General features: G+C 37.8%; 3 protein-coding genes and 1 pseudogene across 6 annotated transcripts, besides 3 other annotated features; 3 read left to right on the top strand and 1 right to left on the bottom strand.

Moving 5' to 3' along the window:
- Positions 2,716 to 112,824, bottom strand: ENPP3 (ectonucleotide pyrophosphatase/phosphodiesterase 3). Of its 4 annotated transcripts, NM_005021.5 has the most exons (25): positions 112,664 to 112,824; positions 108,596 to 108,671; positions 99,977 to 100,099; positions 97,459 to 97,584; positions 97,235 to 97,295; positions 91,706 to 91,803; positions 78,799 to 78,878; positions 75,845 to 75,964; positions 74,937 to 75,046; positions 73,325 to 73,390; positions 72,186 to 72,258; positions 66,964 to 67,072; positions 64,631 to 64,762; positions 64,219 to 64,250; positions 56,502 to 56,629; positions 31,388 to 31,454; positions 29,747 to 29,834; positions 27,721 to 27,899; positions 26,035 to 26,086; positions 23,926 to 24,080; positions 16,403 to 16,538; positions 12,694 to 12,771; positions 11,963 to 12,095; positions 9,746 to 9,902; positions 2,716 to 3,340 (listed from the first exon to the last, which is right to left on the bottom strand). In NM_005021.5, exons 1-25 carry the CDS (start codon positions 112,739 to 112,741, stop codon positions 3,170 to 3,172), a joined length of 2,628 nt encoding a protein of 875 aa, NP_005012.2. In that variant the 5' UTR covers positions 112,742 to 112,824; the 3' UTR covers positions 2,716 to 3,169. The 4 variants fall into 4 exon arrangements, 3 of the variants coding, with proteins under 3 accessions (NP_005012.2, XP_016866421.1, XP_011534199.1); NR_133007.2 differs by lacking the exon at positions 16,403 to 16,538; XM_017010932.2 differs by lacking the exons at positions 99,977 to 100,099; positions 108,596 to 108,671; positions 112,664 to 112,824 and adding an exon at positions 98,517 to 98,988.
- CTAGE9 (CTAGE family member 9) lies at positions 39,109 to 41,685 on the top strand. The gene has a single exon (NM_001145659.1). The coding sequence runs from the start codon at positions 39,109 to 39,111 to the stop codon at positions 41,440 to 41,442; it is 2,334 nt and encodes a 777-aa protein (NP_001139131.1). The 3' UTR covers positions 41,443 to 41,685.
- Positions 48,454 to 49,039: an enhancer, noted in NCBI's record as "H3K27ac-H3K4me1 hESC enhancer chr6:132022227-132022812 (GRCh37/hg19 assembly coordinates)". NCBI's record gives its function as "activates a minimal SCP1, AML or CMV promoter by ChIP-STARR-seq in primed H9 embryonic stem cells {active_cell/tissue: H9 hESC(primed)}" and the evidence as "EXISTENCE:reporter gene assay evidence [ECO:0000049][PMID:30033119]".
- On the top strand, positions 48,725 to 50,482 carry OR2A4 (olfactory receptor family 2 subfamily A member 4). Its single transcript, NM_030908.2, has one exon. The coding sequence runs from the start codon at positions 48,725 to 48,727 to the stop codon at positions 49,655 to 49,657; it is 933 nt and encodes a 310-aa protein (NP_112170.1). The 3' UTR covers positions 49,658 to 50,482.
- Positions 49,040 to 49,625: an enhancer, noted in NCBI's record as "H3K27ac-H3K4me1 hESC enhancer chr6:132021641-132022226 (GRCh37/hg19 assembly coordinates)". NCBI's record gives its function as "activates a minimal SCP1, AML or CMV promoter by ChIP-STARR-seq in primed H9 embryonic stem cells {active_cell/tissue: H9 hESC(primed)}" and the evidence as "EXISTENCE:reporter gene assay evidence [ECO:0000049][PMID:30033119]".
- Positions 61,459 to 61,588: an enhancer, noted in NCBI's record as "active region_25068". NCBI's record gives its function as "activates an Ori minimal core promoter by ATAC-STARR-seq in GM12878 lymphoblastoid cells {active_cell/tissue: GM12878}" and the evidence as "EXISTENCE:reporter gene assay evidence [ECO:0000049][PMID:35858748]".
- On the top strand, positions 107,160 to 107,308 carry RNU4-18P (RNA, U4 small nuclear 18, pseudogene; annotated as a pseudogene).

Below are 113,086 nucleotides of genomic sequence, written 5' to 3'. Positions count from 1 at the left end.
GTAATGTCCCTGCCAAAAATGCACTGTGTTAATCCAGTCATCTGGAAATGCCAGACAAACCCATTTGAGGGACGGTCTACAAAATAAATGACCTGGACTCCTCAAAAGTATCAACATTATTTGTTAAATGCTGAGGAATTGTTGCACCTTATAAGAGACCAAAGAGAAAAAAGTAATACAATGAATGATTCTCTTTCAGATCCTAGACCAAAAAAGAAAATATCATTAAAGAATTGTTGAAAATATGAAAAAAATTGATAGGTTCATAAATTAGATTATTTATAGCATTGTACCAACATTAAACTTACTGTGAGTTAATGTCCTTGATCTTTGCACACTAAAGTACTCAGGGTTAATGGGCATAATGACTACAATGTACTCTCAGAAGTACAGTGAGAAAAATAAAACTATATATAAATGTACATACTGAGAATGTTAATTGATGTAGCTGGGTACGGGTTATAAAGAGTTCTTTATACTATTCTTTTTTTAATAGAAACAGGGTCTCACTATGTTGCCCAGGCTGGTCTTGAACTCCTGATCTCAAGTAATTTGCCCACTTCGGCCTCCCAAATGTGCTAGGATTACAGGTGTGAGCCACAGTGCCTGGCCTATACTATTCTTGCAAACTTTGTGTACATATAAAATCCTTTCTAAATAATATTTTAAAGTGTAACTAACTTTATTGTTTACATTTTCAGATTTTTAAAAATAAAACAAGTTCATTGTAAATATAGGCTACATACTGAAAGTTATTAAGTAGATACACCAAATCCTCTATAATTTCATGATCCATTAAATCACTAGTATTCATTCATTCAAACTGGCTTTACATATACATATTTCTTTTTTAATGGAATAATGAATACGCAAAAGGAAGGTATAATATTGCACAATCTCTGTGTAAAAAATGAAATTTTATTAGCCGGGTGTGGTTGCGGGGACCTGTAATCCCAGCTACTCGGGAGGCTGAGTCAGGAGAATCGCTTGAATACGGGAGGTGGAGGTTGCAGTGAGCTGAGATCACGCCACTGCACTCCAGCCTGGTGACAGAATGAAACTCCATCTCAAAAAAAATACATAGTTTTAATTTTTCTCTTTTTATTTTTATGTCAACAACTTAGCCACTTTCAGACCAACTCAGAAGTAATGAGGAAATCCAGGGTTATTAAACTCATTTCAGGGTTGTAAACACCCACCATTTGTCTTCCTATTGTGAGTTCTAAATTCCAGGTGATCTTATTTAGTTTCCAGGCCATGGTGGGGCAGGAGAACACTGATTGGAAAAATTGTCTCTATATGAAGAGTATTAACATTGTTGCTATGTATCCGGAAATAATTTCCTATTTGTGTCTTAACTTGCAGCCTCTCTGTATTGCACATTTTGCACTGCATAAATTTTTTACCTAAATTCTACATGTGAAGAAACTATGTTAAAAAAAATCCAGTGGGAATAAACTAACATCTTAATTGGTTGTAATTAATAACCATAATTCAGTTGAAATTCTAATAGAAATAGAAAGCAATTGAATTTGTTTTCCTTGAAGTTCAGGTCACAAGATTTTTCATTAGCTACAAAGCCTGTGTCCCTGGATGAACTGATCTTTATATCAGAGAAATATCTGGAAAATTGCCAGTCTAGCAACCCCAAAATCTGACCAATAGCATTGACCCTGAAATAATTGCTGGGATCTCTTTGGTTCATAACTCTATTTTGAAAATGAAAGAAATACATATAGGAGTTAAAAAAAAAAACTTCAGGCAATACAAAGAGCAAAAAATAAAAATGTTATCTTTTTTACTATTAATTTCTGCTTCCCCCAGCCCAGATTTTATTATATGAAACAGGGGCTGACAAACTACAGCCCAGGGACCCAATCTAGCCCTCCACTTGTTTTTGTAAATAAAGTTTTATTGGAACATAGGTGATATGGTTTGGCTCTGTGTCCCCACCTGAATCTCATCTCGAATTGTAATCCCCACATGCCGAGGGAGGGAAGTGTTTGGATCATGCGGGCAGTTTTTCCCATGCTGTTCTCGTAATAGTGAGTGAGTTCTCATGAGATCTGATTGTTTTATAAGTGTCTGGCATTTTATCTGCTCACACTCACTCTGTCCTGTCTCTGCTTAGACTCACTCCGTCCTGTCGCCTTGTGAAGAAAGTGCTTGCTTCCCCTTCTCCTTCTGCCATGATTGTAAGTTTCCTGAGGCTTCCCCAGCCATGCGAAACTGTGAATCAATTAAACCTCTTTTCTTTATAAACTACCCAGTCTCAGGTATTTCTTTATAGCCATGTGAAAGCAGACTAATAGAACAACCACTCTTACTCCTTTTTTGTATTATCTATGGCTGCTTTCTTGATGCCACAGCAGAGTAAGTAGTTTTAAGAGAGACTGTATGGCCTAAAAAATTTACCATCTAGTCCCTTATGGAAAAGTTTACCGACCCCTGAAAAATGACAGTAGACTACACACATTGTTCTACCACTTGCTTTCTCACTTAATAATAGTGATACATTCAAGATATATATAGATCTACTTCTGTCTTTATAGTGATGGAACAGTATTTGTTTAAACAGATTCCATAATTTGTTTAACCAGTCTTTTAGGTTGTTTTCTGGTTTTTGCTATCATAAAAGATGTCATTTTCATGCATTTGTGCCAAGCACATCTGTTGGGACAGTTTTTACAGGTGAAATTAACAGCGCAAAAGTTCTGTGCATTTTTAATTTTAATCAGCATTGCCAGTCAAATACAAAAAGTTTTGTGACAAAACTGATTTAGAGTTGATTCAGTTCCCAAGTGAGACATACTTCTTTTGTTCTCCCTTTTGTTTAGATAATTCTGGGCAGAAAAATATATTCAAAGATTCTGAGTAAGATAAAACAAGTAATAAGGAAGGTATAATCTGTCATGAGATTAGAGTTTAAGAAACCAACAAAAAAGGGAAGGTGTAATATAGCATCATCTCTGTGTGAAAAATATAACTTTAAAATAATACATATTCATAGAATTGAAAAAAGAGAAAAAGGAATAATAAAAATTATGGCTTTTAGGGGACTTAAGGAAAAATAGAAAACTTTATTTTACAATTCTCCAGAAAAAAATCACTTATATTTTGCCAAAATTACTTTATACAGTAAATTATATATTAAGTAGACATTATTAAGTTAAATAGTGGTTTCAAATGTTGGTAAATATGTCTTTAGTTGCAAAATTTCAGAGACAGGCTGCACTTTATCCTGATAGAAGTCAAGCCCAGTGAGAAGTTCTACATCACGGACCCGGGCAATGTGAGCTGTAAATCTTTCTTCAACCCAAAGAGCTTCTGGTTTACCTTCCTGAAAAAGAAAAGCACAACACTTTTTTTTTCACAAGGCAGTATTTTTCATGAACAGAAATATTTTTATTGCTTAGAAGTTGTCTTTTTGCCGATGATTTTTACCTCCTTAAATCTTAATTTGATACAGCTAAATTTAGTTTTTAAAAATAAAAAGAAAACACAAGTACAAAGTATACTATAACTAACATAGAACACCGTTGTCAAAATTTATCTATTTTTATGTTTACTTCAGATGTAATTTTTTTAATGAAATTAAATATTGCAGATGAAGTTAAGTCCCCAGGGCTCCTCTGTTCAGAACTAAACATCTTTATATCAGGGTGAATCCAGTCTGTTTTTTCAAACTTTTACTGTACATCACTATACAATATGTAGTACTGATGAGTTTTTAAACTTATGTTAATATTATAAGTGGTATTCTACAATTTTTTTCATTCGGTATTAACGTTTGTAATCTATAGTGATATATCTAGGTCTTGTTAAGTGACTTGTTCTTAGCTGTGGTTTGTGATATTTCCTCATTTAAATGCAAAACAATTAAATTTTGCGTTACATATTGATAAAATTTTTGTTACTATAAATAATGCTATAATAAATAACTTGGTATATGCCTCCTGTGTTCAAGAGCATGAGTTTCTAGGATATATTAATAAAATTGTTGGGCCATAGAGTACATTCAAATTTTTTTTTTTTTGACATTGTCACTCTGTCACCCAGGCTGGAGTGCAATGGTGTGATCTTGGCTCACTGCACTCCAGCCTCAGCCTCCCAAGTAGCTGGGATTACAGGCACCCGCCGCCACACCCAGCTAATTTTTTAATATTTTTAGTAGAGATGGGGTTTCACCATGTTGGCCAGGGTGGTCTTAAACTCCTGATCTCGGGTGATCCACCCACCTTGGCCTCCCAAAGTGCTGGGATTATAGGCATGAGCCACCGCACCCGGCCGAGTACATTCAATTTTAACTTTATCAGATATTAAACCTAGCACTCCTCAAAGTCTTCGTACCAATTTACAGTTCTATAGGCAGTGAAAGATAATTCCCATTTCCCCACATCTTTGCCAAACCGTGGGTGTAAAATAGTGTTTTATGTCTGTTTATATTTTATTATGCTGACTATTGTTTATTTATGCATCTTTTCAGTTATTTCTTGACCTTTTTATTTTGGATTTTTTTTACAATATGAAAGTTAGTTCAATAATTTAGAAACATGGGTTTCTATGACATTCTTTATTCTTTATTATAAAGAATAATTTTCTGGTATTCATATGATATTGCTAAAGTTCAGTTAACTTTTCACATAATAAGAAAGTTTCAAAGTTTATTTAATCAGATTACTGTGTTTTCATGATTCTCATTTGACTTCGATGCAGTGGTTTACTTGTTTAAGTATGCAGGCTTAATACAGATAGCCACTATCTGAGCCAGAGGAAGAGTAAGAGGAAATACTTTTTGTTCCTAACCATTAAAGCACTTGTGTCAGATTCACAATGCGAGCTAATATTAAAAAAAAAAAAATGCGCCATGTTAGAGTTATTTCTTTCAATGGGAATCTAATTAGAAGTTTTTCTCTTCTGCCTTTACTATTGCACATTTCAGCAGCACCTAATATCTTTGATCACTTTTTTTTCCATAACATTTTCTCCCATTTGGTTTATACGACTCTACTCTCTCCTGACTTACTTGGCATCCATCCAACTAAATGTTTACCCAGCACCTGACAGTCTTCCCTTTTTTAAATTTGCAGGGAAATGACCACAAAGCATAACACAAAACTATACTTATGCAGAGACGATACTTCAGCTATTTAACCTGAGTAAGTCGCTGGCACCAACTAATCTGAACAGAAGCCAGCTGTAGACAACTGCTCTCGCTGCACTAGTCCATGCCAACAGAATAGGCTATACAGTTTTATGAGCTATATTTAAATATACTTTGATATTTATATGTGTGTGTGTGTGTGTGTGTGTGTGTGTGTGTATAAATGACCTGTTACAGAATTAAGAGTATTGTATATCCCCAAAATACAACTCATTTTTTGAGGCAATATTGATTTCAGCATTTTTCTGCCCTATCCACGTTCTTATTCTCTCTCCTTAGCCACTTACAGTCCAGTGATTGCTGTTATCATGCTAATGCAACTACTTTGTCAATGATGACCTCACTGAATGGGTTGTCCTCAGGCTTTTCAATTAGTTAGCTACCCCAGGCTTCTGAAGTTCCTCCTTTGTTATCCATAACTCTACTGTTTACTTGTTTGATAATACCTTCTGTTTCCTCAGATGACTATACTTCCTGGAAGCATATTTTCCTCAATTTGATTTGGGATCTTTTCTTTCCACTTTCTCCCCTTTGGCAATTGTATTTCACACCAATGATTTAATCCCAAATCTAGATCTGCAGTTCTGATTTCTCCTCCAAGTTCCATACCTACATTTTCCATATCTGCTGAGTAACTTACAATGAAAGTCACTTGGACTAATGGCTACATTCTCATTTATCTGACAGAATTTTACAGTACAAAGATGACAGGAGGAGGGAAAAGGAAAAAGGAGGGAAGAAAAGATGAAAGGAACAAGGAAAGGACAAAATAAATAAGGAAATATGATCTAATTCCTTACACCAAGTGTGGGATAAAATTGTGAATCTATCATTCCTATAGCTTGATCTCAGTTCCCTGGAACCTCTTAATAGTAGGAGTACTTCTGTACATTGTGTAATTCAAATATTTAAAGTACAGAGTTTCCATACAATGCAATGTTTAAAGCCAGCCATCTATTTTATCAGGTGCATCAAAGCACAATTACCTATCCAAATGCTATTGGAAATATTGGCTGGTTTAGACTTACTAAGAAACAGTTTGTGAATGTACTACACTTTCTGGATGATTTGCATATAGGAGATTCAATTTCACTCTCTATTGACTTTATTTTATTTTATTTTATTTTATTTTATTTTGAGACAGAGTCTTGTTCTGTTGCCCAGGCTGGAGTGCAGTGGCCTGATCTCCACTCACTGCAACTTCTACTTCCCAGTTTCAAGAAATTCTCCTGCCTCAGCCTCCTGAGTAGCTGGGATGACAGGCATGCACCATCACACCTGGCTAATTTTTGTATTTTTAGTATAGATGGGGTCTCTAGTAAAAGGCTGGTCTCGACCTCCTGACCTCAGGTGATGTGCCTGCCTCGGCCTCCCAAAGTGCTGTGATTACAGGTGAGCCACTATGCCTGGCCTCTGTCGACTTTAGAATGTAACTTCATCCTAAGATATGATTCCTTTATAATAGCCACCATTTTTTATATTGGGAAGTCTTAGGGTTTTATATAGATTATTTTGTTTAATCTTTACAAACTTCATAAAAGGAGGTGAATATTTTATACTTATTAGATATAATAGATGAGGAAACTAACATATTTGCCCAAAGAAACGAAGTCATTCACTGAACCCAGGAGGTCCAACTCCAAAATCCATGCATTTAAGTTCTGTTTTATACTATTTCTCATATATCCTCCTAAATATTCAACTAGTCTGTCAAACTGAAGACCACCAAGAGCAAATCCATCCTTCTCAAAACAAAAGATAATCTATCGTATACATTTCCTGGTCAGTCATGCCCTGGATTTTTAGTCATCTTTGCCTCTCTCTCATCTTGCCTTTCCCTTCCCCATATCTAATTGACAGCTACTCTTATTAACTTTGCAATCTCTTTTATAATCATAGCTTGGCTTAAGTTTTCTTTATACTCATTGCATTTTGTCTAATAATTATCTATACAGATGTCACATTCTTATTACTATACTGCAAATTCCTCAAAATCTTGGATATGTCCAATTTATTACTGATGATGTCCTATTCAATAGAGATGATGCTCTGTTAACTTTGGAGAGATCACTTCTACTTTGAATAATCAAGGAAAGCTTCATATTATTTGCACTTTACCTTGACGCCCAGATGGAATTTTTAGCAGATGGAAAAGAATGAAATTCTAGAGGAGAGAAGAACATAGGCAACAGTGATGAGGTAAGCAAACTCAAGATGTGTTCAAGTAATTTCAAGGACTCCAATTGACCTGGAACTTATAGCCTGTAAGGTCAACTGAGGGTAAATTGTGAAGAGACTTAAGTACAGGCTGGAAGTTGTTTTTGTTTGTTTCTTTGTATTTTTGTTGTTGTTGTTGTTGTTGTTCAGGATAATCAGAAGTTTTGGGGTGAGAGGCTATGACAAAATATAAACTAAATTTTAAGATGAGTAAGTTGGTAGTAGTGCACACTGACAAATGAGAAGAGGAGAGGAGACCACAAATCTACTTAAGATTCATTTTCAAGAGTCCTAATAGAAGGTCAAAAGGGCCCAGACCAGGGATAGCAAATATTTTTTTCTTTGTGTACTCATTGTAATCACTCCATCATATCTACCTAGAACCTCTGTAATAACGAACTGTTTAATCCAGATTTCATGGTAAAGAGTACCACATCGTATCAGTCATTGATGTCTGTCATTGGAAAAGGAAGTAAAGAATAATGGCTTACCCTTGTCTCAACCAAACAAAATGCTGACAGAAAAAGTAGGAAGGGATTCAATTCAACAACATCTCCTGATAGTTTCCTGTTCAGAAACTCTTCTTCCTCATTTTAAGAATAGTGAGTGGCTCACTATTCAGCCTCTAAACTTGGCCACCTTCTTTAGACAATTTAAACACTCAAGTAAAATCGTATCTACATGACCCAACTGAAATGTCACCCTCCCTGTCAAGAAGTAATTCTCCTTTGAAATACTACTACAGCAGTTTATCTGTCCCTCTCTTACATCACTTATCTCTTTCTTCTAATATTTTACTGGATTTCTAATTGTGAGCACCTCCTATAGTGCACAGCATGGTGAAGGCACTCATGCATTGAACACCTGAAAGAATATAGATGAATCCCAATCTGGCCTAGATCCCAAGCTTCAATTCTCAGGCTCTAATTGCCTATGGGACTTTCCACATCAATGCCCATTTCCACAAACTTAAAATGCCTATCCTTAGCTTATCCTATCTACCTGCCAAAAAGTTCTCATTCCCAACCTTCCTCTTTCTGCCTTTTTCCTAATTACTAACATTCAAATCTGATTCATCTTTGAGTTTCCTTTTGGGGTGGGGGCTCTTGTATCCAATCAGTTACTAAATCCTCTTCATTCTTCATACCCACCCTCCATGGAAGACTCTTTGTAGTCTTCTCAATATACTCAAATTCTATCCATCTTTCAGGGCACAGCCCTACTTACACCTTATTTTATGAAATCTTTATTGATCATTCCAGCCAAATGTGATTTTAATTTCAAATATTAAATCCTTTTAACATTAATTGTCAATTGATCCCAACTTTGCAACCTCTTTTACTTTTTAGTTTTTAGAATAATTCTTGTATTATTGACTGACTAAATTGTGTGCCTATATCTCATATATAAACTGAAGTTGTATATGAACTCTTTAAAAGCAGGGACAATGTGTTCCTCCTTTGTGCATTCTAAAGAGTTTCTATCATGATACTATGTGCTTAATAGGTACTCAATATGTTTGTTGAATGACTTCAGTAAAACCTAAGTTCCAGGATACATATTTTTTCTATAAGGAATTTATATGCAAGTCGAATTAACTACTTACATATAATCTGCCTTGATCCAAAAAGGATTTTGAGGTAGCCTAATAATGATGTTTAAAAAAAGAATGTTACTTGCACTGTGTGTGTGTGTTTGTGTGTGTGTGTGTATAATCAATTTCACACCTCATGGTTCAAGTTGATGGAATTTTTACATGTATATACTCATTCAGAAACATTAATTTAGTGCTAACATTGGGAAGAACTTTAAGATTTGTGGCCAGAATAAAAATAAGTTCTGGTGGTTCTATTACACAGTAGAGTGGCTGCAGTTAATAACAATGTATTGTATATTTCAAGATAGCTAGAAGAGAGGACTTTGAGTGCTATTACCACAAAGAAATAAATGTTTAAAGTGGTAGATATGTTAATTATCCTGATTTGATCATTATACAAAGTATGCACGCATTCAAACATCTCACTATCCTCATAAATACATACAATTGTCATGTTATAAATAAAAAAAGAAAAAAGAGATTAACAAGATTTCACCTCTTTCATTATTAGTGAATGTGAATAAAACGTATATAAATAAAATACATGGGGTATATATATGTTCAACTATGCAGATATATGTTTAAATTGATATTAATTACATAGAGATCAATAGCCTAAGGAAAAGCCTAAAAATGAAGTCATTTGTGTTATAACTTTTCCCATGAAACACCTAAAAAAAATGTTTTAGTCAGAGCCACTTTTATGAGAACCCAAATGAGCTCTGACTCATTTTCTCGGGTCCTGGACCCTCCCAAAGCATACTCACAGGACAGCTCTCCACGTTGGTAGGTCGGTGAGGGATGATAAAGGGTAGGACATCCAGCCACCCAGGGCAGTTTTCCGGTGTGTGGCTCTTGTTTTTACAACTGGTCAGCACCACAAAGTAGTGTGTTGGGATGGGAACATCAGTGTTGGCTAAATGTCTTACAAACATAATTGAAAACATGTTTTGATGTTATTATACTTTTGTTTCTAAAGGTGATAAGTGTGTTTACATAGTTTTTTTCATATACATGTAAAATAATAATTCTTATAATTCTAAGTTTGACAGCATTTTACTATATGCTAGGTACTTTTTAAATAACTTACATACAAAGTTTTAAGTGCAAAATCTGACTCCACCAAAGGAATACAAGCTGGTATAAATATGTAAATATATATATGAAAAACACTATGTAAAGACACACACACATATATATATATATTTACTTCTAATGGTACTTTGGATTTTTTTTTTTAATAGAGATGGGTTCTCACTTTGTTGCCCAAGCTGGTCTTAAACTCCTGGGCTCAAATGATCCTCCCACCTCGGCCTCTCAACGTGTTGGCATGACAGGCGTGAGCCACTGCACCAGGCCAATAAATGTCTTTATATAGTTTTAAAGAAATGCCAAAGTAAAAATATAGTAAAAGAAAGTAATAAATAAAAAGCACAAGGTCTTACATATTTTTTGCTCCCATCAGCCAGAATAGAGATTACAGTAGAAGTCCAAGCTTGGTCATTCTAACATGAAAAAATGTTAGAATACAAAAAAAAAAAAAAAAAAAAAAAAGCAGAGCATGATATTCTGCCTCCTGCATTTCCTCGTTTTGTTGACTTCATACTTCACAGTAGTGTTTACTAATACAGCAGAAGCTGAGAATGAAGGAGCCCAGATTCCACCTCCAGCCGTGCACTTCCACAAAATGTTTGGACTTTCATTCACCCTCTAATTCTGTCATTTACCGAGTTTCGAGTTTCCTCAGCTTTCCAAGGAAGTGATTCTGTGCTATCAACTTCACAGTGTAGACATGGGGATAAATCCATACAACTGATGTGACAGTACTTCGGTTTCAGATAACGAACATGAAAGTGCTTTCAAAAGTTTTAAGTGCAAAGTCTGACTCCACCAAAGGAATACAAGCTGGTATAAATAGAAATGTATTACTGTGATTTAGAACATGGACTCAGAGCCAGGCTGTCTGGGTTCATATTCTGGCTTTACCACTTATTAGTTGCAGAATTTAGATAAGTTGTTTAACCCCAGTTTCCTTAACTCTAACTGGGGGCTAATGGAACCTAACTAGGGTATCTTTGCAGTTTAACTGATGTATATGTGAGTTCTTTATAAAGTACCTAGCATATAGAAAATGCTGTCAAAGTTTGAATTATTAGAATTAATAAATTGTGAAAGGTAGAGTCAATACTGAAATATTGATTCAGTATTCATTCAACACTGAAATAAGGACATGGTGAACAAAATAGAAAAAGGCCACACACTTGGTAGTCATAAATGTTACTTTATCAGAAGGTATAGGTAGAAATCATTGCTTTACATAATCTAGGCTTAGACAGTACAATTGTTTAGTTTGGTCCTTCATATGTTTTGATAATAAAGAGAAATGGTAGATGAAACTTCTCTAAAACTCTATTACTGTGCTCTGCATTCAAAACTAATTCTTAGCAACCTGTTATGACCAGGCTTAATACTAAAATGTACAGTTTAGTTAGGACTAGTTCTCTGCATGAAATTTACCTACATTGTCTCCTGGGAAGTGCTTTTATGAACTGTTCACTATTCTTGTAAAATTTACCTTAGTCTTTACTTGACTTTTCACTATTCTTGTAAAATTTACCTTAGCCTTTACTCGACTTTTTTTTCATTTACTGTTGGATTGGTTTTATACTCATTGATAGTACATCAAGTTTTGTCTACCTCCTTAGCCTTTACAAAATTTCATGTTATCTTTGCCCATTAATTCAGCAATTTTCCAAATAAAATTTTGCTAAACTTTTCCAGGAAGTGTTTTCTTTGCCCATTAGTTTAAATTTTTTGCAATATAAGCTTTCCTAAATATTTAGATAGACTAGATTGAAAATAGTCAACAATAACATTTGTCTGTGAATGTATTATGTAATATTTAAAATACTGAGCTTTACTTAAAATATTGGAATTTCCCCTCATGAGACCCTATTGATAAATCAAAAAGTCAAATCACTTACTTGGTAATTTCATCTGGAGCATCAAAATGGCCATCATAATTATAATCAAATATTGGTCCACTAACCACATTTACTCCATTTCTTTCTGTGGCATGTTTTATAAGAAGAACACTGTGGAAGTAGTCCCACATTTCTAAAAATAAAATCATAAAGTGTTTAAAATGTCCACTTCAGTGAAATATGACACTATTTTCTATTATAGACAAGTACATTTAAATAACATGAAATTCTGCCTTAATAATTGCCAGTGATGATTGGGTAATTCTCCAGAATAGGCTTCACAAGCAAAAATAAACAGCCACATTGATGATAGCTTTTTGTTTTTGTAGTTATTGTCTTGAAATTACAGTTAAATATGCCTTCAAATTTCTCCCTAGGGCTGAGTTGCTTATGGGACAGCGAGTGTTAAAAATGATCAGAACACACATGTTGCCTTATTAATTATTACTCTGGGGATAAACATTTACATTTGATTTACTTTTAGTGAGTGGCAGTAATCAAATTAAGGCTTAAAAACAAATTATCAGAATTCTAGCAACAAGTCACTCAAAGTCAAAGTAAGTTGAAAAGAAACTATGTGAGGGATCCTTCCTATACCTATATTTAAACCATTAGAACAAAATGACCCTTAATATCAGGAACAAATTGCAATTAAAAAAATATGTGTTTAGTTTGGAAGTTCAAGGAGTCACTTAACTATTTTAAAATTAATACTCTAAATTCATACTTACTTCTGAATTCTTCATACATAGGTACCAAATTGCTAGTAATTAAAGCATCATATTGGCTATCTGATGTTCTATTGCTGGCTGCAAAACAAATGGATCTTATTAGATCTAGCTATAAGAGAAAATATGACATACTGCACAACAGGCATACTACTATTACATATTAATATAAATTTATTAACAGTCAAAGCACAGAAGTAGTACTTTCTAACAGAGGTTGTTAATAATGCAGGCAGTTTTATGCCTGTAGTGGGTTGAAGTGTGATCCAAAAAAGATACATCCAAGTCCTAACCATTCCTTTCATCCCTGTGAATATAAACTTATTTGGAAATAGGTCTTTGCAGATGTAGCTAGGAGTCTCTAGATGAGATTATCCTGGATTTAGGGTGGACTGTAAATCCAGTGACTAGTGTCTTAATAAGGAGAAGGAGATTTGGGAAGAGGAGAAACACAGGGGAGAAGGTCTTGTGAAGATGGAGGCAGAGGTTTGAGTGATACCAGTACACGCCAAGCAATGCCTGGAGCCACCAGAAGCTGGGAGAGACAAGGAAGGATTTTCCCCTAGAGCCTTCAAAAAGAACATGGCTGTCAACACCTTGACTTTAGCCTTCTGACCTCCAGAACTGTGAGATAATACATTTTTGTTTTAAGTCAACCTTTTTTGGTAATTTGTTCCAGCAGCCCTAGGAAACAAACAGAATGCCAGATATAAATGGGTAGTTATTGGATGTGCACAAAATAATAATGTTATTATAGATAGCTGTCTTCCAAAATAAAATTTTCTGAAGAAAATGAGTTTTTACTTGATAGAGACTGATATGGTTTGGCTGTGTCCCCCCCAATCTCATCTTGAATTGTAGCTCCTATAATTCCCACGTGCTGTGGGAGGGACCCTGTGGGAGGTAATTGAATCATGGGGGCAGGTCTTTCCCATGCCGTTCACGTGATAGTGAATAAGTCTCACGAGATCTGATAGTTTTATAAAGAGGAGTTCCCCTGCACACGCTGTCTCTTGCCTGCAGCCATGTAAGATATCTCTTTGCTCTTCCTTTGTCTTCCCTAATGATTGTGAGGCATCGCCAGGCATGTGGAACTGTGAGTCCATTAAACCCCTTTTCTTTATAAATTATCCAGTCTCAGGTATGCCTTTATTAGCAGTATGAGAACTGACTAATAGAGACTGCTGAAGGGAACACCACAAATCATGGGCTCTGAGGATTTATGGCTGTGCTGTCTAGCACAGTGAGTGTTCAGCGAGGGTGCTCTGGAAGCAGACAGCCCAAGTGGGAACCCCAGCTCCGCTGCTCACAGCTGCACTCCTCGGGCAAAGTGCTGCATCCCTCTGTGCTTCATTTGTCTCATGGCATCTATCTCATAGAATTATTGTGAGGATTAAAAGCTGCAAACCTGTAAATGTTTATTCAAATCCTTTTTCATTTGATTTCATTTTGGTAAGAACACTTAACATGAAATCTACTCTGTTAACAATTTTTTAAGTATATAGTATAGTACTGTTGACTCTACGTACAATACTGTACAGAAGATCCCCAGAGCTTATTTGTCTTGCTTAACTGAAACTTTACGCCCATTAATTAGGAACTCCCCATTTCTCCCTCCCCCAGCCCCCAGCAACCACCATTTCACTCTCTGATTCTATGAATTTGACTATTTTAGATTCTGTAATATATAAGAACATGAATGAAACTTGAGGACATTGAGTGAAATAAGGCAGTCACAGAAACACATATAGTGCACAATTCCACTTATATGAATTTTCTATTATAATACTTTTTATACTTAAACTGTACTTGGATATCTTAACTAATTATTTTTTTTAATTACTATTAAGGCAGAGTCTGGCCATTTTACCCAGGTTGATCTCGAACTCCTGGACTCAAGCGATCCTCCTGCCTCAGCCTCCCGAGTAGGTGGGATTACAGGCATGCACCATCCTGCCTGGGTAACTAATTATTCAATGAGAGGCCAATAAGTAGGCACCAAAAGACAAGAAGAAACAAGTAGCTCTTTTTTCTTCAGATTTCATATGGTGTTTGTAGTTCTCAGACTCCACAAAAAGCCTCTTCTACCTTTTTAACTAAGCCCTGAAAGTTGGAAAGTCAATCAACATAACATTACCTCTGTTTTAGAGGAAAATAAGAACGTGCTAGTAATAGAACTTCTATTTTTAACAAATAATTGGAATTTATACTGGAGAGTTAGAAGAGAGTTTAATTTTATCCTTGATTTTTTTTTTTTAACTGACAAGATCTCACTATGTTGCCCAGTCTGGTCTCAAACTCCTGAGCCTGTGATCTTCCTGCCTCGACCTTCCAAAGTGCTGGGATTATGACCATGAGCCACCGTGTCTGGCCGTATCCTTAATTTTTTGAGACAAGTTGTTTAATTATTAATTTTATTCCTTGTCAGGCAAACATTGATGTATTAACTAATATCTTATGGCCTAACAGATACAATTTTATACACAAATTTCAAATATTTTATTAATAAAATGTTGCAACTTTTTTTTTTTTTTTTGAGACAGAGTCTCACTCTGTCACCCAGGCTGGAGTCAGTGGCTCAATCTCGGCCCACTGCACCTCCACCTACCGGGTTCAAGCCATTCTCATTCCTCAGCCTCCTGAATAGCTGGTATTACAGGTGCGCACCAGCAAACCCAGCTAATTTTTCTATTTTTAGTAGAGACGGGACAGGGTTTCACCATGTTGGCCAGGCTGTTCTCGAACTCCTGATCTCAGGTGATCCACCCACTTTGGCCTCCCAAAGTGCTGGGATTACAGACGTGAGCCACCGCACCCAGCCTGTTGCAAATTTTTAATGTTTATCACAGGGCTTACATAAATTTGGTACCCCCTGATTGTATCTAGATACATAAAATTTATCAGTTAATTTATCCTAACTCAGGAGTTTTAAATTGATAACGCTACTTGCTTTCATTAAACCTTTTTGCCCATTATACATTTCGGAATCTTTAAATTACAAATCTCTAAGAAGGTGAAATTGTTGAAAATCTCATAGGCAAGTTAATAAAAATGACGTTTCCTGTTGCACAGGGAAGTGGCTTGAGTTTTAGGAAAATCACACTAGCTTTGGCAGGTTCCCAAGAGAGATTCTTTCTGAAAACAACAACAACAACAACAACAAAAACTTAAATTTCATTTGGCTACTTCACCTGCAGTTTAAAACTGTTAGCCCTACAGCATGAGCGACAGGCCAAAATTCCAGCCTGATTTCTTTTTTTATTTTATTTTATTTTACTAGGTGACCTTCTCTGTATCATTCCTATTTTAGTACATGTTCTGCCAAAGCGAGCACCCAGCCTGATTTCTTTTCACGGGCACAGCTGTATTCTCCAGGTGGACCTTAGCTTGGGCAGGAGTCAGAAGAAATGGGTTTTTAGATGTTTGTGTCCTTCTGCAAAGAATCTCCAGTTTTAAAATTAAACTTAAACCTGCCGAACTCTCTAAACATCTGGGCCAGATGAGAGCTGCTGTGTGGGTCCCACTGCAAAATGTCTTAGTCTTTATTACAGCCGCTGTGCTGCTCTGGCCAGCCACAACCACTGGAAGCCTCTCAGGCAGCTAGCTTACCCAAGCAGGTAGTTTTGGTGGGGAGTATATGTTTAAGGCACATGCCCACATCCAGCTGATGAGAGCTTTCTAAGCTACTGCTCTAAAAAAGAGTTCTACTAACCAGGAGGATAGAGGAAGCCGTGGGTGATATTCTTGTCTGCTAAATAGAAGGAACATTTTTGGCTCTCAGAAGGAGGAACCCTGACATCAGCCCGCAGACAGTCTGGGACAGTGGGAGGCAGAGGCGATGTGTCTCCCTGTTCAAAGAGAGAGAGAAAAAAATTACGCCCACAATTGCGGCTCACCCATTGCCTTATATGGTTTGTCACTTCCCTAGAATGTTTTTCATTTAAGCTTTTCCTATTTTCTTAGTGAATCAGGTCTACGCAAGCAATGAGAATGGATGTCTTCAGCAGTGTTTTCTTCTGTGGTTCCCTTCTGGTTAAGGACATCGGGAGGGCAAATCAAATACACCTTGGAAAAAAATATTTGCACAGTGAAACCTGAATTGAGAGCAGAGGAATAATGGGAACTATTCCTAAAAACTAAAATCCTTTTCAAGATCTAACTTTTATGTGGTGATGTATATTGTACTTTTAAATAAAAATTGAAAGTAAAATGTATTTACTTTTAAAATATTGATATAAACTAAGTATTGATATATTATTCTTCAGCTGTTCAAGAACTTTTTATCAACCTAAGATTAATTCAAAGAAGGTGTAGTTGTCTAAACAAATTAGTTTTGAATATAAATAAATTTACAGCCATGCTTCATTCATCATGAAATATAAGAATTTTTAAAATAATTTCTTAGGCCAGGCCGGGCTCAGTGGCTCATGCTTGTAATCCCAGCACTTTGAGAGGCCGAGGCAGGCAGATCACGAGGTCAGCAGTTCAAGACCAGCCTAGCCAACATGGTGAACCCCGTCTCTACTAAAAATACATCAATTAGCCAGGTATGGTGGCGGGCACCTGTAATCCCAGCTACTCTGGAGGCTGAGGCAGGAGAATCGCTTGAACCGGGAGGCGGAGGTGAGCTGAGACTGGGCCATTGCACTCCAGCTTGGGTGACAGAGTGAGACTCCATCTGAAAATAATAATAATAATAATAATAATAATAATAATAATAATAATGTCTTAGGCCAGGCTTGGTGGCTCATGCCAGTAGTCCCAGCACTTTAGAAGGTTGAGGCGGGTGGATCACTGGAGGTCAAGAGTCCGAGGTTCAACATAGTGAAACCCCATCTCTACTAAAAATACAAAAATCAGCCAGGTGTGGTGGTGGGTGCCTGTAATCCCAGCTACTCGGGAGGCTGAGGCATGAGAATTGCTTGAACCTGGGAGGTGGAGGTTGCAGTCAGCTGAGATCGTGCCACTGCACTCCAGCCTGGGCAACGGAGAGAGACTCCGTCTTAAAAAATAATAATAATTTCTTTGTAGCCCTATTTAAAGACTAGTACAATAATTTATTTACCAAGAGGACATCCTGTAAATGTGCTGCCTAACTCGAGTATTTAAGGTAATACTATATTATGTGGTCATCATATTTTGATTAGCATATAATCATGGGTAAGTGAACATTTTGCTATTTGTTTATTTTTCTCAGACATTTTGATTTGTATGCTCTCTACTGCCCATAATGGATATCTTTCTTAATAAAATTTGAAATAATTTATAAAAAAATGAAGATTAAGTTAAATTAGGATGACCTTCCTTTATTCACTGCATTGTGCTGAAAGCAAAATTAGCTATGTTGTCTGAAACCTCTGAGTTCAATTCACAAAGGAAGAGGCAACATACACTGTATGCTGTCTTTGTAGCCAGGAGAGCACCATGCTGAGGTATAGAACAAGTAGGAGCTGAAGATGAGAAAAGTCCAGAAAAAGCAAAGCAGAGACTGTACTCCCTAACATACTACAAAGCTCCAGCTAGAAAACTTCTCAAATTGATTAAACACATACATTTATCTTGCTCCCTTCTAAAATTCCATTAAGAAGACAGTAATAATGAAAACACACAAGAGATGACAGGGAACATTCAGAAGCTGGAAATCAGATAAATAATAACGTGATTTAGTAGACCAGTAAACACTGACTACCAAGAGCTTATGTTTGGGAAAAGCACCAAGGAAGTCCTACTGTAGAACCCCAGAAGGGTAGAACTTGGAGTCCTAAAGACAGGAGTTCGCATAAGGCTGGAAATAGAGGATAGATTGAAAAAGTCTGCAAAAAGGGATAGACAGTATGTTTACTCTCTGGAGAGTTTAAACCAGAGGGATGATCAGACTAAAAGACACAAGGCACAGCCAAGAGCAGGTGCACCATACTGAAAGAAATGAGATTAAACAAAACTCTATTGCTGAATGATAAGATTCCCCAATCTCATTGCCCATTTAGCCTGAAAATTGTATATGCTGAGTCAGATTAGAAGTATCCTCTCTTTGGAAAACAACCAGCCTGAAAAGAAACTAGATACTGTCAGTTTGGAGTCCTCAACAAAATGGCTGGTTCTCTTCCTGATCAACCTATAGTGAAGCTTATAGACTGGAAAGACCCAGCCATATAGTTTAGTGCCTAACTCTTAAAATAGAAGCTGACAGCCAAGGACCACTAGACACTGGGGAATAAGGGAGAAGAAAAAGAGACAATGCAGAAGCCAGAAGAAAACTCTTTTCTCAGAGAGCTGAGAGTATATATGGCATCCATAAAGAAGGAACAGAGGCAATGTTTAAAAAGAGAAAAGGTAACAGAAAGAGCTCTTGGGATTTCAAAATACGACAGCCAAAAGAAAACACTCAATAAGATCTAGAGGATGAAGTTGCAGACGTGACTCAAAAGGTGGAATTAAAGACAAAGAGATGGGAAAAATAGGAAAAATTCAAACACATTAGAGAATCAGCCCAGGAAGTCTAATTTTTTTTTTTTTTTTTTGAGATGGAGTCTCACTATCTGGCCCAGGCTGGAGTGCAATGGCACAATCTTGGCTCACTGCTACCTCTGCCTCCTGGGTTCAACTGATTCTCCTGCCTCAGCTTCCCAAGTAGCTGGGATTACAGGCATGCGCCACCACGCCCAGCTAATTTTTGTATTTTTAGTAGAAACAGGGTTTTGCCATGTTGGCCAGGCTGGTCTCAAACGCCTGACCTCAGGTGATCCATCCACTCAGCGTCCCAAAGTGCTGGGATTACAGGCGTGAGCCACTGCGCTTGACCTGTCTTACTAATTTTGAAGAAAAATTATTTCTAAAATTCTGAAACCAGCTAAAACACCAATTAAGTGTATAGGCAGAGTAAAAACATGTTGAGACACAAAAACTCTCAAGAATGTATCTTCCCCTTTTTCTTTCTCAGGAAGCTCCTGAGTGATATAGTCCACCAAAACAAGAAGTAAACCAAGAAATACGAAGACGTTTGTGCTAAATGTGTTGGATGAGTTCTCACCATTTATTTCACTCTCCTTCAGGTGGCAGAGTCTGGAAAGCTAAAAGCATTTGTTTATATTCTTTCAAAAACATATCATAGTATACAGTTCTGAGTGACCAGGTTTCTCCACTTGGTATAAGGGCTACGTAAGTATGTTGTAAAATTAGAAAATAAGGAATGGTGACTGCTGACCAAGTTGGCCCCATAGACCGCTGGTATATTGTGAGTTTGATATTTCCTAACACACATCTTTATCGTTGTACTCAAACATTTCACATTAGTAAGTTTTACTTGAAGAAATATACAGTATATAAATGTAGCCCTAAATGCATTTTCCATAATGTAAGGAAATTGAGATGCTTATATTTAACAGTTAAAATTATAAAAATGTTAACGAAGAAAGTTTATTGTAATTTTTAATGAGGCTGTGGCTGTAAAAGTTGTGCTTAAACAACTTAGTTGGTCAAAATATTTACCATGTTCTCAAAGTAGCTTAGACTTTGTGCTGGGGGAAATGAACTGGGATAGCTTCAGCCAGAAAGTACTAAAAAAAAAAAGTCACATTTTCTGCTAACCGAAAATCTTGAGATTTATTTCTTACATACCAAACTTGAACCCTCAAATAAAAGTGCATCAGTACTAGGAATGAGGATGTGGCCTCCTTTATCCAGGCGAGATTATGCAATAGGCAGCCCATTAGAAGGATGGAGGGGAGGTACAGGAAGGTCCTTTCTATAATAAAAAAGGCTTTAGTGAACCACCACCACCACCACCCCGCCTCCAACACATAAACAGCTTCAATCCTGCCATCCTATCAGAGTTCCCTGGAATTTTTGAAGCAACGGAATAGAAAGTCAGGAAAGCAATAAATATAATTCAGACACTCAGATAAAATATGAACTTTTTAGCTCTCAAAATCTTACTGGAGAAGTAAATGATGAGTATAGACAGGAACGTGAGCTGCTTGTACTTTTAGTCTGGCATTGAAACAAAGTAGAACCTGAACAGAGGATAAAATTATTTCTATTGAAGTTACAGATGCTTCTTACCTGTAGGCTGAATGTACAAGCTAAAACCTACTTGTTTGAAGATTAGATAGTTACAATTTTGCCTTACGGTAAGGATAATAACTATGTATGTTTTTAATTATTTGGTTGTATGATTTATTTTCTACAGGGAAAAATAATTCTTTCATAGTTCAAAAATGTTTGCAACACACAATAATGCCCCTGTTTCAAAGACTCACAAAATAATCTTTAGAAACAAGAAAAAAGGCTTTTTAACATGGAATGATATGTGTGTAGATTGACAGATAGATAGACATATAGCTATAGATAGGTAAATAGAGCGAGAGATACATAGATACATAGGGAGACAGAGAGGCATTTTTCAAAGTACACTAGATTTCTACTCTGAAAAGTTATTTGATTTCATATTAAATTCTGAAATACCTATTTTAAACAGTAATCACAATTCTTGCTCTTATTTTCAATTTATCACCTAGCAACAGGAACACTAGTGCATATCTTCCTTCTGAACAGGCCCAGAAGCAAAATCTATGTATGGTCTGACTAACCTTAATGGTTTTGAATCAGCTGTTCTACGACCATGATTTCAAATCACAACTACTTCCCCAGAACTCTTCTGAGATACAACAAAAATTACAAAACCCACCAAAACCACAGAAAAACAAAAGCTCTATAAATCTTAAAGGCTAAGACCAATTGGGTCCATGTTCCAAAAAGTGCTTATTTAAGCCTGATTTTTTGAAACACAGAGCTGATTTACAACATTTTTATGTGAATCCCAAAACATCCTTGTATGTAATTTTCTTGAACCACAACACACTAACAGAGTAATTTCTGAATTAGAAAGCAGAAAATTGCTAGAATTCCATCCTGTCACAGGGAAGGAGAAATACACAAGTACTTCTGTGGGATCAGTGAAAGGACAGGAACTTTTGGTAACAAGGAAGCTAGTTTTAAAACAATAACAAAGAAGAATTGTATTAAACTCCTAGTCTGAGCCCACTTAGAATCTCTCCGCCTTTGGTTTCCGCCAAAGCTCATAAAAATTCAAGAATGCAAGACAGCAGGGGAAAAGTACTAAAAACATAAACATTCCCTTTAATGCCACACAACCCCTCATACCTGGAATTTTCAAAATAGAAAATTAAATAATAGGACTGACCCTGAGTATGCCACTCCTCTCGAAAACAATAACAAAATAGAAGTTATTTTGTGGAATGTTGTGTGTTGAAGAAAATCACGAACTGAACACTGTGCATATTAAGAAAGTAATGTTGCACCAACCGTCCATATGAACTCAGGTAACTGTTGGTAAAATATTTGCCCACACTGGCAAACAAACATTAGTACTGTTACCAGTGACCACAATCGAACCATTGACAGCAACAGAGCTGGCTTTCAGAATATACAAAGTTTTAATTAGTAGTAGGAAAATATGCTTATCTTTCTCCAAAAATTTTGAATTGGAACAGGAAGAGTAGGTAAACCTATGCAATCAATTATTTCCTTTCCATAAAAGAGGTGGTACTCTTAGCAAAAACATTAATAGCTATAAGTTTGTCATCAGTCTCTGGATCTAAAATACTAAGATTTTCTCTACAGAAACAGCTCCCTGATTATTTACCCATGTGGTGGGTGGTATAGCTTTGTCTTTAAAAGTCTAAAAATAATGATTGTGGTTAATTCATTCAATGCGTTTCATTCAATAAGCACTTACTGGACAATTCTATTGTGCTGAGGATGCATTAAATAAAATCATCCCTGCCCCAGAGAAGTGTTTGGACTGACTTTAGGCATACTTTAAAGTTTTGTTGCTGTTTTTTTTTTTTTTTTTTTTTTTGAGATGGACTTTCACTGTTGTTGCTCAGGCTGGAGTGTAATGGCGCGATCTTGGCTCACTGCAACCTCCACCTCCCGGGTTCAAGCGATTCTCCTGCCTCAGCCTCCCAAGTAGCGGGGATTGCAGGCATATGCCACCCCGCCTGCCTAATTTTGTGTTTTTAGTAGAGATGAGGTTTCACCATGTTGGTCAAGCTAGTCTCAAACTCTTGACCTCAGGTAATCCACCTGCCTCGGCCTCCCAAAGTGCTGGGATTACAGGCATAAGCCACTGTGCCTGGCCCTAAGTTTTGTTTTAATTTACATTTTCCTTATTGCATATTCCTGAATTGTGATTCAATTGCTTGGCTCCTATCCTTTGTTCATGTAGTAACTAAGATGCTTGTCATTCTGTTGTTGATTGGTGGAAATTTATTAGCTATTCTGAATCTAATTACTGTTCTGGATACTCATAACTTGTTTCTTATATGCAATGCAGATATATTGTTCCATCTACAACTTTGTTATTTTGTCATACATTAATGTTTATGTAGTCTAATCAATTTCCTCTGCATTTTTAATGTTGTTCTTCTTGTCTCCTGAGAAAGCCTTCTCTATCACAAGATCATAAAGATATGCACAAAGGGAATATGGACTTGCGGTTCCTATTTAGGTCTACAAATCCACCAGAAATTTAATTTTGTGTGTGGTGTGAGGTAGGGATCTACTGTTTTCTTCCTGAAGGGTAGTTGACTGTCCTGGTACTACTTAGTGCAAGAGAATATGCCAGACAGTGAAGAGGGAAGGGGCTTTAAACAAGTGGACCTCAACCTCAGCCTGGAGATCTGTGACATAATGCATTTGTCCCATGTAAGTCTAGTCTGACTTACTGGAGTGCCAGATCCTTCAGAGAAGAACTATGCCTATTCACCTTGTATATTTGGTGCCTACTATAACACACAACAAATAGTAAAGTACTTGTTAAATAATCAAATAAATACAAAGCCCTTTATAATCTAGTTATCATCACCTTCTACATGCACCCATGATGTACATGGGGAATCTTAAATGAATAGTATTCCTCTGTACTTCCTGTTGCTTCTGTTTAAAATGTCCTTTTCTACCTGCCTTACCAATTGGCCAATTGGCCTGTAAACATTTTCCATTTTCTCCAGGTAAAACACAATGTGTTCCTCTTTTGCACCCGTGTAGCACCTATAACAACCTTTATCTAATACTTGCACATTGTCTTGCAAGCTACAGGCCAGTGAGTTCCCTCCCTTTGAATCTCTGCTGCAAAACAAAATTCAACTCTTAGAATATGAAAGGATTATAAATATTTCTTGCCTGCATGGATCAATGGACTCAGGAACTTACCAACTGGGGGACTGTGTATGAACTCCACATGGGCATCCTCATAGCTTTTCCAAATCCACTGACATATTCCCTGTGGTAAAGGAGACAGTGGTCCACGTTCTTCTGCAGTACCCTAGGCCTCCCAAATGGCAAATTTACTTTCACTGTTGCTGTTACTAAAATTAAAATAACATAAAATAAAAAGGTTCATGAAATTAGCAAATGCTTCTTTGCATGTAATAACTACCCATATAATAACTACCACTCTCTTATGGCTTATTATATGACAAGTACTCTAACAAATATTTTACATATTTAACCTCTTTCAATTCTTACAACAATCCAATGTATAATTATTAAAAATAATAATAATAATATTGGTGTTATTACTCCATTTTACAGATTATAAAACTAAGGTTTACATAAGTAAGTTGGCCAAGCAAGAGCCTAAGCAAGGATCTGAAGCCTGCCCTCTGTGATTCCTTACATTTTACAGCTCAGAGGATATACATGAAGAGGTAAAACCTTCAAAGTCAAAAGTACATACTTTGTAACAAAGATGACCTAGTCTAGTAATTGTCATAGGGAAGATGTTGGAATTTTATAAACTTATGTCTTATAATCAGAATGTTTATGTGTCTCTAAAACGTATACATTGAAATCCTAATCCCAAAGGTGATGGTATTAGGAGGTGGGACCTTTAGGAGGTGATTAAGGCATGATATAAGACCCCCATGAGCAGGATTAGGGCTTTCATCAAAGACACCCTAGGGACACCTTCACTCCTTCCACTATACGAGCTCAGAGTGAGAAGAAGGCCCTTTATGAGGAATCAGGCCATCATCAGAAACCAAATCTGCTGGCAACTTGATCTTGGGTTTCCCAGCCTCCAGAACTATGAGAAGTAAATTTCTGTTGTTTATAAGCTACCCAGTCTATGGCATCTTGTTATATTAGGTTGGAGCAAAAGTAATTGTGGTTTTTGCCATTACTTTTGAGACCAAGTCTTGCTGTGTCACCCAAGCTGGAGTGGAGTGGCATGATCTCAGCTCACTGCAACCTCCATCTCCTGGGTTCAAGTGATTCTCCTACCTCAGCCTCCTCCTGAGTAACTGGGATTACAAGGGTGCACCATCATGCCCAACTAATTTTTTTTTTTTTTTTTTTGTATTTTTAGTAGAGACGGGGTTTCACCATGTTGGCCAGGCTGGTCTTGAACTCCTCACCTCAAGTGATCTGTCTGCCTCAGCCTCCCAAAGTGCTGGGATTACAGGTGTGAGCCACCATGCCCTGCTGTTTTTTGCCATTACTTTTAATAGAAAAAAACACAATTAATTTTGCACCAACCTAATAGCAATTGGAATGGACTAAAACAACATTCTAATGTATTTATTTACTTTTACTTGCATGCTTCTTAAAAATCCATCAATTAGTGATGGATAAAAAACCTGCAGGCTATTCATGCCATGGAATAACACTTGGCAGATTATAAGATTATCAAAACAACTAGTACATTTACTAAGCTCTTAACTGTAAACCAGGCACATATATTAACTCATGTAATCTTCACAGCAACTGTATAAAGTAGGTATCCCCTTATAAGCGATGAAACTGAAACAGAGTGAGTTTAATACAAGAATACTTAAAAGATAACAGGTAATAATAATATTGCTACAGGCCAGGCACAATTGTAAATTCTTTCCATGTATTAACTTTTTAAATTTTTACAACTACATGAGGTGAGTACGGTTATTACAGATGAGAAGACTGAGGCACAGGGAGGCTAAGTGATTTGCCCCAGCTCACACAGCCAGGAAGCACCAGAGGTAGGACTCAAACCCAGGCAGCTCAGTCTGCTTACATCTAAGGAAAGGAAACAGAGGACTGCAGATGAGTCACAACCTCTTCAAGGAATTCGTTTTGTTCCTGGAACCACTGGAACTACCCCATGCTTGTACTGTTGTCATTATATCTGTTGTGAGTTTTTTTTTTTTTACCTTTTGTATATTGGCAATAAAATCTTTATGTTCAGGAACCTCTGTCAGCTTATTTTGGAGAGTCCTAAAAGGGCCACATTGTGTTTTGTTAGGTCTAAATATCAAAGACTTAACATGTTTTCTATTGACTTACTTTCTTCTTGGGTGAGATTTAGCATCTGATTCACTTGTTCCAGCTGAGTACTCTGCAAGATAATGAGGGATGGGAAAGGGGAGGAAATAAGTCAAAGCAACAATATGTGTTTTAAGGGGTAATCAAGATTGTTTCTGTAGTAATCGATTAAATGTTATACTGCCAAAGAAGCTAGCCTAACTTAAGATTCTGATTCTGCCACTATTCAGAAATATAGAGACACTACTGCTCCCTATTGTGTGTGTGTGTGTGTGTGTGTGTGTGAGAGAGAGAGAGAGAGAGAGAGAGAATTTGCAAAAAGATAATTGATAATGGGGCAAAGCATTCTGATTACTGCTGGAATCAATGACTAAGTTGGGTGACAACATCCCAGTGCTCCTTAAGCTTTAATATGCATACAATCACTTGAGGGTTTTGTTAAAATACGGATTCTGGTTCAGTAAACCTAGGGTAGGGCTTGAGATTCTGCATCTCTAACCAATTTGCAAGTGATGCAGATGGTGGTCCTGAGACCACACTCTGAATAGCAAGAGGCATTCTTTACATAGAACTTGGGGTTTGCAGCCAGATAGAACAAGCTTCTCTGGCCTCGAACAATTTATCTAACTTCTCTGAGCATGTTTTATCTCTAAAATGAGAAATAATATACCTAGTAAGTAATGTTATTATTATTTTTTAATGGCAGTTTGATTGAGGTTATCAGGAGCAGTCGGTAGGAAACCCACACCCTTACTCTGATCTTTGCTGTGGATTTGATCTTCATTGAGAAGTTTGCTAAGCTTTTGTCCTGTAAAGCCCCTTTGGTTGGTTATTTATTTCTGTGGTATAATGCTATTTTGAAGAATAGAGATTGTGATGTCTTCACCTACTTCTGACTATAAGGAAAAATTCTTACCTGAGGCAGCAGGTGTTTTTATTTAGTTCTACAAACACATTTGGAACTTGGCATCAAATGACCCTTGACATTAATTTTAGCTTTAAGGACTCCTGATAACGGGGCTCCAATTTCACTCTGAAATCCCAACCCCATCCAGGCGCTCTGATTCTCACAAGTAGGCTTGGTCCTTATATTTTGAGCTGCTGTTATGACTCCTTGCCCTTGGGGCCTCTCCTAGCACTAAAACCTCACCTTATTGAAAGTCTCCTGGGATCTGAAGTCCTGCTCTTGAACTCATCCAAGGGCCTAATCTACTAAAAAGACCTTCCCAGTGTCAACTGTCAGCCAGATTCTTCCCTGCTACCCAAAGGAACACCCCGCAGCACCTACCCTAGTGGGTATGTCAAACAGCAGGCTGCAATCCCTACACCCTCCTAGTTCTTTCTGCTCTAAATAACCAGGCATGAACATCTGATTCATAAACCGCAGGAAGAATGGTTTATAAGGAAAGTTGGAGAGAGCTCGAAGATTACTGTATTGAATGGTGAAGGACAGTTAGTTTATAATGACATTAACAATTACCAAACAGTGCTTTCCAGTTTATAAAGCATATTTCCCTACTTAATCTTACAATGTATGCATTCTCACTTCTCGTTTCCAGGTAAGGTTCAGAGAAACCACATATATTTACTAAGTAAATATCCAAGGCGGAACACAAACCTGGTTGTTGCTACCCCAGTTGTCAGCTACCCAGGTTAAGAATAGCTTGCCCCTTTACGTTCTTATGGATGCATGAAGTTGTTACTTACATTTTGTAGGTGAGGGCAGAAACAGTCAAGAGACTCTGTGGGCAATGGATTAGCAAAGCCACAAACAGAAAACTTTGACACCTCCTCTGCATGGGATGGCTCATAAAAAGGCACCTTCAGAAGATGGTTTAAACTACCATGGGTTCCATTGTTTGGTGCTGGTTGAATGCGTAGAAGATCTGTTTTTTGAAAAAATTAGTTCAAAGTAGCTTTACACTGGAAAGCAACAACTCCTCTGTGGGAGATGGGAAGAAACAAACACCTACTCTTTCACTCCCTTTAATAAATTCTGCTGTAACGAAGCTATGTACTCTATATGCCATTCAGTTTACTGACTTTCTTCTCCATGGTTTCAATCACTAGTCTTGCTAAAGAATAGAACTAGCCAGGTGCGGCAGTGCACCTGTAGTCCCAGCTACTCAAGAAGCTGAGGCAAGAGGCTTGCTTGAGCCTGGGAGTTTGAGGCCAGCTTAGGCGACATACTGAAACTCCATCTCTTGAAACAAATGAGGAATAGGAACAGTTGCTGCAGATGAGCCAGAGGAACTTTCATGAATGGTTTCTGTTTCTCCAAAGAAAAGCTTCCTTAAATCACCACTTTGTTTCGTAAGCATATCATGATTTTCTAGCATAAAAAGCTATATTCTTAATAAAAGCAAGTTTCAATAAATAATTTATAATCTTCCTTGTAGTACATTTATTCTCTAAAGATAGACACTTTTAAAAAATGGAACTAGTGAATTTTGCTTAATATTAGGAGAGCTTTTCTTCATTTTTTTCTATGAAAATACATAATACAAAATGTATTTGTATGTTTCATAGAAACATACAATTTGCATGTTTGTATGTTTCTATGAAACATACAAATATTTCACCAACATAGCCTTTTAAGTAATTCCTGCTGACTGCCTGCTACCTAACAGATCTCTCCTGGAACTGCAGTCCTATGTAGTTCCTTTTAACCAGTTCTGCAAAGGGCCAACAGTCCAGACCATAAACCTAGCCATGTGGAACAAGAATGTAAGTTGTTAAGCCTACAACACACCATTTTAAAAACTGAATACCTTTTGGTCTCTAAGTCACATTCAATTACCACAAACCAGTGACAACATTAAGAGAGAGAGTTGTAAGCATGTTTATGTCCAAATTTCTAAAGCTAACAGCGAAATTGCAGCTTACTCATTGCCTTGCTAGGTAAATAAATGATTTGTTAATACAATGGCCTGCAACAAGCACGTAGGTAGGAAGGTAGGTTAGGCTTCCTAAAATCCTAATGCTTTAAGGTTTTTTAACATTGAGTATAATAACAAGTGTCTATCCAGCTAGGACTTTTTTCCCATGTTTTTATGCCAGAGAGCTTCTCTCTGTAATTACAAGAAAATGTTTGTGTTTTTAGGTAAGTTTGTCTTGCTTTGAAAAGTTGGAAGTATTATTTACCTAAGTTTTATTAAATTAAATTATCATCTAGTAACTAACTAATAGAAAAGGTTGGTCTTCTGAGATCTAAAGTTTATCATTACTGGCTGGGCATGGTAGCTCATGCCCGTAATCTTAGCACTTTGAGACGCCAAGGTGGGCAGATCACTTGAGGTCAAGAGTTTGAGACCAGCCTGGCCAACATGGTGAAACACCATCTCTACAAAAAATACAAAAAAAAGTAGCCGGGCCTGGTGGTTCACACCTGTAATCCCAGCTACTTGGGAAGCTGAGACAGGAGAATAACTTGAACCTGGGAGGCGGAGGTTCCAGTGAGCCAGGATCACACCACTGCACTCCAGCCTGGGTGACAGAGCAAGACTCCATCTCAAAAATGAAAATAAAGTTTATCATTACTAGTAAAACAAAAAGAATTCACTCTTATAGCTGAATAATTCTGAATAATGAATAATTCTTCCTTATCTTTTTTACTTTCTGCCTTCTCACTACAGAGCATCCAGCCTCTGGGATTCAGTTTGCTACCAATTTCAAATCACATATATTTAAAACTATCCATATTTTGTTGGCGAACTTATTTAAATATACTTACCACACATTAGGTTATAGACTTCAATATTTTCAAATGGTTCAACTTCAGTCTTCTCTTTAAAACTGGGTCCATGTGCCAGAAAGATAGCCTAGGTCATAATAGTCAGATTATTATTATTAGATGTCATCCAAATTCAAAAACAAATATAGGAAGAGACAAAATTTTCCTTCTGTAACTACTCTCCTATTTGTATTAGGCCTCTGTAAGGAATTTTTTTTTAGTTTTGAAAATGATTTTCATATTTTTCCACCTGCAATGTTGTACCAATCCCAACCAAATATAATCAGTGCTGTATTTACTTCTGTCTCTACCCACCTCCATAGCACCTCATGTGCCAATAAAGTAGGAGAATACAAACAATGGCACACAACCAATATCAGCATAATTCTGCAATATGGGCACAATATTTAGTAGAAATTTAATCATATAACATCATATTATCTTTTCATATTGTTTCATATCATTAATCAAATATGTTAATCGAATATGTTAACATGACACAAAATGTTAACTTTTTTTTTTAGATGAAGTCTAACTTCCTGTTCCACTTACACTTCTCTCTTTTACTTTTGGGATAAAAAGACCTCAATATTTTGGTTTACATTGAATTAATTAATGTTAACTTGATTATATTATTTATAACAGATCAAATTATTTTAGACTTAAACAATTAGAAGAAAAATATCAAACACAGATAAGCAATTATGTTTTGGTAACAGGTGTGGGTGTATATATACATACATATATTAAGACAATGATCAAAGAATTGGAAGCATAGATTTTTCTTGCAATAATTAATTTAACTATTACATAGTACCCCAATTAATAGTAAAGCTCTTTCTCCAGAGATCGTTTTCAAATATTTACAAAAAGATGTAACTCACCATGACAATGTTATAATAAAAGGAAACATATTCATAAAAGGCCTAATACATTTTTTTTTCTATTTGGAAAGGAATGTGTGTGTGTGTGTGTGTGTGTGTGTGTGTGTGTGTGTTACAAATGGAAGTAGATGAGATAACCAGGTTGCAAAGCTTTACCTATGGGGGATTATCAGCTGCATTCTACTCATAGACTCAGGCACACTCCCAATTTTGGCCCTTTTCAGTGGCTGTTTCTCCTGCCTGGGACACTTGGCTCCTGAATATTTGTAAGGCGAATTCTTTTACCTTTTTCAAATCTCTGCTCAATGTCAACTCAATGACTCTTACTCTTTCCACCCTATTTAAAGTTTCTTACTGCCCCCCAGGGTACCCCAAAATACTCCCAATTTCTCCCTTACTCTCCTTTACTTTTTCTTTATTTCCCACAGCATTTACCTTCTGACATAACAAATAATGTATTATTTTATTATTCCTACTGTCTGTATCCCCCTCTTAGAATAAAAGCTTCGTGAGGGCAGGATCTTAATCTGTTTTGTTCACAGATGTATTCAAGAACCTTGAACATTGCCTATAATAAAATAGGTGTGCAATAAATATCTGTTTTAAAAAAGCAGTAACTAGGCTTAACATCTGAGTAATGAAATAATCTGTATGACAAACCCCCATGACAGATGTTTACCTATGTAACAAACCTGCACATTCTGTACATGTACCCCTGAACTTAAAATAAAAGTTAAAAAAAAAAGCAGTAAGTTACCTCCATGCTCCTAAACTCATTGTTATAACCATGGTTGCCTCCTCCACAATTTGTATTTGATTTACTCCTATAAAGAAAAAATATTATTACACACTGATCAATATATTGATATGAGACCATAGTGTAAGATTTAACTAATTTTATATAGTTTCTGTAAATTTTATAAGTAAATTTTTTTATCAACAACAGAATAATATATTTTTCTATCAACAACAGAATAAATTTTTATATCAATAATGAATAAATATATTTATTTTCATGCTCAAATTCATAACCATAATGGAACAAACAGAAGGGTACGAGAGAAGAAAGGAAAATTCCAGGATCTATAAATAGAATTCAAAAGTCTCTGACTGATAGATACTGACTAAGGCTAGTAATAAAGGTACATATTTTAAAAAAAAATGAATTTGTCTTCAAGCTCATGGGTGTACCTTTACACATCAATGACTATATGCTGAAGAATAGTTTGGTTAATATGTTATTTTAGCATTTCAATGCTTTAGGAATAAATCTTTGCAACTGGGGAAAAATATCAATTTCTGTTTTCCAGTGAAGATGTCTAGGAAAATAATATGAAAGCATGAATAAAGAATAGGCAGGGCAAGTTAATTATAATCCAGTCATGCGTTGCTTAAGGGCAGGAATATGTTCTGAGAAATGCATTCTTATGCAAGTTTATCATTGTGGAAACATCACAGAGTACACTTACACAAGCCTGGATGGTACAGCCTTCTACGCACCTGGGCTATGTGGTCTAACCTATTGCTCCTAGCTACAAACCTGTACAGCATGCTACTGTACTGAATACCACAGGCAGCTGTAACACAATGGTAAGGATTTGTGTATCTAAGCACATGTAAACATAGAAAAGTTATAGTAGAACTATAGTATTATAATCTTATGGGACCACCATCACACAAGCAGTTCATTGTTGGCCAAAATGTTGTTATACAACACATAACTGTACTTGGTAAAAAGAAGCTAGTATATTCTGTAAATTCAGAGATTATTATTATAATTATGTTTACCTTTGTGATTTTCTTCCATAGGCTGTAGCTTTATTATTTGAATAAATTTTCAAATTTAATTAATTAGTTTTTGCCTACATTTTAATACTGTTTTGAATTGAGCAGTATTAACAATTTTATAAGTAGCTGTTTTTCATACTTGGAAAATAGCGATAAATGAACCTAGATCTTTTAAAGCAACAATGTTATACTGAGTCAAATTTGATCTCTGAAGGGAACAAAGGACTCCTATTTCCAAAGGCTGGCCCTAAAAGATTCTCTCATTTTCTTCCCCACCCTCACCTCTCACCCCAAGGGCAAATACACACACACACACACACACACACACACACACACACACACACACACACACACACCCCCCGCAGGGTTTCTGTTTGTTTTTACAAACTCGACTCGACTAACAACAGGACAGTAATTTAGTGTCTTTAAAAAATCAACATTAAAAAAATTCATAACTGACTCTAATTCAGTTTAAATAGAAAATAAAAATAAATCACAAATTAAAAAATAAATCACAAATCTGACCAGGCCACACTCACTCAACTCTACCCAGTAGAGGGAAGAAAAGAGAGGCCAGGTAAGTACCTGGAATGGGGAAAGCAAGACAAGTCCTGATTCAGAAGGAAATTAAGTTTGATATCCTAAGGATGTCACTTCATTTCCTTATCTTAGTTAATGCCAATAAAATTGCTGGCATATGACAACTATAGGTTTTATTTATTTATTTATTTATTTTTGAGACTGAGTCTCGCTCTGTCGCCCAGGCTGGAGTGAAGTGGCGTGATCTTGGCTCACTGCAACCTCTGCCTCCTGGGTTCAAGCGATTCTCCTGCCTCAGCCTCCCGAGTAGCTGGGACTACAGGCATGTGCCACCACATCCAGCTAATATTTTTGTGTTTTTAGTGGAGAGAGGGTTTTGCCATGTTGGCCAGGCTAGTCTGGAACTCCTAACCTCAAGTGTTCCACCCATCTCAGCCTCCCAAAGTGCTGGGATTACAGGCATGAGCCACCACACCCGGCCTCTATTTTTTTAATTATAAATAAATAAATGTTTTTATTCTTACTGCATAGATATTTGGTTTCCCAATATTAATGGAATTATTTAGTAGGAGGTAATTAAGTTTTAAATTCTGTGTGGAAAGCTAGAATGTTCATTAATGAAAGAAAGAAAAAGGTTTTTTGACTAAGTTTTTTGGTAAATTTTCTAATGCTCGTACTATGGTTATTTTTCTATTTTCAGAAAAATCTAGTTTTTTAAAATATTTCCATCTCCTAATCCAGCTCAATTTAAAAACTATAGTAAATATTGCAAAATTTCATTCAGAAGCAAAATATTAAAATATTGTTTGAAAACTCTCTTTTCTATTTATTTCCAAGTAAAAACTTTGGAAATTTGCTCTCTACCTCCTCATGTTCATGTCTAATCATTAATTTAGCTTTGGAAGTTACATATGGAACAATGATAGCTGGCACTTGGAAAATGAGTTGATTCTATCTGTCATAAGTTAGCTCAACTTCCAAGTCCCATATGAAATATTTTGGAACAAATTCTCCATTATCTTCCCCATGTCTAATTAACACAGTTGAAATCAAGGCTGGGGTTCTCTACCACAGCTGGGTAATGACACAGGTGGGAGATGAATAAGACTTCTCTCCTGATGCCAGATCAGTTGCCAAGTCTGTCTTCCTGTGCGGTATCTCCATTCTACACATAAGCAGATCGCCAAGCATTTAAAGCACTTGCTCACATGGGCTGGCAGCCTGGGTTACCCAGAATGCGCTTATGGGTAACAGCAGGTTGCAGCCAGTGGGGCTGGGTATATACTTGATTCTTGTTTACCGAGAAAACACTGGGTGGGGCTGGACCTGGCAAGCCCATCTACAGGTCCCCCAACAATAAGCACTAGCACCAACTCTGAGGGAGAGTCCAGTGGGCAGCCACCAAGTGTCCAGCGGCGTGCCTCGGCGTGGAAGTTGGCCCCAAATTCTCTGCATAAGGGTGCCAGAGGAAGCCTAATCTCTTACTCCAGGAGAGTGGCTGCTCCAAATGCCTGGAGATCTGCCTGGTTGTGGAGTGGAGAGGGTCTCCTTACACCAATATCCCTGCACAGGAAGGATGGGGTGGCTCAGGCTACTGCTCCAGGTGAGCAGATGCTCCAAATACCTGGAAATCTGTGGAGCAGAGAGGGTCCCACTACACCGCAATCTCTGCACCAGAAGAACGGAGCAGCTCAGATTGCTGATTCATGCTGATGGGCACTCTGAATCCCTGGATGTCTGCCTGGGCATGAAGTGGAGATGGTCCCCTTGCACAAGGATCTCTGCACAGGAAGGAAGGGGCAACCCAGGCTGCCAGCCCATGTGAGCAAGTGCTTTAAATGCTTGGCGATCTGCTTATGTGTAGAATGGAGAAGGCCCTGCTACACCACAGTCTCAAGGAAGTAGGCTGGGTCACCCAAAAATAACACACACAGACCAGTTCTAGTTCATCAAGCTGGCGCTGGCTAAAAGTCTCATTGTCCAGGAGAAACCACAGCCATAGCAGCTCTCCTCTTGCCCAAGGCCTGTGACTGGGGAAAACACAATTCCAGTGCCTACTGTTGAGATGTTTTCCACAGTTCTAGCTGTGGAGGACCCTACCCTGATCCAGAGCAGGTGCTCCAATCTCTATCAATAATGTTTGATATGAGTTGGCCCATACTCAACTGAAAATAAGAAAAATTTTTATGTGCAAGGATAGTCTCTGAGGTTGAGCATTTTTGTTCAGTGATGAGGCATTTGAATTACCAACATGCTTAATGCTATGGAAATCTATGGAACCCATTTCTTTAAGAAATGGATTCATATCTTAATAAAGAACAACTTTTTTATTGTTTAATTGCCGAAACAAGATGTCAACCTATTACCCTAAGTAACCAGTTCAATCATAGCCATTCACATCATCTAGTACCAAGTGATATTTTTCACGGAAATGAACATGTGGAGGAAAAGTCCTTGACTGGAAAAAAAATTGATATATATAATCATTACAGAGCTGTATATTTATATAAGACTAACTGTGAGATGAATGGAGAAAGCTCTGAGATTCACTGTTGAGTAGCTTATAATTTCCAAGTCCTCTGCTAGACATGAAAACTATTTAGTGTAGAACAAAAATATGATGCTGTATCTCACAACTCCTATATAAATGTTTCCATTCCTACTTTATTTCTGCTTTCATTTTCACGGTGCATCTACAGTCTCTCTTCCAGCCTCCCATTTGTATTTTACAACATGCATAATTACAGATTTATTCTTTAATTATTTCATTTTCATATGATTTTTATATCTCTTGAAAGATTTCTTTGAAACTTCTGTCTTTTTTATTTTCCAGAGAAGCAGAGTATTTTTAGGCAATAATATTTTACCTTATGATGGCTTTCAACTATTAAAAGAAAAAAGGAAAGTAGTAAAATAAATAAATGCAGAGAGTCACCAACTTACAATGATTTCACTTAAGATTTTCAACTGTACAATGGTGGGAAAGTGATATTCATTCAGTAGAAACCATATTTCAAGTACTCATGCTACCATGATGTTTTTCCTTTTCAGTACAGTATTCAATAAATTACATGAAATATTCAACAGCTTACTATAATATAGGCTTTGTGTAAGATGATTTTGCCCAACTGTAGGCTAATGTTAGTGTTCTAAGCATGGTTCAGGTGGGCTAGGCTAAGCTATGATGTTTGGTAGGTTAGGTTTATTAAACATATCTTCAAGCCAGGTATAGTGGTGTGTGCCTATAGTCAGTCCCAGCTCTTCAGGAAGCTGAGGCAGGAGGATTGTTTGAGCTCAAAGACTTTGAGAATATAGTGTACTATGACTACACCTGAGAATAGCCACTGCACTCCAGCCTGGGCAACAGGACAACAGTCTATATTTTTTTAAAAAAAGCATCATCAACTTATAATATTACCAACTTATGATGGGTTTATTGGAACATAATCCTATCATAAGTTGAAGTGTATCTTTATATAGTAGAATGTAGTAACATACTACAGACTTATTTTCTCAAAGCATAAAAATAAACCACACTAATGATCATCCATGGGAGAGGGACACCTAGACAATGTCCTGCAAAACGAGAAATACTGGTAAGACATACTTTACATTCCAGACTGAGTCTCTTTCACCATGAAATAAAATCATTAAGAAATTTTTAGTAATATTTTAATTATTATATTTTAATTAAAAATTTAGGTATAGAAAGAAGGTTGTATAGCTTTACATTAAAAATAAATTAGTATGTGACTTGGCTACTTGACACCAAATAGCTTGTGTCAGATTCACCCTCCCACCATAAAAAACTATACAATCTGGCCAAAATATAGAAAAAAATTCTTGGCAGGTGTATTAGTCTGTTCTCATGCTGCTAATAAAGACATACCCAAGACTGGGTAATTTATAAAAGAAAGAGGTTTAGTGAACTCACAGTTCCACATGGCTGGGGAGAACTCACAATCATGATAGAAGGCAAAGGAAAAGCAAAGGCACATCTTACATGGCAGACAAGAGAGAGGGCATGTGCAGGGAAGCTCCCCTTTGTAAAACCATCAGATCTCATGAGACTTATTCACTATCACAACAACAGCATGGGAAAGACCCACCCCCATGATTCAATTACCTCTCACCAGCTGCTGAGCATGGTTCAGGTGGGCTGGCTACATGTGGGAATTATGCAAGCTACAATTCAAGATGGGATCTGCGTAAGGACACAGCCAAACCATATCAGCAGGCATTGAAGAACATTGTTGTAGCAAGTCAGGTATGAGATCTTTCAGGAAGGTGAGGCACATGAGGTTAGTACCACATTTGCCAGGATTTTCCAGAAAGGCATCTTCCTGACCTTGGTACAGGAAAATGGGACCCAACCAGGGGTTAGTGGTCTTGGGAACCAAAAGAAGCAATGAATAGAGTTCAAAGCTGCTAAATTGGTTAGGAATTGGGGGTCAATGTACCATATGGGAGAGAGAAAGAACCTAGAAATGGGTGTATACATGCCATTTTGGTCCTTCTGTGACTCCTTAGCTATGTGACAGTTGGCTAAGAAGAGGGGAGACCTTGGAGAAAGAAACTGCTGGGATACAGAAAGCATAAGAGATCATCAGGGACTAAAAACTTCTTGGAAAGCTACTGGAGTTCAGATCCAGCCAAATGGGGAAATGTTGGCAAACAACTGAGAAACTCAGTTGGGACTCTAAAAATTCTCTTAGGAGAGGTGCAGTATCCCAGGAGTGAGGCATATGTTCTAAGAGGAAAATAAAATATAATTATCATAACACAGCTTAAAACTAGGTCTTGAGAGCAGCAAGATGATCTGCAAGTAATTACAAATTCTGCCCAGAAAAAAAATTCAAAATTCTTGAGTAGTTCTATATCATATTATCCATAAATTCAGCATACTTTAAAAAAAGTACCAAATATACAAAAAAGCAAGTAAAACAGACTGATAAGAAATAAATCAGTTATTAAAAACAAACTCATAGATAATCCAGATATTGGAGTTAACAGATAGGGCATCATAACATCTATGGTGAATATAAAGGAAAGAAAGAAAAAATGAAAGACAAAACAGGTTGTGTCAGATTTCTTTCTGGAAGCTTTAAAATGCTCACTTTATTTTCATAGATTCTAATTTCCTAAATTATGTTTGATGTTTCAAGCAAAAATCATAGCATTGTCTAGTGTTATTCTAAATGGATGTAAGACCATTATACTACAAATTTGATAGAGTAAAGAGACATAATATGACAGAAGGTTGCTATACTTCACTCAGACTGGAATAAAGATGATACCAATTGACTGTGATAATGTTTATATAAATGAATATACACTAAGCTGTAAAATGCAACCACTAAGCTATAAAATGCAACCAAAAAAACTATAAAAAAGAAGATACACTATAAACACTATAAATAACAAAATGGAATTCTAAAACAAATGTTCAAGTAACCCACATGAAGTCATGAAAAATAAGCAGAGAAACAAGAATTGATAGAGAAAACAAAAAATGTCAGGCTTACGCATTAAAGTATCAATAATTCATTTAATTATGAATGGTCTACCAAGAGATAGATAATAGAAGAGTGTATTTAAAAGTATGACCCTTTCTTATATGTTTCTTGTATGCTGTGTACAAGAAACTCACTTGAATTTTACCAATACAGGGCAGGCCAAATTAACAGGATGAAAAAAGATATATTACACAAACATTAATGAAAGGAAAGCAAGAGTGTCTGTATGCATATCAGATAAAGCAAAGAAAACTACCAAAACCAGAGATTATGTAATGATCAAAGGTTTAATCCATGAAGAAGACAGCAATTTTAAAAGTGTATTCACCAAAAAATAAAGCTTCAAAATATGTGATGTGAAAACTGCCAGAACTAAGGCGGGCCGGGCTCAGACCAGCGCTGCCTCAGGATGTAAAGTGTAACAAGAGGGCCAGGGGAGGTGGTGGGGGACAACATGGGCCTGTGAGGCCTGTGGGTGCCCGCGTTCCCCAGCTCCCCCCGCAGCCCGCTCCACAGTGGTCCGCTCCGGTTGGTTGTCACGTGCGCATTCGGGTTCCAGACCCAAGGCTGCGTGTTCTCCACCGCTTGTTGTGGCCAGTGTTACTGCGGTGACCGCCAGAGCAGCCTCGACGCTATGGAGGAGCCTGGTGCTACCCCTCAGCCCTACCTGGGGCTGGTCCTGGAGGAGCTAGGCAGAGTTGTGGCAGCACTACCTGAGAGTATGAGACCAGATGAGAATCCTTATGGTTTTCCATCGGAACTGGTGGTATGTGCAGCTGTTATTGGATTTTTTGTTGTTCTCCTTTTTTTGTGGAGAAGTTTTAGATCGGTTAGGAGTCGGCTTTATGTGGGAAGAGAGCAAAAACTTGGTGCAACGCTTTCTGGACTAATTGAAGAAAAATGTAAACTACTTGAAAAGTTTAGCCTTATTCAAAAAGAGTATGAAGGCTATGAAGTAGAGTCATCTTTAGAGGATGCCAGCTTTGAGAAGGCGGCAGCAGAAGAAGCACGAAGTTTGGAGGCAACCTGTGAAAAGCTGAGCAGGTCCAATTCTGAACTTGAGGATGAAATCCTCTGTCTAGAAAAAGACTTAAAAGAAGAGAAATCTAAACATTCTCAACAAGATGAATTGATGGCGGATATTTCAAAAAGTATACAGTCTCTAGAAGATGAGTCAAAATCCCTCAAATCACAAATAGCTGAAGCCAAAATCATCTGCAAGACATTTAAAATGAGTGAAGAACGACGGGCTATAGCAATAAAAGATGCTTTGAATGAAAATTCTCAACTTCAGACAAGCCATAAACAGCTTTTTCAGCAAGAAGCTGAAGTATGGAAAGGACAAGTGAGTGAACTTAATAAACAGAAAATAACATTTGAAGACTCCAAAGTACACGCAGAACAAGTTCTGAATGATAAAGAAAATCACATCAAGACCCTGACTGGACACTTGCCAATGATGAAAGATCAGGCTGCTGTGCTTGAAGAAGACACAACGGATGATGATAACCTGGAATTAAAAGTGAACAGTCAATGGGAAAATGGTGCTAACTTAGATGATCCTCCGAAAGGAGCTTTGAAGAAACTGATTCATGCTGCTAAGTTAAATGTTTCTTTAAAAAGCTTAGAAGGAGAAAGAAACCACATTATTATTCAGTTATCTGAAGTGGACAAAACAAAGGAAGAGCTTACAGAGCATATTAAAAATCTTCAGACTCAACAAGCATCTTTGCAATCAGAAAACATATATTTTGAAAGTGAGAATCAGAAGCTTCAACAGAAACTTAAAATAATGACTGAATTCTATCAAGAAAATGAAATGAAACTCTACAGGAAATTAACAGTGGAGGAAAATTACCGAATAGAGGAAGAAGAGAAGCTTTCTAGAGTGGAAGAAAAGATCAGCCATGCCACTGAAGAGCTGGAGACCTATAGAAAGCTAGCCAAAGATCTTGAAGAAGAATTGGAGAGAACTGTTCATTTTTATCAAAAGCAGGTTATTTCCTACGAGAAAAGAGGACATGATAATTGGTTGGCAGCTCGGACTGCTGAAAGAAACCTCAGTGATTTAAGGAAAGAAAATGCTCACAACAAACAAAAATTAACTGAAAGAGAGTTGAAATTTGAACTTTTAGAAAAAGATCCTAATGCACTCGATGTTTCAAATACAGCATTTGGCAGAGAGCATTCCCCATGTAGTCCCTCACCATTGGGTCGGCCTTCATCTGAAACGAGAGCTTTTCCCTCTCCTCAAACTTTGTTGGAGGATCCACTCAGACTCTCACCTGTGCTTCCAGGGGGAGGAGGAAGAGGCCCAAGCAGCCCAGGGAATCCCCTGGACCATCAGATTACCAATGAAAGAGGAGAACCAAGCTATGACAGGTTAATCGATCCTCACAGGGCTCCTTCTGACACTGGGTCCCTGTCATCTCCGGTGGAACAGGACCGTAGGATGATGTTTCCTCCACCAGGGCAATCATATCCTGATTCAACTCTTCCTCCACAAAGGGAAGACAGATTTTATTCTAATTCTGAAAGACTGTCTGGACCAGCAGAACCCAGAAGTTTTAAAATGACTTCTTTGGATAAAATGGATAGGTCAATGCCTTCAGAAATGGAATCCAGTAGAAATGATGCCAAAGATGATCTTGGTAATTTAAATGTGCCTGATTCATCTCTCCCTGCTGAAAATGAAGCAACTGGCCCTGGCCTTATTCCTCCACCTCTTGCTCCAATCAGCGGTCCATTGTTTCCAGTGGATACAAGGGGCCCATTCATGAGAAGAGGACCTCCTTTCCCCCCACCTCCTCCAGGAACCATGTTTGGAGCTTCTCGAGGTTATTTTCCACCAAGGGATTTCCCAGGTCCACCACATGCTCCATTTGCAATGAGAAACATCTATCCACCGAGGGGTTTACCTCCTTACCTTCATCCGAGACCTGGATTTTACCCCAACCCCACATTCTGAAGGTAGAAGCGAGTTCCCTTCAGGATTGATTCCGCCTTCAAAGGAGCCTGCTACTGGACATCCAGAACCACAGCAAGACACCTGACAATATTGTTGCTTTCTTCAAAAGTAATTTTGACTGATCTCATTTTCAGTTTAAGTAACTGCTGTTACTTAAGTGATTGCACTTTTCTCAAATTGAAGTTTAATGGAATAATAGTTCTCAGGATAGTATTTTGTAAATAAAGATGGTTTGAATATGAATCTTATGAGTAAATCATTTCCATTTTATTATATTCTAGATCATATAACTTTTAACTTGGTGAACTAATCCACTCTTAGAGAAACAATAGTGGGAGTTTTATATATGTAATCTTGCAGGTGAGGAGGCTTTAAATTCTAAAGGTTGTGGTGTCTTCATGCCAAGAACTGTATTCACTGTGGTTGTAGATAAATGTGAAAGTAACTTTATGCTTAATTTAATAAATTTTCATTGATTTTTTTAAAAAAAGAAAACTGAAAGGAGATATAGATGAATCCACAATTATAGTTAGAAATTTCCTCATGCCTTTTTCAATAATTGATAGAACTAGACAGAAAATCAGCAAGGAGTGTTGGCTTTGGCAGCACTTTCTAAAATCAGAATGATGCCAACAAGATTAAAACGGTTCTTGAATATAGATTACACAAAATTTTGTGAAGCATTTCATGTTTTTAAAAAGAGGAAAAAAAAGAAAATCAACAAGAATATAAAACAACTCAAAATGCCATTAACCAAAAGAATCTATTTGGCATTTACAGAATATTCCACACAGTAACAGCAGAATACACATATTTTTTTTGAGTGCTGACGAAACACCTGGCAAGATAGAGCTGTCCTAGGCCCTAAAACTCGCCACAACAAATTTAAAAGAGATAGTAATCATCCAGAGCAGATGAAAACCAGAAATCATTGTAGGGAATCCAATTGGAAATCAGCATAAGAAAGATATGAAAATCCCTAAACATTTGGAAATTTAAAAACACACTTCACAATAATCTATCAGTCAAAGAAGTCTCAAGGAAAAATTTAAAAATACATTGAACTGGATAAACATGAAACTGTGACATATCAAAGTACTGAGAAGGAAACTTAGAGCAATAAATGCACGCATTAGTAAAGAGGAAAAGTCTCTAGTGAGCAATAGATTTCCACCTCAGGAACCTAGAAAAAGAAGAGCAGAATAAACTCAAAGCAAGTAGAGGGTGGGGATTAATGAAGATAAGAACAGAAAACACTTACATTTACAAGAGAAAAACAATGGTTAAATCAATGAAACAAAGAGATAGCTATGTTAAAAGATTAATAAAATTTAGCAAACTCAAGCATAAATTAAAAGGAAAAAACAAATTTCAAATATCATAATGAAACAGGCGATATCACTACAGACATAAACACACATAACAAAGGACTATCAAGGAATATTACAAACAACTCCACACACATAAATTAGACAATAGACAAAATGGACAAAATGCAGTGTTCCTCCTGCAACACAAACTAACTCAACTCACCAGGCATGAATAGATCATTTGAATAACTCTATAACCATTAAGAAAATAGAATTCATAATTTTAAAACTACCAATAAATAAATATTTATGCTTAGATGGTTTAACTGGAGAATTCTAACATGTTTTTAAAAAGTTAACACCAATTCTACACAATCTTTTCCAGAAAACAGTAAAAGAGAGAGCATTTCCCAATTTATTTTTTGAAGCTATTATTACAGTGATACCAAAACCAGGAGAGAGAGAGAGAGTGTGTGTGTGTCACACACACACACATATATACATATATATATATAAAGATATGTATAACTTACTTGATAAATAGAGTTCTATAGTATATTTTTCAAAATTTACCCATGTCCAGCGGGGGATTGTTTCCAGAAAAACAAACCTGATTAAATCTCAAAAAGTCAATCAAAATAATCCACCATGTTAACAAACAAAAGAAGGAAAGTTAGATTATATCAGTTGATGCATAATAAACATTTAACACATTTCGATATCCATTCATGATAAAAGCTCTCTATAAAGCAGGAATAGAGGAAACTTCATCCACTTGATAAAAAGCATCTACAAAAAGCTAACATTATACAATCACGTGTTGTTTAATGATGCGGATACGTTCTGAGAAATGTGCGGTCAAGTGATTCTGACATTGTGTGAACATCCAGAAAGGACTTCACGGGTAAGAGCATGCATGAGGCTGTCGTCTCCTATGATAGCAATGCCTTCTTCTGGAATACCTCTTGATGGACTTGCCTGAGACTGTTTAGCAGTTAACTTTTTTTAATAAGTAAAAGGAGTGCACTCTAAAATAATGACAAAGGCCAGGCACAGTGGCTCACACCTGTAATCTCAGTACTTTGGGATGCTGAGGTAGGCAGATCATCTGCAGTCAGGAGTTCAAGAAAACGCTGACCAACATGGTGAAACCCCATCTCTACCAAGAATATAAAAAATTAGCCAAGCATGATGTTGCACACCTATAATCTCAGCTACTTGGGATGCTGAGACACAAGAATCACTTCAACCCAGGAGGCAGAGGTTTCAGTGAACTGAGATTGCACCACTGCACTCCAGCCTGGGCAACAGAACAAGACTCCACCTCCAAAATAAAATAAAATAAAATAATGACAAAAAGTTTAGTAGAGTGTAGTAAATGCATAGCAAAATACATAGTTGTTTGCTTTTAACCATGCTGGGAGTGCAGTAGGATTGTTTACAGCAGCAATCCCACAAACATGTAAGTAATGCATTGTGCTACAATATTATTACGGCTATGACATCAGTTGGCAATATGATTTTTTCACCCCCATTATAATCTTGTGGGACCACTCTCATATATGCAGTCCATCACCGACCAAAGTGTTATGTAGGACATAGCTATACTAACATCATATTTAGTGGTGAAAAACTGAATGGTTCCTCTCTAAAATCAAGAATAAAGGAACTATGTCTGCTTTTATCACCCTTATGCAAAACAGTGCTAGAAGTTATACACTGCAATAAGACAAGAAAATAATTAAAGGACATACAGATCAGAATGGAAAAAATAGAACAGTCCCTACTTACAACAGACATGACTTTCTACATAGAAATCCAAATAAATCTATTTTACAAACCTCCTTAAATTAAGAAGTGAGTCCATTAAGGTCACAGAATTTAAGATAAACACAATCAAATTAATTCTATTTCTATATACAGACATAACTCATTTTATCGTTCTGCAATTTATTGTGCTTCATAGATATTGCATTTCCATTGTGTTAAAATTTTGTGGCTAACCTGCCTCAAGCAAGTCTATCTGCACCATTTTTCCAACAGCATGATCTCATTTTGTGTCCTAGGTCAAATTTTAATAATCTGTACAGTATTTTAAATGGGTTTATTATTATTGTCTGCTATGATGATCTGTGATAGGTGATCTTTGATGTTACTATTGTAATTATTTTAGGGCAGCATAAGCACGTCCACATAAGACAGCAAACTTAATTGATAAATGTTGTGTGTGTTCTGACTGCTCCACCGACAGGCCATTTCCCTCTCTCTCTTCCTCTTCTGGCCTCCCTAGTCCCTGAGACACAACAATGTTGAAGCTAAGCCAATTAACCACCCTATAATGTCCTCTAAATGTTCAAGTGAACGTCATTAAATTAAAAGCTAGAAATTATTAAGCTAAGTGAGAAAGGCATGCCAAGTAAGTATAAATCCGGAGTTGTCCAACTTGAGCTGAAGTGCTATTAGATCTACCAAGTCATAAGACTGAATGGTCACTGCAACCATCTATCCTATAATGGATGCAATATGTTTTAGGGCAAGAGAAAATGCAAAAGACAAAAGTAGGCTGAATGAACAGTTGGCCCAGATCCCTATATCACTGATGCCTCTCTCTCAGCTTATACATACAGTCTCCTAGGTCCTTCCAACCAGCTGATACCTTAGTAAACAAGCCAGGCCTAATGCAAGGGCACTTTGGCTAGGTATATTGGCACAATATGTCAACCACTCAGATGTGGGACCTCAAATATAATCCATGAGGGTAAACCTACTCTGATAAGTAGAATACATAGATTCATCCCCATCCATAGAAAGGGTTCAGAAAACAGGAGCTGGCCCTGTGCTTTTACAGAGCTTTATCCTTCCCATAAGGGCAGGACCAGATATTATCAAAAAAAAAAAAGAAAATTTTCAAAAGTAAATTTTGCTCAATCCTTATGCCTTATCCATTCTTCTTCTAGACAGGTCAATGAGCCCCACAGATTATTTAAAATGAATCTCCAACATCTACAGATTGGTGCTTAAAAATAAAGTGTCTGAGTTTCTATGTAAAATGACCTAATGATTAAGACCTTGGAATTCAAGTTTATTCTCCCAACAGCTTTTGGGTATTTGGGAAAGCAGACTACACTAAAAGAAATGACTGCAGGAATTAATGTCAAGGTTTTATTTTAACCGCCAAACAAACCTAGACATGGATCTTTGCATCTCCCAAGTGTTTTCTGAATGTTTGGGGAAGGAATAGCATAAATATTCATGAAACTCTAACAAATTCACATATTTTGGTAGCTGTGATAGCCACGTGGTCCCAGGATATTACTTTAGATAATATATGTATCCTTTCAGTTACAAAGGCATTTTCTGTTCTTGCCTTAGTCTCATTCTCTTTATCACTGTGGCTTCCTCAGAGACAGAATGAGACAGAAGCTCAGTTCTCTGCCCCTAGAAGAATAACAGTGGTTGGGTTCTTCATGTCTCTATGGAAATCATGCTGGTGCAAGTGAAGCCTATTTTCTCATGCGTCACACAAAGCTCTCATGATAATTGGAAGGTACTCTGTGGAGGTGATGACTTAATAACACCTTCCCTTCTCAAAAGCACTTGAAGAAGCAAGATCCTTCCTTGGCAGTTCTCAGATGGGCAGCAGAGTTCCCAGCACCATCAGTAAACTCAGCCACACTGTAGAAATGTTTGCCTTTTCTATATGAAGATTATCTAGGTTCTTACACAGCAGTCATCTCTAGACACCTGGATTTCCTAACTGCCTTTGTGAGTTCTGCTCAAATATAATTTAAGGTCATTTTCATTGCTTGTTTGCTTTTACCGTCACACTTTAATATCATGCAAAAGTACATTTCTACTCTCTTAATGCTCAAATTTTGCTCACCAATAGTTTTAGATAATAGGATAATATGACTAAAATATATTAATAGATATCAGCATATTATCTATCAGTATATTAATATATTAAAGCAATCAATATGTTAATGGTTATTTTGGCTGGTAGCTTTTTTTAAGTTCAAGAAATATCTGTGTGCAACTGACTCTGGTAAATGTTCAACGTTAACAAAAAAGACCAGCACTTTTTTTCTTTAAAATTTTTTTTTCATATAATTACTATTTTAAAAATTTTTTTAAAGAGATGAGGTCTCTATGCTGCCCAGGCTGGTTTCAAATGCCTGGGTTCCAGCGAACCTCCTTCCTCAGCCTCCCAAAGTGCTTAGATTACAGGCATGAGACACCAAGCATAGCCCAGCACTTAATTTTTAAAAAGGCTTAAAGTGTCACATACAGAAGCTCATTAAGTTAACAAGTGTACAGATGCTTGTTTACTTATTACGCACAATCTTACGAGGCCACACAATCTGAGCAATGATTAGGAGCTCAAAGTTTAGATCCAATCTCAGGACAACATGAAATAAATGACAAGAAATCAATAAATAACTAAATTATTTTATTTTTTCAACATGAGCATAATACTTATCCTTGGAATGGTGGTAGGAAAAATCCAATGCAAATGAAATACTTTTTAGTCGGTTTTGCAGGATTAAATTTATAATTTTATGGACATTTAAATGGAGGATTATTGCTCATCCTTCCTATCTCCAAGACAATATAATTTTACATAAAAAATGAGAATAAAATTTAAGCAAAAATGACAATATCATGCTTATGCTAACATTTTAATTGTGGGATCAAGGAGGCCTGAGTTCAATCAGAGAATTCAGAGACTCTTTCTGCAGCATTCCTCATAAATTCATCGAACTATTGCCAATCACCTGCATAGACAATGCTTAAAACTGTGTATTCTAGAGTGTTTATCAATAGTAAGCCCAAATCCAACAAAAGTTACTGATCCTGTTTTCGTGTTTAGATAATGACACAGTGCAAATCTATTCAGTCATTCACATAAATGCTCATCTAAACATTGTGGGAAAGTAAATAACAAAAAATAATGTTCTGGGCTAAAAAATAAGTCTTTACACTTGGATAAGAAAAGATTTTGTGAGATATATGCTGTGGAGGTGATGATCAGTGCAAGAGTGGAAAGTTTAAGAGGTGAATGACCACTGGTGTATTTGGCTGATGGTATGTCGAACCTTAGTATAGCCCGCCCTTAATTAAACCTTCCACTTTAAGATTAAACTTAATGTGGTTTTAAGACTTTGACATGTGTATCAGTTAGTGTTCATTGTTTCTGAAACATAACAGAGAAAAACTCTGAATAATACGACCAAGGAAAAGAAGAATTTATTTGAAGGATATGAGATAGCTCACTGAATCAAACAAAAACTGTGTACTACATTGACATGTGACATTCATCCCTGAAAGGCCTGAGCCAAATTTTTTTTAAAAAAAGACCAAAAGGATATATTAATATGTGACATGTTTATTTTTAAATTTTAGCCTTTATTAAAAAATTAACGTAATAAAAAAGAAACCTATGTATACGTGTGCACGCGTTTTTTTTTTCTTTTCTTTTTTTTTTTTTTCTGGAGACAGAGTCTGGCTCTGTCACCCAGGCTGGAGTGCAGTGTTGCGATCTCGGCTCACTGCAAGCTCCGCCTCCTGGGATCAAGCAATTCTCCTGCCTCAGCCTCCCGAGTAGCTGGGACTACAGGTACACGCCGCCACGCCGGGCTAATTTTTTGTATTTTTAGTAGAAATGGGGTTTCACCGTGTTGTCAATGCTGGTCTCGAACTCCTGAGCTCAGGCAATCCGCCCGCCTCGGCCTCCCAAAGTGCTGGGATTACAGGCGTGAGCTACCGCACCCGGCCTGCATATATTTTTTAAACATTTATTTTAGCGTTACCAAATTGTCTTGAAGCATTCATTTAAAAACACAAAAACTCACTGCAGCTGTCTGAACACTTTTCTACTTCACCAAAGAGTGCCGAACAAGTTAAAATGAATCTGTTTTTAAACACTTCTCCTAAACCATGAGCATTAACTTGATTTCCTCTGTCATAGGGATATGGGAGACAATATAACATCCATCAGAGAGTTCCTCCTACTGGGATTTCCCGTTGGCCCAAGGATTCAGATGCTCCTCTTTGGGCTCTTCTCCCTGTTCTACGTCTTCACCCTGCTGGGGAACGGGACCATACTGGGGCTCATCTCACTGGACTCCAGACTGCACGCCCCCATGTACTTCTTCCTCTCACACCTGGCGGTCGTCGACATCGCCTACGCCTGCAACACGGTGCCCCGGATGCTGGTGAACCTCCTGCATCCAGCCAAGCCCATCTCCTTTGCGGGCCGCATGATGCAGACCTTTCTGTTTTCCACTTTTGCTGTCACAGAATGTCTCCTCCTGGTGGTGATGTCCTATGATCTGTACGTGGCCATCTGCCACCCCCTCCGATATTTGGCCATCATGACCTGGAGAGTCTGCATCACCCTCGCGGTGACTTCCTGGACCACTGGAGTCCTTTTATCCTTGATTCATCTTGTGTTACTTCTACCTTTACCCTTCTGTAGGCCCCAGAAAATTTATCACTTTTTTTGTGAAATCTTGGCTGTTCTCAAACTTGCCTGTGCAGATACCCACATCAATGAGAACATGGTCTTGGCCGGAGCAATTTCTGGGCTGGTGGGACCCTTGTCCACAATTGTAGTTTCATATATGTGCATCCTCTGTGCTATCCTTCAGATCCAATCAAGGGAAGTTCAGAGGAAAGCCTTCCGCACCTGCTTCTCCCACCTCTGTGTGATTGGACTCGTTTATGGCACAGCCATTATCATGTATGTTGGACCCAGATATGGGAACCCCAAGGAGCAGAAGAAATATCTCCTGCTGTTTCACAGCCTCTTTAATCCCATGCTCAATCCCCTTATCTGTAGTCTTAGGAACTCAGAAGTGAAGAATACTTTGAAGAGAGTGCTGGGAGTAGAAAGGGCTTTATGAAAAGGATTATGGCATTGTGACTGACAGTGACCTAGGAAGTTACATCATTGAGCGGTTCTTAACCCATCTCTGCACTGGTGGGACCTCTGCCCTCAATGGACATGAGAATTATCTGAGACATTTATTTAAAATGGAGCTATCTCCTGCCCTACCTTTAAATGACTGATTTCAGCAGATGTGGGATGAAATTCTAGAAATTGATCTCTTCAAGTTGTGCTGCAGCCACTCCACACCAGGACAATACCCCTTACAATATCCTCATTAGCTTTTGATCCAGTCCCATACCTCCCATAATGTTTTCCTCAAAACACTGGTCCCTTCAGAGGACTTTAAAAATAAGTTCTATAGTCAAATAAGTTTGAGACTTACTTCACATCAGATGCCTCTGTCTAGGGATCACAATTCATATTAGCATAGTGAATGCTGTAAATATTTCTCTAGGAAAGAATAATTCTATACCAGCTTTAAGCCAGTGTTTTCTAAACTTATGTGAGCACATAAAATTTCCTTTGTAATACTTAGTAACAGTTTCCTGGAACAGGAGATCTTGATATTAATTGACTCATTGTGAATACTTCCTACAGCCCCCTTCTAGGGCAGAATGATTTCTTTTTTCCTTGCAAAGTGAGCCTCTAAAGAGATGTAGTTCTGAGCATTATGCCTCGATCAGTCTGTAAAAATCCGGGTTCTGTTTGGATACAGACCGTGAGGGACCCTGTCTCTACTGTTCAATGGTAGATCATCTAAAGAAAATAAATGCAATCCTGTCCTTCATCATGGATCGGCATTCCTGCTATAGAAGCTTCAGGAGATGACCTCATTCAACCTCACAATCTTCTAAATTTGAGATTTTTAAGAAATATGATTCAGTATACATCTTCCTGTGTTTGCCGCTGAATGAAATCAATCTAATTTTTCTAATTCAGGGTTTTCAAGATAAACCCAGATTTCTCAAGAAAGAAAAATCTAGAAAGATTTCAAAATCCACCACCTACACACTTAAAAGTTGTAGCAGCTTCTTATGCCATGGGAAACATGTCATTTTGAGATGATGTTTTTTCTAGGTTTAAGTTTGGTCTTAAACATTTATATTTAATTTCTCATTGTCTTAGTTCAAAGAATTTACTTTTATATTTTAAAATAACTTTTTACACAATAACTCAGTGTCATATCATGTTAGATATAAAACTATGTCCTAAAACTATTTTATCCTTTTTTTTTTTTTTTTTTTTTGAGACAGTCTTGCTCTATAGCCCAGGCTGGAGTGCAGTGGTGCAATCTCGGCTCACCGCAACCTCTGCCTCCTGGGTTGAAACAATTCTCCTGCCTCAGCCTCCTAAGTAGCTGGGACTACAGGCATGTGCCACCACGCATAGCTAATTTTCAGTAGAGACAGGGTTTGTATTTTTAGTAGAGACAGGGTTTCACCGTGTTGGCCAGGCTGGTCTCAAACTCCTGACCTCAGTTGATTCACCTGCCTCGGCCTCCCAAAGTGCTAGGATTACAGGCATGAGCCATCCTGCCCAGCCTATTTTATACTGCTTATACTATTTATATAGTATAAAAATAGTTTTAAAACTATTTTATGGTATACTTTTTATAAAGTAAAAAGTATACTGTAGTATAATTTTTATACTATATACCATATTATATTTTTATAAAGTTGTTTCCATTTGCTACTAACTTTTTCTTTTGTATGTCAGTTTCCTGATTTCTACATTTCCTGCAGGTCACCTGGAACATCAAAAGAAAAAGAAAAGCTGTAATATTGATGGGTGGCCTACTGTGCAACAAGATTTTCATATAGTGTTTTTGGTGTTATATGGATGTTTCTTCTCGCAGTGGATGTGTAGAGTCAGAGCACAGATGGGCATACTCTCAAACCTTAATAACTGTGCCACATTGCCCTTTGAGTTTATTCTAAACCTTAGCAAGTCAGAGATCACACTGTATGGAACTAACTTCTATCTAAATTGCATGATTGATTGATAGGAGATTTCCAAATAACATTTGGACTGCCTTACATCCAGTAAAAGAACTCAGCAAAATACAAATAAATATGATAATATCTTAGACAGCAAATCTTCTCATCCCACAAGAGGCAGGAAACTGCTAGAGGAAGCTGCCTTGGAGAGGATTCTTTCCTCCCCTCCCGAAAGGAGCTGAACTCAAAATCTCTCCATTTCACAATAGACATTGGAGAACATTTTCAACAGTGGATTTGCACCGGTGTTTTGTGTCCTAGAAAAACGTTCCCTTCAGGTAGGTTCTAATAAGCCCCTTGAACAATTTCCCAAATTGATCATCCTGCCTTCAGAACTTCTGAATCTTCCCTTCAAAACACATACACACGCACACACACACACCCACACACATACCCCTAATCTTATTTAACACTGCTGGAAATAAAAATCTATGTTCTAATGAGAACAAACATCAGACAGAATATGATAAAAGCAAGACTATCCTAGAAACTGTGGCTTCTAAGTTAACCATAATACCTTCCCGGTGATGCACTATATAGTTTCACCATCCCCATGGCTTCATGGGCTCCCTTGGGGCTGAATGGGTCACTACATACCTTTCTAACAGGCTTCCCTGTTTCACACTAGACTAGGGGTCCCCAACCCCTGGGCCATGGACCCACACCTGTCTGTGGCCTGTTAGGAACCAGGCCACACAACAGGAGGTGAGTGGTGGGTCAGTAAGCATTACCACCTGAGCTCCGCCTCCTGTCAGATCAGCAGTGGCATTAGATTCTCATAGGAGGGTGAATCCTATTGTGAACTGCCCATGCAAGGAATATAAGTTGTATGCTCCTTACGAAAATCTAACGCCTGATGACCAATCACTGTCTCCCATCGCCCCCAGATAGGACCATCTAGTTGCAGGAAAACAAGCTCAGGGCTCCCACTGATTCTACAGTATAACGAGTTGTATAATTATTTCATTATCTATTACAGTGTAATAATAACTGAAATAAAGTGCACAATAAACGTCATGCGCTTGAATCATTCTGAAACCACCCCCCCTTCCCGCCCCCACCCTGGAAAAACTGTCTTCTATGAAACCGGTCCCTGGTGCCAAAAGGGTTGGGGACCACTGCGCTAGACCATCCTCGTCCATGTAGCATCTTGAAGGACCTCTCCAAAAGCAAATATCCCTATATTCACCTCAAGCCACCTGTATCTACCAACAGCCTACTTTCTTCAAGATCAAAGTCACACTCCTTAGTCATTTCAGACAAGGTCCTTTGTACACATGATGGCTTCATACACTCAGTGCTCCAGCAATGCAGAACTACTTGCAACTGCAGGAATCTAGTTCTTCCATCTGGAAACCTGCCTCCTTCTCTTTACCCTTCCTTGCCCTAGAGCTACTGCTGGCTTTAAAAAGGTGCTCAGGCCGGCACGGTGGCTCACGCCTGTAATCCCGGCACTGGGAGACCAAGGAGGGCGGATCATGAGGTCAGGAGATTGAGACCATCCTGGCTAACATGGTGAAACCTCGTCTCTACTAGAAATACAAAAAATTAGCTGGGTGTGGTGGTGGGTGCCTGTAGTCCCAGCTACTCAGGAGGCTGAGGCAGGAGAATGGCATGAACCTGGGAGGCGGAGCTTGCAATGAGCCGAGATCGCGCCACTGCACTCCAGCCTGGGCGACAGAGCGAGACTCCATTTCAAAAAAAAAAAAAAAAAAGGTGCTCTGGGTAGATCATTGAGAGAAAAAAAGGTGCCTTTGAAGGACGCGGCCTGGCAGTGTTCAAGGCTTGGCAAGCAGATGGCACTTTTGGCAAAAACAACAACAACAACAACCACAAAAAACGAATCCCCTTCCTCCTGCCAATGCAGCCCCTGTTAAGGCTTGGTGAGCTGAGCAAAGATTCCATTTCCACTCCCACTCACCTTGTTGGCAGGATGCCACTGTACAACCGACAGACTGCACAGGGCAGACCTGCTGTATGGCAACACGTATCCTATCCCATCATAAGTCTTCCAAACCCCGATCAGCAACCACCCCTACCAGGAAGCATTCTCTGATGCTCCTTGACATTCACACCTGGGTCTGTAATTTTTGCTTCCTTGAGCCTTGTACGTGGTTCTAGTGCAATAGTTATCCCATCTGATTATAGCTGTTATCTTCCTACCTGGGCAAAGATCCTTTGGTCAGGTACTTTGTTGGTTATCTCTAGTTCTTAAAAAGGTGCCTGAAATTTATTTGTCAGTTGCTGATCCAAAATTAAAAGCTAACATTCATGTTCTTTTAAAAAAGCACTTAATACTTCTACTATATCAAAACATCAGGTTTCCCCAAATTAGTAAGATCTAACACATTTTAGGTAAAATAAAGATGATGATGATGAAAATGGATTATACAAACTGTTGAAATTTGCTTTAATTGTACAAAGGGGACCTAACCTAATTATCAAATGATGCACATTATTACTAAAAATGATGTACTTTCACTAGAAAATAAGTAGCTGGAGGCTTGTGTTTTAAGAGTTGGAGAGAGTGAACCCAGGATTTAATCAGATTAGATTCTCTTTTTTTTTTGAGACAGAGTCTTGCTCTGTTGCCCAGGCTGGAGTGCAGTGGTGCGATCTTGGCTCACTGCAACCTCCGCCTCCCAGGTTCAAGCAATTATCTTGCCTCAGCCTCCCGAGTAGCTGGGATTACAGGTACACGCCACCATGCCTGGCCAATTTTTGTATTTTTTTAGTAGAGATGGGGTTTCACCATGTTGGCCAGGCTGATCTCAAACTCCTAACCTTGTGATCTGCCCGCCTCAGCCTCCCAAAGAGCTGGGATTACAGGCGTGAGCCACCGTGCCTGGCCCAGATTAGATTCTTCACTTGCTCTCTTGTTAAGGCTGTATTCAAAATTTCCTTTGATGTAAGTTAGTTTACTTTGTATGTTAATGGCAAGAAAATAATAAAACTAGGCTAATCTTGTGTTACAGATGAGAAAAATTAGACTCTAAGATATTAATTTTTCCAAGTTCCCACAACCTAGCTATGTGGGGAGCCTGGCCATGAACTCTTGGGTTGCAGTTCTTTTAACATTTCAGTGCTGGTTTTTAAAAGAATAAACAGCTCACCATTTGAGATTGAGTATTAATACATGATACCCAGAGGTATTTGGGTGGGCGAGCTCTCACTTTACAGCTCTTTCTCCTTCTGTACCAGTGACCTAACTTGTTTGGTGTTAGACTTTTAACAGTAAATATCTGGAGAATGTACCCCAACTTGGACATATATTTATTTATATATTACATACCTAAATTACTAACAGTTGTATGTACTTAATATTAGTAGAGCTTAATTTTGTTCACATATTTAAGGAAAATACTTTCTAGAGAATGTCCTGAGCCACAGTACAGCCACCCATCTACACAAAGGGCTAATAAACTTCGATCCCAAAGAGAGGGGTCAGCACCATCTAGTGAACCAGTGTGAAACTGCACTCTCAGGCCCAACAGGGGTTTCCAGGTTATCTTACAGAATAGGCTTAGCCAAATCCCCAGTTCCTGATCCTGAATGTTGGAGCCTAATTCCCTTGTCCCTTGTCCCTTGTGTTCTTTCATCTCCTTTTCCTTTCTTTTCCTTTCTTTCCTTTTTTTTTTTTTTTGATGGAATCAAATACTAATTTGATCTGTCGCCTAGGCTGGAGTGCAGTGGTGCGATCTTGGCTCACTGCAACCTCCGCCTCCCGGGTTCAAGCAATTCTCCTGCCTCAGCCTCTCCAGTAGCTTGGATTACAGGTGCTACCATGCCTGGCTAATTTTTGTATTTTTATTAATTTTTTGTATTTTTCTTCACGTTGGCCAGGCTGGTCTCGAACTCCTGGCCTCAAGTGACCTGCCCGCATTGGCCTCCCAAAGTGTCATCTCCTTTTTCTTTGTCAAACATATCTCTTAGCCACTGTATTGCCATTGTCATTCTATCCCCCTGGCATTACATTCATACATATTAAATAGGCTAGAAAAATGCCATAAAGTCCAGATACTTTTTACATCTACTTATGCATAAGGAAAAAAGTGCTGGTATGAAATACAAAAATAGGAATTATCAGCTATCACAAAGTGTATATTTATTTGTTTACTGGCTTATTTTCAGTTTTCTCCACTACAGTACATGAGAGCAGGAGACAGATCTGTATCTCAAATGCCTAGAACAGGGCCTGGTGCATACATGGCAAGCATAAAATAAAACGTTGAATCAATGGATTAATTGGTTATTTAAGATGGAGTGAGTCATAATGTCTAATAACAATCACTTGAAATGTAGAACTGCTAAATAGCATGCACAAAGTCAAAAGTGGTTTCTGTTTTCTCTAAGCACATTTAAATTTTGCAAATGTTTCAATAATCAACATAAATTACCATTATAAATAGTAATAAGAAATAAATGTTACAACTAATTCATTAGCTTGGTCTTACAGCCCTATATGTGCTCTTTTATAAAAACCACAAAGATGACAAAGGTCTTAAAGAGTTGTGTAATCAATCACTCATTATCAGGCTGAAAGACAGCTGATATCATCTGTCTGCTGCCTTAATGGACAGCATAGTGGGGGTAGGAAGGTGCTGGCACTTACAGTCCCTGGGCACACTCTTAGCCTTACTCCTCATTCTCATCTATATTGTTAAGATAAGGATGCTAAAATCAGCAATCTAATAACGATCACTTCAAATGCAGAACTGCTAAATAGCATACAAAAAGGCCAGAAAATGTCAATGCTCAGGAAAATTCACAGTGATGATAATAGCAGGGTAAGGTTAAGTAGACTTATAATGACAAATGGTTATTAAAGGCATTATGAGATAAGTAAACAGATACACGAACCTAACAGCCAGCCACTGTTGATCCACAAAGAGATGAACTTTGTCGATTCTGACGTTCTTGGCATAGTGCAGTCGCTTTGGCAAATCAGGAGTCAAATAGGGCTTGAAATGCTGATCAGGTTTTCGGCACTGAAAAGCAAGTAAATATTTCTTTATGATACATAAGATATGCAAATTAATTTTAAAAGTTCATCTTCTACATCAATTTATGAAGCACCTTTTAAAAGTAAGGGGATTTCAGCTTGGCTAATACAATAGGAATATTAAACCTATTATCAATGTAGTCAGATCCCCCTAGTTATTAGTTTTGCCGTTGCAATGATAATCAGGTTGCAATTAAAAATCTGATTTAACCCAGGAGGTGGAGGTTGCAGTGAGCCAAGATCACCCCATTGCACTCCAGCCTGGGCCATAGAGTGAGACTCTCTCAAAAAAATAAAAAATCTGATTTAAATTATGAGTTAATGTTTTCAGTTTTTATTCCTGGGGGTGTGTGTGTGTGTGTGTATATAACCATATATATAATATATAATATATAATATATAACCATATATAATATATAATATATAAACATATATATTATATATAACTATATATCATATATAACCATATATATTATATATAACTGTATCATATATAGTTGTATAATATATAACTATATATCATATATAGTGTATAATATATAACTATATATCATATATAGTGTATAATATATAACTATATATCATATATAGTGTATAATATATAACTATATATCATATATATCACATATCATATATATCATATCATATATACATATCATATCATATATCATATATCATATATAACTACATATTATATCATATATAACCATATATCATATATAACCATATATCATATATCATATATAATATAGCCATATAATATATACTATATATGGTTATATATTATATGTAATATATATAACCATATATTATATATATATTAAACCACTATGAATTACCCTCTTTTTTAACAGAAAATGGACAGACATCTAGATTTAGAGTGATAATGACAACTTTTGAGTCTAAATTACATATAAATATATATACCATATTAGTAGATATGAGTAAAAAAATTAAAAAGTAGTTTAATTGCACAAAAAAGTACTTTCCAACAGACTCAATTTATCTTTTAAATAACCTACATTTGCTTAGTTTTCCGATCAAGTCAATGGCTTTTGAAACCTATTATAGTCTCCCTATTTGTAAAACAATCATGGTTTCCTTACAAATTGGAGTAAAATTTTGTTTCTTTAACAATTATGACTGTATGGCATATTTTAAAATTGTAGAAATGCAAATCACATTGGTATCTATTTATGTAAAAGAAAAATGAGGTAATGAGAAATAGAACTACAAAGGAACTTTCCCTCATGACCATTTTGAGAAACAAGAAGAAAAACCATAAACAAAGGAAACGAAATTTTTCCTATTTCCTCATTTTCTCATTTATTTTAAACCACAATATATCATATATATTAACAAGTGTGTGTCACTATTATCTCAGGGTCAATTTAGATAAGAAAAATAAGAGAAACTATGAAGCACATAATTTACACAAACAAAATTTAAACAAAATATAGACAATGGGAGAGCAAGGAGAGTTTATAGAATGAAAGAAGAAAAACAAAAGTATATATTGCAAACATATTTTTGCCAGTTTTTTCTTGCCTATTTTGGTATATTTTCTAGGCTTCTTATGCTTCTACTGTTTTATTTATCATTACTTCTTTCTTAAGCCAATATTTTTGTAACTTCCAGGCAGGCACAACCTGGCAGCTGCTGAGTATGCAGCTTCCCCCAAGATGCAAGGGACTAACTATAATTTGTCCCTGTGTGTAATTGTCACACTTTCCTGGACTTTGTGTAGCCAGAGTAAATCCAGAGAAAACCGGAGGCTCACTACCTACCTGTGAAGAAGTACCGGTGATTCTTTGCATTTGAGAATTTGGAATGAAGTCTACAGAGTTGAGATACAATTTTTGACTTTTTTTTTTCTCTTTCTTTTTTTTTTTTTGAGACTGAGTCTTGCTCTATCACTCAGGCTGGAGTGCAGCGGTATGATCTCAGCTCACTGCAACCTCTGCTTCCTGGGTTCAAGCAATTCTCCTGCCTCAGTCTCCAGAGTAGCTGGGATTACAGGCATCCACCACCATGCCCGGCTAATTTTTGTATTTTTAGTAGAGAAGATATTTCACCATGTTGGTCAGGCTAGTCTCGAACTCCTGACCTCAAGTGATCCGCCCGCCTCGGCCTCCCAAAGTGCTGGGATTACAGGAATGAGCCACCGCGCCCGGCCGTTTTTGACATTTTATCTCAGAATAAATAGTAGTGATGTCTCTCATGTAGTCAGAGTGCTGCAGAACTTAAAAAGTTGCCACTTCATGCTTGGTTAATTCTGTCCAGAATAAGCTCAATATAGGCCCAGGGAACAGCACTGCTGGGAATACTACCACATGAAATATTTCCTTGGGAAGGATGGACTATGTGAAATGGTAGCCCATTTCTTTGGGCCTTTGTAACTCTAGGTCCAGTCCATATCTGTGATGCCATGCAATGGATTTCCAAAGACTGTGATACTCAATCCCCTTGCACAACTGGGATTATTAGAGATTTGCCCTTCTTCACCAACAGAGCTTCAGCTATAGGGATCATGAGGTGACAAAACAAAAAGAAAACCATATATGGATTTAGAGAGTCCACATGTTGAAAATGCTGAACTATGCATCCACTCAGCATGAACACATTGCAAGTATACACTTCACCAGAAGGGGTGGGCAAGAATGTCCACAGTTTTTACTCAAGATCGGCATACTAGAAGGTGTTGAGAGAAAAACAGAGTGATCATCACTGTAAAGAAATTCTGCTCTAATGGGCATTCTACTTGAAACTTGCAGTGGGTCCCAGATTATATTAACCACTCTTTGCTCAGCGTTTATCGTCAGTCCTTTGCACTCCATCCTCAGAGATTTTACTCCACAGGCATACCTTGGAGATATTTTGAACTCACTTCCAGACCACCACAATAAAGCAAGTCATATGAATTGGTTTCCCAGTGCACATAAATATGTTTACACTATACTGTAATCTTTTAAGTGTGCAACAGCACTATGTCTAAAAACTACATACCTGAATTTTAAATTACTTAATTGCTTAAAATGCCAATGATCCTCTGAGCGTTCAGTGAGTTGTCATCTTTTTTGATCGTAGAGGGCCTTGCTTCAATGTTGATGGCTGCTGACTGATCAAAATGGTGGTTGCTGAAGGCTGGGGTGGCTGTGGTAATTTCTTAAAATGAGACAGAAATGAAGGTGGCTGCATCAGTGGACCCTGCCTTTCACAAAGTATTTCTCTGTAGCATCCGAAACTGTTTTATAACATTTTACCCACAGTAGAACTTCTTTCAAAATTAGAGTCAATCCTCTCAAGTCCTCTCAAAGCTGCTGCTTTAGCCACTAAGTTTATGGAATAATTTAAATCCTTTGTTGTCTTTTCAACAATGTTTATGGCATCTTCACAGGGTTAGATTCCATCTCAAGAAACCGCTTTCTTTACTCATCCGTAAGAAGCAGCTCTTCATCTGTTCCAGTTTTCTCATGAGATTGCAGCAACTCAGTCACAGCTTCAGGCTCCATTTCTGATTCTAGTTCTCTTTCTATTTTTACCACGACTGTAGTTACTTCCTCTGCTGAAGTCATGAACCCTTCAAAGTTATCCAGGAGGGTTGGAATCAACTTCTTCCAAACTCCTATTAATGATGATATTTTGACCTCCCACAAATCACAAATGTTTTTAATGGTATCTAGAATGGTGAATCATTTCCAGAAGGTTTTCACTTTATAATACTTTGCTCAGATCAATCAGAGGAATCCTTATTTATGACAATAGTCTTATGAAATGTATTTCTTAAAGAATAAGACTTGAAAGTTAAAATTGCTCCTTGATCCATGGCCTGCAGAATAGATGTGTTAGCAGACATGAAAATATCCATCTCCTTGTACATCTTCATCAGAACTCTTGGGTGACCTGGTACTTTCTCAATAAACAGCAATCTTTAGAAAGGAACCTTTTTTTCTGAGCAGAAAGTCTCAACAGTGAGTTTAAAATATTCAGGAAACGGATGCTATAAACAGATAAGCTGTCATCAGGCTTTGTTGTTCCATTTACAGAGCACAGGTAGAGTAGATTGAGCATAATTCGTAAGGGCCCTAGGATTTTCAGAATGAACATTGGCTCAATTTCAAGTCACCAGCTGCATTAGCCCCTAAAAAAAGAGTCAGCCTGTCCTTTGAAGTTTTGAAGTCAAGCATTGACTTCTCTTCTCTAGCTATGAAAGTCCTAGATGGCATCTTCTTCCAATGGAAGGCTGTTTCCTCTACATTGAAAATATGTTGCTTAGTGTGGCCATTTTCATCAATGATCTTAGCTAGATCTTCTGGATAACTTGCTGCAGCTTCTATGTCACCACAAATACTTGCTGCTTCACCTTGCACTTTTCTGTTATGGAGAAGGCTTCTTCTTTTTTTCTCTCTCTCTCTTTTAAATAGAGTCTCACTCTGTTGCCCAGGTTGGAGTGCAGTGGCGTGATCTCAGCTCACTGCAACCTCCGCCTTCCGGGTTCAAGCAATTTTCCTGCCTCAGCCTCCCAAGTAGCTGGAATAACAGGTGCCCAAAACCACGCCTGGCTATTTTTTTTTTTTTTTTTTTTTGGATTTTTAGTAGAGACGGGTTTCACCATGTTGGCCAGGCTGGTTTCGATCTCCTGACCTCAAATGATCCACCTGCCTCGGCCTCCCAAAGTGCTAGGATTATAGGCGTCAGCCACCGCACCTGGCCAGAAGACTTCTTTCTTTATATCTCACTAACAAACCCCTGCTAGCTTTAAACTTTTCTTCTGCAACTTCCTCACCCATCTCAGCCTTCATAAAGTTGAAGAAAGAGTTAGCGTCTTGCTCTGAATTAGGTTTTGGCTTAAAAGACTGTTGTGGCTAGTTGATTTTCTATCCAGCCACTAAAACTTTCTCCATGTCAGCAATGAGGCTGTTTCACTTTCTTATTATGTATGTATTCACTAGAATAGCACTTCTCATTTTCTTCAAGAACTTTTCTTTTGTTATGACAATTTGGCTAACTGTTTGATGCAACAGGCCTAGCTTTTGGCCCATCTTAACTTTCAACATGCCTTCCTCATTAAGCTTAATCATTTCTAGCTTTTGCTTTAAAATGAGAAATGTGTCACTATTCCTTTTACTTTAACATTTAGAAGCCATTGTAGCATTACTAATTGGCCTAATTTCAATATTGTTATGCCTCAGGGAATAGAAGAGTCCAGAAGCGAGGAGGGGGACGGGAAACAGCCAGTTTGTGGAGCAATCAGCACGCATGTAATATTTATCTGTTAAGTTTGCCATCTTCTATGAGTAGGATTCATGGTGCCCCAAAACAATTACAATAGTAACATCAAAGGTAACTGATCACATATCACCAGAGCACATATAATAATAATGAAAAATTTGAAGTACTGTGAGAATTAACAAAAGGTGACACAGACACATGAAGCGGGCACATGCTGTTGAAAAAATAGCACTGGATAGACATGCTCAGTGCAGAGCTGCCACAAAACCTTCAATTGGTAAAAAAATGCAACATCTAGAAAGCACAATGCAGTGAAGCAAGGTAAGCCTGTAACTGTATACCCCCATACTCAAATAGTTACAGTCGCATTGCAAACAATAGTGAAGTCATGAATTTCATGTAGTAGATAAATATTTGTGAATATATTTTAAATATATAACTATAAAAACTATTCCATTGTGGTTTTGGTTTACATTTTTCTGAGAATTAGTGAAGCTGAGTATTTTTTAACATGTTTGCTGGCTACTTGTATGTCTTCTTTTGAGAAGTGTCTGTTCATTTGTTTTGCTCACTTTTTAATGGGGTTATTTGTTTTTTGCTTGTTGATTTGTTTAAATTCCCTATAGATTCTGGATATTAGGCCTTTGTTGTAGTTTGTGAATATCTCCTCCCATTCTGTAGGCTGTTTGCTCTGTTGATAGTTTCTTTGGCTATACAGAAGCTCTTAGTTTAATTAGGTCTCACCTATTTTTTGTTTTGTTGTAATTGCTTTTGGGGACTTAGCCAAAAATTATTTGCCAAGACCCATGTCAAGAAGAGTATTTCCTAGGTTGCCTTCCAGGATTTTTATAGTTTGAGGTCTTATATTTAAATCTTTAATCCATTTTGAGTTAATTTTTATATATGGCAAAAGGTAGGGGTCCAGCTTCAATGTTCATGTGGCTGGCTAGTTATCCCAGCACCGTTTATTATGTTATTTCCCAATTGCTTGTTTTTGTCAGCAAATCAAAACCACAATGAGATACCATCTCACACTAGTCAGAATGGCCACCGCTAAAAAGTCAAAAAACAATAGACGCTATGGTGAGGCTGCAGAGAAAGGAACACTTATATACTGTTGATGGAAGTATAAATTAGTCCAGCCACTGTGGAAAGCAGTCTAGAGATTTCTCAAAGAACTTAAAACAGAGATACCATTCTACCCAGCAATCCCATTACTGGGGATATACCCCTCCACCAAAATAAAACATTCTACCAAAAAGACACATAAACTCATATGTGTATTGCTGCATTATTCACAATAGCAAAGACATGGAATCAACCCAGGTGCTCAACAATGGTATATTGGATAAAGAAAATGTGGTACATATACATCATAGAATACTATGCAGCCATAAAAAAAGAATGAAATCATGTCCTTTGCAGCACCATGAATGGAGCTGGAGGCCATAATCCTAAGCAAATTAATGCAGGAACAGAAAACCAAATACTGCATGTTGTCACTTATAAGTGGGAGCTAAACATTGAACACACGTGAACATAAGTATGGGAACAATAGACACTGTGGACTACTAGAGGGAAGAGGAGGTGTATGGGTTAAAAAACTACTTATTGGGTACAATGCTTACTACCAGGATGATAGGTTCCATATTCCAAACCTCAGACTCACACAATATTCCCATGTAACAAATCTGCACATGTACCCTCTGTATCTAACATGAAAGTTGAATTTTTTAAAAAAAGTTAATAAAGGCAAACATTGTAAAGGTAAAATAAATATAAATAAATAAATAACAAAACTATTACAGAAGACCATTCCAGGTCTCTCCAGGAGTAGTGAATTGTACTTCCAAAAATATTGCTTTAAGATATCTGGAAGTTTCTCTACTCATTTACTTACAATTTGGGATGTGGGAACCAATCGAAAGCAGTTGCAATTATACTTAGTGAGTAAAGAGATTATCTTTTTGACTTGTAAAAAAAAGATCTGTAAGAGGTATAATTCACTATCCTCTTATATTAGTCACACAAAAAATGAGAAAGACGATGCTACCTGAAGCTCACTAATGCAACCCTTTTGAATGGGACATCAGCCCTTTCAATATAAGCCAGTATTTAGTGCTACTATTACTGCAAGCTAATTTCTGTGGATGTGTCAGCTCCAAAATGAAAACAACTAAGATAAAAGCAACTAATATGCATATAAAATAATGTTGATGGAAGGTTTAGAAATAAATTCCAAGTAGCTTAGATTTAGAAATATACAATATGAATTTCTCAAAAACCCAGATTAAGGTCATTGCATTAACTTAAATATATGTATTAAGAGTATTGTATACTTACACTGAGGTTTCTAACAATTTCCTCAGAATTAACTGTTTCAAAAGAAAAAGAAATAAATGACATTACAATTGATAACGAACAAATGCAAAGAATGTGAACCACTCAGGTGAATTTGATACATTCACTTATTAATAACTGTGATCTGGTAAAATTATATTAAAAATTATTTCAAGCAAAGAATTATTTTAGCATTTAGAACTGAGTAGGATATATTTCAACCTAACAATATTAGATATTACCATAGACTTTATAGACTGTACTTAAGCATGGGAATTTCCCACTTGTTTCTCTGTGGTCTTCTCAAGAAGTCAGTAGAGGGTCTGATAACCCCAACTTCCTCTCAGAATTAGTGGACTATGGTTATTCACTTTCAGGTTTACCCTTTTTTTCATATAGGTGTCTTCATACTTACAACTAAAAAAGTCATGAGGTATATTATGAGCTCGGATGCGGGGGGCAGGCCCTTCGTACATGTAGAAGAAGTTTATTCTGGGAAAATAATCAGTCATGTATTCCATCTTGTTACAATAAGTCTGGTCCATTCCTGAATAAAAAAATAATCATAATAACCCACTGAATGTATATAAATGGCAACGGTTGATTTCTGTCTTGTCAAATAGAAGACATTTTATGTTACAGATCTCAAACTAAGCTTCACTGAGAATTTACGCAATTCACCCTATTACTCTACTCTGGCAGAAAATTGTGGCAGTGGAGAAGGGTCATGTTTGAGGGAAGAACAGATGGGTATCATAAACAGATCATTTGTTCAATGTATAATAGATTAATGGAAATAACCTTTACCTTTAAAAGTATATTATTTCGGCTGTGCTCCGTGGCTCACACCTGTAATCCTAACACTTTGGGAGGCTGAGGGGGGAACTCACTTGAGGCCAGGAGTTCAAGACCAGCCTAGCCAACATGATAAACCCCATCCCTACCAAAAAATACAAACGTTAGCCAGGCATGGTGGCATGCCCCTATAGTCCCATTTACTCGAGAGGCTAAGGCACGAGAATCATTTGAACCTCGAAGGTGGCAGTTGCAGTGAGCCGAGATTGTGCCACTGCACTCCTGCCTAAGTGACAGAACAAAATTCTGTCTCAAAAAAAAAGTATAAAGTAATTTAAATTTATATAAGGAGTACGTGCTATAAAAAGATTTGGTAGTTAACCTTTTTTATTTGAAGATTTTTCAGACTGCACATGAATTTTTTTTTTTTTTGAGACAGAGTCTTGCTCTGTTGCCCAGGCTATAGTGCAGTGGTGTGATCTCGCTTCACTGCACTGCAGCCTCCACTTCCCGGGTTCAAGTGATTCTCCTGTCTCAGCCTCCCAAGTAGCTGGGGCTACAGGCATGTGCCACCACACCTGGCTAATTTTGTAGTTTTAGTAGAGATGGGGTTTCACCATATTGGCCAGGCTGGTCTCGAACTCCTGACCTCAGGTGATCCACCCACCTCAGCCTCCTAAAGTGCGGGGATTACAGGCCTGAGCCATGGTGCCTGGCTTGCATATAAATTATTATTTTCATTAATTTCTTTTAACAAAATGTACATCAAAAGTTTCCATTTAATTTTAAAACAATAAGGCAAAGTGTTAGAGAACTACCTTAGAAATTTTAAAAATACATTACTATGTTTCCCATTATCTGGATGCTCTAAAATACGACCAAAAGTTCTGCAGACACACTATTTTTCTTCCTCATGCCCCATGGCTGGTCTCTTCACAGATATTGGGGCTTGACTTTAAACGTCCTCCTCAAGAAGACAGTTTGACCACCCTAGCTAGGAAGGATCTACTCCATATCTAGGAAAGTACCTATCATTGAGTAGGCACTTAAAAAAATATCTGTAGAGGACAGGCCCGGTGGCGCACTCCTGTAATCCCAGCACTTTGGGAGGCCGAGGTGGGCGGATCACAAAGTCAGGAGATTGAGACTAACCGGGCTAACACGGTGAAACCCCATCGCTACTAAAAATACAAAAAAATTAGCCAGGCGTGGTGGTGGGCGCCTGTAACCCCAGCTACTCAAGAGGTTGAGGCAGGAGAATGGCATGAACTCGGGAGGCAGAGCTTGCAGTGAGCCAAGATCGGGCCACTGCATTCCAGCCTGGGTGACAGAGCGAGACTCTATCTCAAAAAAAAAAAAAAAAAAACCTGTAGAGTGAGTGCATATGTACTTCAAAACTGTTTGAATGCATTTTGCGTGAGGTGGCAGAGGGTGTCTCCACTGTTTCACTTCCTTTAACATTCAGGTTAACCAAAATCAAGAGTTAACCTCAAGTAGAGAAATGTGAGGTGACAGTAACTTTAAAGATGAAAAGCTATGAATAAACACACATCTATTTACATAACTAAAAAAAAATACACACGGTGTGGCAAAACTTGCCAATTACAGTAAACTGCAGCCAATCTACATAAACGAATCATGGCTGGAAAGAAGGTCCCAAAGCACTTTTTAGATTGAATAAAAACCCAACCACATCCCTGTTAAATATCATTAACTCTACTTTTACAAAACATAGTGTCTGTGGGTAGGTTTTCAGGGGTATCAGAATAATTAAACTAGAAAATTTAATGTAGTCCTCTTTTCATCACATTCTACCACAATTCATTCCTTGCTTCTTCAAGAGACTTTAGGTCTGGAAGTAGAGATTTTAAAATATCACTATTATTTGTGTATGATTTCTGAAGTGATAAATTATAGTCAATGATAAAATAAGAATGTTTTTTAAAAGCATACCATGGTCAGCCAGAAGGATGATATTGACACAGTTGTGCAAATTCCGCTGCTTCAGGCCTTCCATCAACATCCCAAAAGCATGATCTACTACCTGTAAGGCTTTAATTACCTGAAAAATAATTTGGAGTTAAGATTGTCGTAATGAGTTGTCTTAATTAGCCAAACCGTTATCTAATGAAGTAAAAATTAAACACATCTCCATCTCTGAAATTGCTGGTTTTGAAACAGAACCTCAGAGCCCAGCACTAGCACCCATGCTACCATATTCATCAAATACCAATTCCCTAAATTTCTATAAACAAAAATCTAAATCATACTTCCTACAAAGGAAGATAGACTGCTGGCCAATAAATACATGAAACCATGTTGAATGTCAACTAACACTATTCAACTGTAAAAATTTTCATAGCGATGCTCTCAGTTAGAAAGAAGAGTGGACAGATACTTCTAAGACAGCCTAAGGGTCACATACATTCCAGAGGGTCATGTGACAATAGGTTTCCAGGGAGTTAAAAAGAGCATCTGCAACTCAACGATTCTACTTCTGGGCATTTGTCCTAAGTCAACACTTGGAGTACAAATGGAGACTTGCATACAAACACAGTCATCACATTACTGATTTATAATTTAAATGCAAGGAAAAATAATTTATTTATTTATTTATTTTTAGGGACAGGGTCTTACTCTGTTGCCCAGGCTAGAGTACAGTGACACAATCACAGCTCACTGCAGCTTTGATCTTATGGACTAAAGCAATCCTCCTGTCTCAGCCTCCTGAGTAGCTAGCACCACAGGTGGACACCATCATGCCTGGCTAATTCTTTAATTTTTTGTAGAGATTCGATCTCATTAAGTTTCCCAGGCTGTTCTCAAACTCCTGGGCTCAAGTGATCCTCCTGCCTCAGCCTCTCAAAGTGTTGGAATTACAGGTGTGAGCTGACACGCTTGGCCACAAGGAAAAGTAAATGATGACACATTCTTAAGAAGACTTACTCTATATCCATGAAAAGATACTTTTAAAGAACAGTGGGGCAGGGTGTGGTGGCTCATGCCTGTAATCCTAACACTTTGGGAGGCTGAGGCAGGTGGATCACCTGAAGTCAGGAGTTTGAGACAAGCCTGGCCAAAATGGTGAAACCCCATCTCTACTAAAAATGCAAAAATTAGTTGGGCGTGCTGGCAGGCACCTATAATCCCAGCTACTAGGGAAGCTGAGGCAGGAGAATCACTTGAACCCCAGGGGGGCAGTGAGCCAAGATTGCACCACTTCACTCCAGTCTGGGTGAAAGAGTAAAACTCCCTCTCCCCATCCCCCACAAAAAACAATGGCATAGGAAAATAGTCACAAAACAATGTTAAGCAATAAAAATGAAAACCAAACTGTATACATATTGCATAATCCTGATTTTGTTTTGAAATATATTTAGCATTTCTTAGTAAACATGCATACACAGAAAACTATAAGGAAATATATCAAAGTACTATTGACAGTGGTTGTCTCTAAATAGTAGAATTGGAGTTCATTTTTATTTTATTGTTTATACTCACTGCCTTTGTGTTTTTTAATTTTCTACACTTTATGAATATAATCATGGAACTAATATAAAGTTTAAGTAAATTTCACTGATGTAAATTTTCTGTGTTTTTTTTTTTCCAGTGAATAAGAAAGCATAATAGCAATGGATTGGGGAAAGAAATGTCTTATCTCTCAGAGTACTATTATAACAATGATTGCCTCTTCTTTTTCTTTTTTTGAGAAGGAATTTTACAAGCCTGATAGAGTTAAGGTCTTTAGTGCATTATCTCTTGAAATCCTCACAGCAAATATTCATGGAAAGTGCTACCAGAACAGTCAGTTGTAAAGGTCAGGAAACTTGAGGTTTAAAGAAGTTAAGTGACATGTTCACAGTCCTTCAGTTAATAAGGGACAGAGCAGGACTTGAACACAAGCCACTCTCTATCTACAGCTCAATCCATCATCAACTCCAAGATGCTTTCCTGGCCTTCAGTCTTAGTGTGACCTGCACTTTGGTTTGCCAGCGAGAGTTACTGTTTCCACCTGTTGTCATGACATAACGTTCCTTTTACATAGTCATCTGATTCACTCCCCCAACCACACCAAGAACCCCCTCCTCTTCTGTCCTCTGCCAGCACCCTGGCATATGGCTGCCATTGGACTCTTTACAGTTTTGAAATCATCTGTGTACCTGTCTGCCTCTCAAGGAGAGCATGAGTTCTCACAGGAAAGGGATCATGCAACCCAAATCATTACATATTTCTTGAACCCAGATTCTGTCATGAAGTACACACTCCATAGAATGTGAAATGCCAGTTCCCAACTCTCACCCAACCAAAGGAAAGAAACAAGAAATTCCTATAATGGGCAACAATTGAGTAGCTTTGATAAGTTTGAGTGATAAGTTTTCCACTTAGTGAATGGGCCAAAATAAACTAAAATCGCCTTTTTACTGTCAATTTATAAGTCATATTAACTCTGAATAAAGGTATGCGATTAAAACTAACAATAATAATTAAGAAAGTCAGAAAATCTCTACTTCCATTCATTTGCCTCTTCTTCTCAAGTTTTAAGTGACAGTTGGTCCTAACCCTTCTATTTTCTCTCTTTGCTTTCTCCTTAGGCCATCTCCACTTCTGTGCACCATCTATATGCTGCCGATATCCCAGATCTTCACCTCCTTTGAGCTTTAAATCCACATTTATTTGTCTTCTGGACATCCTCATTTGGACATCACAGGCACCTCAATTGCAAAACAAGCATCTCCCCAAACTTACCCTGCTTTAGCAGTCTTATTAATATAAATGGGACCACCTGCTGGCACATGATAGAAACTAGGAAATCAATCTTGATCCCCCAACCCCCTCACCCAACTCACATTAAGTCATGCCAAGTCTATCTCCTAAAAGAATCTCAGTTATATCTTCTTCCATCCACAATGTTTGCCTCTACCTTAGTCCAAATCACTGTTATCTCTTTTCTGGAATGTTGGGAAAGCTAACCTGTCTCTCCCCACTTTCCCCTGCTTCCTCCAACTCATTCCTCTTACACAATAAAAGTGATCTCTAAATACACATAGATCTGGTCCTGTCACCTCCTTTATTACAATGCTTCAATGCTTCTTATTGTACTTTTTCTAGACTGCAAGGACCTGCAAGGCCCTGCAGGATTGGTGCCTGACTCCTTCTCTGGGCTTCCTCTTAGCCCTCTTCCCTGTTACACAATGCTGCAGACATTGGTGGGAGATAATTCTCATAGCTTGTCCAACAGCTCTGGCACAGCAGAACACAAATAAGGGTGAGCTGCTACTATTATTCTTACCATGATCACGCTGTCTACTTGCTGAGCCATCTAGCCATTTGTTTGTCAGACCATTTGTTCATTTTATGTGTTCCTCCTATGTGCACAGCTCTTTCCTCAATAAGACCACTTGCAAATTCTGTTTCCTTTTTGTCACTCAGAGGAGAGTCTCCTAACCAGCCCAAATTTGCACCCTACTCTAGACTAGATTGAGACTGCCTAGATAGATCTCTTGGGGGACTCCGATCTTTTCCTTTGCAGCACTTTTCAAAATTATACTTAAAATGTACTTGGGTTTTGAACTAGACCACTGAATGGAAAAAAAAAAAAAAAAAAAGGACATGGTACCTAATCTCAAGTCAGCTCCTAAGGTGCAATGAATGCAAATAGAGTGTCCCTTCTCAAAGGACAAATCATATCAAACACGGCTAACAGTTAAAATAGAAAAGAATGGCTGGGTGCAGTGGTTCATGCCTGTAATCCCAACACTTTGGGAGGCTGAGGCAGGTGGATCACCTGAGGTCAGGAGTTCAAGACCATCCTGGCCAAAATGGTGAAACCCTGTCTCTACTAAAAATACAAAAATTAGCCTAGCGTGGTGGCGCATGCCTGTAGTCCCAGCTACTCAAGAGGCTGAGACAGGAGAACTGCTTGAATCCGGGACATGGAGGTTGCAGAGAGCTGAGATTGCGCCACTGCATTCCAGCCTGGGTGACAGAGCAAGACTCCATCTCAAAAAAGGAAAGAAAGAAAGAAGAAAAGAAAGAAAGAAAGAAAGAAAGAAAGAAAGAAAGAAAGAAAGAAAGAAAGAAAGAAAGAAGGAAGGAAGGAAGGAAGGAAGGAAGCAAGGAAGGAAGGAAGGAAGGAAGGAAGGAAGGAAGGAAGGAAAGAAAGAAAGAAAGAAAGAAAGAAAGAAAGAAAGAAAGAAAGAAAGAAAGAGAGAAAGAAAGAAAGGGAAAAGAAGGCATGGTGAATATATTTTAGATAGTTCACGCTTAGAGTAACCTGAAAAGGCATACAATTCTGTGATACAGTCTAGCGCTGTGCAGGAATACAACAGAGGCCCAAGGCTTAAAAGTGGTGAGGCTTGAGTAAGTCCCTATACTAGGAATCATTTTGGCCTAATAGGAAGGAATTTAAAAAAAGCTTTTCTGAGAAATTGCAAAGGCATGCTGCCAGAGCGAATATGCTTGCATTCCAATTGAGGACAATTGTCAACGAGTTTCCATGGGGTGGGGAAATGCCACATTCATGGCAGCCTTTGCATCTTTCCACTGTGTCCAAGACAATAGAGGCTTTAGCGGAGTTTAGAAGACAGAATGGCTTGTTTTGTTAAACGCAATATTTAAGGACTATGTTTGTGTAGTAAAATCATAACAGAATGGCCTAGATAATGAATAAACTCATATTAGAGAGTCCACTTCAATGACAATGGGAGCCTAGAAGGGAAACAACTCTGCCTGAGGCAATAACATGTTAAATCCAATTATAAGGAACTTATAACTGAACTGTCGGGGAGTAGACAGCCGGATATACCACAGTGGACTTGCAGGTGACTTAGCCTGAAATGCACCACATTAGTATGAATTGGCTTGTATAGTATCTAGCCTTGATGTTTTCATTATATGCAACAACAGTGCCACATCTAATATTCAATGAGGGCTTTTCAAATGATTCAATATATAGTTAATAAGGCAGTTGTCCTTTCTAGAATTTCAACTATTTTATGGTTAAGTAGGCAGTTGAACCATGGCATCCCTTTTATACCTTTAACTATTTTGATCTTCTTGTGTATGTATCAAATACATTTGTGCTCAGTAGAAGTTAAAGAATACTATCTTGTTTTGTGGGTTAGGGTTAGATGATTTTACATTTTTTTTTTTCTTTTAAGAAAACAACAACTTACTCTGGCACTGACTGGTCCACCTGCATGTCCAGAGGAATCAGGTTCTTCAAAATACATGGTATAAAACCTGGGTCTAGGGGTAAAATTGAAACAGAAATATATTATCAATTTGCTATAAACATACAGGCTGGATTGGGGGATTTTGTAGATCTTGGGCTTGCTAGCCATTGCCTTTTCTTTCTCTCTAACCTCCTCCTCCTTGTTCAGACCCAGTAGTTCTACTTGGCTCCAGCAAGGATAGGTTTCCTAACGGGAAATAAATAAGACCTTCCCAGATACAAGCAGTGGTACGCCCCTATTGTGAAACTCTGTTTTGTTCTTGCAGTTAAGACCACTCTTGGTGTGTCCCAGTCCTTTCTGTTTCCTGGTTTCTGACTTTTTGCTGATTCTTGGTTCTGTTATACCAAGTTCTTTCTTCTGGTGTCTGGTTTCTGATGCACTGTTTACCTGGAGCTCCTGATTAGCCTTCCCTCACTCCAATCTGTGGGTATGGGCTTGATGGAGCACCTTGTGCTCTTGGAGTCTATCCTTATAACTGAGTGTCAGGCCTGCTCCCAGCTCTGCTCCATTCCATATCTGGCTCTGGTTCTGTGATATTTGCCTCTGATCTCTGGTGCTGGCTCTATCTCTGTTGTTCAATAATGTCAACCACATTTTCGAAAACAAAAAGTTACTAGCTCCCAGGAATAATTTCTTTTTTTATTTTTGAGAGAGATATCACTGTGTCACCCAGGCTGGAGGGCAGTGGCATGATCATACTCACTGCAGCCTCAAACTTCTGGGCTCAAGTGATCATTCCACCTCAGCCTCCCAAGTAGTTAGGACTACAACTGCGTACCACCATGCCCAGCTAATTCTTTACATTTTTTTAGAGACAGTATCTCACTGTGTTGTCCAGGTTGGTCCGGGACTCCTGGGCTCAAGTGATCCTCCTGCCTCAACCTCCCAAAGTGCTGAGATTACACGAGTGAGACCCCCTGCCCAGCCAGGAATAATTCATGAAAAGTGTCCATTATAAGGCAATGCCACGTCGTTTCGAAAATAGCCAAAAATTGTAATTTAAAGTAAAAAAAAAAAAACTTCATTTTTTACCCATATATATGCCACTATGCCAGCACTTTTCTGACACTAGACATTACCTTTCAGCTTTGGGCAGGTCCAGCCATTTTAACAGTGTAGAAATCCTCTCTTCAAATGGGACACTTCTGAAAAAATAGGGTAGAAATAATTCTTTAAAATGAATCAAATCAAGAATAACTCCATTACATTCCTATTCAGAAAGTTTAATATCTTCAGCTACCCATTTTGTGTTCCTATATAATCACAATACTGGAAGGTATTCAGTATTATTCAAAGGGATTTCTGTTTATAGATACACTTGCGGCACTATAAAAGAAATGTAGATTGTTTTATTTCACCCCACCCTTCTCTCTTTCAGTTTCTCCTAACTAAAATAAAAGACAATTGATTATGATCCATTCATTCAATTTTTAAAAATGTATGCATATGCATATATTGAACATTTATTGCTGGATACTATTTGTTCATTCAAAACAGAATGTATCAGTGAGGAAACCAAAGATTACATTCTAATGCAGGAAGACAAGTACCAAACAATAGACCTAATATAAAAATAAATTATATAGCGTATTAAAAGGTGATAAATGTTGTGGACCAAAAAAAAAAAAAAACTAGAGCAGAGTAACTGAGATGAAGGTGGTTTGAAATTTTAAATCTTAAGTATAACTGGGGTAAGACAATATTGAGAAGGTAATTTTTCAACAGAGCTGGAAGGCAGGGAAAGAGTAGGCATTCGGATCCATGGAGCAAATCATCTCAGGGAGGGTGAACAGCCAGTGCAATGTCCTGCAGCAGAAGCAAGTCTAGCATGTTGAAGTCCACCAACGAGTTCAGAGTGAGCACCCGAGGGAGTAGCAGAAGGGGAGGTCTGAGAGGTAAGGGGACACCAGAGGTCATGCCACACAGGGCCTTGTAAGCTTTTACTCTGAGTGACACAGGGGGCCATTGAAGTTTTTGGTGCAAAATAATGCCATAATTGGACTTGCATTTTATTTTATTTAATTTTATTTTATTCATTTGAGACGGAGTCGCGCTCTGTCGCCCAGGCTGGACTACACTGCAGGAGCCCCTGATCTCAGCTCACTGCAACCTCCACCTCCTGGGTTCAAGCTATTCTCCCACCTCAGCCTCCAGAGTAGCCAAGATTAGAGGTAATGCGCCACCATGCCCAGCTAATTTTTGTATTTTTTCTTCTGGTAGAGACAGGGTTTCACCATGTTGACCAGGCTGGTCTTGAACTCCTGACCTCAGGTGATCAGCCCATCTCAGCCTCCCAAACTGCTGGGATTACAGGCATGAGCCACCGCACCTGGCTGGACTTGAATTTTAAAGGAATCCCTCTGGTGGGTGGGATGAGACTAGATTATAAAGGATAAGAAGCAGAGATGAGTAAAGAGGCAACTGCAGTTAATACAGGCAAGAGATGACAGCTCGAACCAGAGTGGTAATGCTAGAGGTAATAAAAAGTTCTCAGGCTACATAGATTTTTAATTACAGCCAAAAGCATTTACTGAGAGACTGCTTGAGTGACATAAAGGAAAGGAATCAATGGTGATTCCCAAGATTTTTGGCTTAAACAACTGGATTAATAGAATTGCCACCAAGATTAAGACAGAAAACATCTTGATCATTTCTGCCTAGCTGGGAGAATATCTGAAAGTGCTTCACTACCCGTTGTAAGGCATGTATATGGAAGGAAAGGAGCCATTTATAGCCACTTCTGATCCGGGCCAAAAGTAGGTAGCGGCTTTTAAACCTTGATACATTGCTGTCAGCCACATCTGTAAGAAAATTTAGGATAAGCGAAAGTCAGTAATTACTTTGGGTAGAAATGGTGTACCTTACTAGAAACTAAACAAGATTAATAGTTGCAACATGTATTAAAATTGAAATTTTAATCTTTGTAGTAATTAAAAGATATAATTATCTAAGAATCTGCCTCAAAAATCAAAAACGTAGCAATCAAACTGGTAAAATTGGATGGTTCCTCTCTCCCTTTAAAAGAATTACAACCTGTAATCCCAGCACTTTGGGAGGCCGAGGCAGGAGGATCACGAGGTCAGGAGATAGAGATCATCCCGGCCAACATGGTGAAACCCCATCTCTACTAAAAATACAAAAAAATTAGCTGGGCGTGGTGGTGCGTGCCTGTAGTCCCAGCTACTCGGGAGGCTGAGGCAGAAGTGCTTGAACCTGAGAAGCAGAGGTTACAGTAAGCCGAGATCACACCACTGCACTCCAGCCTGGCGACAGAGCAAGACTCCATCTCAAAAAAAAAGAAAAAAAAAAAGACTTACAAAACAAAATGAGGAAAAACATTAACAGATAATCTTTCTGAGTAACTTCCAGATGGATACATTTATAACCCAATATCCAAGTTTAAACATACCTATTTGAGTTAACAACCATAAATGTTTTAAAAATTCAAGTTACAAATAGTGGTAAAACACCTTTGCACCCTCAGCCCTTAGAAACTAGATGGGTGACATAGAACTTGCTCCACTGAGTGAGAAGAGTGTCCTCCTGTCACACTGAGAAATGGAGGTTACTTCAGTTGCGACGTGTAGAATGCTACATACTGGTTGCCCATGCCACCAGGCTGGATTATTTTGTTCCTTTGAAGAAAGTGAAAAATTCTTGTTGAGATTTACATCATACATATTATTGTCAATGATGCCATGTGACTCTGGATACAAGCCCTAAAATGATAATTTCAAAAAAGATGTAAGATAAAATATTAGTAAAATAGAAATTTAAATTAAAATAGCACACGATCTATTACTCATACCTAAGAAAGGTACTATATACCTTTCAATGTAAAACACCTGGACCTGAACTTACATATCAGGAGATATTGTCATCCCTTGGCTTTCATAGGGCATTAGTTCCATGACCTCCCTCAGGTACCAAAATCAGAAGATGTTTAAGTCCCTGCTAGTAAATGGCTTGGGATTTGCATATAACCTATGCATACCCTCCTATATATTTTAATCATCTCTAGATTACTTATAATAGCTAATGCAATATACATGCTATGTCAATCATTGTTGTATTGTTTAGGGAATAGTGACAAAAAAAAGTCTGTACATGTTCAGTACAGACGCAATTTTTTTCCAAATATTTTCTTTCTTTCTTTCTTTCTGTCTGTCTGTCTGTCTGTCTTTTCTTTCTCTCTTTCTTCCACTTTTATTTTAGGTTTGGGGGTACATGTGAAGGTTTGTTACCTAGGTAAACATGTGTCATAGGGGTTTGTTGTACATATTATTTCATCACCCAGGTATTAAGCCAGCACTCAATAGTTATACTTTCTGCTCCTCTCCCTCCTCCCACCCTCCTGCCTCAAGCAGACCCCAGTGTCTGTTGTTTCCCCTTTGCGTTAATAAGTTCCTATCATTTAGCTCCCACTTATAAGTGAGAATGTGTGGTATATAGTTTGCTAAGGATGATAGTCTCCAGCTCCATTTATGTTCCCACAAAAAACATGAGCTTGCTTTTTTATGGCTGCATAATATTCCATGGTGTATAGGTACCACTTTCTCTATCTAGTCTGTCATTGATGGGCATTTAGGTTGATTCCACCCAAATATTTTCAATCCACAGTTAGTTGAATCCACGGATTCAGAACCCACACATATGGAGGGCCAAGTGTGTATATATATATATTTTTTCTAGTTCTATTATGGTTTACAGCAGCAAATAAGTGACATTAGGCTGATAGCTTGTGCTGATGGTGTTAATATAACTTTTGTGTGCTTAATAACTGTTTAATTAACTGTTTGTTAAAGTTTCCCATATTAGAATAATGGTTAGCCACTGGTTATATTATCAATAATAGCAAGGAATTTACTAGATAGAAGCTTTCTGTATATCAAATATCCTGGCTAAATTGAATTAAAGGGTGCTACCAGCATTTTAAAGGCAGCCTGCCAAGTCTCTATCCATCTTCCCTGCCATCCACCCACCTATCCATCCAATCATTTATTTAATCCAATCCCACATATTTATTTAATCATTCCACACATTTTCATTAAATGCCTATAGATTTTAGGGTCATTATTTTAGAACATTTTTATGTATATGAATATATATGCATATATATGTATAAAAATATATAAATAGTAAATTAATTGCATTTGTGCATAATCCCTATTTTATGTATACATATATGTATATATGGTATATATTTATGTATATATAGTCAATTATTATTATTCGTAGTAGTTATATTCTATAAAGTTGTCATGAACACTAAATTAATGATTACTGAACCATTGCTCCTAGGAAAAATAGAGAGTTAGGTTCCTGAGAGCCTCTGATTACGACATTTTTGTCTTCTGATCAACACATAACCTTCTTTTATGAGTGTTTTTGTTTAAAGTCACATTATTTATGTATATTGTTGGTTCACTATCACTCATACCTCAGCAAAGTTTACCTAACACACATATTTCCTCTGTAAGGCAATTCATAGCCTTCTTGCTCTTAGGAACACCAGAAACCACATCAGCACTATGCAAGGGGACAATTTTAACCAGTGAAATCACCCCCAAAAAAGCATGAGAATATAAAAAGTATGGCATTCAATAGACAGTGAGATTGTGAAAATGGTACTTGTTTATAGTATGACAGCTAAAACAAGAAAGCAGAATGTCTCCTGGTTAGACCTTAGCTAGGAATATAAGCATTGGGCAACTCAACTTTTTGTGCTTCTTTGTGATGGCTGCAAATGACCACAAATGCACTATACTTATTGATTTGGGGGTTACAAATAAATTTTAGTGAGTAAGCAAACCCACAAATACAGAATCTGCAAGTAATGAGAATACATACATACATTTGTGTGGGGGTTAAAATGTAAATGTCATAGTTACTGTTCCATAGTAATAAAAGATTAAAACTCAAAGTAATGAAGACACAAATATCCTTTGAGGCAGCCGATGCCTTAAAATGTGTTATAAATCTATCTATCTTAAATAATTTAATTTTTATTTGAGCTCATTTTAATCATTCTACCTACATCTTTTTATACACTTTTCACACATTCTACCTACATCTTTTTTATATCACTTGCTTTTATTGCTTTATCTAAAGAGATGTAGACAGTGTGAATTCATTTATGAAAAAGAAGTTCTATCAAGTTAATTGTAATGAAAAGACTAGGAAAGAACAAAATTTCCCACATCAAAGTAGTTGTCCCTATATATAGCCTACTGTTCCCAGCAGACCCTCAGATAAACAAAGGGCAATCGAAAGATCAGAGGAAAATGGTATTTCTCACATCAAAGGGTCTGTTTTTGGCTCGACACAGGTGAATTAACCTAATGCTGGACACTTATTCATAGTTCATTCCTCACAGCCCTGGACTGGCCTCATATTGAGCCATTCCTTCACAGCCTGAATTCAGCCATGAACTATCCCCCCATGTGCTTCAGAAGGGTAAGTCACAGAACTCGGTCAGTTCCTGCCCAAACATGTCTGTTTATGTGGTCAGTTCTGGTCTTTGGCCTGTCTTACCACTGGGTCAAGCACTTACCGTGACAATGGTGTAATGATTTGGGAAGGTTTTGGTAGGATACATAGCTCTCATGTATTTTGAATGAATTCCACATGTTTCTGCAACAGAATATGGTGAGAAATTAGGAAGTTGTTTCTTCTTCAGTTTTTTGGATAACTAAAAATCTGAACATGAAAGTCTCTCAGAAAAATAAAAAACAAACTAAAAAGTGGATTAAAGATGGAAAGAGGTTGAAATTCTGGTCTCTAAGCTTCCTCCATTCCAGGGAATGTCAGTCTTTTAGGAGAGGAGTGAGCTAAATCAAGGTGTATAGATTTTTTTCTGGAAGAGCCAGTGATACACATGTTGGGCTTTGCAAAGCTATATGGTCTTTGTTGAAACACCTCCACTCTGCCATTGAGGCCCCAAAGCATCCATAGACAATAAATAAACAAATGAATATGGTCATGTTCCAATAAAACTTTCTTTATGGACATTGAAATTTGCATTTCAGGTAATTTTTACGTGTCATAAAATATTCTTACTTTCTTCCAACCATTTAAAAATGTAAAACAGACTAGGCCCAGAGGCTCACACCTGTAATCTCAGCACTTTGGGAGGCTGAGACGGCAGATCACTTGAGCTCAAGAGTTTGAGGCCAACCTGAGCAACACAATGAAACCCCATTTCTGTATAAAAATTAAAAATTAGCTGGGCATGGTGGCATGCACCTGTGTAGTCCTAGCTACTCGGGAGGCTGAGGTGGGAGGATTGTTTGAGCTCAGGAGATGGAGACGGCAGTGAGCTGTCATCGCACCACTGCACTTCAGCCTGGGTGACAGAATGAAACCCTGTTTCAAATAAATAAATAAATAAATAAATAATTTTTAAAATAAGTAAAACAATTCTCAGTATATATGGCAGGCCATACACAAACGAGTAGAGTGAACCAGTTTTGGCCTATGGGCCACAGCCTGTTGACCCCTGAGCTAAATGTACTCTATATTATACACTGCCAGTTTGTTTGCTTTATATAGCATTGGCATCTAGCTGATAGTTCTTACATGTAAAGTATCTAATATAACAAAAGTCAACACTACTGTCTAGACAAATGAAAAAGGATTTCACTTGTGTAACTGCATAAGCCCATGTCATGTAGTACTGTTTACAAATTAAGCTAACTTTACTGCTTCTTACTTTTAGTACAGTTTCCATTAGACCAGGGAAGTTTCCTGTGATCTGTGTTTCACAAAGTATGACAGCAATTTAGCTTCATTGTTCTGTTGTTTTCAATCTGTGCAATAACCCTGTTTAAAGAGGTCAGAACCACTAGGGCACATTGCTATTTCCTCTGCAGCAGTGAAGTACAAGAAATTTTCCACAGCAAAATTGTGTTGCCTCTACTTCTAAAATAAAGCTTCACCGTTATCAATTCTCTTTAAGTCAAAACAAAACATGAAATTAATTGTCATCCAAAAAGTCACAGGCTTTGCTGCTGAACACAATGAGTGTTTTCTCAAATAGACATGGGGTTGGTCTCCTTCCCAGCCTCTGATTCAGGAATTTCCTCCTTCAGAAACTTCTAGGGCCCCATATCAAGTCCACTACATAGGATTCTCTGATGGGGATTGGAAGGTAGGAGAAGGAAAGGGAGTTCAAAAAAAATCTACTTTTCCTTCTTTCTTTCTTTTTTTTTTTTTTTTTTTTTTTTGAGATGGAGTCTCGCTCTGTCACCCAGGCTAGAGTGCAGTGGCGTGATCTCGGCTCACTGCAACTTCTGCCTCCTGAGTTCAGCCTCCCGAGTAGCTGGGACTACAGGTGCCTGCCACCACGCCCAGGTAATTTTTGTATTTTTTAGTAGAGATGGAGTTTTGTTATGTTAGCCAGGCTTGTCTCGATCTCCTTGCCTCAAGTGATCCACCTGCCTCACCCTCCCAAAGTGCTGGGATTATAGATGTAAGCCCCTGTGCCTGGCTAAAAATTTACATTCTTAACAAGCAGCCCAGGTCATCCTAATGTATTTAAGTTTGAGAACTGCTCCAGGACTTAATTTATAAAACATAAGATTAAAATAACCTTTATTTTTCTTATTTAATCAATACCACCAATAAGTAAATCTTGATCTCAATTAAGGAAAGACATTTAATATTGTTAAGAAGTCATATAACAAGAAAATAAAATAAGATCTAGTCCACTTACACAATTAAAATAATTTAAGTGGGAAAAAATTCATACAATGAACAGATACATAAAGTCAGTTTCTGCTTTAATATCCTTGAAACGGGTGGCAGACTCAAATTCTTAAATGGGTAAAGCTAGAGGATAAAATAAAATGCAAATTAAGCTACCGGTATTGTAAAAGCATGGCACCGTCCTAGTTATATGTCATAAACAAGACACATCTGCTGACTATAGACCCAAGCTACCGTTTTGTATTACCTGCCCTTGAACCACAGCTACTGAAGAAAGTCTACAGAAAGCACAGTCTTCTACCATGGTTTCTTCCAAATATGAATAATTTAAGTTATACTTGAACAGACTACTGGAAAGACACGCAATAAACCAATGAGCAGTTGCTTTTGCAAAGGAAAAGTAGGAAGACCAGGAAAGATGTTTTGTTCATTTATTTTTACTTATACCCTCGAATATTGCCTTAAAATGTTTACGTGTGTATTTTACTTCTAAAAAAACAATTAAAAAAATAAAGTACTAAACAAAATAATCTGAAAATATAAATGAGATAAGCCTATGCAACTAGGTTTATAGTAACTAGGAACTATAAGAAGCAGCAAAGGTCTAAACAGGTGAGTAGGTAAAGCAACCAGAGAATGTACAGATCAAAACTGCAATGTAGGCCGGGCACGGTGCTCACGTCTGTAATCCCAGGATTTTGGGAGGCTGAGGCGGACGGATCTCCTGAGGTCAGGAGTTCAAGACCAGCCTGGCCAACATGGTGAAACCCTGGCTCTAATAAAAATACAAAAATTAGCCCAGTGCAGTGGCGCGTGCCTGTAATCCCAGATCCTCAGGGGGGGGCGAGACAGGAGAATCACTGGAACCCGAGAAGCGGAGGTTACAGTGAGCTGAGATCGTGCCACTGTGCTCCAGCCTCGGCGACAGAGCAAGACTCCATCTCAAAAAAAAAAAAAAAAAAAAAAAACGCAGAGCGAGACTCCGACTCAAAAAAAAACTACAATGTAGTCCTTATGAAATTCTTATAAGACTGGCATAATGAAATATTATTAAGATATCTGTACAAATGGAAAACATAGCAAACTGTTTACCAGTATTCACAGGCTGAAAATAGGTACTTTCATTTTATATGTAACTTAGTAGAATAACCTTGTAGAAAGATTAGCCATAATGTTGGCCTGTATCATTTCTAGCACTCAAAAAAAATAAAGAATAATAAGCTCTGCAGGGGCTTCAGTCTTCCCAGAGTTGCAAGTATGCATTCAATCCCTTGGCACATAAAGAAGAAGGGTCAAAAGAGAGCAAAGAGGAGTGATGTTACCAAGATAACAGAATAGGAAATCTTGGACGACTCTTCCCACAGCAGACACAATCATTCAATAGCCACACATAAATCAATTCCCTTTGTGAGAAACCCAGAAACTACTTGAGAGGCTCCTGCTTACCAGGCAAGTATAACACCAGTTACATCGAAACCAGTAGGAAAAGCAGAACTGTTTCTTTGACATAATACCCATTCCCAGAACGATGCTATATGATCAGGAGAGAACTCTCAACTTTTAGTTTCTCCCCAAGGGGGAAAAAATTGGACCACACATCTAACACTCCAATTTTTCCAGGTGCTATCTGAGAAATTGGCTTCTAACTCACTTGAGTTAGAAGAGATGAGACCCAACATCTATTAGTCCCCTGTGTGCTACAAAGAACAAAGAGGAGATTCTAACGAGCACACAGGCACTCACCACAGCTTCTGCTCTTGGCTCAGCACAGAGAAATCAGGCAATAACCCCAACTCCCAGCTTCTCCCAGGGGAGGAAGAGTTGCACTAAGTGTCCAATGCCCCAACTTTACCAGGGACTGCCCAAAGGACTGGCTTTTTCTGTCTTGTCTGTATTGGAGCGCTAATGGAACCTAGCATACTCTAGTCACCTGGGGGCCAGTGAGAAAAAAACACACCGGTTTGATGTAGCATATTAGTCACCATAGTCCCTCTCCCTGGCACAGCACAGAGAAAAAAAGCAAAATAAAGAAGAAAAAAAAAGCCCCACGACCAAAACAAAACAAAATCCAGACCCCAACTTTTCTCTGGGGAGAGAAAGAATTGGACAAGACATCTAATGATCCAAATTCTCTGGTGACTGCCCAAGGAGCTGGCTTCCTTCCAAGATAAGTTTCACTCATCTTGGAACACCAATGGGACCTAGCATACTCTAGACACTTGGGGCCCCTAACAACAAAGAAACAAGGCTGGACTAGCATGAAGGTTTAAGGGGCCTCCAGAATCGCTGATCAGGCCAACTGGCGAGGGTTTCTCCTATACGAGGCCGGTCCATGAAAACTGAGAAAGGTGACTGTTTTGTCCAACGTGCAGATGTCAACACAGAGAGTAAAGGAAAATGAGTAAATGGGGAAATATGTTCAAAGCAAAGGAACAAGATAAATCTTCAGGAATTGACCTGAATGAAGCAGAGATACAATTTTCCTAACAGACATTTCAAAACAACTGTCATAAAGATGCTCGTTGAGGTGATGAGAACAATGCATGAATAAAGTGAGAATTTCAACAAAGAGAGGCAAACTCAGGCCTTTAAAAATTATTCAGGCAAAGGAGCAAAAAGAAAAAAGAATGGAAAGAAGTGATGAAAGATTAAGAGAACTGTGGGACACCAACATGTGGATTAATATATGCATGATGGGGTTTTCCGGAGAAGAAAAAGAGAAAGAACCAGAAAGTTTATAGAAAGAAATAATGGCTAAAAACTCCCAAATCTAGGGAGGAAAAATGGGCAACCAGATCCAGGAAGCTTGAAGGATTCTAAATAAGATGAACCTAAAGAAATCCACACTAAGACATATTATAATCAAATGTCAAAAGTCAAAGACAATGAATTTTCAAAGCAGCAAAATAAAAGCAACTCACAATATACAAGAGAAGCCCTATAAAACTATCAGCAGGTTTTTTTTTTAAAGCAGAACCCTTACAGAACATTAAACCCAACACAACATGTTTTTCTCAAGTATGCATGGAACATTCTCCAGGATAGATCACATATTAGATCACAGAACAAGTCTTAACATATTTAAAAAATTGGGATCATACCAAGTATTTTCTCCAACTACAATGGAATAACACTAGAAATCTATATTACAGGGAAAACTGAAAAATTTACAAATAATGTAGAAATTATGTAACACACTTTTGAACAACCAATGGGTCAAAGAAGAAATCAAAGGAGAAATTAGAAAATATCTTGAAACAAAATGAACGAACATGAAAATGGAATGCAGCAAAAGCAGCTCTAAGATGGAAGTTATAGTAATAAATGCCTACATTAAGAAAGAAGAACAATTTCAAATAAACAATTTAATTTTGCACCTTAAGGAACAGAAAAAGGAACAAACTAAATCCAAGTTTAGCAGAAAAAAGAAAAGATGCAAGAAGAAATGAAATAGAGAATGGAGAAACAATAGAATAAATCAATGAAACTAAGAGTTGGTTCTTCGAAAAGATAAACAAAATTGACATACTTTTAACTAGACCAAGAAAAAGAGAGAAAACTCAAATAAATAAAATCAGAAAGAGGAGACATTACAATTGATACTGCAGATATAAAAGGTTCTTAAGAGAATACTATGAATAATTATATGCCAACAAACTGAATAACCTACTAGAAATGGATAAATTCATAGAAACATACAATGTACCAAGACTGAATCTTAAATAAATAGAAAGTCCGAATAAATCTATAAACAGTAAGGAGATTGAATCAATAATTAAAATCCTCCCAAGAAAAAGACCAGGACCAGATGGCTTCACTGACAATTTCTTTACCAAAAATTTGAAGAACTAATGCCAATTCTTCTCAAACTCTTCCAAAAAACTGAAGACCAAGAGAATGCTTTCAAATGAATAAGGCTAGCATTACCCTAATATAAAAGCTACACAGATATCACAATAAAATATAATTTCAGGTTAATATTCCTGATGAAAATAGATGCAAAAATATTCAACAAAATACTAGCAAACCAAATTCAACAACACAATGAAAAGATTATACACCATGATCATGTGGGATTTATCCCTGGGGTGCAAGGATGGTTCAACACATGAAAATCAATTAATGTGATATATAGCATTAACAGAATGAGGGATAAAAATTACATGATCATTTCAATAGAAGCAGAAAGAGCATTTGATAAAATTCAACACCCTTTCATGATAAAAGCTCTCAACAAACTAGGAATACAGTCAGTCACGCATTGCTTAAAGACAGGGATACATTCCTAGAAATGTGTTGTTAGACAATTCCATCATTGTGCAAACATAATATGGTGTACTTAAGCAAACCTAGATGGTAAAGCCTACTGTGCACCTAGGCTATATAGTAAAGTCTATTGTACAAATCTGTACAGCATGTTATCCTATTCAATACTGTAAGCAATTGTAACACAGTGGTAATTGTATATTTATCCCTATCTATCTAAATATAGAAAATGTACAGTGAAAATATGATATAATACAGACCACTTATCATGATTGCAAGCCTGGAAGTTGCTCTGAGTAAGTCAGTGAGTGAGTGGTGAGTGAATGTGAAAATCTAGGACACTACTGTAAACTACTATAGACTTGATAAACACTGTACACTTAGGATACACTAAACTTACAAAAATGTATTTTTTTCAATAATCAATTAACCTTAGCTTACTGTAACTTTTCTACTTTAATAACTTTTAATTTTTTTAACTCTTTGACTCTCTTGTAATAACACTGAGTTTAAAACACAAACACATTGCACAGTTGTAAAAAATATTTTCTTTATATCTTTATTCTATAAGCTTTTGTTTTTTAATTTTTTGTTTTTACTTTTTAAATGTTTCTGTCAAAAACTAAGATACAAACTCACACATTAGCCCACACCTACATGGGGTCAAGATCATCAACATCACTGTCTTCTACCTCCACCTCTTGCCCTACTGAAAGGTCTTCAGGGGCAATAATATGCATAGAGCTGTCATCTTCTATGATAACAGTACCTTCTTCTGAAATACCTCCTGAAAAACCTGCCTGAGGCTGTTTTATAGTTAACATTTTTAAATAAGTAGTAGTACACTCTAAAATAATGTACAAAGTATAAGTATAGTATAAGCTTGGCACAGTGGCCAAGCACTTTGGAAGGCACTTTGGAAGGCCAAGGTGGGAGGATCGCCTGAGCCCAGGAGTTTGAGCCAGCCTGGGCAACATAGCAAGACCCCATCTCTTTTGAAAAGAGTATAGTATAGTAAATACATAAACCAGTAACAGTCATTTATTATCATTATCAAGTATGATGTAATGTACATAAATATGTGTACTATTTTATGACTGGCAGTGCAGTAGGTTTGTCTTCACCAGCATCACCACAAAAATATGAATAATGCATTGCACTATGACATTATAATTTCTATGACATCACTAGGTGATAGGATTTTTTTTTTTTTTTGAGACAAGAACTCGCTCTGTTACCCAGGATGGAGTGCAGTGGTGTGATCATAGCTTACTGCAACCTTGAACTCCTAGGCTCAAGGGATCCTTCTGCCTCAGTCTCTTGAGTAGCTGGGACTACTGGCACACCCCATTGTGCTTAGCTACTTTTTTTTTTTTTTTTTTTTGGTAGAGACAGGGTTTCACTTTGTTGCTCAGGCTGATCTTGAATTCCTTGGCTCAAGCAATCCTCCTTCCTTGGCCTTCTGAAGTGCTAGGATTGCAGATATAAGCAACCATGCCCAGCTGGTGATGGGAATTTCTCAACTCCATTATAATGTATGGGACCGCCATTATATATGCAGTCTGTTGTTGATTGAAATGTTGTTATGTGGCACATAGCTATAGAAAAAAAATACTTCAACATAATAAAGATTATATGAAAAGTCTACAGCTAACATCCTATTCAATGGTGAAAATTTTTCCACCTAAGATCAGTAACAAAGCAAGACTGTCCACTCTTCTAGCCTGAGCAATTAGGCAAGAAAAAAAAAAAAGGCAACCACATAGGAAAGAAAGAAGTAAACCTGTCCCTATTTTCAGAAGACATGATACTATCTACTGAAGCTCTAAATATACTGAAAGCTCTAAATAAATTTATTTAGAACTAATAAATGCAGTAAAATTGCAGGATACAAAATCAACATACAAAAATCAGTTGCATTTCTATGTACTAATAATTAACTATTCAATCTCATTTCTAAACATTGAAAATAATGAAATTCTTAGAAATAAATTTAACTAAGAAAGTGAAAGACTTGTATATGAAAACTATAAAATATTGGGAAAAGAAGTTAAGGAAGACGTATAAACAAATGGAAAGACACCTCATGTTCATGGACTGGAAGACTTAATATTGTTAAAATGTTCCTATTACCCAAAACAATCTATAGATTCAATGTAATCTTTATCAAAACCCCAATGACATTTATTACAGAAATAGAAAAAAAATTAAATTCATAACACCCCAGATAACCACGACAATCTTGAAAAAGAACAAAGCTGAAGACATCAAAGCTCCTGATTTCAAAATATATTAAAAATCTTCAGTAATTAAAACAGCATGTTACTGGCATAAAAACAGATGTATAGACCAATGAAAAAGAATAGGGAGCCCAGGCTGGGCACAGTGGCTCACACCTGTAATCCCAGCACTTTGAGAGGCCAAGGCAAGCTTGAGCTCAGTAGTTCAAGACCAGCCTGGACAACATGGCAAAATGCCATCTGTACAAAAATACAAAAATTAGCCAGTCATGGTGGCATGCAGTGCCTGTAGTCTCAACTACTTAGGAGGCTGAGGGGATTGCTTAAGCCTGGGAGGCAGAGGTGGCAGTGAGCTGAGATCACACCATCACACTCTAGCCTGGGTGACAGAGTGAGACCCTATCTCAGAAAAAAAAAAAGAATAGAGATCTCAGAAATAAATCAATAAATCCAAGCCTATATGGTCAACCGATCTTCAAAAAGGGTGCCAAGAAGAATACACAATGGGGAAATAATAGTTGCTCCAACAAATGATGTCAGAAAGTGGATATCCATATGCAGAAAAATGAACTTGAACTCTGATCTTATACCATACACAAAAATCAACTCAAAGTATATTAAAGATTTCAAAGTAAGACCTGAAACTATAAATCTTCTAGAAGGAAACATACGGGAAAATCTGCATGACATTGGTCTTGGCAATGATTTCATGAACATGATGCCAAAAGCCCAGGCAATAAAAGCAAAAATGGACATGTAGGACTATATCAAACCAAAAAGTTTCTGCACAGAAAAGGAAACAATCAATAAAATGAAAAGGCAACATATGAAATGGGGGAAAACACTTTCAAACCATGTATCTGATAGGAAGTTAATTTCGAAAATATATAAGGAACTTCTACAACTTGATAGCAAAAAATACAATAGTCTCATTAAAAAATGAGCTAATGACCTAAATAGATATTTCTTCAAAGAAGAAAGATATTGTGCATCTCTAAAGACATACAAATATCCAATAGGTGTATGAAAGATGCTCAATGTCACTAATCATCAGAAAAATGCATATCAAACCAAAATGAGGCTGGGCACAGTGGCTCACACCTGTAATCAGCACTTTGGGAGGCTGAGATGGGAGGATCACTTGAGCCCAGGAGTTTGAGGCCAGCCTGGGCAACATAGCAAGACCTCATCTCTAACATAATAACAATAATTAAAAATAAAAATTTAAAAATGAGATAGCACGTCACATCTGTTAGGATATCTAGTATCAAAAAAACCCCAAAAACAGGTGTTGATGAAGATATGCAGAAATTGGAACTCTTGTACACTGTTGGTAGAAAGGCAAAACGGCATAGCTGCTATGGAAAATGGCATGGAGGTTTCTCAAAAACGTAAAAATAAAAGTATATGATCCAGCAATTCCACTTTTGAGTATCCAAAAGGGTTGAAATCAGGATCTCAAAGAGATATTAGCACTCCCATGTTCACTGAAGCACTACTCATAAGAGCCAAGATGTGGTAACAATCTATTTCTCTTTAAAAGATAAATAGATTTTTAAGGTGGCATATACATACAATGGAATATTATTTGGCCTTAATAAAAGAGGAAAATCTTGCAACATGTGATAACATGGATGAAACTTGAAGACATACTAAGTGAAATAAGCTAGTCACAGACACGCTAATACTGTATGATTCCACTTATATGAGGTTATCTAAAATAGTTAAAATCATAGAAGCAAAGAATAGGATGGTGGATTCCAGGGGCTGGGTAAGGGGGAAATGTGGAATCGTTAATCAATGGATATGAAGTTTCAGTTTTATAAAATAAGTAAATTCTAGGGATCTGCTGTACAACATTATGCCTATAGATAATAATACTGCATTGTACACTGAAAAATCTGTTAAGAGGATAGATCTCATGTTATGCATTCTTAACAAAATTTAAAAAGCAGACAGCAAATGACATCTGCTATGGCCAGTATAAGAGCTCTGCTGTTCATGAATGCCAACCTTGCAAACTCTAATCTCTAAAACTCTGCATATGTCCCCTGCTGGATCTCTGCTGTCTACCTGCTACTTCTAGTCTTATTTGATCCACAGATTCCCATCTAACTTTTCAGGAAGGCTGTCTTCTAAATAGGCCAAATCACCTCTATCCCACTTGACAGTTTCCTGATCTTGGCCCTGGCCCTTCTTTGTCTGCTGCCACCTGCACTAAGACAAGACAATGTTCTTGCCTCATTAGAGTGTGATTCAGAGAGCCACTTCCTCGTCCACTTAACAGTCACTAATATGACTCACTGCTCTGTGATATTGTTTAGGCTCAGTTTACATGACCATGGTGGCCCAACTCAGGCAGTTTGATGAAACCCTAGAGATGGGGCCCTGGGCTCCCTTAATAGCAAGGCCTGCTGTCACATACCTCACCTCAAGACTAACATAATCCTAATCCTATTTAACCACATCTCTCCTTTTTCAATTTTCCCTCAAAACAGCCTCAGGTGGTCCTGAGAATATGTACCCCTACCTACCACATCTATTCTTAATCAGGCCTCTGAGAAACTAACAGCCCTATTTTGCCTAGGTAGGCCTAGCTGATCATAGCTTCACACATTTGGGGATTGAGATGTTGTCTATATGACTAAAAAATATTTTAAATGTTTTAAAATATTTTAAACATCAAAAGCAGAAAGCTCTTAGTGGCTGAATATTTCATTGATGTCATTTCTAATTCTCAATGGAATGAGCAAATCGAGGAATTTCACTTTAGAAAAGGTTCAGTTCACCCTGGCTAGTCAAATTCCCTTTTGACACCAGATTTGATATCCAGTTTATCAAGACAAATTTAGATAAGAAGATAGAAACTGAGAAGTGTTAGTTAACTTTCTAGGACAAAATAACTCAGCAGAAAAATGACAGGTCCTGGATTTGGAAAACAGTCTCTTTGCTAAAGATCTGCCTCAGGGAATGAGGGAGAAGCTGAAGAAACAATGCACCTTGAGTTGCAGGAAGTAGTGATCTATCTTCCTACAACCATGGCATTTGGGGCTGGAATTAACAGTAGAAATCATCAGATCTAGTCATTTCATTTTACAAATGAGGAAACTGAGGCCCAGAAAAGTCAGTCAACTTACCCAGAGTCAAATAGCTATTTTTAATAACTTGAAGAAAAAGAAAAACAATAAACCAGTAAAAATGACATAAAATTTGAGAACTTTAGGGATATAAAACAGCCTCGGAGGAGGGAGAAGAAAGAGAGGAATTGCAGGGCAGTGAAGAGTGTGCGCCTTGGAGTTAGCTCTCTGATTCTAACTAACTATGCCACTTCTTAGCATTGTATCCTTGGGTACTCAACTTCTTTTAAAAAAAAATTATTATTAAATAGAGATGAGGTCTCACTATGTTGCCCAGGCTGGTCTCAAACTCCTGAGCTCAAGGGATGCTCTAGCCTCCACCTCCCAAAGTGCTAGGATTACAGGCATAAGCTACCACATCCAGCCTCAACTTCTCTTTATTACTACCTTTATTAAATTGTGTGAAGGCCAAGTGTCCTAACACAGAAGTACAACATTATAATAAAGTTGATAATAAAAGAATTATAACAATAACTTAAAACCACCCATTGTATGCCACATATCAAACAGCTATTTTTTGAATGCTACCTGTACATTCTCACAGTAATACTATCAGGTGGGAAGTCACCATTTCACAGATGAAGAGACTGGGTCACTAAAAGGTGAAGGAAAGTTGTCTGAGACCTCACAGCTAGCAAGTAGTAGAGTCAGGTTGTAGGCAGTTTGATTCCAGAACTGGAAATAGATCCTGGACTTGATATCGGCTGAAGTGGTGGGAGGTGCTGGATCTGTCTAAGCCCACCAGGCTCCTTCAGGATCCGGTTCTCGCTATATTCTCCTTGCTAAGGCCCAGAACCTGGGTCTGACAAACATCACTTTCAAGGCAGTACACATGAATAGATTTCCATAGGACAGAAGTTACATTCAAATATAAAGCAAATCAAAATAAACAAACAAAAGGCTGAACATCCCACCAAAATAAAGGTAGGAGAAGCCAGCAAGCGTGAAAATATACTTCCGAATGAAAGTAGAAACCATGTGGTAAAGTCAGAGAGGATCTAGGCTAAGACAAACCACCAGCGTTAAAAGTCAGAAAGAAAGTTGCATCCTCTAGAGATTGACTAACTAGGTGTCTTTATCATTTGCATGCCACTAGTTACAGAAGACTTACTCAGTTTATTGATATTTGGCATTAAAGTATCCCATGTGTATAAATATTCAGCTCTAAATCCATCCATAGAAAACAAGATAACTGGTGGCAGGTCAAACCTGAAAATGGAAAACAAAATTTGTCCATTGTTTTGGATAGCTACATTTACCTCAAAAGCATTGCAATCCTTTTTTAGACCTGTGTTTAAGGTAAAATAATTGGGTAACTTTTGGGCCATAGCCAGACACTGTCATTTTTTATTTTTTTAATTTCTTTTTTTTTTTTTTTGAGACACAGTTTTACTCTGTCACCCAAGCTGGACTGCAGTGGAGCAATCTCAGCTCACTGCCACCTCCACCTCCTGGGTTCAAGTGATTCTCATGCCTCAGCCTCAGAGTAGCTGGGATTACAGTCGTACACCACCACAACCGGATAAATTTTAGTAGAGACAGGGTTTTACCACGTTGGCCAGGCTGGTCTCCCACTCCTGACCTCAAGTGATCCGCCCGCCTTGGCCTCCAAAGTGCTGGGATTACAGGTGTGAGTCACCACGCCTGGCCTAAAATTTTACTTCTGTTATACACACACACATTTCACAGAAGCATAGTTTGATAAATTTTCACTAACTGAACTCCCTGTGTAGTCATCACCCAGATGAAGAAACAGAATATTATCAGGATGCTTGTGCTTCCTGTGGTCACTAAATTCTCCAAACCACACCCCACCAAGGATGATCAGTATCTTGATTTCCAACAGCATAGATTAGCTTTGTCTATTTTTGTACTTACATTTATATGCAAATAAAATCATACAGTGTGCATTTTGTTGAGTCTCAATTCTTTTACTCGACATTATGTTTGAGATTCCTCCATATTGTTGCAAGTAATTATGGATCATTCATTCCCATAGCTATCTAATATTCCAGTGAATGAATAAACCAGAACTTATTCTACTGTCCATAGGCACTTGAGTACTTTCCAATTTGGAAAGTTATTAGGTTTCCGACCTAAGACAGCCTGTGGTTTAACTCCATTTACATAAAATTCTAAAACAGGAATGTATGATGATAGAAATCAGAACAGTGATTGTCTTTGGGAAGTAAGCAATGGGAAGGGACATGAGCTATCTTTCTGGGATGGTGGAAATATTCTATATTGGTAAGTTACATAGCTTAGTGAATTTCCAAATTGCATCATACTATACACTTAAGATAGGACCATTTCATACCATAGTTCATCCTATAGTATGAACTATAGGATACCTCAATTTAAAAATAAAAATGGAAAACTGGGACCGTTTGAACTGCAGTGTACAGAAAATTCATGAAGAAATTAAAGTGGCCTACTGCAATTCGCATGAGAAAATACTTCTTTTTTTCATAAAGTCATTAACATAACTCTGATTAAAAACTTTATATTCATAAATATGCCATTAAAATAACTTGGAAGAGATTAAAGACAGGGTCACTTGTCTCTGGGATCAAGAGTGGAATCCAAACATCCAATGCACCCCTTTTTTAATGGCCAGCTTGCCTGTCCAAGCTAACTAGAGAGTGCATTTTACATTCTGCTGACATGAACATTCTTGTAGCTAAAACACCCTTAATTATTTCCTAAAGATAAATTCATAAAGATCACATTTCCTGGTCTTACAACAAACTTTTTTTTTTTTTTTTGAGACGGAGTCTTGCTTTGTTGCCCAGGCTGGAGTGCAGTGGCCTGATCTCTGCTCACTGTAAGCTCCGCCTCCCAGGTTCACACCATTCTCCTGCGTCAACCTCCCGAGTAGCTGGGACTACAGGCACCTGCCACCACACCCGGCTAATTTTTTGTATTTTTAGTAGAGACGGGGTTTCACCGTGTTAGCCAGGATGGTCTCAATCTCCTGACTTCGTGATCTGCCTGCCTCAGCCTCCCAAAGTGCTGGGATTACAGGCGTGAGCCACCATGCCCGGCCTACGACAAACTTTCAAAGGAGACCAAAATATTGCCACAATTCTTTCCCAACAGTAGATATTAACTTATACAGTACTTTCATAAACAAGACAGGTAGCTAGGACTTTATATACACAAATCATGATGTATTGACTATTTCATGGAGTAAAAGTTGTATCTTTTTTCATTTTTATTTCTCCGATTGCTAAAAAACTTGAACATTGCATCCATATTATTTTTACTGCCTGTGATGAAGCTTGAGTAAGAGCTCACTACATGCCAAGAACTGTCATCTCAGATCTATTATTTCACCAGGATCAGGTAGTTTACCCAAGGTGTCCCCCGCCAGTAGGGGCAGAGCTAGGCTATTGGCTCACATCTGTCTGGTTTAAGAGTCTAAGCTCCTTACTATACTATGATCACTAGCAAAATAGTAAGGCAAACAGGCAAAGAGAACACTAGCATAAATGTCTGGCAAGAGGATTTTATGTAATGTCTTCAGCCACTAAAATTTTTAGCAGCACTTATTATTCATAGTGAGCAGAATCATCATTGTCCATTTTCCATGCAGGGATGGAAGGTATAGGCAGGAATGACTTCAATGGAATAAAGAGAATGAGGGGATTGTAAGAAATGGTCAGTGTCCTTCTGACCACCACCACCACCCCTTTCCTCACCAGGTTCCTTTCTAGTCTTGCCTTGCATCAAGATTGACAAATCAGTCCTGTAATTTCTCTGGGATGCTGCTCCAGCTCTCAAATCCTCAGGTGGACAGTGATTTGCCAGTTTGGAGAAGGCCATTCTAACTAATCATTTGGGCTTAGTCATCTAGGTTTGTTGAGACTCTTTACAAAGACTTTACTGGAAACCTTCCTTCTCACCTAATGTCTCTCTCCTCCCGGTTATCAACAGGTGAGGGAGTCTTGGTGCCTCAAACAATTCTTCCCCTTATTCAGCCCCTTACCCGTTCTTCTGATGAATTGCACAGCATCACGGGCTCAGCCTATGACTTGAGGGAGTGTTATGCCACAGAGACTCTGGGTCCTTACTGCCTGGGTTTGCTTCCTGCTTCCAGCAACCACTAGGAATGCAGCACTGGGCAAGTGATTTCACAGCTTTTGCCTCCATTTCATTCTTTGTAAAATGAGGATGGAGATAATAGAGCCAAAGGGTTTTTATAAGGACTAACATGTAAGATGACTATTGTGTAAAGTACAAATTGGTAAATAATAAGAACTATATGAATGTTAGCTGGTATTAGTATGCTTTTCAGAGATGAATTGACTGTGTAATTTGAACCATGAGAAGAGGCCATGGGCACACCTTAATAGATTCAAGTACCAGGTTCATCTAATAAAGCAAGTGACTATAGAAAAATTTCACTAGAAAAATATTAACGATTTCTTGAGTACCTACTATGTACCATACACTAGAACTAAAATTAACCTACTGTTTGATAGCTCACCAAGCATATTCCCTCGCTTTAGGTCATTTAATTCTCACATGAAATCGTCTGACCCTGGCATTGTTATTATTTCAGTTTCATAGAGGAAGCTCAGAGAAGTGACTAGCGCAAAAGACCTACAGGCAAAATCAGGACTCAAACTCCTCTCATTTTATTCTAATCCTTTACTCTTCCACCCACAAGGTGCAAAGAGAGCAGCTGAATCTGAGCTACAAACCAAAGCAGCATGGGAAAAAAACAGGCACATTATTTATACTCATTTTTAAAATGAAATAACACTATTTAAAAATGCCTCCACTGGGCCAGACACAGCAGGTCTTGCCTGTAATCCCAGCACTTTGGGAGGCCAAGATGGCAGGATCACTTGAGCCCAGAAGTTCGAGACCAGCCTGGGCAACATGGAAAAACACTGTCTCTACAAAAAATAAATGAATTAGCTGAGAATGGTGGCACATGCTTATAGTCCCACCTACTTGAGAGGCTGAGGTGAGGGAATTGTTTGAGGCTAGGAGGTAGCAGCTGCTATGAGTCATGATCACGCCACTGCACTCCAACCTGGGCAACAGAATGAGACCTTGTCTTGAAACAAAAAATGCCTCCACTGGCCAGCACAGTAGTTCATGCCTGTTATCCCACCATTTTGGGAAGCCAAGGCAGGAGGATCAGTTGAGTTCAGGAGTTCGAGTCCAGTCTGGGCAACATAGTGAGCCCCTGTCTGTACAAAAAAAATACAAAAAAATGTTTAGCTGCATGTGGTGGCCCATGCCTGTAGTCTCAAATACTTACGAGGCCGAGATGGGAGGATAGCTTGAGCCCAGGAATTTGAGGCTGCAGTGAGCTATGATCGTGCCACTGCTGCACTCCAGCCTGGTGACAGAGTGAGACCCTATCTCGTAATAATAATAATAATAATAATAATAATAATAATAATAAAACTTAAATTTAAAAACTGCCTCTACCAATTCCTCCTAAAGCCAGGTATTCCTTTCTTTTTCATCCACCCTTCCACCATTCTCCCATTACTTGGCCCAGAAAAGTGTGAAGGGCAGAGGGGTGGATGGAGAAATGGGGAATCCATGCTGGCTTGAAGTGATGCACATTTCCAGGCCCTGGCAGTCAGCGGAGCAGCCCTGATAAACATGTGGAAAAGATGCATGGGAGGGGTGGGGTAGGAGTGTCACCTCACGTGTTCATCACCTATGCCCCCTGACAAAGCTCTCCTCATTCACCCTTCAAGGACCTCCTTTCATTTCAAGGCCTGCACAAACCTCTTTCCCTGCTCTCAAAAGGAAGAAATTTGAGGTGCCAAGATGTTAATAGAAAAGAGTTCTGGCCAGACATGGTGGCTCACAGCTGTAATCCCAACACTTTGGGAGGCCCAGGAGGGAGGCTTGAGGCCAGGAGATCAAGATCAACCTAGCCAACATTGCGAGACCCTATCTTTATTTAAAAAAAGAAGACAGGAATTAAGTTATTTAAAAAAGGAAAAGGAGTTCTGGCAGAAGTAATTTCAAGCTAAGTTTCAATCCTGACCATAAGAACTTTGGAGTATTACCTATTTAATATTCCAATCAATTTGTTAAAGTCATTACTGTGGCTGGGTAGAGTGGCTCATGCCTGGAATCCCAGCATTTTGGGAGGCCAAGGCGAGTAGATAACTTGAACTCAAGAGTTTGAGAGCAGCCTGGGCAACCTAGTGAAACCTCATCTGTACAAAAAAAAAAAAAAAAGAGAGAAAAATAAAAAATTAGCCAAGCATGGTGGCGTGCCTATAGTCCCAGCTACTCAGGAGGCTGAGATGGGGAGGATCACCTGTGTCTGGGAGGTCAAGACTGCAGTGAGCTGTGATTGCACCACCGCGCTCCAGCTTGGAAAACAGAGCAAGACCTTGTCTCAAAGACAAAAACAAAATAAAGTCGTCGTTGTAAGACATGAATATAATAAATTAATATAAAAGGGCTTTGTGAAAAAATAAAGCAAACAAAAGTCCATTAGAACTTGGAAGCCACAAGAAATCTAATCCTTTGTGGACTATTCTGTTTTGAAATGTACATGAATTGGGGGAAATTCCTCTCTGCGTCTCAACTAACTACATTCTTATGTGCACCTTTGTTAAAGGAGGATAAAAATCCCTGTATCAGTCATGCTCACCCTTCTGGGCACTGAGACTGCTGGGCTGTGTCACAGTTTTCTTCCAGCCATGAGGTTTCTCCTGAAAAGCATAAGATCAAAATCTTGATACTTGCTGCAGCACAGACAGAGTAACTAAAGATTCTCCGATGTGTTTTGATTTTTGCAGCCTAGCATGGCTCTAGGAAACTCATGGAGTTCCTCTAAACTCGCAGGGGCAAATGAGTCAACATCCTCCTGCTCACCTTGGCAAACACTCTTATAGTCAGCACAGCAATCTTTCCTCTGCAAACAGTCATCTGAACAAGAGCAAAGGCTGGCCTCTAATCTGGTCTCTCCACAACGAAATTTATTGCACATCCATATTCGAGCTGTAAAACGATACAATTCAGTTCTGAGCATTTAAGCCTGCAGTATAAAATATACAAATTTCATTTATTTATTCCTATATTATAATAACACAATCAAATTCTTGGTTTATCTGTATTAATAAATGAAAATACATAATACCAAATGAGGGGCAAACCACCACTTTTCTTCACTAGCCAGGTGGCAGAGAGAAATGCAGCTTTATAAATCGCAACCCAGGTTTACTTAGCAGGTACACTGTGAGCTTGGAGAAGATCTGAACATGGCTCCTATTCCGACCCAAGAGCAGGAGCTCCCCAAGGTGAAGAATCACTAGCCCTGACTGATTATTGCCACCCAAAAGCAGCTTTGCCCAGCCTTGTCTAAGGACAAGCAGCAAGGAAGAAAAGGTGACAACAGAAGTAACAGGAGCACAGTCATGTCTTTGAGAATGTAGGCAGATCAAGGTACTTCTCAGTGGAAAGTGACAGCAGTGACAGAGCAGCTCCCACTCATGCCTCAGGGGTTCTCCCAGGCTATGGACTTAGGATGAGAACAGTTTCAATAAATCCCATTGCTAAAAACAGCAAGAGGCTGGAGGCAGGTGGCTTGGCACTGCCACCTGCCAGGAAACAGTGACTAAAATCAATGTTAGCCTTGTGCTTAGACAAACATTCTCAATAGGTAACTTTTGTCCACTTCAGTTACATATAGATTTCTTCCTTCCCCAGCATTTCTCATTTACATAGAAACAGAAGATTTTTGGAGATTAAGTAAAGGGAACACAGATCTCTATCTATACTGGGTTATCCTCTCCCTCTTGCCCTTTTCAGGGAACATAATGGAAGGAACTCTACTATTCTAATCTTCACTCTCCTCCAACCACTGGACACCCCCCCACCACCACCTTCCCAGATTATTTAGGGAATTAAACATTGTAAGCTGTCTTTTCCACCTAGAGAACAGCATTTCTCAAGTTGTGCCCTGTGGAATACTGGCATCAGAATGATCAAGAATCACCAGCTTTCCCAGAGAGTTTTATTGCACCTCGACGTTTGAGAACCACTGCAAATGAAACAAACAAGATGTTGAACTTAAGCCATAGTAAAACTCCATTGAAACATATGTAATGATACAGCATTTCATTTACCATAGCCTGTTATTCCTCAACCTCGGTTAAATAAAGTGTGAATTCTGTATTTAGCATTGTTAAGGAGGAAATGATAATAAGACTGTGTATAGGTCTTATAGGTTGAATTGTGTCCTCTAAAAATATGTTGAAGTCCCAACCCCCATTACTTGTGAATGTGACCTTATTTAGAAATGGTTCCAAATTACTTGCCGAGGCTGGGTGGAGTGGCCCACACCTGTAATCCCAGCACTTTGGGATGCCGAGGTAGTGGGATCACTTGAGGCCAGAAGTTCAACACCAGCCTGGCCAACATGGTGAAACCCCGTCTCTACCAAAAATACAAAAATTAGCCAGGCTTGGTAGTGCACTCCTGTAGTCCCAGCTACTTGGGAGGCTGAGGCAGGAGAATCGCTTGAACCCAGGAGGTGGAGGTTGCAGTGAGCCAAGATTGTGCCACTGCAATCCGGCCTGGGCAACAAAGTGAGACTTTGTTTCAAAAAAAAAAAATTACTTGTAAATAATCAAGTAAAATGAGGTCATTAGGGTAGACCTTAATCCTGTATGACTGGTGTTCTTATTAAAAGGGAAAATTTAAACATAGACCCAGACAGAGGAAAGACTATGTGAAGAGACACAGATTATGTGAAGATGAAGGCAGAGCCTGGAGCTGTGCTGCCACAGGCCAAAGATTGCCAGCAGCCACCAGAAGCTAGGAGAGAGGCATGGAGCGGATTCTCTTTTGGAGTCTTCAGGAGGACCCAACCCTGTCAACACCTAGAAGTTGGACTTCCAGTCTCCAAAACTGTAAGAAAACAGACTTCTGTTGGCTAAGCCACCCAGTCTGTGGTACTTTGTCATGGCAGCCTTAGGAAACTAATACACAAGGTATGTAGGTGAAAATTTGGACACAGCCCTGGCATAGTGGTTCATGCCTATAATCCCAGCACTTTGGGAGGCCAAGGTGGGACAACTGCTTGAGCCCAGGAGTTCAAGACCAGCCTAGGCAACATGGTGAGACTCTGTCTCTACAAAAAAATTAAAAACAATTAGCCAGGTGTGGTGGTGCATGCCTGTGGTCCTAGCTACTCAGGAGGCTGAGGTGGAAAGATCAATTGGACCCAGGAGATCAAGTCTGGAGTTGGCCATGATCATGCCACTGCACTCCAGCCTAGGCAACAGAGTGACACTCTGTCTCAAAAAAAAGGAAAGAAAAGAAAAAAATTTGACATGTATTAATAGTAACACAAGCAACATGCTAATAAACTTATTCTCAGAACTCATACTTGATTCCACACAGGTGTCTTCAAAATCCCAGCAGCAATCACCTCGGTCTTTACATGCCACATCACACCGGCAGTTCTCCAGTCCTCTAAATGATGCATCAAAGCACTTCTTCCTGCAGCTGCCTACAAAGTAAAGGAAATAGGGCCCGAACATTTAGGAGCTATTCAATATCTCATACCTAAGCAGTGGAAGCACACAGGAAGTACACAGCACAGACTATGACAGACAACTAGATGATTTTTATGGTGCTGCAGGATCTGCCAATACAATGTAATAAATAATGACACTGATATGGCCAGGTGCCATGGCTCATGCCTGTAATAACAACACTTTGTGAGGCCAAGGCAGAAGAATCACTTGAGGTCAGGAGTTTGAGACCAGTCTGGCTAACATGGCAAAACCCCATCTCTACTAAAAATACAAAACTTAACCAGGTGTGGTGGTGCACGCCTATGGTCCTAGCTACTTGGGAGACTGAGGCAGGAGAATTGCTTGAACCCAGGAGGCAGAGGTTGCAGTGAGCTGAGATTGTGCCACTGAACTCTAGCCTGGGTGACAAAGCAAGACTCTGTCTCAATAATAATAATAATAGTAATGACATTGATATGTACAAGGAGTACATGGGAGCACACAGGGGTGGGACAAAAACTAGCAAGGGGATTAAGGACACCATTGAGTCTTGGGAAAGGATCAAGGTTTTAAAAATCAGTGAAGCTAAGGAAGGCATGTTTGGAGAACAGCAGATGGGTTATGATGGCTAAGGGGTAGAGTTCAAAGGTAGAGGTGGACTAGAGCGAGGAAAGTTGCATATGCCATACTAAGAAGCTTGAAGCCCAACCTTTGGTAACAGGAAGCCATTAAAGAGTAAGCAGAGAGTAATGAACTAGATCTGTGTTTTAGAAAGTCACTCTGGAAAATAGGTGAGTAGGGTAGGGATGGAAACTCCTGAACTAAGCAAGAAATTTTTACCCGCCCCAAAAAAATGATAAGGGCCTGAAGGAAGATAGTAGCAGTAGACATAAGGAAGATGTAAATAGAGCTAAGAGAAATTAAAGTGCAATTAGTTTCAGTTCAGCTTTATATAAAGAGTGAAGAAAAGGCATGAGCCAAGGATGACTTCCAAAATGTAAGGCAAAGGCACTGAAAAAAGGGAAGTTCAGTTTTCCATATATCTAAGCAAATACATATTTAGGAGGGGGTCTGAATATTTGAGTCTGAAGCTCAGGAAAGAGAGACATAAACTAAAGATACTGACTTGGAGTCATCAGCATATTAGGAATAAGAAGCAATGGGAATTCTGTAGTTCTTATTGTGCGAGGAGTGTGTGCCCAGCTAAATATCATTTCTCCTTGCTATGCATTCCCATTGAAAATTATCTATAATTCCCTATGATACTTGCTTTCTGCTTTGCATCCTGAAGGAGTCGTTTGAAGGCAAGGAGGTTATAATAGTGTGTCTAGGAAAGTTCAACTATGCACAACTTGTTTCTATCCCTTGAAAACCAGTGCATAGTTTTAAATTAATTCATTTACTTATTTATTCTATGAATATTTATTTTAGCATCATTATGTTTCAGGCACTGTGCTGGGAATTGCAGATGAAGTGATAAATAATGCAGATATAATTGTAGAGACTTTATATAATAAAAATTTTTAAGTGGTAACTGCAAAGTAACAGTGAATAACACATAGTAATGGGACAACTGGCCAGCTATATAGGGTAAGGAATCTCTTGATATTCTTGCCTCACAACATATACAAAAAAAATTTTAGGTGCTTATCAAAACAGAAATGTCTCAGGAGTGAAGTGGTTAAGGACAGTATTTTAGAATACTCATTTTCAAAATATGCAAGAAAGGTTAAGGACAATGAGGACTGACATAACAGGCACTAAAAGTGATAATTCTCAGAGCATTAGATCTCCTGAATTCATCCTACTATAGTTTGACCCCAAAAAACATCAAGCAGAAGACTCAGATGATTTTCAAAGTACACTGTAAAAAGTTAGTGAACATAAGAAAAATATGATCATTTTTTACTAACAAATCAATGAGATATACAGTTGTTCGTAGTATAAATTCACAACTTTCAGGAAGGTTATTTGACGATATGAAGCAAAAGCTGTAAAATGTGAATTTTAAGGAAAGAGATAAAGAAAGACAGAAAGGCAAAAGGAGTACATGAAAACACAAATACAAAGTTGCTGTTATAAAATTTCTACAAGAATATACAATAATGTGATGATAATCTTAGCTATTTCTGAGGAGGGAAACATGATAGCTATTATACGGCAGTGGAAGAAACCCTTTTAAATAAATAATGAGATTATATTACCCATGCAAAACTAATAATACTTTGAAAAGTCTATCTACAAAGTGGAGAACATTTTCTTTAAAATATTTATCTCCAATATTATGAAACATTAAAAAAATTTATCTTTTAGAAATACACAATGAAATGTTTATAGAAATGAAATAATGTCAAGTATTTGCTTCAAAATAATATGTAGAGGAGGTTATGGAGAAAGGTATAAATAAAACAGTATTGGTCATGAATTGATAGAGTGGGATGATGAATACATAGACATTTATTAAATTAGTATTCCTACTTTTGTATGTTTAAAATCTTAAATTAATTAAAAAAATCTTTACATCCTTTGATTTCAGCCATTTCACTTCCAGACTTTATACTAAAGAAACATACAAAGATCTATGTTGAGAAATATTCTCCATAGTGTTATACATAATTACAAACATATTTTAACTGAAACAGTCTTAATGTACATTAAAGGGAGGATTTATTAAATTATTATATCAACATAAAATAACATTATAAGCATTTCTGGATGCCAGTAGAAGTTATTTTAACACATTATTGTTCATGGTTTTAATGATTTTGAGAAATGCTTACGTTATTATTTGAAAACAGCAAACTACAAAATAGAATACAGTTTTCTCTTTAAAAGTAGCTGGTTGAGGCCTGGTGCAGTGGCTCATGCCTATAATCCCAGCACTTTGGGAGGCCGAGGCAGGCAGATCACCTGAGCTCAGGAGTTTGAGACAAGCCTTGGCAACATGGCGAAACCCCGTCTCTACAAAGCATACAAAAATTAGATGGGTGCAGTGGCACGTGCCTTTAGTCCTAGCTACTCAAGAGGCAAAAAAAAAAAAAAAAAAAGTAGCTGGTTGATAAAACTCATTTACCTCTTCCATCTCCTCAAATTCCACAAAATTTCACAAAAAGAAGAGGAAAACAGTTTATAAAAGTATATGAATACTCTAAATCAAATCGAAGATAGAAGCAGAAAAAGAATTTTGAAACACAGAAATAGCAGAATGAAGGAAGCAACAACTAGGTGCCTAAGAGGAAGGAGTCCTGGAAAAGTTAAAAAAAAAAAAAAAAAAAGCCAAGAGCTTTCCCCTAGGACCCTAGAAGGGAGGTCCCAGGGTGTCGTTAGGTAAGAAAAAAGGTCATTAAGTAAGAGAAACAGGGTGTCATTAGGTAAGAGAAGAGGGGAACAGGCACAAAGCTAAATATAGGAGAATTGGTAAAAGCTTGGATGTGGAGCAGTCACTACTCACCCTGCCTCCCACTCCAGACTAGGAGGCTCATAATCTGGAGGAATAAGGAGTGGCTTTCATCACAGAGACAACAGACATACAGGAGGGTAACTATGATAAGAAAAAACAAGCCTTACTCTGAAAATGAACAGATGGTCCCCAGACATTTGAGGATAGCAGGATAGCAACCTACATGAAAGACAAACACTGAACAAACAACATCAAAGAAAAACTTGATTGAAAAGGAAATAATGCAGGGAGCAAAAGAGTTAAAATAACAACACACACACACACACACACACACACACACACACAGAGTATTGAGAGCCTCAGAAAAGAGAGAAGATACTGCGTCAACAAAATAAGAAAGAGAACTATAATTTTTTTAAAAGACCCCACATTCAGGGTGGTCTTGTAAGTAAAAATATGAGGGAAGTAAAGAAAAATTCAGTAGAGATATGGTAAGCAGAATTGTGGTCCACAAGAAGATTCCAAGTCTTAATTGCTGAGACTTCAAGTCTGTTGTCTTACATGACCAAGGAACTGTGCAGATGTAACTAAGGCTACTAATTAACTGATCTTAGAACAGGGAGGTGAGGCCTTAAAGTGAAAGAGAAAATGGAGTTGATGTTATGAAAGAAATCATATTATAAAATTTCCCAGAATTGAAGAGCGTAAATTATTAGACCATAGTTGCCCACCAAGTTTCCCAGGGCAAAACTCACACTAAGAGATCAATAGGATTAAGAGATATTGAAAGCCTCCACAGAGAGATCATGAGCAACCTACAAAGGATCACTAATCAGAAATTTATTAAAATACCAAATGTATTAAAAGCAACTCTGGATACTATAAGACAGTAAAGTAATACCTTCAGATTTCTAGAAAAACAAAGTATTTCCATCTTAGAATTCAACACCTAGCCAAACTGTCAAGTGTTAGGTTAGAATGATGCGTCTTTACATAGACAAAGATTCAAGTTATCTCTCTCATGCATCCTGTTTTAGGAAGCTATCAAGTTGTTCTTCAACAAAATGAGAAAATGAAACAAGAAGAAAGAGATTTTAAAATCATGGGATCTAACACAATAGATGGGCTAATGGAAATATCAACCATCCACCAGACCAAGAGAGCAACCAACATGGATTAGAGCAACAGGGCAGAGAAATAGAAACTAAAATGAAAGACTTTATTCTATACCCAACTGCACACTGCCAAAAATTAGAGAGCTGAATAATGGCAATGGCTGGTGGAGAGGTAAGTTGAAGGAAGGTAGGGTAGGCTGAGGCAGCCATTCTAGAAAGCAACCTGGGACTACATACCTGAGTTAAGAAGATGAAAACCCTAACTTCCTGAAACTTCATTCCTTGATCTATGGCAAAGCAGTTATCACACAGGTTTATAAGGGAACCTGCAGTATTTATGTGATTGTGAGGAACTAAAGCCAATTTGGGTGCTCAGCACCAAGAGAGGGCATAGGTTGGTTGGCAAGTTGGGTACATGCCAAAGAGTAACACACAGTAGAAGCATGAGAACAGATGTATGCATGGCAATTCTGATGGGTCTCAAAAAGTGCTCAATGAAAAACTAGAAAAAAAATATGTAGATTTAGATACATCACAACCATTTACATAAATGGTCTTTACGTTTTTTCATACACTCTCCCCTTATAAAACCTTTCTGCACTTGGTTTCTAGAACACAATAGTTACCTGGCTTTCCTCTCACATTCCTGGCTACTCCTTCCTAGTTTTCTTTGCTTTTCCCCTTCACCTCCCCAATTCTTTAAGGTTGTTCTACCCCAGTCTCATGGTTTAAATCCCACATATGCTGACAAGCACCACAGTACATGACCAGGCAGGACTTCACCTCTAAAGCTAGCCTCATATGTTCAACTACATTCTTGACTTCTGCGCTTGGACATCCAATAGAACTAGCAAATTTAACAGGTCCAAAACTGAGCTCCTGATTTTTCTCCCCAAACCAGCTCCTTCTACAATCTGCCCCAACTCAGTTATGGAAATTCATGTTTCCAGATGTTCATACAAAAATTCTGGGGTCATTCTTGACTCCTCTTTCTTACTCTAAATCCAGTCTTTCAATAAAATCTATCTACCCCATCAAAATAGATCCAGAATCCAAATACTTCTTACCAGCTACAATGCTACTGCCCTGGTTTAAGACATAAGGCTTACCCAGATTATTGGAATAATCTCCTGATTGGTCTCTCTACTTCTGCTCTCACTCTACTATCTATTCATAACACAGCAGCCCTAGGGATTCTATTAAAAAGCAAACCAGAGCATATCATTCCTCTGCCCAAATCCTGCAATCAGTTCTTGTCACACTCAGAATGAAAGTTGAAGACCAGGCTTTGACATACTAACCTTTACTTGATCGGGTTCCTCTTTATTTAGTAGATCTCATTTTATGACCACCTCCCTCTAGTCCTTTTAGTTCTAGTTCATGGCCTCTTTGTTATTCCTTAAATGGAACATGCCAGGCAAGGTCCTGCCTTTGGCCTTTGCACTTGATAGTCCTTCTGACCTGGAATGTTCCTCCCCAACCTATCCCTATGTTTCTGTCTCACTTCCTTCAGTCATTACTCAAAAGTTATTTCACACACACACACACACACACACACACAGACACACACACACACACACAGACGACCCTGATTCCTTCTTTTGGGCTTTACTTATTTCTTAGCACTTTATCTTATTATATACATATTTTGTTTATTTATATTTTTATTGTCTGTCTTGCATGCTAAAATATAAACTCCTGGAAGGATTTTGTCTCTTGTCTTCACCACTTCATCTCCAGTAATTGTAATAATACCAAGCACATAATGTTCAATCAAAAAATACGTGTAGTCATGACGGTAAATCTGTAAGAACATGCACAAATTTTAAAACTCACATTAGAAAAAATACATATTGCCTATGGAAGGTGAGTTAACTGGAGTGGAAAATGGTGAAAATGACCCAGGGTTGGGGTTTAGGAGAATAGATGCGGTGGAAAAATGAGTAATAAAGAGGATGACTATGTTAAGGATGCTGGCAAAAAGGGGCTGGAGTTAATTACCAATGCCCTGCCAGGGAGAGGGAAGAGCATGCTGCCACATAGGGCTGATCAACTCAGATGAAAGGACGAGGACAAGGAAAAATGACTCCGGGAAGCCAGCCAATGGGTGTACTAAAGTGAATGAAAGAGCTGGAACAAAAGGAGGTTTTGTTCAGACATTAGATATGCCTTCTGCAATCAATTTATGTGATTTAGGGGGTAAAATAGCCAAGAAGTGATGCCCATTTGTGTGTACTAACATCAAAACAATACCACTGAAATGGCCTGTCAACATTTCTTTGATCAAGGACTGGCACTATGGCCCAGAAACACAACAGCCAAGTGACAAGAGAAGATAGTAATCTTCCAGCAATTATTCAACTTTTCAGTTCTACTGTGCTCCTAGGTCATACTAGGGAAGCTGAGTGTTTCTCAAGTAGACACATGACTGGAAAATTATCAGTTAACCTTACTGAGGCTTCCTAATGCTGCAGCAATGAGACTTACTCCACTGGAGTCACACTAGAAGGTTTTAGTCAAATTTAAAAATGGGGCCAGAGCTTTGTGCATTGGCAGTATAGTAGCCAATGAGGTTTATTTGAGGTATGATTATTGCTCATAAAAATTTTACAAAGGCAAAAATAGGGTGAGGGTGCTGGGCACAGTGTCTCACACCAGCAATCCCAATGCTTAAAAGAAGCCAAGGCAGGAGTATCACTTGCATCCAGGAGTTCAAGACCAGCCTGGACAACGTAGTGAGACCCCATGTCTACACAAAATTAAAAAATTAACCACGTGTGGTAGTGCATGCCTGTATACCAGGTACCTGGGGGGCCGAGGTGGGAGGATCACTTGAGCCCAGGAGATCGAGGCTGCGGTAAGCTGTGATCACACCACTGCACTCAGCCTGAGCAACAAAGTGAGACCTTGTCTCAAAAAACAAACAACAAAAAGCGGGGGGACATGAATGATCTAGCAACTGGCTTCATACTTCACCTTAGTAAAAGTAACAAAACAATATGTAAAAAGATTATAGGTAATTCTTTTTATATTGTCATTTGTAAGTGGTGCATTTACTCTCCATAATAATGAAATATAGCAAAAGGAATGTGAGGTATTTTATATTTTGGGACATATTTCTCCTATTTTTCTTTGCTTCTTATAAGAAAAAAATTTTTGAAGATATTATTATGCACTACTTTTCAAGAATTTGGCACTGTCCAATCAAGAACCAGGAGATTTTAGGGGTAGAACAACTCTAGCGTGGTGTCAAGGTACAGGGTGGTGGCAGGAGGTCATGGGAATGAAGCAACAAAGACTTTCAAGACTAAGTGGCTAGATACTTTGTCATCAGATGTTGAAAATGACAGTGGGAGCAGAATGAAAAGGCTGTGATCCACTTACCAAAGTCCATTATAAAGATGAAGAAGGGCCAGGCGCGGCAACTCACACCTGTAATCCCAGCACTTTGGGAAGCTGAGGTGGGTGGATCACTTGAGCCCGGGAGCTCGAGACCAGCCTGGGCAATGTAGTGAAACCCCATCTCTACTAAAACTGCAAAAATTAGCCGGGTGTGGTGGCACACACCTGTGGTCCCAGCTACTTGGGAGGCTCAAGTATGGGAGGATCACCTGAGGGCAGGGAGGAACTGCAGTGAGTGGAGATTGTGCTCCAGCCTGAGAGACAGAGTGAGATCTTGCCAAAAAAAAAAAAAAAAAAAAAAAACCAGGGTGGAGAAAGGTAAGAGAAAAACACTGGAATGATAATGAGTCTCAAATGAGCAGGGTGAAAAAGTAAAGTCCAGAAAGTACAGTGAGCAATGCCAACCTCAGATGTGGACTCCCGATAAGTAGAGTGGGGAAAGGGAGATGTCTAGAAGCAGAATGCTGCATGGAGGACAGAGGAGGCTTGGGATGGGAGATACATTTTAATGAATTAAGGCCAGAAGAGAGAAGAAATAAGGGAATGTTCTGAGAAAAGGCTGAGGGGTATACCTTGCTTTTCCAGTTTCCTGAGTCCAAGCCCCAGGCCTAATCCAAGTGACATGATCACCAGCAAAGCAAGAAGAACCTATTGCAAAAAGGAAAAAGTAACTTTTATAATTTTTTAAAAAATTACAAAGATACAAATAACCACCCTTTCTCAGTATTCTCTCTAAGTACCTGCAGCGTACTAGTTATGCCAGATACCAGATCCAACAATGATCTAGTATCTGGCCTAACTGGAGGTATAGTATTTTATTTAATGCTTGAAATTAAGAAAGAATATTTTGGCAGAATTTAAAGATACCATTTATTACAGATCTTCAAATTCAAACACATTTACCATTCAAATGCAATGAACTTAACTGCAAATTGAGTTAAAGTTAAGAATTAAAACCATAAAACCATTTTTCTGGGCCATTTTTTTTAAACCAGGCACCCATTTGTGATCATTTATTGAAAAGAATTGCAGAACTGTTAAATCCTTAACTGCCTCATTCTAAGGGAGCAGGGCTTTTTTTCCTACTCTATCACAGGATGATAATAATATTTAACATACGTAAAAATACATTGTCCAAATAGTTAACTAGCAAATAATCTGTTTTGGTCTTCCACTCATACAAACCACTTAGGATAATTTGGAAACTGCCTGACCAAAGATTGTTTATGTCATTCATTATCGCTCTGCTGACAAAGCCCTTTGGTGTAACGAACTTTATGCTATGATTAGATTAAACTATGATATAATTAAAAAGAATTCTTCTAGCTGCCCTCTTTCCTCTTCCATGAAGTCCAGAGATAAGCATGCTGGATGACAGGGCTTGAATACTGTATGTTGTCATAAAGAATGGCAGAAAGACACGTAATCAAATTACTTAGGAAAGTATTTTACAATAACCTTTGTTATAGTTTCAGACACAAAAAATAACTTTCACAAAAGAAAAAAACATCAGATTTTGCTTAGATAATTAAGAAGTACATAAATTATTTTTTTGAGGATTGTTTTCATTCTGAAAGTCAACTGGAAAATTAACACATCTAATGTTTACAATGGAAGTGAATTCAACAATTGGGAAGCTATGTTACAATACTAAGAAAACAATTCTTATATGAAGTCTCAAAGTTAGCTCAAGGGTCAGTGACCTTTCAGTACATGTTCATTCAGTGGAGAGGATGGAGAGGAAAAAATGAACATAAGCATTTACTAAATAACACCATTAGCAGTTCCTCCCTTGTCATGGTGCTTAGAAGACACAGTCGACTGAAACTAGAGTGACTACAAAGCAGAAAAACAACGTTGGGGAACTCCTTCTGGTAAACCTCACACATCATAGACTTACAAATTAACATATTTTGGTTTACACCTTATCTGTGGTACTTTTGCTGTTCAAACTTGCTAGAAAAATCAACAACATCTAGCTGTTCTTAAGATGCTTTAAAACTTCACAATATTTAATGTTAGAATCTGTTTCTTCATAATTTTTGTATTTGTTCCATATATTTGTGGCTTGTTTTCTACATTATTCTGTGAGCTCCTTGAGAGTAAAAGGCTTATTTATTTATTATTATTATTATTATTTAGAGTTGGAGGTCTCACTATGTTGACCAGGCTGGTATGGAACTCCTGGCCTCAAGAGCTCCTCTTATCTCGGCCTCCTAAAGTGCTGGGATTATAGGCACTAGCCACTGTGCCCCGCCTAAGAAGTTTATTTTTAAGCCTTTATAATCATTTACTATAAATATGTAATTCCAAAAAAGCTTCTTGATATTGGGGTGCACATGTATCTTAAACTATGTTACACTGTGCACAAAGTGGGGAGAATACTCTGAACATCAAAAACTGCTGAGAGCACATCATTTGGCTTTAACTGGGCTAAACAAAGAGTGCTAGAAACACAGCAGATACCTTCAAAATGTTTAAGTGAAACTTTAGTAAAAGTTTGAAGACATCAGGGTACTTTTGAAACAATGATTTAAAAATATTGAACTTCATTATATATACTCAAAAACCACTAGAGAGATACAAAGAAGGGAAATTAATGATGCACAAATTTTGCTGTGGAAGATTTTATAATTTCCTGAATTGATAAGCTAGGATAAATATAATAAACATGCTTGAAGTCCCAGCTACTCGGGAGGCTGAGATGGGAAGATCATTTGAGCCAAAGTTGGAGCCTGAGTTGCTGCAGCAAGCCATGATCATGCCACTGTCTTCCAGCCTGGGCAACAGAGCGAGAACATGTCTCCAAAAAAAAGAGAGAGAGAAAAAAAAAAAAATATATATATATATATATATTAGCATAAGAGCTATAAAGAGCACTCTGAAATTGAAATTCTCAGAAGGATAAAGAATAAATGGAATATATTGAGGATTTACTTTGTTACTAGGCTTAATACTTACACACATTGTTTTACATTATTTTATTTACTTCTTGAAACAATTCTGGAGAGACAGAGAATAGCGGTGACCTTAAAATATGGGATATAGGGAAAAGCTGCGGCAAGATTGGTGTGAAAAAATAATGCAATTAGTTTTGGTGTAAGGTACTGAGTCAGGAGTCAGGAAGCAGGCATTTGAAACAGGCTAGTGCACTGGGGCACACACATAGTCCCCAGCTACTCAAGAGGCTGAATGAGAGGATCACTTGAGCCCAGGGTTCAAGACCAGCCTGGGCAACATAGCGAGACCCAGTCTCTAAAAATACACATATTACCAAAATAATAAAATTAAAAAAAAAAAGAAATTGTGTGACAGAGGCTGGGCAAAAAGTCAGAGCTGGTGGATTACTTGGAATTCTTGGCTGAGGAAAACACTAGAGGCCAGGTGCAGTGGTTCATGCCTGTAGTCCCAGCACTTTGGGAGGCCGAGGCAGGTAGATCACTTGATCCAGGAGTTTGAGACCAGCCTGGGCAACATGGTGAAACCCAGTCTCTACAAAAAAAAGAAAAGAAAGAAAAAAACTCACAAAAACTTAGCTGAGCCTTGTGGCATGTGCCTGTGGTCCAAGCTACTCAGGAGGCTGAGGCAGGAGGATCACTTGAGCCTGGGAAACAGAGGTTGTGGTGAGGTGAGATCCCAAAGGAGAGAGACCCTGTCTCAAAAATAAAATTAAAATTAAAAAGACTATTAGAGAACATGAGATTTCTTAAGAGATCTTAGATAGGGTTTAGTGAAGCTTGTGTTGTAATTTTCATGAGAATAAAGATAAATTGTTGGCTAAGAATGCAGATAAGGAAAAAAGTCATAAAATGAAAATGTCAATGTCATGGTAGAAGCAAGGGGAGAGAATAATTCAGAATGAGAAAGTACCAGGAAGTTATTGTTGTTATGAACACTCAAGTGGATGAAGGACGAGGAGGACTGACTTTTGAGTCAGGGACTCAGTACAGTAGAAACAAAGCCAGAGCACAAAGGAATGGTTGGGGGCTGAGAAAACTGAAGCAATGAAATGAGCCCTCTTTACCCCAAAAGTTTGATGGCAAAGGGAAAAGAGAGAGTAATAAAATCAAGGAAATGGATAAGCGTATTTCTGGAGTAAAAAGAAAAAGAAAAAAATTTAAAATTAAAAAAAAGAAAAAAGAAAATAAAATCAAGGAAAATTTATTTGGGGGGTGAGGGGGGGTGGCAGATCTTACCACATGAAATGACAAGAGAGAGAAAATAGGCAAAAGAGACTATCTCTAGGAGTGAAGTAAAATAGGATACAATTGTTGGTTCAGCAAATAATAGGGTACAATGATTTTAATTTCTCACTTTCTTGTCTTAAAATACTCATGCAATAAAAAAGTGATTGAGAGGTAGTTATAATCATGCAAAAAATCAGCGCCACAAAGCGTTCTGTCATGGATTCCAACTTTTGAGTTTAACGTAATGTTAACTTGTTGTTACTCAAATTTCTTACGTGTAAAATATGATTTAAGATATTAATTTGCATTAGAGTTTTCATAAGGGATAATACTGAATACAGTTACTTAAAAGTTTACATTTTAATAGCAACACAAAGAAATGTAAATGGGAAATCATATACTTTTAACATTTGTCACAAAACTAGAAAGACTAAAAATAAGAATTGTACTTACAATGCAAGCTATTTTATATTTCTTAAGAGTGTTCTTCTTAACAGGTTGTTCCGTTGCTAAAGTCAACGTAGATTCCATTGTCCTGGTAGCTGCATAGACCTGTTTTATCAGAATAAATTAGTGCTCCTTCTTTAGTCTAGTCTGGCAAAGAGAAACTGTATGAGTTACATAGCTGTGCCTGACTTTTAACTGTTTAGGAAGATCACAGCTCTTCAGTGATTGGGCAATCTGGAGAGAGGAAAAAATGTTGTAATAAGAATCGTGTGAAAAGATTAAAGTTCATTTCTAGTATATTGCAGACAACTGCTCCTTTTTTCCTTATAACTTTTACTAAATACTAGTCAAGACATATATAACAAGAATAACACAATCATCAAATTTTAATGCAATCCGATCTTCTGTTTTCTTTAAAAATAACCCCGA

The sequence above is a fragment of the Homo sapiens genome, chromosome 6 (genome assembly GCF_000001405.40).
Source record: "Homo sapiens chromosome 6, GRCh38.p14 Primary Assembly".
In the NCBI taxonomy this organism is placed as follows: domain Eukaryota; kingdom Metazoa; phylum Chordata; class Mammalia; order Primates; family Hominidae; genus Homo; species Homo sapiens.
This window is presented reverse-complemented; position numbering and strand designations above follow the sequence as displayed.

Coding starts and splice junctions, on each gene's coding strand:
- CTAGE9 (NM_001145659.1), top strand. CDS start 39,109: ATGGAGGAGCCTGGTGCTACCCCTCAGCCCTACCTGGGGCTGGTCCTG.
- OR2A4 (NM_030908.2), top strand. CDS start 48,725: ATGGGAGACAATATAACATCCATCAGAGAGTTCCTCCTACTGGGATTT.
- ENPP3 (NM_005021.5), bottom strand. CDS start 112,741: ATGGAATCTACGTTGACTTTAGCAACGGAACAACCTGTTAAGAAGAAC. Junction 29,835..31,387: donor ATGAGTTTAGGAGCATGGAG/GTAACTTACTGC, acceptor ATTATGACCTAG/GCTATCTTTCTGGCACATGG. Junction 24,081..26,034: donor AAATCTCACCCAAGAAGAAA/GTAAGTCAATAG, acceptor TTTTAATTTTAG/TAACAGCAACAGTGAAAGTA.